This window comes from Larus michahellis, chromosome 18, assembly GCF_964199755.1.
Source record: "Larus michahellis chromosome 18, bLarMic1.1, whole genome shotgun sequence".
NCBI lineage: Eukaryota > Metazoa > Chordata > Aves > Charadriiformes > Laridae > Larus > Larus michahellis.
In genome coordinates this window covers 8,547,490-8,691,301 of record NC_133913.1, presented here as the reverse complement: position 1 = coordinate 8,691,301, position 143,812 = coordinate 8,547,490, and the positions used below count along the sequence as shown (strand labels likewise).

The 143,812-nt window shown below is 45.0% G+C and overlaps 8 protein-coding genes across 8 annotated transcripts in view; 4 read left to right on the top strand and 4 right to left on the bottom strand.

The window, feature by feature from the left end:
- The first annotated feature begins 35,748 nt into the window (after positions 1-35,748).
- Positions 35,749-38,813, top strand: LOC141732721 (olfactory receptor 6F1-like). The gene is made up of 2 exons (XM_074562032.1): positions 35,749-36,664; positions 38,555-38,813. The coding sequence occupies exons 1-2, from the start codon at positions 35,749-35,751 to the stop codon at positions 38,572-38,574; spliced, it is 936 nt and encodes a 311-aa protein (XP_074418133.1). The 3' UTR covers positions 38,575-38,813.
- Positions 38,814-51,450: 12,637 nt separating this feature from the next.
- SDR39U1 (short chain dehydrogenase/reductase family 39U member 1) lies at positions 51,451-56,600 on the top strand. Its single transcript, XM_074562046.1, has 6 exons — positions 51,451-51,500; positions 52,010-52,116; positions 52,452-52,534; positions 53,111-53,232; positions 53,905-54,048; positions 54,274-56,600. The coding sequence occupies exons 1-6, from the start codon at positions 51,485-51,487 to the stop codon at positions 54,687-54,689; spliced, it is 888 nt and encodes a 295-aa protein (XP_074418147.1). The 5' UTR covers positions 51,451-51,484; the 3' UTR covers positions 54,690-56,600.
- A 14,903-nt stretch (positions 56,601-71,503) lies between these two features.
- LOC141732729 (olfactory receptor 4N5-like) lies at positions 71,504-72,427 on the bottom strand. Its single transcript, XM_074562045.1, has one exon. The coding sequence runs from the start codon at positions 72,425-72,427 to the stop codon at positions 71,504-71,506; it is 924 nt and encodes a 307-aa protein (XP_074418146.1).
- Positions 72,428-79,478: 7,051 nt separating this feature from the next.
- Positions 79,479-80,420, bottom strand: LOC141732643 (olfactory receptor 4D1-like). The gene has a single exon (XM_074561902.1). The coding sequence runs from the start codon at positions 80,418-80,420 to the stop codon at positions 79,479-79,481; it is 942 nt and encodes a 313-aa protein (XP_074418003.1).
- Positions 80,421-89,141: 8,721 nt separating this feature from the next.
- Positions 89,142-90,107, bottom strand: LOC141732686 (olfactory receptor 10A7-like). The gene has a single exon (XM_074561980.1). The coding sequence runs from the start codon at positions 90,105-90,107 to the stop codon at positions 89,142-89,144; it is 966 nt and encodes a 321-aa protein (XP_074418081.1).
- Positions 90,108-97,883: 7,776 nt separating this feature from the next.
- Positions 97,884-98,819, top strand: LOC141732642 (olfactory receptor 10A4-like). The gene has a single exon (XM_074561901.1). The coding sequence runs from the start codon at positions 97,884-97,886 to the stop codon at positions 98,817-98,819; it is 936 nt and encodes a 311-aa protein (XP_074418002.1).
- Positions 98,820-109,467: 10,648 nt separating this feature from the next.
- On the top strand, positions 109,468-111,005 carry LOC141732641 (olfactory receptor 6F1-like). The gene has a single exon (XM_074561900.1). The coding sequence runs from the start codon at positions 110,058-110,060 to the stop codon at positions 111,003-111,005; it is 948 nt and encodes a 315-aa protein (XP_074418001.1). The 5' UTR covers positions 109,468-110,057.
- A 24,862-nt stretch (positions 111,006-135,867) lies between these two features.
- The window catches only part of LOC141732640 (cathepsin G-like), an 8,351-nt gene continuing 406 nt past the window's right edge, over positions 135,868-143,812 (bottom strand). The window contains 6 exon segments of the mRNA XM_074561899.1: positions 135,868-136,023; positions 136,585-136,718; positions 136,721-136,841; positions 136,943-137,084; positions 137,881-137,966; positions 143,104-143,229. Of these exon segments, the coding sequence (XP_074418000.1) occupies positions 135,868-136,023; positions 136,585-136,718; positions 136,721-136,841; positions 136,943-137,084; positions 137,881-137,966; positions 143,104-143,229 (765 nt within the window).

Below are 143,812 nucleotides of genomic sequence, written 5' to 3'. Positions count from 1 at the left end.
CTCATGTTAAGCTGGCTGCCCACCAGCACCCCCAGGTTCTTTTCTGCTGGGCAGCTTTCCAGCCACTCTTCCCAAAGCCTGCAGCGTTGCTTGCGGTTGTTGCGACCAAAATGCAAGACCCGGCACTTGGCCTTATTAAACCTCATACAGTTGGCCTTGGCCCATCAATCCAGCCTGTCCAGGTCCCTCTGTAGAGCCTTCCCACCCTCAAGCAGATCAACACTCCCACCGAGCTTGGTGTCATCTGCAAACTTACTGAGGGTGCACTCAATCCCCTCATCCAGATCATTGATAAAGATATTAAACAAAACTGGCCCCAAAACTGAGCCCTGAGGGACACCACTGGTGACGGGCCGCCAAGAGGATTTCACCCCATTAATCACAACTCTCTGGGCACGGCCATCCAGCCAGTTTTTAACCCAGTGAAGAGTACACTTGTCTATGCCATGATTCGCCAGCTTCTCCAGGAGAATGCTGTGGGGGACGGTGTCAAAGGCCTTACCAAAGTCCAGACAGACAATGTCCACAGCCTTCCCCGCATCCAGAAGGCGGGTCACATGGTCATAGAAAGAGATCAGGTTGGTTAAGCAGGACCTCCCATTCCTAAACCCATGCTGGCTGGCCCTGATCCCTTGGGTGCCCCACGCTTGCCGTGAGAGCTCACTCAAGATGATCCTCTCCATGATCTTTCCTGGTACCGAGGTCAGGCTGACAGGCCTGTAGTTCTCCAGATCCTCCTTCTGACCCTTCTTGTAGATGGGCGTCACATTAGCCACTCTCCAGTCATCTGGTACCTCCCCTGTTGACCAAGACTGTTGATGAATGATGGAGAGAGGCTTGGTGAGCTCTCCCGCCAGCTCCCTGAGTACTCTTGGGTGAATCCCATCCGGCCCCATAGACTTATGTGCATCTAGGTGCAGAAGCAGATCATTGACTACTTCCTCCTGGATTATGGGTGGGCTGTTCTGCTCTCCATCCTTATCTTCCAGCTCAGGGGGCTGAACAGCCTGGGGATGGCTGGTCTGACTATTGAAGACGGAGGCAAAGAAGGCATTAAGTATCTCAGCCTTCTCCTCAACATTGGTTGCAACTTTCCCCCCCGCATCCAGTAAGGGATGGAGATTCTCCCTGGCTCTCTTTTTGTTGATGTATTTATAAAAACTTTTTTTGTTGTCCTTAATGTTAGTGGCCAAGTTGAGCTCCATCTGGGCTTTTGCCTTCCTAATTTTCTCTCTCTATAACCTAACGAGATCGCTGTACTCCTCCTGAGTTGCTTGTCCCTTCTTCCAAAGATGGTAAACCCTCCTGTTATTCCTAAGTTCCTTCAGAAGTTCCTTATTCATCCAGACCGGGCATTTTCCCCGCCCTTTACACTTGTGATACTTGGGGACAGCCTGCTCCTGGGCCTTTAAGATTTCCTTCTTGAAGAGTGTCCAGCCTTCCTGGACCCCTTTGCCCTTCAGGACTATCTCCCAAGGGACTCTTTCAACCAGTGTCCTGAACAAGCCGAAGTCCGCCCTCCAGAAGTCCAAGGTGGAGGCTTTGCTAACCCCACTCCTTACATCACTACAAATTGAAAACTTGACCATTTCATGATTACTAAACCCAAGATGACCTCCGACCACCTCCCACTAGTCCTTCCCTGTTTGTGAACAGTAGGTCCAGTGAGGCACCTCCCCTGGCAGGCTCACCTACCAGTTGGGTCAGGAAGTTATCTTCCATGCACTTGAGGAACCTTCTAGCCTGCCTGCTCTCTGCTGTGTTATATTTCCAGCAGATACTCAGCAGGTTGAAGTCCCCAACCAGAACAAGGGCTGGCGATTGCAAGACTTCAGCCAGATGCTTACAGAATACTTCATCTGTCTCCTTATCCTGGTTGGGTGGTCTATAGCATACTCCCAGCACAAGATCTCCCTTATTTGCCTTCTCCTTCATCCTTACCCATAAACACTCGACTTTATCATCACTGGAATCTAGCGCTATACAATCAAAACATTCCCTGATGCACAGAGCCACACCCCCACCTCTCCTTCCTTGCCTATCCCTTCTGAAGAGCTTATAGCCATTCATCGCAGCATGCCAGTTGTGACAGTCATCCCACCACGTTTCCATGATGGCAACTACGTCATAGGTGCCCTGCTGCATAACGGCTTCCAGCTCATCCCGTTTGTTGCCCATGCTACGTGCATTCGTGTAGATGCACTTGAGCTGGGCTACCGATTTCACCCCCATCCTTGGCCCTTTATCCCTAGGCTCGTTACTAGTGGGCCTGGTTTTATCCCCTTCCCCCTTCGTTTCTAGTTTAAAGCCCTGTCCATGAGCCTTGCTAACTCTTGGCCTAGTCCCCTTTTCCCCTTTGGGATAGGCTTTTCCCATTCTTAGCAAGCAGGCCTGGTGTCCTGCAGATCAAACTATGATCACAGAACCCAAAGTCCTGCTGGTAGCACCAGTTTTGGAGCCAGGTGTCGATCTGTCCAATTTTCTTGTTTACCCATTCATCAGTCCCCAAAACTGGAAGGGCAGAGGAGAACACAGTTTATGCTCCCGAACCCTTGACAAGCCGTCCCAAGGCCCTGGAAACTTTCTTCATTGCCCTCAGACTTCTACTGTCCAGCTCCTCACTCTCTGCCTGTACGATCAAAAGAGGGTAATAATGTGAGGGCTGTATCAGGCCAGGAAGCTTCCTGGCTATATCCTTAACGCGGGCCCCAGGGAGGCAGCAGACCTCCCTGTGGGAAGGGTCTGGCCTGCATATGGCACGCTCAGTTCCCCTCAGAATGGAACCCCCTATGAGTATTGCCCTCCTCCTGCTCTTCACAGAAGCAGTCTTAACGCGTGGAGCTGGCTGCTTTGGCAATTCCCCAGATGGGGCTTTATCGCATCCTTAATTCCCTCATCGTCTGTCTCCAGAGGCCCGTATCTGTTCTGTATGGGCACCTGGGGCAGCATGGGGGGTCTGGAGGGGGCTCTCCTGCTGCCCCGAGCAGGTACCTGCTTCCATTCCCCCCATCCTCTCCTAGTTCCCTCCTTCTGCCTGGTGACAAGAGGGCAGGGGATCCTCCACCTCCCGTGGAGCCCCCTCCTGCTGCTTTTTCCCTGAGGATGGCAGGGTATGGCTCCACCAATAGATCTCCCTTTCACACTCCCAAACGGTCCTCTGTCTTTCTGCTTCCTCCTCAAGCTCAGCCACCAGGCTGAGCAGATCATTTACCTGGTCGCAGCGCACACAGGCGCTGTCTTTGCTGTCCTCCCGCCAGAGCGACAGACGTTCCCTGCAGCCCATCGCCTGGACGGCTGCGTGTCTCTCCGTCAGGTCCGTTTGGGTCGCTTTATTCCTTCTGGCTTTGGCTGCAGGCCGTTCGGAGACCATGTTTTCTTTGCAGTCGGCCCAGCCTGCCCGCCGGCCCGCTCTCCCCTTGCTCCTCCCCTCGCCGTCACCCGCCGCTGCCACCGCCCCTCCTCCGCACCCCCTCCTCTGGTGCTCCCGGGGGGTTCCGCGGGTGACGCGCGGGCAGCGCCCACTCGCCGCTCGTTTGCTCAGTGCTGCCGAAGGGCTGCTTTTAGGAGGGGGAGCGGTCCCAGCCCGCCTCGTGCAGACGTGCCGCCGGGGGCGCTGCCTCCGCCCTCGGCTCCTCGGCTGCCTCCGCCCCCCGGAAGGGCCGGGGACCGGCCCGCGGCGGCCGCTTCTCCGGGCTTGGAAAAGCCTGGAAAATGAGCCCCTTGACGGGCTTTTTTTGCCGCGATTCCCTTCCCCAGCGCGGAGTTAGCTGCACTGGAGCTGGTCTCCTCGGCTCCTCCTGATGCAGCCGAGGATACGATTAGCTTTCTGGGCTGCTAGTGCACACTCATGTTGAGCCTCTCGTCCACCAGCACCCCCAAGTCCTTTTCTTCAGGGCTGCTCTCAAGCCAGTCACTGCACAGCCTGTATCGGTGCTTGGGATTGCCCCGACCCAGATGGAGGACCTTGCACTTGGTCTTGTTGAACTGCAAGAGGTTGGCATGGGTCCACCTCTCCAGCCTGTCAAGGTCCCTCTGGATGGCATCCCTTCCCTCCAGCGTGGCAGCCGCCCCACACAGCTTGGTGTTGTTGGCAGACTTGCTGAGGGTGCACTCTACGCCACGGTCCATGTTGCTGACGAAGATGTTAAACAAGACCAGTCCCAGTACTGATCCTTGAGGGACTCCACTTGTCACTGGCCTCCACCTGGACATGGACCCATTGACAGCCGCTCTATGGGTGCAGCTGTCAAGCCAGTTCTTTATCCACTGAATTGTCAGTCCATCAAATCCCTATTTTATCAGCTTGGAGACCAGGATGTCATGTGGGACAGTGTCAAAGGCTTTGTTGCTCAGGTCCAGGTAAATGACGTCAGTTGCTCTGCCCTTGTCTATTGATGTTGTGACCTTCTCATAGAAGGCCACCAGGTTTGTCAGGCACGATTTGCCCTTGGTGAAGCCGTGTTGATTGTACCCAATCACCTCTTCATTATTCTTCTGCCTCAGCAGAGCCTCCAGGAGGATCTGCTCCATAATCTTACCAGGCACTGAGGTGAGACTGACTGGCCTATAGTTCCCAGGTTCATCCTTCTTTCCCTTTTTGAAAATGGGGATTATGTTTCCCCTTTTCCAGTCAGTGGGGACTTCACCAGACTGCCGTGACTTTTGGAATATAATAGAGAGCGGTTTAGCAACCTCATCCGCCAGTTCCTTCAGTACCCGTGGGTGTATCCCATCGGGTCCCATGGACTTGGTCACTTTCAGGTTCATCAGATGGTCACAAACCTGATCTTCACTTGCGATGGGCAGTTCTGTCCAGCCCCTGCCATTGTCTTCTGTGACTCCGGGAGTGTGGCTGGAGCCCTTGCCAGTGAAGACTGAGGAAAAGAAGTCGTTGAGAACCTCGGCCTTCTCCATATCACTTCTCACCAGCTCCTCTGTTTCCTTTCTGAGGGGGCCCACACCTTCCCTAGTCTTCTTACCAGTAATGTACCTATAGAAATTTTTGCTGTTTCCCTTGGTCTCCTTGGCTAGATTTAATTCTAACTGAGCTTTAGCTTTTCTCATCAGGTCTCTTGCTGTTTGGACAGCTTCCTTATATGCCCCCCATTCTAGCTGTCCTTTCTTCCACTCCTTATAAAGTTTCTTTTTGTGTGACAGTGTGTCCAGGAGCTCCCTGTGCATCCAGGCAGGTCTCCTAGCATTCTTTCCTGCCTTCCTCTTTGTCGGTATAGTTTGCTCCTGGACACGGAGAAGGTGATCCTTGAATACTGACCAGCTGTCCTGGGCCCCCCTTCCCTCTAGAGCTTTTCCCACGGCACTTTGGCCAGCAGATCCCTGAAATGATCAAAGTCTGCGTGCCTAAAGTCCAGGGTCGTAAGCTTGGAATACATCCTCCTAGCTGCCCTGAGGATTCTATCACTTGGTGGTCACTGCAGCCAAAGTTATCCCTGAGCCTCACATTGGTCACCAGCCCTTCCCTGTTGGTGAGAACGAGGTCCAGCATAGCACCGTTTCTTGTTGGTTCCTCTACTATTTGGAGGAGGAAGTTGTCATCAATGCATTCCAGGAACATCCTGGATTGGTGGTGCCTTACTGTCATTATCTGTCATTAGGAACTGACATTTTAGGTGCCCCAGATCATCACACCTGGCTTCTTGCCCCCACTAAGGAGTATAATTTAACATACGCCTTGTACAGAAGTGTCTAATACCCTAAGACAAATAAAATATTACTGTATGCCTGTGTTTAGACACCTTGCTTGCTCCTTTAGTATATACTAGGCTAATCATAGTAACTTTCTTTCTAGTTATGGGAGAGTAACTATATACAGGTCATGAATTATCAGAAGTAGTCAATCTCATTGTAACAGACCCATTCAAAACAGAACAGATGAAGGAAATTCTAGATTACTAGGTCATGTTAAATATATAACAGAAAAGGAAGAAAAGCACCTGGGGGTGTTGGTCGACAGCTGGCTGACTATGAGCCAGCAGTGTGCCCACATGGTGAAGAATGCCAACAGCTTCCTGGCTTGTATCAGAAATAGTGTGGTAAGTAGGACTAGGGAAGGGATCATCCCCCTGTACTCGGCACTGATGAGGCCCCACCTCAAGTATTGTGTCCAGTTTTGGGCCCCTCACCACACAAAAGACATTCAGGTACTGGAGTGGGTGCAGAGAAGGGCAACGGAGCTGGTGAGGGGTCTGGAGCACGAGTCTTGTGAGGAGCGGCTGAGGGAGCTGGGGGTGTTCAGCCTGGAGAAAAGGAGACTGAGGGGAGACCTTCTCGCTCTCTACAACTCCCTGAAATGAGGTTGTAGAAAGAAAGGATTTGGTCTCTGCTCCCAAGTAACAGGGGACAGAACACGAGGAAATGGCCTCAAGTTGCACCGGGGGAGGTTTCAACTGCTGATAGGTCTTTTCCAATCCAAATGATTCTGTGATTCTATGATTCTGTTACACAGGATTTTGATTTAGCATGGTAGAGTAATGTTCGTAAATTACAATACAAATATAAACTACACATAGCAGAGAGTAGCAATTGGAATACACAGTTGAATCACAATGAAAACATGAATTTTTTTACCATTCTTCATACTATACTCAGTGTCACAATGCTGGTCATGCCCAGTCAACAGGAGAAAACACGTGGGTTGAAATCAGCTCAAGCCCATTGCTCTTTTGGAAGTTCTTTTTGTTTGCTTTACAGTTTTAATACACTATGTTGTGCTGAATGATGTAATCACGTCCCTGGCTAAATTAGGAAGATATATGCACTCTTTTGATTAACTCAGAGACAGTTACATAGCCAGTTGATCCACTCAACTGATACAGCCAGTTGTTCTACTGAATCTAGAACTAAGGGTACCTTCTGGTCACCTTTGTGTTAAGTTCAGCTTGCTTTGCAACAGCTGTGGTTAGCAATTTCCTACATTATTCCCTGAGTTTCATGAGTACAAATTCCTTCCCATATCCTCATACCCTTCTACCATTGTAGAGGTTCATTGGCTGGTCACAACCAAGTGCAGGACTTTGCATTTCCACTTGCTGAACTTCATAAGATATCTGTCTGCCTATTTCTCCAGCCTGTCAAGGTCCCCCTGAGCACAACCATCTAGTTTATCAAACACCTTTCAGTTTTGTATCATATGCAAAGCTTTTGACAGGTCATTAATGAATATATTAAAAAATACTCACTCCAGTATTGCCCCTGCCTCCACCTGGAATTTGTGCCACTGATCACAACCTTTTAAGCCTAGCAGTTCAGCCAGCTTTCTATCTCCTTCATTGTCCACTTATGTAACCCATACTCCGTGAATTTATCTACGAGGACGTTATTGAACACACTGTCAAAAGCCTTGCTAAAGTCAGGGTAAAATCATGCACTGCTCTCCCCTCATTCACTCAGCTATTAATTTCACTGTAGAAGTCCATTGGATTGGTCAAGCATAATTCCCCTTTCATACATCTATGCTGACTACTATCAACCACTTTCTTGTCCTTCATATGGTTGGAAATGGCTTCCAGGGGGGTTATTCCAATCACCTTCCCAGGGATTGAGGGGAAGGCTTACTGGCCTGTAGTTACCCATATCTTCCTTCTTGCCCTTCTTGAAGGCAAGAGTGACATTTCTATTCTTCCTGTTCTTAGGAACCTGCCCAAATCACAATGACCCTTCAAGGACAATTAAGAGTGACCTTGCAATGACACTGCCCAGCTCCTTTAGCACTTATTGGTACATGCCATCAGATCCCATGGAATTCTGCAGGCCTAGTTTGTTTAAATGTTCCCTAACATGATCTTCCTCCACTAAGGGTAAGTCTTCCTTGCTCCAGACTTCTCATGGATCTCAGGGTACTGAGATTCCTAAAGGCAAATCTTATCAATAAAGATCAAGGAGAAGAAGGCATTAAGAACCTAATCTTTTCCATGTCCTTTGTAACCAGGTCCCCTGACCCATTAAGTAGCAGGCCTGCCTTTTTCCTGGTCTTCCTATTATTGCTGATATACCTGCAGAAGCCCTTCTTGTTGCCCTTCTTATGCCTCTCCAGGTTCAGCTCCAGAATAACTTTTGTTATCCTAACCCAAAGCCTGCAACATCAGACATTGTCTCTATGTTACCCCCAGGATACCTGACCCTGCCTCCACTTCTTGTATTCTTCATTTCTGTGTTTTACTTCAGCAAGGAGATCCTTGTTCACTCATATGTGCCTCCTGCCACCTTTGCTTGACTTCTTGCACATGGGGACAGACTGCTCTGGAGCTTGGAGGAAGTGGACATTGAAAACCAAAAGTCTCCTGGACCTCGCTTCTCTCCAGAATGGTATCCCAGTGGAGTATTCCAAGCAAGCCCCTGAACAGACAAAATCTGCTCTCCTAAAGACCAGGACTGCGATCTTGCTATTTGCCTTGTTCCCTTCTCCCAAGCTTCTGAACTCCACCATCTAATGGTCACTTCAGTCAAGTCTGTCCCTGACCTCTAACAGCCCCAACCATTTTGTCTTTGTTTTTAATTATGTGTCCCAGAAGTCCCCCTTGCCTCATCAGCTTCTCAAATGCCTGTGTGAGGAATTTAGCATCAATGCATTTCAAAAACCTTCTGGATTCCTTGTGCCCCGCTGTGTTGCCCTTCCAGCAGATATTGGAATCATTTAAGTCCTGTATGAAGACCAGGACCTGAAAACGTCAGGCTTCTTCCAGTTTACTCATGAAGGCTTCATATAGTGCTTCATGTAGGTGGTCTGTAGCAGACGCCAACCACGTCTCCCATGCTGGTCTGCCCTCTAATCCTACACTAGTTTCAATCAGTGACACAGAACAGCAACATCATAGAAAGAAAGAGCTTTCCTGACCTGAGCACTAGACAACTCTTTTGTAACTCATTGATATTTAAAATTCTTATTTGAAGATGACAGCCTCCAGCAAACCTGTAATTATTTTTAAAAATGTGTGTGTGGTGGTCTCCAGCCTCAGGGAGTGGTGGAGGAAAGAGGATTAATAGCTCTGACAAACAGTGACCTACAAAGGAGGAAAAGAAGGAATAGAAGAAGATGAAGAAAAAAGCCTACAATAAAACCAACAAAAAACAGTATAAAGAGGTAAAGTGTTTCAGGTTCTATTAAAGAAACATTAATACAGAGAACAATTCAGTCTGGTCTTACAGATTCCATCGTCCTTTAATACAGTTATTAATAAGAAGGACTTTTTCTGTGGAAGAATAAATTGTCTTGCTTGATTCAGATTAGGTCTGAATTCAACCACTTGATCCACGAGTTCCTTCATTTTTGAGGAAAGAATGTATGTGAACCAGATACAAATCTTTTAAATTTCAACTTTAAACTCAATAGTCATTAAGCAAATTCCCCTAGAAGCTATTTACAAGCACATGAAGGACAGGAGGGTGATGGGAAACAACCATCCAATTAAAAATGTGCCTGACCAACCTGATTCGCTTCTATTAGGACGTGATTGTCTTTATGCATAAGCAGGGAACACTGGATATTGATTTCCTTTGTAGCCTTTGAGATTATCTACTAAATTATATTGATAGCCAAATTGGTGGAGCATGGGCTGAATAGATGGACTATGAGATGGATGGAAAATTGGCTGGACCGTGAGGCTGAAAATGCTATGATCACTGGTATACAACCCACATGAAAGCCAGTCACCACGGGACTCCCACAGTCAGGAAAACTCTAGTCAACACTGTTTAACAACCTTATCACTGATCCAGTTGAAGGGATAGCACGTACAGGCAAATTCATTAAGTTCAGTAAAGACAAATGTAAGCACTAGATTCACATAAGCTGACTGTGGGCCAATGGGTAGAAAACAGCTTTGCAGTGATTCTTCCGCTATACTCTGCACTTACAAGACCTTATCTGCAGCACTGTGTCCGGATTTGGGCTCTCCAGAAAAAGGAAGTCATTGAAATCCTGGAGGGAGTCTACTGCAGGGCCACAAAGATTGTTAGGAATCTGAAGTATGTGATGTACAAGGCAAGGCTGACAGCTGGATTTGATCATCCTTGAAGAAAAGAAGGTGAAGGGTTGATCTTTTTCCTGTCTTCTTCTACCTAATGGTACACAGTAGGATGAGAAGCATCAGACACCAGTTGCAACATAGGAAACTCCAGGCAGATGTAAGGAAAAACTTTATCACCCTGAGAGACAGCATTCAACAGACACAGCAGTTTGTGCACCAAAGGGGGCTAGAAATTCTGATGAGCGCCATATACATGTGCTCAAGAAAGGTGGTGATGTGCCACAGGGCATGGTCCCCAGCACAAACTGGAGCAACTACTCTTGTGTTGTGGTTTAACCCTGGTAGGCAGCTAAGCCCTAAACAGCTGCTTGCTCACTCCTCCATTAGCAGGATGGGGGAAAGAATCAGAAGGCTAAGAGAAACTCATGGGTTGAGATAAAAACAGTTTAATAGCTAAAGCAAAAGCTGCACACACAAGCAAAGCAAAATAAGGAATTCATTCACAACTTCTCATTAGCAGGCAGATGCTTAGACCTTTCCAAGAAAGCAGGGCTTCATCATACCTAACAATTACTTGGGACGACAAATACCGTAACTCCGAATGTCCCCCCTTCCTCTTTTTTTCTCCTAGCTTTTATTGCTGAGCAGGATGTCTTATGGTATGGAATATTCCTTTGGTTAGGGTGGGTCAGCTGTCCCAACTGTGTGCACTCCCAACTTCTTGTGCACCTCCAGCATGGTCCTGGTGAGAAGCAGAAAAGGCCTTGACGCTGTGTGATGCTCAGCAATAGCTAAAACATTGGTGTATTATCAATACTGTTGTGGTTACAAATCCAAAATATGTCACCATATGAGCTATTGTGAGGAAAATTAACTCTATCCCAGCCAAAACCAGTATACCTTGGAACTGCAGAGGTCTTACTGAGACCAAGCTTCCAAGGGAGGATGCAGCCCTCCAAGCATCAGGCTACAGGGAATGCTGGGTGGAATTATTGGCTTCTCTGAGGCTGGTGCAGGGGAGACGGTGTCCTTGTCTGCAGAAAGTGTACAGTGGCTGAGGATGAAAATATAATAAATCTCACCACACCTAAGACATAAGCATTTGCAGCACTCACCTCTTACACTGAAATTGTTTGCCTGATCCTGGAAGGCTCCCTGCTGCTGGAAAAACTTCACTAGCTTTAGTTTTTAGCAAACCTTATGTAAGACTCTCTGGAACATTCCTTGCTTTGGATAAATGAATAAAGACTGACTCTGCTAAATCATTCATAAAAGTGAGTCTCATTCAAGTTGGGACTGAAATGATTGACTTCTTTATATCAGATTAAGTGTGGTGTGGAGAGGGGTTAACAGATGCACTGTCCTGTCAAAAATGAATGACAAATCTTTGTTTATTAAGTACAAAATGGCTTCCATGGGTATGATAATGATGAGTGCAAGGATGATAAGGATGTAAACTGCAACAATTAGACATAAAAGATACAAGTAGAGTCCAATCAGTAACTGTCTTGATCTCTTATAAAAGGGGAATCATCACGTAGTTTTTGAATTGGCCTAGAGGGCACAGGTCTATGCCATTGCCTTACTGGGAACATTAGAAAGAAAGTATTAAGGGCATTTCATGCTGAATTCTTGCCACCAAACTAATCCCAAATCTTTTTTTTATTACAAGAATAGTACTAGTGTTTCCCAACGGAAACTGACACCTCTGAGACTATGGTACTGAGAATACATGTACTGCTGTTAGCCCCAGAACAAAAGCTACAGTACCACCTAACACATGACAAGAGGTAATATGCATGATTGGGGTGGGCGCAGGGTGGTGTCCCCATGTGTATCTGAAATCTGCAGGTACTGCAGCTCTAACTTCTATGAGAAGAGTCTTTGGGAGAGTCTTTGGGAGACGCCGTGGAGACCAGCTTCAGTGCAGGTAAGGCCTCACTGGGGAAGGGGATCGCGGCGGATAAGGCCGGCAAAGGGCTCTTTTGAGGGCTCTTTCGAGGGCTCTTGTAGCCAGGAAAGGCGGCTAGCTCGTGCCGAAACCGGCAGCTCGGGGGCGGGCTGCTGACGCGGCAGGGGCGGAGTCAGCGTCACACGCGGCAGCTCTAAACGGGCGGTCCCGGAGCGCAGCGGCCGGCCGCTGCGCACCCAGCACGCGGGTAGCCTACGTGGGTCTCCCAGGGCGGCACCGCAGTGCGAGCGAACGAACAAGGAGCAGCATTTCGTACGGTGGGTCACTGGAAGCCTTGAGTCTAAGGTAAGCAGAAGCTGGGCAACCACAAGCAGAGGAACATCGGCGTGCAAGGGCACCGGCTCAGGGCACGAGGGAAGCAAAGAGCAGAGATCCTCCATCTCCCGGTACGAGAAAAGAACATGGCCGAAAAACAGTCAAAAGCTTCTGCGAGGAAAAACATGGGAACTCAGACTGAGCTCCTCTGCAAGCATGTGGCTGTGCAGGTCTCGGGCTGTAATGAATGCCTGAGTCTGGCACTGCTCCCACAGGGATCCAGAGACACTGTGTGCATACGGTGCGATCAAGTAAATGATCTGCTCAGGAAGGTGGTTGAACTGAAGGAAGAGGTAGAAAGGTTAAGAAGTATTAGGAACTGTGAAAACGAAATAGATTGGTGGAGCCATACCCTGAGGCAAAGGCAGCAGGAAGAGGCTCTATCAGAAGTGGATGACCCACTTCCCTCCTGTCACCAGGCAGAAGGAGAGGACTCAAGGGATAAGGGGGAGTGGTGTCAGATCCCTCCTCGGAGAGGTAAGCGAAACCTCTCACGGCCCCCCTCACCATCCCAACTGCCCTTACGTAATAGGTATGAGGCTCTGGAAATTGAGGACCAGGCGATTGAGGATGGAGGAGCTGATCCATCCAGTGAAATGCACAGTGCTCGTCACTCACCCCCACGCCTCAGGACGTCCTCAACAAAGAAAGAAAGAAGGGTTATTGTAGTAGGTGACTCCCTTCTGAGAGGAACAGAGGGTCCTATCTGTAGACCGGACCCATCCCACAGGGAAGTCAGCTGCCTCCCTGGGGCCAGAATTAAGGACATACGGAGGAAACTCCCTTCCCTGGTCCAGTCATCAGATTACTATCCGCTACTGATATTTCAGGTAGGCAGTGACGAAGTAGGTACCAGAAGTCTGAGGGCAATGAAGAATGACTTTAGGGCCCTGGGACGGCTGGTTAAGGGATCGGGAGCACAAATAGTGTTCTCCTCTATCCCACCATTTGCAGGGGTAGACAAGGGGATAAATAGGAGGAGCCAGCAAATTAACTCCTGGCTCCGCGACTGGTGCGTCCGGCAGGACTTTGGCTTTTTTGAACATGGGCTGATCTACAGGAAACCAGGCATGCTGGCATCAGGCGGGGGAAGCCTAACCCGAAGGGGAAGAAAGAGACTGGGACAAGAATTAGCAGGGCTTATCCATAAGGCTTTAAACTAGGTTTGATGGAGGATGGGGACGAAACCAGGATCACAAAAGCGGTGCCTGGGAGCAACATAGCAGTGCTCATGGGTATAAGTGATAGCAGGGTCTTGCAGCCTGCCTCAGCGATGGTGGGGGATAGTGAATTGTGTGGCAGCATAGACACAAGGAGTAGTGATAATTTGGTAACTACAGTAGTGTCCGAGAATGACCAGGTGCAAATCAGGGCCTGTCCCCCCAAGAAAGTGGTAGGACAATTAACCCAACTGAAGTGCATCTACACTAATGCACGCAGCATGGGGAATAAGCAGGACGAGCTGGAGGCCATCGTGCAGCAGGGAAACTATGATGTAGTCGCCATCACAGAAACGTGGTGGGGTGACTCACATAGCTATAGTGCTGCCATGGATGCCTATAGGCTCTTCAGGAAGGATAGGCAAGCAAGGAGAGGCGGGGGTGTGGCCCTGTATGTTAAGGAGTGTTATGAATGCTTTGAACTTAATGATGGTGATAATGGGGTTGAGTGTTTATGGGTAAGAATCAGGGGCAGGGCTAACAAGGCGGATATCGTAGTAGGAGTCTGTTATAGACCGCCCAATCAGGATGAGGAGGCAGATGAAATATTCTATAAACAGCTGGGAGAAGTCTCAAGATCGCGAGCTCTTGTCCTCGTGGGGGACTTCAATTTGCCGGACATCTGCTGGGAATACAATACAGCAGGGAGGGAACAGTCTAGAAGGTTCCTGGAATGTGCTGGGGATAACTTCCTGACGCAGCTAGTGAGAGAGCCAACTAGGGAAGGTGCCCTGCTGGATCTGTTGTTTGTAAATAGGGAAGGTCTTGTGGGGGATGTGAAGGTTGGAGGCTGTCTTGGGAACAGTGACCATGAAATGATAGAGTTTTCGATTCTGTGAGAAGCAAGGAGAGGGGTCAGCAGAACTGCTACCTTGGACTTCTGGAGGGCGGACTTTGGGCTTTTCAGGAGCCTGGTTGACAAAGTCCCCTGGGAGGCAGTCCTCCAGGGCAAAGGAGCCCAGGAAGCCTGGATGATTTTCAAGAAGGAAGTCTTAAAGGCGCAGTAGCAGGCTGTCCCCATGTGCCAGAAGACAAGCCATCGGGGAAAAAGGCCGGCCTGGCTAAACAGGGAGCTGGTGTTGCAACGTAGGGAAAAAAAGAGGATCTATGGCCTCTGGAAGGAAGGGCAGGCCACTCAAGAGGACTACAAAGAGGTAGTGAAGCTATGTAGGGAAAAAATCAGGAGGGCCAAAGCCCAGCTGGAGCTAAACCTGGCTTCTGTTGTCAAGGACAACAAAAAAAGCTTCTATAAATATATTAGCAATAGGAAGAGGACTAAGGATTATCTCTGTCCTCTAGTAGATGGGGCCGGCAACATAGTGACCAAGGATGAGGAAAAGGCTGAGGTACTTAATGCAGTCTTTGCCTCACTCTTCAGCAGTAGGACCAGTTGTTCCCTGAGCACCCAGACCCCTGAACTAGAAGACAGGGATAGGGAGCAGAATGAAGCCCCTCTAATCCAAAGGGAAATGGTGAGGGACCTGCTTCAGCACCTGGAGGTGCACAAATCTATGGGGCCGGATGGGATCCACCCAAGGGTATTGAAAGAGCTGGCGGAGGTGCTCGCCAGGCCACTTGGTATCATTTATGAGCAGTCCTGGACGACCGGGGAGGTCCCAGCTGACTGGAGGTTAGCAAATGTGACACCCATCCACAAGAAGGGCCGGAAGGAGGATCCGGGGAACTACAGGCCAGTCAGTCTGACCTCGGTGCCTGGGAAGGTCATGGAACAGATCCTCCTCAGTGCCATTACACGGCACATGCAGGAGAACAGGGTGATCAGGCCCAGTCAGCATGGGTTTGTGAAGGGCAGGTCATGCCTATCAAACCTAATATCCTTCTATGATAAGGTGACCCACTTAGTGGATGAGGGAAAAGCTGTGGATGTTATCTACTTGGATTTTTGCAAAGCTTTTGACACACTTTCCCACAGCATTCTCCTGGAGAAACTGGCTGCTCATGGCCTGGACAGGTGTACTCTTCGCAGGGTAAAAAACTGGCTGGATGGCCGTGCCCAGAGAGTGGTGGTAAATGGAGTTAAATCCAGTTGGTATCCAGTCACAAGTGGTGTCCCCCAGGGTTCGGTGCTGGGGCCGGTTCTCTTTAATATCTTTATCAATGATCTGGATGAAGGGATTGAATGCACCCTCAGTAAGTTCACAGATGACACTAAACTGGGCGGGCGTGTTGATCTGCTTGAGGGTAGGTTGGCTCTGCAGAGGGATCTGGACAGGCTGGACCGATGGGCTGAGGCCAGTGGTATGAGGTTCAACAAGGCCAAGTGCCGGGTCCTGCACTTGGGTCACACCAACCCCATGCAGCGCTACAGGATTGGGGCAGAATGGCTTGAAAGCAGCTCGACAGAAAAGGACTTGGGAGTGTTGGTTGACAGCTGGCTGAATATGAGCCAGCAGTGTGCCCAGGTGGCCAAGAAGGCCAACAGCATCCTAGCCTGTATCAGGAATAGTGTGGTGAGCCGGACTAGGGAAGTGATCATCCCCCTGTACTCGGCACTGGTGAGGCCCCACCTCGAGTACTGCGTTCAGTTTTGGGCCCCTCGCTACAAGAGGGACATTGAGGTGTTGGAGTGTGTCCAGAGAAGGGCTACAAAGCTGGTGAGGGGTCTGGAGGACAAACCTTATGAAGAACGACTGAGGGAGCTGGGGTTGTTTAGCCTGGAGAAGAGGAGGCTGAGGGGAGACCTTATCACCCTCTACAACTACCTGAAAGGAGGTTGTAGAGAGATGGGGGCTGACCTCTTCTCCCTGGTGACAAGTGATAGGACGAGGGGAAACGGGTTCAAGTTACATCAGGGGAGGTTTAGATTAGATATTAGGAGACATTTTTTCACTGAAAGGGTTATTAAACATTGGAATAGGCTGCCCAGGGAGGTGGTGGATTCACCATCCCTGGAGGTGTTTAAAAAAAGGGTAGATGGGGCACTGAGGGACATGGTTTAGAAGTGGCTCTTGTCAGGGTAGGCTAAAGGTTGGACTCGATGATCTTAAAGGTCCCTTCCAACCTCAACAATTCTATGATTCTATGATTCTATGTATGTCTCATTGCATTAACAACAGAAGGACCCTGGGTTTCTAAATGTGACTAATATAGCCACTTCAATTAAGTGATGTAGAAGGAACAATTTTTTTTTTTTTCATTAATACTATACTATGATCAGAAATTCCACCTCTGAACTGCTATTTTTGGAATATTTCAGATTTTTAGACATGAAACTGGAGAATCTGCCTCTACCCCAAAACTTCCTGGCTAGAGATACCAATTGAAAACATTGTGAGTGACTGAGCATTACTCATATCACAGGAAATGCACCAGGAGAGTATCATTTGACATTTAATTCTATTATAGGCTTTGGCCAGATCAAGACCCTTATTAAGTGATTGCATCTATAAAGACCAGCCTGGGGAGTATCAGTGACTCTAGTTACAACTGCAACAAGGATGCTCACAACTTTTCAATTGGAGTCCTCATTTCTTGTAATGACCCCTGAAGGGCCAAAGTGTTCTCTGCTGTAGTGACCTTCTGCAGCTGCTAACAGTGTTTAAATAAATGTCTGCAGACAGAAGAATGGCACAGCTGAAGCTCAGAGGTTGTTGTACAGTCATACAGTTAAATGTTTCCAATCATCTTAGCATCTATTTAACAACAGAGTCAATCTTTCTAACATCCCAAATACATCTAAGATAGGAGTCACTGGTCATACACACAATAGATTGGTAAAAAGTGAGGGGAATAAACATAATACACATGCAAGGAATAATTTAATAATTTTTTTAAAAGTAAAGAGGTCATATAATGGCAATCTTTTTGTAAACTCACATTATTAAACATTTTATTAACATTGGTGATGGTAAGAAACCTGTGATGTTATGATATCTCAGCCTTCAATAAGAAACAGGCCTTTGCAACACTTTAATCACATTTTGACAACATAAAAATAGGTATTAATGGTGAAGGAGGCTTCATGTTACAGGTAGTATTCTCTGGGAATCCCAAAGGAACTGGCAGCCTTCGGTGGCCTTTGAAACCAAGATTAGAGAAAGGACCCAGGGCTGAGGTTGAATTCCATTTTGCATTTTATCTTGCTATTGAATTCATGTTTTAGAAAAAGTTAAATCTCATTTCATAGAACCATAGAATCAGAATATCTCAAGTTGGAAGGGACCTATAATGATCGTCGAGTCCAACTCCCTGCTCCTCGCAAAACTACCTAACACTAAATCATATGACTAAGAGCTTTGTCTGGACGCTCCTTGAACTCTGATAGGGTTGGTGCCATGGCCACTTCCCTGGGGAGCCTGTCCTAGTGACTGACCACCCTCTCCATGAAGAACCTTTTCCTAATGTCCAATCTGAACCTCCTCTGACACAGCCTAATTCCATTTTCTCGCGTCTTATTGCTGGTCACCAGAGAGAGGAGATCAGCACCTCCCTCTCCACTGCCCCCCTTGAGGAAGTTGTAGACTGCGATGAGGTTACCCCTCAGCCTTCTCTTCTCCAAACTGAACAAGCCAAGTGACCTCAGCCACTCCTCATAAATCTTGTCCGCAAGGCCTTTCACCATCTTGGTCATCCTCCTCTGCACACACTCCAATAGTTTGATGGCCTTCTTATATTGAGGTACCCAAAAGGTTACAAATCAAAGGTTTCCTCAAACTACTTCTATTTTATGTGTTTCAGCACTTTCTGACAATGACAAGATGCTGTCCTTCTTTTGTTTCTGGGTTTTTTCTGCCAAGAGTAACAATTATCCAGCTGTTGTATTATTATCCCCCCTTTTTCCAGAAGTATCAGTTATTTCTCATGTTATTAATCAGAAGTATGATAAGCAGGTGTTACAGTTTGGGCCAGGCTGGCCAATGACAAGGTGACAGATTCTCTCCCCCACCTCTCGCTCCAAGGAAGTATCAAACTCCCAGGGAGATCTCCCCAGCAGGCACTGGGGAAGTTCCAGACCGGACTCAGTAATGGATGGGAACTGAACAGAAAGTTGTCTCTGCTCCACCCCAAACCAGGACATTCCACCCCTTATTCCATACCATTTGCATCATGCTCAGATCACTAATACTTCTTATCCATCAAATATATACATATATATACACAGATCAGTCGTTTATGATTTATCTTTATACACAAAAGTTCATTAAGTCTATTTTGTTCATAATTGCAGAATTTCATCTATTATAGCAGACTCAGGATTGAGTATTCTCACCAAGGGTTAAATTTCCTTGAGGTATACACTGAATTTCTCCATTGTCCAGCGTCACCCACCAAGTACATACAGATGCTTGAGCAAAAACAGTCTCATGAATGGGTTTGCCTTTGCCTGAGGCAGGAAAAACCCAAACAGTTTTCCCCAACATATTCCTTTCATGCACCATTCTACAAGTCTGAATGAGCAGGACCAGCTGTATTGATAGATCCCCTGGTGTTAACTAACCAGGGAGCTTGTGCTAAATGCTTGTCCCAATTTTTAAAACTTCCACCACTGATTGCCTTCAGGGTACTTTTTACCAATATATTGTATTGTTCAATTTTCCCTGAGGCTGGTGCATGATAGAGGATGTGATATACCCACTCAATGTCATGTTCTTTGGACCAATTACTTACAAGACTGTATTTAAAATGAGTCCCGTTGTCTGACTCAATTCTTTCTGGAGTACCATGTCACCACAAGAGTTGCCTTTCAAGATCCAGGATGGTATTCCAGGCAGTAGCATGGGGCATGGCCTAGGTTTCCAACCATCCAATGCTTGCTTCTACCATAGTAAGCACGTAGTGCTTACCCTGGTGGGTTTGAGGGAGTGTGATGTAGTCAATTTGCCAGGCCTCCCCATGCTTACATTTTAACCATCGTCCCTCATACCACAAAGGTTTTAACCTTTTAGCGTGCTTGATTTTGGTGCATGTTTCACAGTCATGGATAACCTGCACAATAGTGTCCATGGTTAAATCCACCCTTCAGTCAAGGACCCATTTATATGTTGCATCCCTTCCTTGATGACCTGAAGTGTCATGGGTCCACTGAGCTAAAAACAGTCCACCTTTATGTTCCCAGCCCAAATGTATCTGGAAAATCTTAGCAGCCTGATCCACTTGCTGATTGTTTCTATCTTCCTCAGTAGCCCAACTCATGGATATGTGGGCATCTTCATGACTTACCTTTATGACTAGTTTCCCTAGCTGGCCAGCAATATCTTGTCACAAGTTGGCAGCCCAAATAGATTTACCTTTGTGCTGCCAGTTGGAAGCATCCACTGCTTTAACCACCCCCATAGAGTGTTGGCCACCATCCATGAGTCAGTATAGATATGGAGCATTGGCCACTTTTCTCATTCAGCAATGCCTAGAGCCAGCTGGACAGCTTTTAGCTCTGCAAATTGACTCGATTCACCTTGTCCTTCAGCAGATTCTGCTACTCGTTGTGTAGGACTCCACACAGCAGCTTTCCAGTTTTGATGCTTTCCCACAATACGCCAAGACACATCAGTGAACAAGGCATACAGTTTCTCATTATCTAAGGGTTCATTATAAGGTGGGGCTTACTCAGCGCAAATCACCACCTCCTCTGGTGGCATTCCAAAGTCTTTGCCTTTGTGCCAGTTTGTGATCACTTCTACGATTCCTCGATGATTTGGGTTTCCTGTTTGAGCTCGCTGTGTAATTAGGGCAACCCACTTAACTCCAGGTAGCATCAGTGGCATGATGAATAGAAGGAACTCTACCCTTGAACACCCAGCCCAGCACTGGTCATTGGGGTCCCAGGAGGAGCTGTGCTTCGGTACCAGTTACCTCTGAAGCAGCTCTAACTCCTTCATATGCTGTCAAGATTTCTTTCTCAGTTGGGGTATAGTTGGCCTCGGAGCCTTTGTATCCTTGACTCCAGAATCGTAGGGGTCGACCTCGAGTCTTCCCTGGTGCCTTCTGCCAGAGGCTCCAGGTAGGGCCATTGTCCCCGGCTGCAGTGTAGAGCACATTTTTAATGTCCCGTTCTGTTCGGACTGGTCCAAGGACTACTGCATGCACAATCTCTTGTTTAATTTGCTCAAAGGCCTGTTACTGCTCAGGACCCCACGTAAAATCATTTCTCTTTCGAGCCACTTCATAGAGAGGTTTCACAATCTGACTATAACCTGGGATATGCATTCTCCATAAACCCACAACACCTAAAAAGGCTTGTGTTTCCTTTTTGCTAGTCGGTGGGGACATAGATGTTATTTTGTTAATCATGTCCATTGGGATCTGGCGACGACCATCTTGCCACTTGATTCCAAGAACTGGATGTCTCTTGCAGGCCCCTTGACCTTACCTCTTTTTACAGCAAAACCTGCTTTCAGAAGAATCTTGATTATTTTCTTACCTCTCTTAAAAACTACTGCTGTATTACCCCACGCAATCATATCATCAATGTATTGCAGGTGTTCTGGAGCTCCAGCCTTCTCCAGTGCAGTCTGGATTAGTCCATGACAAATAGTAGGGCTGTGTTTCCACCCCAGGGCAGTCAATTCCAGGTGTACTGGACATCCCTCCAGGTGAAAGCAAACTGTGGCCTGCACTCTGCTGCTAAAGGAATAGAGAGGAATGCATTAGCGATATCAATTGTAGCACACCACTTGGCTGCCTTTGACTCCAGTTCATACTGCAGTTCTAGCAGGCCTGGCACAGCAGCACTCAGTGTGAGTGCACTCACAGTGAGCACTCAGCACTCACATCATTCAGGCCACGATAGTCTACTGTTAATCTCCAGTCTCCGTCAGACTTCCACACTGGACATATTGGGCTGTTAAAGGGTGAGCGAGTCTTGCTATCACCCCTTGTGTATCCATCTGATGAACCAGGTTCTGGATGGGAATCAGGGAGTCTCAGTTGGTGTGATACTGTCATCGATGCACCGTGTCAGTAGCAATTGGCACCTGCTGTTCTTTAACCCTCAGCAGTCCCACCACAGAAGGGTCATCTGAAAGACCGGGTAAGGTAGACAGCTGTGTAATGTCCTGAGTCTCTACAGCTGCTGTATCAAAATCCCACCGACAGCCTTTCGGGTCTTTGAAGTACCCTCTCTTGAGGCAGTCTATGCCAGGGATGTACGGAGCAACTGGGCCAGTCACAATGGGGTGCTTCTCCCATTTCTTCCCATTCAGGCTCACTTCAGCCTCTAATACAGTCAGTTCTTGAGATGTGCCTGTCACACCAGAAATAGTGACAGATTTTGTCCCTTTATGATTCGATGGCCATAGGGTACACTGTGCACCCGTGTCCACAAGGGCTCTATACTTCTGTGGCTCTAATGTGCCAGGCCATCGAATCCACACAGTCCAATAAACGTGGTTATCCCTCTCCTCCTCCTGGCTGGAGGCAGGGCAGCCCTAATGTTGGGGATAATATCTACAATTAGCAGATGAGTTCCTGCAAGGACTGGAGAACCACTTACATGGATTGGAGCAGCCACCCTCCTGAAAGAATTCTTTCTTCCATCTGCTTTACCTTGCAACTCAAGCACTCATGCTCGTGGTACCAGGGTAAATTTTTCTATCCCATTTACTCATGTCCTCTCCATAGTTGCAGAGGCAAAGCCACAGGAAATCTTGGAGCGGGTCCTGTTTCTCTTGAATTGGTTTCATATGAGGATGTTTTTTCTTAATGACTGAGACTGCTCAGGGGAAGACTGGCATTCTTTCTCCACCCTGGACAGTTTTTCAGACAGTTTATATTTTTTCTTAGCTATTTCCTCATTTTGCCCAGTCCTCATGATTTCCTCTATTTTCTCAGTCATTTTTTCCATGGCTGACACAGTAAGGGGACAAGAGAGACTGTCTTCATACTATCATACCCTGTTAGCCACTTCATTTACAGTTCGTGCATCAGCATCAGATCCTCCCCAAACCATTGTTGACAATGTATGGAAATACATCCATATACATCCACTCTGCAGAAACTTCCTTAGCAAAGATCGTTTGCACAGCATTTCATCAGGGTCTAACATTCACTTGCCAGTCACCATAAATCACTTCTCGGACAGCCAGTTCCCTCAAGTACTTAATACCTTTTTCCATGCTGGCCCATTTGCTTGGACGGCATTCGATGTCATCCTTAAAAGGATACCTGCCCTTTACAGCTGCTAGTAGTCGCCTCCAGAGACTGAGAGTGTTTGCCGCCTTCCCAATTGCTTTATCAATACCTCCATCTTTGGCAAAGTTTCCCAACTGCTTAGCCTCTATACCTTCTAGGAGGCAATGCTGCAATATAGTTATGCACCCCTGTACCAAGAGAGTCTGAAATAATATACAACATTGCTGTCCCGCTCCTATATTCATCTTACCTGAAGAAAATTAGGATGATGTTAAAAAGAAAACAACTCACAGACTTCTACTTGTGACTAAGTCTTTCCAGATTGTTGAGGAATATCTAACAAATTCATGAGATTTTTAGCTGATATCACACTAATTCTATCTCCAGTTGCCATTACACGAGTAAACAGCTGTACTTCCAAGACAGAAACTCTTCCATGTACATCATGTATCTATGCTGACTACTTCTACGCTAGCATGTGAAAGGAGCCCAAAGCTATTGAGTGAACTTGCAGATGCATTGTATGCCTCTCCAGGAACTGGAAACACTGGGATTATTGTATTGCAGACATTTCTGAGATATGCAGAAATCTGTACTGGGTAGTCCAGAACTGGACACAGTACCCCAGGTGTGGCCTCATCAATGCTGAATAAAGGGGAAGGATCACCTCTCATGATCTACTAGAAACACTTTGCCTAAAGCAGCTGAGGATTCCATTCACCTTTGCAACGAGGGCACATTTCTGTCTCATGTTCAACCTGCTGTCCACCAGGATCCCTAGCTTCTTTTCTGCAAATCTGTTTTCCAGCTGGGTGGCTGCCAGCATATATTGGTGCCTCAGGTTGTTCTTCCCCAAGTACAGGACTTAGCACTTCTCCTTGTTGAACTGCATGATGTTCCTGTTAGCCCATTTCTCCAGTCTGTCGAGGTCCCTCTGGATGGCAGCATGACCCTCTGGCAAATCACAGAATCATAGAACCATAGGGTTGGAAGGGACCTCTGGAGAGCATCTAGTCCAACCCCCTGCCAGAGCAGGGTCATCCAGAGCAGGTGGCACAGGAACATGTCCAGATGGATTTTGGATGTCTCCAGAGACGGAGACTCCCCCACCTCTCTGGGCAGCCTGTGCCAGGGCTCTGCCACCCTCAAAGGAAAGAAGTTCCTTCTCATGTTTACGTGGAACTTCCTATGCTCAAGTTTGTGCCCATTACCTCTGGTCCTGTTGCCGGGCACCACTGAAAAGAGCCTGGCCCCATCCTCCTGACACCCACCCTTTAAGTATTGATAAGCATTGATAAAATCCCCCCTCAGCTGTCTTTTTTCCAGACTGAAGAGACACAAATCCCTCAGCCTTTCTTCATAAGAGGGGTGTTCCAGTCCCTCCTCCCAGCTTGGTTTCATCTTTAGACTTTCTGAGTGTACACTCTGCCCCATTATCCAGATCATTAATGAAGATGTAGAACAGAAATGGACCCAGTATTGATCCCTGGGGTACACTGCTAGTTTCTGGGCTCCAGCATAACTTTGTTCCACTGATCGCCACACTCTGGGCCTGGCCACTCAGCCAATTTTCAGTGCACTTCACTGCCTGTTCATCTGCTTCATCATTAGCTTCTCTATGAGGATCTTTTGGGAGACAGTGTCAAAAGCCTTACTGAAGTCAAGGCATACAATATCCACTGTTCTCCCCACATCTACCAGGTCAGTCATTTCATTACAGTAGTTGGTTATCAAGTTGGTCAAGCATTACTTTGACTTAGTGAATCCCTACCGACTATGTCCAAAGATTTTCTTGTCATTCATATGCCTGGAAATGGTTTCCAGGATTACATGCTCAATCACCTTCCCAGGGTCTTAGGTGATGCTGCCTGGTCTGCAGTTCCCAGGTCCTCCTTCTTGCCCTCCTTCAAGACAGGGGTGACATTTGCTTTCCTCCCATCTTTGGGCACTTCTTCCAGTCATCATGAACAAACAAATACTATCAAGAGTGGCCTCCCAATGACATCTGCCAGCTTCCTCAGAACTCGTGGTGCATCCCCATGAGGTCCCATGGACTTATGAATGTGCAGTTTACTTTAAGTGTTACCTGACCTGATCCTGTTCCAACAAGGGTACATCTTCCTTACCCCAGCCTTTCTCCCTGGTCTCTAGGACATGGAACTCTTGAAGGTCAGTCTTGCTAGTAAATTCTGAGGCAAAGAAAGCTTCCATCTTTTCCATGTCCTGTCCCCCATCTCATTCATCAATGGGCCTGCATTTTCCTTGTCTTCCTTTTGTCTCCTATGTACTTACAGAAGTTCTCCTTGTTTTCTTTAACATCACTGGCCCAATTCATAGAATCATAGAATAGGTGAATACCATCATAGAACTTTAGATACTTTTTGTAGTCACAGGAGAGAAATAGACATTTTCATAGAATCGTAGAAACATAGAATGGTTTGGGTTGGAAGGGACCTTAAAGATCACCCAGTTCCAACCTCCCTGCCACGGCCAGGGGCAATTCGCACTACACCAGGTTGCTCAAAGCCACATCCAGCTTGGTTTTGAACATTACCAGGGATGAGGCATCCACAAATTCTCTGGGCAACCTCTTCCAGTGTCTCACCACCCTCACAGTAAAGAATTTCTTCCTAGTAGCTAATCTAAATCTACCCTCTTTCAGTTTAAAACTGTTACTCCTTGTCCTGTCGCTACACTCCCTGATAAAGAGTCCCTCACCACCTTTCCTGTAGGCTCCCTTTAAGTACTGAAAGTCTGCAATAAGCTCTCCCCAAAGCCTTCTCTTCTCCAGGCTGAACAATCCCAGCTCTCTCAGCCTGTCTTCATAGCAGAGGTGCTCCAGCCCTCTGATTATCTTTGTGGTCTTTCCTTGGACCCCCTCCAGCAGGTCCATGCCCTTCTTATGTTGGGGGCCCCAGAGCTGGAGGCAGCACTCCAGGTGGGGTGTCACCAGAGCAGAGTAGAGGGGCAGAATCACCTCCCTCGACCTGCTGGCCACGCTTCTTTTGGTGCAGCCCAGGATACGGTTGGCCTTCTGGGCTGCAAGCGCACATTGTCAGCTCATGTCCAGCTTTTCATCCACCAGTACCCACAAACCCTTCTCAGCACAGCTGCTCTCAATCCCTTCATCCTTCAGCCGGTATTGATACTGGAAGTTGCCGTGACCCTGCACTTGGCCTTGTTTAACCTCATGAGGTTCACATGGGCCCACCTCTCAAGCCTGCCCAGGTCCCTCTGGGTGGCATCCCTTCCCTCCTGCATGTCAACCACACAGCTTGGTGCCCTCGGCAAGCTTGCTGAGAGTGCACTCAATCCCACTGTCTGTGTTAAACAGCACTGGTCCCATTACCGACCCCACTTGTCACTAGTCTCCACTTGGGCATCGAGCTGTTGACTGCAACCCTTTCAGTGAGGCCATCCAGCCAGTTCCTTATTCACCAAGTAGTGCATCCATCAAATCTGTTTCTCTCCCATTTAGAGACCAATGTCAAACACTTTGCCTAAGTCCAGGTAGATGATGTCTATTGCTCTCCCCTTATCCACCAACTCTGTAACCCCACCACAGAAGGTCACCAGATTTGTCAGGCATGACTTGCACTTGGTGAAGCCATGTTGGCTGTCACCAGTCACCTCCTTATTTTCCATGTGCCTTAGCAGAGTTCCCAGGAGGATCTGATCCATGATCTTGCTGGGCACAGAGGTGAGAGTGACTGGCCTGTCATTCCCCAGATCTTCATTTTTCCTTTTTGACAATGGGGGTTATGTTTCCCCTTTTCCAGTCTGCAGGAACTTCATCAGACTGCCACGAATTTTCAAAGCAGCTTGGCAACTTCATCTGCCAGTTCCCTCAGGACCTATGGATGGATTTCATCAGGTCGCATGGACTTATGCACGTTCAGGTTCCTCAGATGGTCTCATACTTGATCGTAACCTACAATGGGCATTTTTTTATTCTCATAGCTCCTGCCTTTGCCTTCTGCAACTTGGGCAGTGTGGTTAGAGCCCTTGCCGGTGGAGACCGAGGTGAAAGTCATTAAGTATCTCAGGCTTCTCCATATCCTGGGTGACCAGGTCTCCTGTTTCCTTCTGGAGAGGGAAACTCCTTCCCTAGTCTTGTCCTTATTTCTGACATAGTTACAGAAGTTTTTCTTGTTGCCCTTGATGTCTCTGGCGAGATTTAATTCTATCTGGGCTTTAGCTTGCCTAATCTGGTTCCTGGACATTCGGACAGTTACCAGACCAGGCTACCTGTCCTTGCTTCCACCCTCTGTACACCTCCTTTTTTCTTTTGTGCCTTGCTTCTTCATTCTTGGGATACACCGCTCCTGAGCTTGGAGGAGGTGATCCTTGAATACTAACCAGCTTCCTTGGCTCCCTTTCCCCTCCAGTGCTTTTTCCCATGTTATCTGGCCAAGCAGGTCCCTCGAGAGGCCAGTCTGCTCTCCTGAAGTCCAGGGTAGTGAGCTTGCTGTGTGTCCTCCTTGCTGCCCTAAGGATCCTGAACTCTACCATTTCATGATCACTGCAAGCAAGGCTACCAATTCAATTCCACTTGGGCTTTGACTTTCCTGATTTCATCCCGGGATGCTTGGACAATGTTTCTGTATTCTTCCCAGGTTACCTGTTCTTGCTTCTACTTTCTTAATGCTTCATTTTTGTGTTTGATTTTGGCCAGGAGTAATTTGTTCATCTGTGCAGGCCTCGTGGCATTTTTGCCTGACTTTTTATTGTTGGTATGGACTGCTCTTGAGCTTGGAGGATGTGATCCTTGAATATGATCCAGCTTTCTTGTACTCCACTTCCCTCCTGTGTAACTCTTCCAAGTAGATCTTTGAAGAGATCAAATTCTGAAATCCAAAGTTACAAGCTTGCTTTTCACACTCCTCTCTACCTTCAGAATCCTGAAGTCCACCATCTCATGGTCATTGCAGCCAAGACTGCTTTTGATCTTCACATCCCTAATGATCCCCTTGGTGATGATGAGGTACCGCAGAGCATCTCTCCTCATTGAATCCTCAATTACTTGGAGGAGAAACTTATCATCAATGCACTTCAGGAAAGTCCTGCATTGCTTATGTCCTGCTATGTTGTCCCTCAGTGTCATTGAAGTTCCCCATGAGAATGAGGGCCTGTGAACGTTAGGCTGTTCCTATGTGTCTTGTCATCCACTAGTTCTTCCTGGTTGGGTGGCCTATAGCAGACATCCAGTATAAGGTCACCTTTGCCTCTCCTCTCTTTAGTCCTAAACCATAAACTCTCTGTTGACTCCTCTTCTGTCCCCAGGCAGAGCTCCATACATTCCAGCTGCTCTCTCACATAAAGGGGAACTCCTTCTCCTTGTCTTCCCTTCCTGTCCTCCCTGTAACAGTGCCAATGAAAGTGACAAAAAAGTCCATTGCTTCCTCCAAAACCTTCCCCAAGTACTAATTACTCACATGAGGACCTCATTAACAAACTGAAAGCTGGCCCTTGCTCATCCAGAATTTTCTAACTTCTTGCAATAACATTTATGAAATGGAAAACTGTCAGTCAAGAGAAACATCAACATCATAGATTCATCTGGCTCACGCTTCAAATACAGAACATTGGGGAAATGTGAACGAGAATGTGGAAACAAAAAGAATTTCAGACAGTTGCCTCACATCTTCCTTTCAGATTTAAAATGTTGCATAAGCAAATTTTCTAGAGGTACTCAGATTCATTGCCCTTCTTTGTGGTTGAGGCACTTTTGCAGTAGGGGAACAGTGTGCATATGAACGGGAAGCTGAAATATTTACATTCATAGCATTCGCAGCCATAGAAACCTTGGTGTCTGGAAACCTTGGTCTCTTCTCAAAATGGTCAAGCCACTCTCCATGCTATTTAAAAAGTCATGGCACTAGGTGAAGTCCCTGGTGACTGGAAAAAGGGAAACATCGCACCCATTTTTAAAAAAGGTAGAAAGGAGGACCGTGGGAACTATTGCTCTATCAGTCTCACCTCTGTGCCTGGGAAGATCATGGAACAGATCCTCCTAGAAGCTATGCTAAGGCACATGGAGGACAGGGAGGTGATTCGAGACAGCCAGCATGGCTTCACCAGGGGCAAGTCCTGTCTGACCAACCTGGTGGCTTTCTACAATGGAGGGACTGCATCAGTGGACAAGGGAAGAGCTACAGATACCATCTCTCTGGACTTCTGCAAGGCCTTTGACACAGTCCCCCACAACATCCTTCTCTCTGAGTTGGAAAGATATGGATTTGATGGGTGGACTGTTTGGTGGATAAGGAACTGGCTGGATGGTCGCATCCAGAGGGTGGTGGTCAATGGCTCGATGTCCAGATGGAGAGGGGTGACAAGTGGTGTCCCTCAGGGATCCGTATTGGGACTGGTGCTATTCAGTATCTTCATCAATGATTTAGACAGTGGGATCAAGTGCACCCTCAGCAAGTCTGCAGATGACACCAAGCTGAGTTGTATGGTTGACAGGCCAGAGGGAAAGGATGTCATCCAGAGATACCTGGACAGGCTTGAGAGGTGGGCCTGAGCAAACCTCATGAACTTCAACAAGGCCAAGTGCAAGGTCCTACACTTGGGTCGGGACAATTCTGGTTATCAATACCGGCTGGGGGATGGCGTGATAGGGAGCAGCAATGAGGAGAAGGACTTGGGGGTACTGGTGGATGAAAAGCTGGACATGAGCCAGCAATGTGTGCTTGGCAGCCCAGAGGGCAAATCGCATCCTGGGCTTCATCAAAAGAAGCATGGCCAGCAGATCCAGAGAGGTGATTCTCCCCCTCTACTCTGCTCTGGTGAGACTCCACCTGGAGTACTGTGTCCAGCTCTGGAGTCCTCAGCACAAGAAGGACATGGACCTGTTGGAACAGGTCCAGCAGAGGGCCACGAAGATGATCAAAAGGCTGGAGCACCTATGTTGTGAGAAAGCTGGGGTTGTTCAGCCTGGAGAAGAGAAGGCTCCAGGAGACCTTGTAGTGGCCTTCCAGTACCTGAAGGGGGCCTACAGGAAAGCTGAGGAGGGGCTGTTGGCAAGGGCATGTAGCGATAGGACGAGGGGCAATGGCTTTAAACTAGAGCAGGGTGGGTTTAGATTAGACATTAGGAAGAAGTTCTTTACAGTGAGGGTGGTGAGACACTGGCCCAGGTTGCCCAGAGAGGTGGTGGAGGCCCCATCCCTGGACACATTCAAGGCCAGGCTTGATGAGGCTCTGAGCAACCTGATCTAGTTGAAGATGTCCCTGCTTAGTGCAGGGGGGTTGGACTAGATGACCTTTAAATGTACCTTCCAACCCAACACATTCTATGATTCTGTGATACAATCCAAGTCATCAACTCTCTTTCTTTTCCCTTCTCCGAAAAGAGTCCATTTCTCCCCATAATGGTAGAACAGGATTCTAAAAATAGTCATCACAAGAGTAGCCATATATATGCACATATCTAGAATTAGGGTCATGAACTCATTTTTGGCATCTTAAAGTCAACTTCTGCTTCCTCCCCTCCACACCCTCCATATGTGGTTTGTGTTGGTTTTTTTTACTCCCCACTAAAGGACAAAATTCAAAGGTTAGCATATGTGGCTGAGACACAGCCTTCCCTGAGGTGATGACAATGCCGTGGAGCACATAATGTCTCCAAGGATCTCAGATTCAGGCTGCTGCAAGTTGCTCTGGGTGACAAAGGGACCCAGGACCTTTAAATATGTTAGTAGAAGGCAGCATGAATCAGTAGAAGCTATTTCCTCCCCTTTAGTTTAGGCACCCAACTCACAAAAAAAAAAAAAAAAGAAAAAAAAGGACCTTTGACATGTGTCAGTTCCAGCTTTGCTTATTTTGAAATACATTAATACTCTCAAAAGCTGAAAAGATTAAAAAGGTAAATAAGCAGCACTTTCTTCTTTTTCTTCTTACCCACTGCTGTGACCTTAATAGAATTCTTTCCATTTCAACTGATTTTTACATCTTTCGTGTACACAAAGCTGTAGGAATGTAGCGGGTCATAAAAATGTCTTTCTCATCCTCTCCTCTCCTCCATGTTGTTTTCCATCTAGCCAGATTTGGCTCCATATAATTCTTGAGATATTAACAATTAAAAAAAAAGATGTAAGGCATAACTCGAATTCTGCAGACATTCTTGGATAGGATAATAATTGAATAAAAGAGAGTGGTGGTGATGACCAGCATTTACTGCTATTATCTTGTGTGACTGCCTCTATGCATTTGAATTATGTAGATTGCTTTGCTATGATTTTGTTTTTTATATATCGATGTCTTCAACTTACTGTACTGACAATGTTCTTAATGATTATTTATTTGAAGGGTAACTCACATGTAGCAGCTTTGAAAAATAAGTATGAGTTTACATTTCAGAGGTCTTTAACTGTCACTGTTATGATTTTTTAATTTTCATAACAAATACAATAAGAAAGGCCCTGCATAGCAAAAGGCAGGTATGATCTCTCAGCAATTCATATAATTCTAATAATAATTCCTATATGTAACATTTCTAAATTAACATAGTTTGTCATTTATGGATGATAACTACAGCTTTTATTTAAATATGGAAAAATAATTATGATTCAGTAATAGAACTTACGAAGTTTGAAATAGACACCTGAGTAACAAGCGGGATATCTGTGATGATAGTCCCTCACAAACTAATCTATTAATACTCTGTATTTGTTCATTCTCACATTCCACCAGCAGACTGATGGTAATGAACTCAGCACTGAAGGAACATACAGCTTTGACAGAGGAGGGACTGACAAGGTAAGATTTTTTACTTGACAAATGCTCCTTATCTAAACTGCCTCATGCTTTTCAGAATGCCAGAGTGTGCAACAGCCAAACAGGGTCATTATGGTTTCTTCAAGGCAACTCTATCAAAGGCTGTTCTGTGCATTGCTGTCTATGGTTTAAAAAAACAAAACCAAACCACAACTTACTATCTGGCGTTTTCCCATTACAACTTTTCTCAGCAATATAACCCAGAAAGAACAAAAATGCCATTTATGCAACAAAACCTAGGTGTTACTTTATATGAGATGCTTGGTAAGGAGTTTGCAGTTATCTGCGGTTCTGCAAAATGAAATAAATTTTAAAAGCATCTCTTCTTGTTTGTTACCAAATTGCAAGTGTTAATTAAATCAAAGATTCATTGAAAATTTCCTTCAAAACTGCAGCCAATTACGTTTTATTTTTTATTAAATATATTTTCTTTCTGAAAAATACCAGACAAACTCCAAGATTTGGATATCATTAAATCTTCCTATTTATTTCATTTGATATTTGGAACAATAAAAGAAGGGGAAAAGGTAGAAGAATAAGAAAACAGTTTGTTTGCTAATTGTTTTCTTTCTAGCTCTTAGGAAGGTTTTTTTTTTCCAGATTGATGTATGTGAATTTGGATTATGGAGTCATCTTTGGACGTTAGATTTAAATAAACATAACTTTTCAGCTAATTTTCCTTCAAAAATAGTTAAATTTTTAAATGGAATTTTTTGACTAAAGAGTTATGTATGCATTTGACAGTATTTGGGCGTACTTTGTATTTGAGTTTCATGGTTCTTGAATACAAAACGGTTTAAAGCTTTAGTTACCTGAAATAAGGATCATGTTGACTAAAACATTGATAACTTTGTTAGCATCTTATTTTTTAATCTGATGCTAAAATGGGAGGGCTTGGGGGGTTATCATCTGGGTTTTTTCTTCTTTTTTTTTTCCCATGAGGGAAAAGCTTTGTGTCTAAATTGTTAGAAGAAATGTATTTTTGGCACAGAGAAATATAAATTCCCAACCACAGGAAACCTCTGGTCAATATCTATCAAGTACTCCCTTGAGTCAGAACAAGTGTGTGTTACCTGTTGAATATTTTGTTTTCCCCGACAGTCTCAAAAACAAAACCTCTCAAAGATTTTGCTAGGTGTCATTATCAGCACAAAGAGAATACTCTTCTGAATATATTTACCTGCTCTCAGGTAAAATAAATAAAAAAAAAGAATAAATATATGAATCTTCACCAGGTAAATTTACTCATGGCTGCATTTCATAACAAATTTTCTATTTCTCACTTCTTTCAATTGCTTTCGGACAATGTTTGACCCCTGAAACTACTCTTACCCTAACAGCTAAGACTCTTCTTTTATTATGCAGCTCCATTTTGCCCACAAGCAATTTTCATATTTTTTTCTAAACATTAATGGAGTAGGGGAGAGTTCAGCTTCATTTCTCTGCAAGAGGTGGAGTTCTATATATCAACTTTATTTTTTCCTTTCTTTTTCTAGTTTTTCTTATGCTTTTCTACAGAAAGCAAGCATGATCAACAACAGTTTCACCTTCCTAGGAACAGTGAGAAATACAGTGAAGGTGCATTCACCTTGTAGCCCACAGCCATCCCCACCCATTTTCCCCAGATCACCATCTTCCTGGTTCTTATGCCAAAGCCATAGCCCTTCAGAGCCAATTAGTTTCATGGGTGATGACATCTTCGTCACAGAAGATAAAGCTTAACCTTGTCCATGAAGCTCATTTGTCCTCAGCTACTCAGTTAAGTCAGATAGGTAATGCCAGGAGATCACCTGAGGTTCAAAGACTTTGAAGTGGACAGTGCTGGCTTCAGCTATCATTTTGAGATCCTTGTTTTGTTTGCATCTGCATCTGATAACAAGCTTTGTCTATTAAAGTTTCAAGTTCAGAGGGTTGCTTTTCCTTGAATTGTGAGGTCTCTTCCTACATACCCTTGAGACTTTGCTACCAACAGCTGTAGAAGACAATTAAGTTCTTAATAAATCGCATATGGTGGTGGAGCCACAAAGTTCAGGCGGGCACAGGTAATACGTGAGCATCACTGCAAACTGGTTTTTCCATATTGTCTGGAGGAGCACAGCATCGCTAGTGTGGGGGAAGCAAATACATCAGGTCAGGCTGTTTGTCAGCACAGTCCAGTGTATATTTATGGCATTCACAGATACATCTAATGCACCATTTGATCTCACTGTCAGAATCACTCATTCAAGGATCCTGGCCCTGTCCCCAACATCTTCCCATATTTGAGGCCTCTGAACGTAGGTCTTGAAGAAAAGACGTATGGTCCAATCTCCTCATGACAACAATTTGCCGGTCCAACCAGGGCCTGATCTCTGGAAAGTGTTATTTTCGTGTGAACCGAGCACAACAGAAATAGAAGGCATTTGTCTTTCTCAGGGAAGGTCTAAGGCAGGACTGAGTAACACACAGGACTGAGATACTCTTTTGAAGAACTTCCAGTACCGTCAAGCTTCCCTGACGCAGAGAGATTTCACTCGGACTCTCAGCCAAGTATATTTACCCCTCTGGGTTCTAAGCCGGGTTTTTATCAATCTAGGTGTGAGCTGAGTACCTAAACTCCACTCAGATTTGGCAGAGGTCTGCTGAATGTTGCCAGTGAAGCTTAGGCAGAAATTCATTTCATCCTAGTGTACATTTTCCAGTAACTGTAACGAAAAGCCCCCTCATTTCCACTTACAGCAGTAAAGTTTGTAGGGCCTTGACACCTGATTCAGGCAGCTACTTTAGAAGATAACTGATATCAGGAACGTACTATGGTCAGTGGAAAGAAATTGTCATTTTTAGAAGGTGATTCATCCATTCATAAAAGCGAATACCCCCCCAACTCAATTGCATTATCTTACAATGTTTTGTGTTACTTCAGATAAATTAAGCAAAGGACAAAGTTAAGATGGATTTGTGTCCCAGTTGAAAGTGTTCTAAAGACAATTTTGCTTTTGTGAAAGATATTCTCCTATTTTAATAATTACATACTTTCAAAATTTTCAAGTTTTAATTAGAAAATTAAAACAGGAAATAAAACATTTTCACTGAAAAATTTCAAAAAAATTAATAGTTGTGTTTTGATACATAGTTATTATTCTGCTGTTCATCTTTGCTGTTTCTGACTGCTCCTCTGTTCAGTTTTTAAATTTTGAATGTTTTCCTTAGATTTTTTTTCCTAAAAGTTTTACAATGTTACGTTAAATATAAAAATTAACCCATGTGAATAGCAAAGGGGACTGATTACAGTTAGGTGTCTAAGTCTAAGCTTGATATATGGGTTTCATTTGTATCCAAAGGAAGATCTGGATGTCCCAGGTTTCCCATCTTTGTATAAGATACATAGAGAGGAAATTTCATATTACAAACCCTATGGAAATGTTTTGTTCTATTGCCATGTATCTCTTCTTTATTCGCTAGCTGTAGAAATTACGTATATACATAAAAGTATATATACACTCCCTAAACTTCCGCGGTAGCAATCTAGTTTATTTTTTTTATAATTCTTTCTTGTCATGTTGATGCTGCTTTTTTCTGTTGTCTGCTTCTCCTGTCTTCTCCCTATTCTCTGTTACTTTGGCCTTGACAAAATAATCGGTGCTATGCAGTGGTTATACTTCTCTCTTTTTCCTTAAGGCTGTTGTGTTTCTCCTGTATCCCCAGTCTCTCTAAAGCTCCTTTTTTGCTTATGGCTCTTCAAGAAGTGACTGTTTCCCATAACTGACAAAATAGCCAATACTGCTTAGCAGAGAGGTAGATATTAAATCTTTCATATTGATGAAGTTATCTCAGAGGTAGTCAGGAACAGACATTTCTCCTTATTGTGTAAGGAGACACTTTTGAAAGACACATATCTCAAGAGTGATCCCTGGCCCTTGAGCAATGTAACACTCTAAATTTGCATGTCTTTCTATTGCGCCTGGTAGGAGTGCCTATGGTAGTTTTGAGGCTGCAATGCCAGTTGAAATACTGTTGGAAAAGTTTTTTATGTTAAAGGAAGTAATCCCACTACAGCATCATCCCTGAAGCCAACAGTGATCGATCCCTGGAGTGAAATATTCTTCATTTTCTCCTTAGAGGGAATTTACTCAACCAAAGGCAGTCAATGTACTTGAAATATGAACAGGGGATAAGGAACAATGACTGAACTAAGACACTGTAGATGTATCTTAGGTGTATAAAAGAGTGTTGTCCAGTCCTAGTATTGTCAATGGGAAAATGTGGGTTACCCTTCAGACTGATTCAGAAACTGGATGGCCAACTGTGACAGGTGGTAAAAATTACCTCTCCCTTTCTATTTGTTCTTCCCTTCAGATCGTACTGAATATCATTCCTTCACTGTATCTCCACTTCCTTGTCTCATCTAGGACATGGTTTCTGACAACAGGACTTTGGTAACTGAATTCATCATCCTAGGATTTCCCAATGCCAGGGAAGTCGAGCTGCTTCTCTTTGCTGCCTTCTTTCTGATGTATGTACTGACCTTCACAGAGAATGTGGCCATCATCTTGGTCATTGGCATGGACTACCGCCTTCATACTCCAATGTATTTTTTTATCACCAATCTCTCCTTCTTAGACATTGGCTACACTACTGTGACAGTACCTAAGATGCTGGCTAACATTGCTATTCAGTCACAGACCATCTCTGTCACTGGCTGCTTCACACAGTTGTACATCTTCTTCTTCCTTGGCTCAGCTGAATGCTTCCTACTGACTACCATGGCCTATGATCGCTACCTGGCCATTTGCAATCCATTGCATTACACTACCATTATGGATTGCAGAGCTTGTTTATGGCTTGCTCTGGGGTGTTGGTTGGGTGGTTTCCTTGCACCTGCCCTTCCCACTGCCTTCCTCTTCCGCCTGCCTTTCTGTGGTTCCAACATCATCAACCACTTCTTCTGTGACTCACCACCTTTGCTGGAGCTCTCGTGCCAAGGTGTCTTTGAAATTGAAGTCATCAACTTTGTGGTGGGCACGACAGTACTAATGAGCTCCTTTATCCTCACCATGATCTCCTACATATTCATTTTGGCCACCATCTTGCACATACCCACAGCTGAAGGACGCAGCAAAGCTTTCTCTACCTGTGCCTCCCATCTGACCATTGTCACCATCTTCTATGGGACCACCATGTTCATGTACATTCGCACCAAGACCATCCAGACTTTTGATTTTAACAAGATTGTCTCTGTCTTTTACTCTGTGGTTACCCCAGTTCTGAACCCTGTCATCTATAGCCTAAGGAACAATGACATCAAGCAAGGCATGAGAAAAGTAATTCTGAAGCAAAAGGACACTTCATTCATGTAAGATTGGCTTGAGGAGTAGTATGTGAAACTAGCTACTTTGAAAACCATTTTTTTCTCCACATGAGTGAGGAACCAAACATCCTGTATATGAAGTTTCATCAGAGGAATTTGAATTCAAAATTTCATTTCAGCTTCTTCGCTCTTCAGAGAAGATATTAATCTCATCTCTTTTTAGTCATCTAGAAGTTAGTTGTCTACATCTAAGCTAGTCATCCAGGCTCCCACAGTGAAGATGAACCAGCACCTTGAAAGAGTAACTTACCACACCTTTAGATTAGTGTCACTAATCTCTTCTCATAAGGGTTACCTCTGCAGCCTCCCTGCTACCAAAACCTTGATGTGTAAATCCAATTCAGTAGCTTTTTACAGCAGTACCATATATTTATGCGTGAACACATCAACTTTTCTAGTGATAGCTATACTCCTGCAATTATAGTTAAAAGTTTATGTAGAAAAATAAATAAGAAACTCTCAAGAATGGATATAAAGCAATCAGAAATAGTAACAACAAGTCACTAAAAGCCAGCTCCCTTTATGGTTAATGAAGAAAGAGAGCCAGTCCTACAATACAGTTAATCTCATCCTAAGATAGATCATCACATTTGATGAGAATGGTGGTGTCCTAGAACTACTTATTTCTCTGCACAGACTCTAAGTGGAGAATTGATGAAGCTCTAGTGGAGATGTCTCAAGCTTTGTGGTTTTGTGGTAGCTACACACGTCTTCCAGTAAACTGTGGGGTAGATGTGAAAGTCAGTTTAAGAATCCATATATGTTGCCTGCCTGCTAAGTCACAATTTCCAAAACTTCCAATGGGATTTGCATTCTTCATTTACATTATAATGCAGAAACCATGGAAACTACCTGCATAGCTATAAATATCTTAGAAGATGGTCATCTCAAGATAGGGAAGGATATCCTATTTATAACTTTTCCAGTTTCTGATCTATGTGTATAGTTTTCTTTTAACATTTAACGGCAATTTGCAGACAACTCCAGAGAGCACTTCATCCCTTGCTTTGATTGACATTCAAAATGGGTAGGAGGAGTCATTGTTTAGAGGTGTTTATTTTTCTCTACATCCTTCAAATTAGGTCATTAAATCTGAGTTCTTGGTAATCTGCTTCAAGTGATTTGCATCCCCCTTTTGCAGAAGACTGAGGGAAAAAAGGGGATTGTGATATTTTGTTTGAAATTTTCCATTAGTTACATGCTCATTGTGCCTGAAATTTGGTGCTTTCTCCCTAAAAGCCTTTGATAATATTTTGACAAAAGCCCACATCTCTGTAATGTTTCATAAATTCTTTCTGTCATGCCCCCTTCAGATTCCACCTTCTCCAACCCCAAATCATGTCAGTGAATTAAGTATAGACATCTCTTCTTGGGCTTTTCTTAGGCTAAGGGGTCAATGGCTATCTTCTTCCTGGAAAACTTAAGGGCAGCAACCAAATCAGTAGGTTTTGCTGACATCCTCTTTTTACAGTGGGGATTTGGACACCGTTTCCAGCTGAAATGCATACCAAGATCATTGAGACCTTTTAGAAACACCTCAGGTATCACAAATTCAGTAGAATAATGTCTGCTATGGAAAGCACTTCTCTCTCCCAGCCTCTTCCACAATACCTCAGTAAAAGAGGTATTGCTCATCAGGAAGGTAGCGATCAACAGAAAAGGTCAGGATGCGTAAGGTGTCCAGTTCCCCCACAGACCACATATACCAGAACAGCACCAGGGATTAACTGAAGCATTTATTGAAGTGATATTGCTGGATTGCTCTGTAGGTTGTGGACCTGCAGATTAATGGGATTTTTTTTTTTTTTTAATTAACAGAATTCACCAAATCAGCGGGATGTCATTACCTAAATCTCTTAGATTCCCTTGAAAATCCTAGAAGTGCTTTCAGAGTAATTTTTATTGCAAACAAACCAGTAATAAAAGCAGTGGGCTGAAGTTTGATGCCGCTGAATCCAGTCAGCGGTTTTGGCTTCTGTAATTTGAGAGTTCAATGGAAATAAGGAGAGCTAGAGTCCTCCCTCTGTGCAGCCTTGATTTCCATAAATGACTTTTGATTTGGGGGTTATGCTGTGTGGAGTTTCTTCCCCACCATATTGAGACACTTAAAATCAGAAGTCACTTTTGAAACTTCTGGGGGTGAAGGTATTCAAAATCCCATTATTTATCAATAACAGTATATCTTTAATGGAATTTTCAATTTGGTGTCTGAATAAAAGGATAAAAATAATTGTTATTATTTTCTTGCTATTGTGTTATAAATTATATTGTACTTTGCATTTTCAATGTTTCAATGAAACTTTAATGATGATGATAAAACAATAATAATCGTAATCCTAAAAAGTTTTGTCTAGTCTGGAAGTAATTTCAATATTTTATCTAATAATTCAGAAACTCTTCTGCTTCACACTTTGCTCTATTTCAGTTAAAAAAGAAAAAAGAAACCTGCACAATTCATCCTATCTCCACATATACACAAAAGCTGATCAAATGATTCACACTCCTAGAGTAGTTTTTTTGTGCGTGGACTACAGTATGACTCCAGAGGACTAGTAGAAACCAAACAGTTTAAACTGTGTCTGTCTACAGTTGGGTGTAATTATTGGGGAATTTTCATGATGCAGCTGCCCAAAGGTGGCCCCTGAGCTTGGGCTCCTGAGTGCTCCCATTCCAGGATGGCTGCAAGAGAGTGCTGAGGCTTTCTTATCTCATCACAAAGGGAAACTTCCCTCCCTTACAGGGAACCTTACAGTTTAACCCCTTCTGGGGCTGGGCCTTCTTGCCCTCCATAGCAGATCATTCCTTGGTGACAAATTACTGATTTTGACTCTATGAATTTGAAAATTATGACATAAGTAAGAAGGAGTTTAGCTTGAATAAAATTCCAATCAAGCAAAAAATTCTGTGTGTCCAGACAGTATTACAGTATTTTTTATAAACCACACATGTATTTCTCAAAACAACTAAAATACATTATGCTGGTCCCAGTGGAGAAAAAGAAGTATGACTTTTTCTGCCTAATTCTCCATACAATTATTTATCTGACCATTTGCTTACCTTCTCTGAATAGAAGAATCCACTGTTTCGCAAAACACATTGCCAACCACTGAGACAGAGGGAGAGGAACAGTGCTTCTGGTTTGGTAGATACCTTTTTAGGTCAGAACAGAAGAAAAAGAGAAGCACGGTTATGCCTGAGAAGGCAATGAAGCACTGACAAGCGCAACAGTGGACTGTCCAACAAAGTCAGGGACAACAGGAATGAAAAATATGGCAAGGAAAAAACCCACTAGGGTAAAAAAAAGGAGAGAGTGTTTACCCTCACTAACATCCTCTTACCTGGATGAAGATGACAATATCGGAAATAAGCAACATGGAAAATATCACAATGAGGTGCAGTCCGCCATAGAGACCATCAGCATTTCAAGGGTGTATGTCAGTGCAGACCAGTTTGATGACTTGTGGGAAGTCACAAAAGAAATTATCCAGCAAATTGGGACCACAAAACGCAAAGGGAAGAAGCAGCCCGATCCGTACAACAGTGATACAATCCTCCTAGTTACAGTCCTACTACCAGCCACACACACTCCTTGGCTCATCATAGCACAGTATGTCAAGGGCGCATAGATGACCACATATCAGCCAGCAGACATCACGAAAAGCACAAAGACTTGAGCACCACCCAACAAATGGAAGAAGAACATTTCAAGTATACAGTCACTGAATGAGATAATCTTGCGTTGGAAAAGAAGACCTGACAACAACACAGGAGTACTGATGAATGAGTGAGTGACTGATAACTATGAAAACCATATTTGCTAGAAAGAAGTACTTAGGGCTATGGAGCCAACGGTTTTTGATTACTGTGATGATGATGGTTGCATTTGCCATACATATTTCTACATAGATGATGAAGAAGAAAATGTAAAGCAATTGCTGAATACCAACTTTTTGAGTGAATTCCAGGAGAACAAATTCAGTCATAGTGATTGTGATATTCTGGTCCTCCATTACTTCAGTTCTAAATGCACACATAGAGTTAATAGCATTCAAAACAGGCTGAAAAATGCCACATGGACTGACTAGGCAGAAGTTGTCTCCAGCACCATGATGTCTTCTGACTTAAACGTGAAAAATTATATGTGCTGCCTCTGTAATCTGGTAAAGACAGTGCAGGTAGGAATTTTCTAATTATAGTTACCTAAGCAAAAAATTCAGTTTCTGAACTAGTTATCTAAGCCCATTAAAGGTTAATTGAGAGTTATATTTCTTTATGGTTATCAGTCATAGGGATATGCTTCCCTCTAAAGTATCATTTTGTTCACTGAACAGATATCTAAGGGTATCTACCACTTACATCTATCTTTAAAGTAAGTCAAAGTAGATGAATTCCACTTCAGGTTCACACTTAGATAAAGTGTCTACAGGGAACAGAAGCTTTTAGGTTGAAGCAGAGTGGAGAAGGGTTAAGGCATGTACTTCCTACTGTCTCAATTCCAATCCATTTGATCTACATTTGCAGGCACCTGAGAAAGGTTTTGAATTGTCCTTTATAACAGGAACAATGCTGCTTATTGCAGAAAGCAATCCAATGACCTTATAATCTCTTCCTTTGGAAGGCATTATCTCACTCACTGCCTAATGAGGAGAGAGAGAGATAGAAAGAGAGAGAGATGACCTCCTAAGTGATGATGAGTTTGTTTGAACTTGAAGTGGAAGATATAAAAATAAAATGTCTGTCTCAGCTAGTCAGGATGATACACCCATTCTACTTCCTTGGGACATTTCAGATGCACTGGTGTACCCAAGACATTGATACAGGACTGGGAAATGTGTTGCAGAATGCATAGATGACAGGTGCCCCTGAAATAGCAACTCAAATAGCACAAGGCACTTGTATATGGGCAGCTGAACTCTGATCGGAGATTCTTCTGGAAAGCAATTATTTCCTCCTAGTCTAGATGCCACAAATCTCAGTTTAATCTCATCCTAGAAGTGCCTATATCTAAGGAGAGAAAAGCAAGTTTAGGATGACTAGCTCAAATGGAGATGCCTGGACTATGGACACCCTGGGTTACACGAATTGAATCCAGCTCTGACATTTACTTTAGACACTTAGCTTGGGAAGGAGTGAACTACCCTCTGCAGATTCCTGTGTCTCTATGCTATCCAAGAAGCCCACAAAGCTACCTCAGACCTTGAAGCCCAACATTTTGATATAGATGTAAAAATGTGAAATAAATATGTCCTTACCTGCCTAAATTAATTATGTTTGTCAAAGCCGCTGTCTGTAAGCCACTGAGGATGTAGTTGAGAAGTACCACCTTGGGAATGCTGAAGAAAAACATGACCAATTCCAAAAGAAGCAGCAGCTGGGAACTCACCTCTTAGCTATAAAATCATACACTGTGGTACTGAGCTCAGTCTGGTTCTTGAACATGCCAAGCTTCCTTGGGCCTATTGCCTTTTGTGGGTTCTGTCCCCTAATGAATAATTGAAAACATTGTATGGAGTTTTGTATCTGTTATTCATACATTACTGAACTGCATTTTTTTTTTATCCAGATAAGTAAAGAAAATGAAATAAACAGATGTTTCTAGGAACACAGTAAGGACACAGAAGGGTCATAAGAACTTTGGACCATCCTCCAAAAACACTTCCAGACTTCCTGGGTTGTGTTTCAAGCAATATGCCTGAGACTTTTACACTAGGTAAAAGAGTTGGAGAATGACGGTTTAGGTCTATATGATTATGGTGGGATTCATATTGCCTACCTTTACACAGAGTAAGCATATCCATCTGGTTTAGTTCTTTGGACTCCCTTCACTGGGTTTCTCCTCCAGTAAGGACTCAGGACTCCTCAGCTATGCTAGTATATTAAACAGTGACAATGAGCTCTCCTGTACTCCACTACCTGTACAAGTACATGATCAGAACTCTCCTGTCAAGCTTTGTCTCTAACAAGCAGCACTGTCCCAGACTAATCTTGGGCATTGTTCAGGAGTTAACACAGGCCAGGGATAAGTCCCAAAAGGCATTAATACTCTAGTTAGAAACTACACTACTTTCTACTTAGAAAGGACTTGGGGTGCTGGTGGATGAGAAGCTCAACATGAGCCAGCAATGAGTGCTTGCACCCCAGAAAGCCAACCGCATCCTGGGCTGCATCAAAAGAAGCGTGGACAGCAGACCGAGGGAGGTGATTCTGCCCCTCTACTCTGCTCCAGTGAGACCCCACCTGCAGTACTGCGTCCAGCTCTGGAGTCCTCAGCACAAGAAGGACATGGACCTGTTGGAATGGGTCCAGCGGAGGGCCACGAAGATGATCAGAGGCCTGGAGAACCTCTGCTGTGAGAATAAGCTGAGAGAGTTGGGGGTGTTCAGCCTGGAGAAGAGAAGGCTCTTGAGAGACCTTATAGCAGCCTTCCAGTACCTGAAGGGGGCCTACAGGAAGGATGGGGAGGGACTCTTTATTATTACACTATGACAGGACACAGGGTAACGATTTCAGACTGAAAGGGGGTAGATTTAGGTTAGATATTAGGAAGAAATTCTTTACTGTGAGGGTAGTGAGGCACTGGAACAGGTTGCCCAGGGAAGTTGTGGATGCTCCGTCCCTGGAGGTGTTCAAGACCAGGCTGGATGAGGCTTTGAGCAGCCTGGTCTGGTGGGAGGTGACCCTGCCCAGGGCAGGGGGGTTGGAACTAGATGATCTTTAAGGTCCCTTCCAACCCGAACCATTCTGCGATTCTATGATTTTATGATACACAGTTTAGTTATATGGATCTGAACAGACCATGCCAGCTGGCCTTAGCTGGGGAACACTTCTGGGGACTACTTAGTTTATCACTATATACATAGCTCTAGTTCAAATCATCCTGGAATAGAAAGAATCCCTGCAAAGTCCCATTCATCGCTTTCATCACTGTCTTGTTTTTATTCTTTTTTAAATTAAAACCGTGAATCCCACTATTTAGAGAAGGAAGTCAGTCTCTTGGTAGTTGAAAAGCTGTCTCTTCAGCAGCTCATCCTCTCTTCTTGTTCATTTACACAGTGTGTCTGATGGGTGCCATGCTGACTCTCCTGATGAATAACAAATTCAGATCCCACATACCTGTAAGCAGAGAGATTTAGGGTGTATTTCATCCCTAAATTTAGAATACTAAACACATACATAAGCCTGAGTTAGTTGTCTGATTGCCTTATGGTAGAGGAAAGGTATGAAGAAAGCATTTCATCTAACCTGAGTCATTTCCATTGGAATGATATGGATCAGTTTTTAGAAGTGTTTCTTCTATACTTTGAACATCTCAGAAATACAGGCATATTTTGTTTTGTCCACCAAAGCTGGGATTATCTGAGGGAGTCGCTTTCATCTCTTTTAGTAGTCAATGTAGAAAAACAGACACTTACAGAAGAAAAGCTGGAGTGTCCTACTTTCAATGTTAACTTTAGGGTGGAGTGAATCACATCTATTGCTCTCCAGTGACTGTGTATGGGCGACAGGGGACCAATCCAGGTGTATGCATTTCCTTTATAGTTATCCAAATTTTGTGAGATCAGTTGTGCTGTGGACATCTCGGAAAGGTTTCATCAGCCCAGACTGAGCATCCATGTTTGTCACTGACCACCAAGCCTTTCCAAAGTTACATGAGATTGCTTCAATTGCTTCTCATTACATTTAAGCCTCAGTCTAGGCATGGGAAAGATGAGGATGGTAGACAGGGATGCATTTTGGTCATGGAAAAGAATGGTTTAAAGACCCTGTCTCAAGACGCTACAGGGATCCTTGTGTCTTCTGCAGAGATCTTTAAAGAAATTTAAGGTCCCAACTATGCTGTATTTGAGCAGCTCAGAAAATAAAGAAATCTTCACGAAGTTAATATTCTGGAGTCCCCTCCGCTTCCTAGGCTTCCCATTGGAAGCCTTGCAACTGAAATATATGAAAGGTCACTGCTGTAGCAATAAAATAAAATGTACTGCTTTGTATGTTAACAAGGATAATTATCTGGGGTAGGAAGGTATGTCTGAAGTTGAGCCATGACTCTTGTACTGACCCACCAGAGTGACCACATGTGATTCAACTGATACAAGATAGGAGATATGAACAATACAACTAGATTATTGCACTAACAGAATCACAGAATAGTTGAAGTTTGGAGGCACCTCTGGAGATGGTCTAGTCCAACCTCCATGCTCAAAGCAGGGTCAGTTAGGACAGGTCCAGCTGGGTTTTGAATAACTGCAAAGGTAGAAACTCTCTGGTCGACCTGCTCCAGTGTCTCCTACTAAAAACCAAAACCAAAAAAAAAAAAAACCCACCAAGTTTTTCATATGTTCAGATGGAGCCTCCTGTGTTTCAGTTCGTGCTTATTGCCTCTTTTCCTGTCAGCAGGCTGTTAGGCCAAAAAAGCATCCCACACCCAGAGCAAAGCTGCAGTAGAGGACTGAGGGATGGAGGAGAGCAATGAGGCTCAGTATGAAAGTACGCTGCTCCCTTCAGCTTCTGTCACTACACTCAAAAGGGATGAAAGCATCAGATTGCACAGGCAGAGGCACATGGCATGGAAGATGAATCCCTCTCCTGCAATCACCTGCCCGGCCTTGACAACTTCCCTCACAACCAGGTGGGTTTTGCACGGATTTTGCACAGTAGCAAAAAGCCATAACTTTCTTCTCAGTAGCAGCCCGCAGACGCAAGGAAGGGGAGACACCTGTGTCCTGACTTTTTTCCAGGATAAGAGTGACTTTGATGCTGTTTTTTTGCCCCCCTCAGGCTTGAACACATTGGGGGATATTTTTGTTTGCTAAGACTGTATATTACTTTTTGTTCACTGGTTGTAAATCCATTTTATGTGTTTTATACACGAGGGATACTCATGTATATATTCTTCGTTTTCTTTGCCACTTTTAAAACTGGTTTTACCTGGTACATGAGGCTGCATTTCTTTAGTAAATAGCAATTGACCAATGGTGGTTCAAGCAAGGCCAATGCTAAAAAACAAGCCAGGTAATAATCACTGAGTCACTCTCCAAGCAGAATAAGACAAGTCCCGAGGCCTGCAGTGCTAACCCACTGAAGTTTCTTCAACTGTGCTGCTGTGCCAACCACTCCCCACATCAGGGCTTGCAGTATAATTGTGGTCTGCACAAAACTAGCTTGTCTGCCTGCAGGCAGGACCAATTAACTCTACATTGGAAATACTTATTTATGGATAATGAAGAACTGGCGTTTGGTTTCACACCACAGTAAATCCAGAGGCTCCTCTGACAAGAAGTGACCAGGAATGGATTTCTCCTCTTGTGTAAATTTTTCTGCTCTCTTTCTCCTCTTGTGTAAATACAGACTCATACTCGGATCATAAGGGGTTTGGAAACAGGCTCATTTCCAGCCCCAAGGGTGTCCCCAGCACAGCTGTCCTGGGGCAAGTGGAGGGGGTAGCCACAAGCGCTGAACATCACCACTCAATGGCATACATTTTAGGTACTATTTACCGAGCAGGATGGCAGTAGCAGGTGGATACTGAATTTTATTCATACAAACACATGTCTGTGCAGAGCATAGAATCATAGAATAGACTTACAGAATTGTCTAGGTTGAAAGAGATCTTTCAGACCATCGAGCCCAACCATTAACCCAGCACTGTTACCACTAACCCATGTCCCTAAGCACCATATCTGCCTGTCTTTTAAATACCTCCAGGGATGGTGACTCAACTGCTTCCCTGGGCAGCCTGTTCCAATGCTTGACAATCCTTTCAGTGAAGAAATTTTTCCTAATATCCATCCTAAACCTTCCCTGGCACAACCTGAGGCCATTTCCTCTTGTTCTATTTCCTGTTACATGGGAGAAGAGATGGACCCCCCTTGCTACAGGTTACTTGCAGGGAGTTGTAGAGAGGGATAAGGTCTCTCCTCAGCCTCCTTTTCTCCAGGCTGAACACCCCCAGCTCCCTCAGCCGCTCCTCACAAGACTTGTGCTCCAGACCCCTCACCAGCTCCGTTGCCCTTCTCTGGACACGCTCCAGCCCCTCAATGTCTTTCTTGTGGTGAGTGGCCCAAAACTGAACACAGTATTCGAGATGCAGCCTCTCCAATGCTGAGTACAGGGGGACAATCACTTCCCCAGTCCTGCTGGCCACACTGTTCCTGATACAAGCCAGGATGTTGTTGGCCTTGCATGTCATTGGCATGCACCACACAGGTCCAAGCTCCCTGTCCAAAGGTGCTGGTTTTAGCTGGGATAGAGTTAATTTTCATCACAGTAGCTAGTACGGGGCAACGTTTTGGATCTTTGCTGAAAACAGTGTTGATAATACAGGGATGTTTTCATTATTGTTGAGCGGAGCTTACCCAAAATCAACTTCTCACACCACCCCACCAGTGAATGGGCTGGGGGAGCACAAGAAGTTTGGAAGGGACACAGTTGACCCCAGCTGACCAAAGGGATATTGCATACCATGTGATGTCACGGTCAGCAGTAAAACTAGCGGGAAGGTTGGTGGGGGGGCTACTGCTCAGGGACTGGCTGGGAATCGGTAAGTTGGTGGTGAGCAATTGTTTTCACTTCTATCACTTGACTTTTGGGGGGGGTTATTTCTCTCTCTTCCTTATTTTCTTTTAATTATAATTTATTATTATTATTTCAATTGTTAAACTGTTCTCATCTCAGCCTGGGAGTTTTCTCACTTTTACCCTTCCCATTCTTTCCCCCCATCCAGCTGGGGGGGAGGCAAGCACTGTGTTGTGCTAAGTTGTAATGTGGGGTCCTATTTTGGTGTCCAATGTGGGGCTTGAACCCACAATGCTGAAATTAAGAGTCTCATGCTCTGCTGACTGAGCTACCTGGGGAACGGGACAGAAGCTCCACCTGTTAGAGGTGTCCACGTCTCACTGCTGGACTGGCCTTTACGTGTGGAAGTTCCACTGTGAGGACAGCCCTGGGCACAGTGCTGAGTGTAGGTGGGTGTATTCAGCAGGTTATTGTTTTCACTATTTAACACCTTCTAACAGAGACATTCAACATAAGCTCAGCTCAACTGCTGAGAGTTTCTTCATATCCAAAGCTGTTGTTACCTGGGTTATTGTTGCAGTCTGGTCTCCCTCTCAAAGTGTGCCACAGAGGTGTAAAATTGTGAGGAGTTCATCTGTGCTTCCTTTTTCTTTTCTGCTCACCCAGACCATTGCAGCATGTTAGGTGCAGCCCAGAGCTTTCAGGTAACCCTGTCCTGTAGCACAGGTCTGTGTTTGGCTTGTCTACCTGGCACTTAACAGAATCAAGAGCAAGAGTTGGGCACAGGTATCCTTGGCCTCACTTGGTCCTGTTGAACTTTACCTCATGAATTTCAACAAGACCAAATGAAAGGTCCTACACCCAGGTTGGGGCAATCTCCAGTATCAATACAGGGGATGAATGGGTTGAGAGCAGCCCTGCGGAGAAGGACTTGGGGATACTGGTGGATGAAAAATCGAGCCAGCAATGTGCACTTACAGTCCAGAAAGTCAGTCACATCCTGGGCTGCATCAAAAGAAGCATGGCCAGCAGATTGAGAGAGGTGATTTTGCCCATCTACTATGCTCTTGTAAGACCCCACCTACAGTACTGCATCCAGCTCTGAAACCCACATTACAAGAAAGATATGGACCTGCTAGAGCACGCCCAGAGGGACACAAAAAGGATCTGAGGTCTGGAACACCTCCCCTGTGATGAAAGCCTGAGAGAGTTAGGGTTGTTCAGCCTGGAGAAGAGAGGTCTTCCTCTTCGTGGAGAAGAGGTCTCTGAGGAGACCTTATTGTGGCCTTTCAATATATACAGGGGCTTATGAGCAAGACAGAAAGACTTCTTAACACGGCCTATAGTGACAGGACAGGGCACAACAGTTTCAAACAGAAAGAAGGTAGATTTAGATTAGGTGTAAGGAAGAAATTTTATACAAAGAGGGTGGTAAGACACTGGCCCAGGTTGCCCAGAGAAGCTGTGGATGCCCCATCATTGGAAAGGTTCAAGGTCAGGTTGGACGGGGCTTTGAGCAACCTGATCTAGTGAAAGATGTCCCTGCCCATGGCAAGGGGTTGAATAAGTTGATCTTTGAAGGTCCCTTACAACCCAAACCATTGTCTGACTCACTCTATGATTCTCACATATCTGTGCAGTGGTTTTGGGCAGGCTTTGCCCTGTGACAGAAGCAGAAGCGTGGGGCTTCCTCAGGTGCTGGAGGTGGGGCTCTTACAGGTTGGGACTGATTGCTGGCATGTTCCTCTCCCCATCACATCTTGTTAGATGGATACAGGAAGAAGTGAGAAAGGGCATGCTGGATTTTGTCTTTCTAAGAAGCTCTATACAGTGAAACAACACACGACAGAGGGAGGTGGAAGGAAAACATAAGTTTGAGACATATCCAAAGGACCCTTACAACTGCCCTTTTTTTGACAGTTTGCAATGAAGGACCTACTAGACTGCACTCAGGTCCAGCCATCTTCCCATTATGGAGGAGTTAAAAGGAGAATGCGTGTACAGCCTGCCAGCACCTCCAGCTAACATCACCACCGTGACCCATCCAGCAGGTAGAGGCTGAGCAGACCACACTGCACACAGAGAGTAGCTCCAGCTCACCCATCTGCCTGCCAGCACATGCCACGCAGAAACCAGCAGTTCATCTCCCCCTTTCATCCTGTGAGCCACTGGCACGCCTCTTCCTGTGCAAATAATTCCCAGTCTCTTAGATTTGCAGCCAGCTCCTCCTAGAAACCTAGTTCCTTCCTTCTTAACCACAGGACTTGTGTGGAATAATTACTAAATTGGCTAAAAAATACAAAAGTACAGCATTGTTCACACATTAAGGAAAATATAGAATCAAGAGGCCTCTGAGGTAGAAAACAGCCGCAGCTGGCATGAAGAATACAACACCTGTGGTTCCCTGATAAGCTACATGAGGTACAGGACGGGATGCAATTATTCCCCGGCTTTACCTTATGATGTATAGCAGATATGGGAATGGGATGATACCATGAAACAGATAAGCTGCCAATTAGCTGCTCGCTCAATACTCGGAGCCAACATTTTGTCAAATTTTGATGAAATGCTGTCCTTTGTGCAAACTTTGCTCATTATAATGCCATTATAATACCAAAACACACCTCCATCCCGAAGGCTACCCGCCTCCAAGGTGCGACCACTCCTCCTTGAGTCTGCGCCCTGAATTTCTTGTAAACTATACCTTTAATTGTGAGGTGAGAGAATTTTACACCAATCATGATAAAAGTATGTATGACTAAAGTCACTCAAACTCCACCTTGAAGGTAACAAATAGTATAAAAATAGCCGAGAGAGGGGGGATACCCAGGGAAGACACCATCACAAAGAATTACATCACTGACTTCTGGGATCAGTCGACGGGCTGAGCCTCTCTTCCCCCCTATAGGGACGCCTCTGGGTAAGACTTAGATTATACCGAGTGCTTCCTCGGGAAACTTAGAAATTTCTCTAGAGACTTTCTTTCCTACATTTATAGCCAGGCTGTATCTTTATAACTTTGTCGCACATTTTGTATATATAACAATACTTTCATTTGCAAGTGCTTTGCAGACAGTGTATTTATCACTGGCAATCCTAAGAACCTATATATCTGTTGTTTAAATAAACTGCACTGTTTCAGTAGCTGGTTGTTTCGGTTTCTCACTGAACGTGACCAAAGACTCGAGAGTGGCCGTGCTGGTTCATGAGCACGACTAGACTGAAGGTGCAGTCCACTATTAGTGTATCCATAACAAGTTTAATACATATTAAACACGATTGGACTGATAGTGCTGAATTGGGCATCACTCAGAATTTAAACCTACCTGCACATAGCCTCCCACCTCGGTGAGGAATGTTGGAATGCAAGGGGGTTTATCTTCTGCCAAAACCGCTTGGCCCCTTTTCACGCAACAACTTGTCAAACACTTTTATATGGCCGGTAGCAGGGGTGTTAAGGACACGCAGAGCGGGCTATGGGGAAGGAGGACAGATGGACAGGCAGGTGGAGCAAAGGCTATGGGTCCCTGTGCAGATGAGGGTGGATGACTAAGTGGAGTGAACTGTAGACAGGTGGGCAGAAATATCTCCAGCATTTGTTTCCGCTTCAGAACAGCCACCAACGCGCAGAGGTCCTGCCTATGGGCTTGTATCACCCTCTGCTCTTCACAGGACACAAGGTAACAGCGGGTGACAACACGGGCAGCTTTGTGTGAAGGGAAGGCTGCCCCAGGTGCCTGTAGGTGAAAAGTCTTGTCTTTTTGTGTGTGTTTCATCCCACCTCAGAAGAGACATCTGAAGTCCAGGGGCAGAATTACATCCGCGAAATAATTTCTTTTCCCATGGCCCCGAGCACACACGCGAGGTGTCCAGAGGGAAGGGAGGCTCAGGGTCAGCGAGAACAAACCCAGCCTAATTCCCAACTGCAAAATCCTTCACTTTCGATTAGAAACGTTAAAAAAAAAGCCAAAACAACAGCAACAACAAAAAACCAACTACACTTCACTAGCGTTTATTTCAGCTCTTTCAACTAACTGATTAACGGATTGACTTAACGAATTCCTCCGGGCCTCGGCCTCGCCCCCGCGCAGCTCCTGGCCCTTTGCTCATCCCCGCTCCCTTTAGCCGTGGTTTTCCGCCACTTTTCTAAGCACCGCACCGCCCCGCCCCGCCCCCCCCCGCGCTCCGGCGCTGGGCGGCCTCATGCGCCGGGCGCTCAGGCGCACGCGCAGTCTGTGCCGGCGGGCGCATGCGCACCCGGCGCAGCCATGCGGGTGGTGGTGGGTGAGTGCGGGGCCCGGAGCCGAGCCGAGCCGAGCCGAGCCGAGCCGAGCCGAGCCGAGCCGAGCCGAGCGGGGCCGGGGCGGGCCCGGCCCGCCCCGCCCGGCAGCGCACGTTGTCTCTCAGGGGCGCTGGTGCGGGTGGAGGGCTTCAGCCAGGCCGCTGCCGGGAGCGGGGTGGGCGTGGGAGGCCGCCCGGCGGAGGGCGGGCCCCGGGGCGCCATGGGCAGGGCACCCCCCCTGCGAGGCCTCTGTGAGGGGGACGTAGTTTTGGAAGTGGCGAGCCTGGATTGAGGGTGCTGCGGACAGAGGTCGGAGCCAGACACCGCCCCGGCGCTGGGGGTAGGACGCGGTGCGTGGCCTGTGGAGGCCCTCAGGGCTGGGGCGCTGTGCGGGGTGGCCGGGCTCAGAGTAACGTACCGCGGGGCGCCGGCTACGGTGACGGGGACACCCGTGCATGCCTTGGGACGGCGGTCTGGGTGGCACATCGGTAATGCCTTGTCTCTCTCCCAGGTGGTGGGACTGGCTTTGTGGGCAGAGCCCTAACCCAGTTGCTGCGGAGCCGTGGGCATGAAGTGACCCACGTCTCTCGACAAGGGGGCAAGGATCGGATCAGCTGGGTATGAGACGAGAGCGGTCACAAGAGGAGGAACGTGTCAGGGCTGAGGAACAAGCCCACTTGCCCTGGCCTGCCTTGGCACACAGGGAATCTGCAGTGGGGAATCTGGCTTCTGTGGATGTGCCCTTGGGCTCCTGGGTGCTCCGTGGGCCGTAGTCATCGGGATGGGTACTGCTGTAGCTCCAAGGCGCAAAAGCTTCTCCATTCACGCTTGTGCTCCAGGCGGTGTCAGGAAAGAACTGTCTGGAGTTCTTAGGAGCGTGCCCTGCTTACTTGTTGGGAAGGCTTGAGCAGAGGGGAGGCTGGGTGTGTGATGTCTCTGTTACCCCTGTCTAGGAAGAGTTGTCCCGCTCTGGACTGCCCCCGTGTGACGCTGTGGTGAATTTGGCTGGTGAAAATGTCCTCAACCCTTTCCGCAGGTAACTTGATCTCCCATAGTGCTGCTGGGACAGGGTGTAAGCAAGACAGACCGGTGTTGTCAGAGAATGTGGAAGGGCTCTGGGGAGGAAACAGGGTGTCCAGGAAGTGCTTGGGTTATGTAGCTGTTGACATCTGGGTCTTCAAGTATTCGAAACGTTTCTGTGGGCCTGTAAAATTCTTGGATGCCTTTGGAAGGCAGGTTCCCTTCAGGATTGACAGCTGTAGGCTAGGCAAAATAGTCTCATGTTTCCAAACTCACACTGGATGCCTACATTTAGATAATGCAAAATTGGAACCAAAGTTTGATTTCCACACCCAGCTTTGGTGTCCAGCTCCTCTGCTACCTTTGTCCTAAGGCAGTCCAAAACCCACAGTCTTTTGTGGGAAGTGGGGAACCACCATCTCCCAAAGGCACCATGGATTTAGGTAGTAAGATCTCATGTCCACTCCCAGCCCTGGGGTGTGTGGGAGAATTCATGTGGCCTCTTCTGTGCTTGTGAGCAGGTGTCTGCTGGGGCTGTTGTTTCCTTGCATGTCCTTGTGGGGACAATAATCAGTGGCTCTCCCTTTCCCAGGTGGAGTGATGCCTTCTGCAGGGACGTCATCAGCAGCCGGGTTGAGACCACCAAGGCCTTGGCCAAAGCCATTGCTGATGCTGAACAGCCACCCCATGCTTGGGTCCTTGTCACCGGCGTAGGTATTGGTTGGGCCTGGCCAAGGCATGACTCAGGCTGACCTGGAGAGGTCAGACCTCCAGACAAAAACACGCTTCTTGGGAGGACACATGTCTTGCATTGAAATGCCAGCTTTATTGCTATCCCTGTCACTGTGTTTAGGCAAGCCTTCATCAGCTTTTTGGTACTGCTGGAGAGGAATTTGGGTCCGTATGCTTTCTCTTGGTGTTATTAGGACAGGACCTTTTCTTTGTTTTTCTGCAGAAGCCTTTAAGCATCTTGTAGAACCAGTTTGTCTAAGCAGGGCCTCAGCTGAATCCCCCTGCATATCTCCTAACTTCGCATTTCTGCTTGCTACAGTCTTTAAAGCTGCCACAGTTTAGTGTCTGTGACGCCCAGTTTTAGAGCAAGCGCCATTCTGTGCAGCCAGCTCTGCATTGCTTGCTGGTCTGTTTTGTTCTTGGAACTGCTGGCTCACTGTGAGTATTAGTGCATCCCAGTGAACTTGCAGAGCGCATTGGTAGTTAAAAAAATTTGTCAACATTGCCAGCAGAGAGACCCTGTGCTGTTCATAGGAGGATGTCCCGATGGGGGAGTTCTGGGCTTCTGGAGGCAGGGAGGAGGGTCCATCTTGGGGAAGGAGTGGCTGCTGTCATGATTCAATCCTGGCTCTTTTTCTGCTCTTACACCCACAGGCTATTACCGCCCTAGCCCCACAGATGAGTATACCGAGGACAGCCCTGGGGGGGATTTCGACTTCTTCTCACGCCTGGTGAGCTCCTGGGAGGCGGCAGCTCTTATCCCTGGGAGCCCAACTCGTGGTGTTGTGGTGAGATCTGGTGAGATGGGGCATCATGCCTGGTTAGGGTGGCTCTGCTTCGGTGCTGGGGCAGCAGGGGGAAGAACAGGGAGAAAGACATAGGGTCTTGTCCCTCTCTATGTTGCGGTGCTGTACCAGTCTAGCCCTCTAAGAAGTCCAAGTCTCTTGGTTGTAGGTCTGAGGGTGAAGGGGGCTTTTTTCCTTTGGCAGGGGGGATCCTGGTCTCACTCTGTTCTCCCCGCAGGGGTAGTGCTGGGCCGAGGTGGTGGTGCCATCTCTCAAATGCTCTGGCCTTTCCGTCTGGGACTAGGAGGCCCCTTGGGCTCTGGGCGCCAGCCCTTCCCATGGATCCACATTCGGGACCTGGCTGGGATCGTGTGTCATGCCCTGGAGAATGAGTGCCTGCACGGTGTCCTCAACGGTGTCTCCCCATCCTCCCCTGCCACCTCCAATGGCACCTTTGCTCAGGAGCTTGCTGCAGCCCTGGGGCGCCCAGCCTTGCTGCCGGTGCCTGCTTGGGCTCTGCGGGCTGTCTTTGGAGCAGAGCGGGCTGTCATGCTGCTGGAGGGCCAGAGGGTGGTGCCAAAACGCACCCTGGAGAGCGGCTACCACTTCATCTTCCCTGACCTGTCTGGAGCCCTGAAGGACGTTGTGGCTTGAGAACTCCTCGGTTTGGCTGGGTTGGGTCTTGTTTTTGTGAAGTCCCTGGCTCACATGCCTTCCCCTGGATGAAAGAGGGTAGTTATGCCCCTTCTTGACGTCTCCCCATCTCCATACAGAGAGAGTGAGCAATCTTTTCCCCTTGTGGCTCCCTTTGTGCATCCTCAGTTTTGGAGTCATCCCTGTTATTGCCAACTGCAATCTCCACTTTACCTGCTTTTGGGGAAGGGCACAAGCTCCTCTAAGGATTGTGACTGCCATCTTCCCTTTCCCACAGCGTGCATGTGGGCTGGTCGCAGAGCAACTGGGGGGTGTAATATCTCCTCCCCTGAGAGACAGACATGGCATCAGGAAAGGGATGTTCAGATGTCGTAGTTCTCCTCCATGTTACTGGAAGTCCCTCTTCCTGTTTTTCCCCATGTCTTTACCTCACGGTCACATAAAGAGCTAGTTATGGCTCTTCCACTTTGTCTTTCTCAGTCTCATAGGGGATGGACTTGTGGTTGTGGGAGAACGTCTTTCCTGAGGCGGCGCAAAGGGTGCTGCATACAGATGGCTTGGAGACTTTGCCATCTCCTTTCTTTTGGTGGCTCTGTGCTGGTACCAAGTTGCTGTGTCAGAATCTCCAGCTGAGTCTAGGCCCAAGAGTTGCATCCCTCCAGGGCTGTGTAACCCTGATGCTGTGGTGGGGGTGAAGGAGGACACTGCTTTGCCAGCCTGTGGGGTTATGGGTGGTGGTGGGACTGTTGTCTCCTGAGCTGCTCTTGAGGCCTTGGGTAGGTGTCAGCTACATCTGAGCTGGTGCTGGGGACAAACTAGGTGGTTCATCTTGGTGTGAGATAGCGCAAGGCACTGCTTTAGTCTAAAGAGAGCACTTAGGTATTGCCTTCATTGTAGTTATCTAATCCCAGACAGAGGTTTTTTCTCTTATTCCTCCTGTGAGCTGGTACTTGTGTTCAGGGGGTTGCCACTGATGGGGCAGTGGGAACATCCAAGCTGCCTTGGGAAGCCATACCTCTTCTCTGGTGGAGAACACTGTGATTTCATCATCTCTTACTGTAAGGAAATGTATCCATGTGCTTCCTGTAACACATTTTCACGTGCCAAAGTGGGTTGCGGGATGTGCAATGTACAGAGCAGATAAGTTCATTATAGTGCTGCTTCTGGAGAAATATTCCTAGTGTGTTGCAATTTTGGGCAAGAAAAATATATTAAAAAGCACTTCAGGCAGACTGGCTCCATTCATTGCTGAAATAAGAAGCTGCCCAGAACAAGAGCTGTTCACATATTTCTGATTTATGTCAGGTTAATGCAGTCACGGTGGCCGGCTAGATTCCCCTCTCACCTGCCGCTTTGCTCAGTCCGTACTGGAGACAGAATGGCAATCTGCTGAACTTTCCAGGCAGGAAAATGGGAGTGGGACTGTCCAGTTGGAACTGGAGATAGTCCTTGCAGTTAGTCTGAGCACAGCCGGGTGAGCTGGGACTTTGTGAATAGCTATGAAAGCAACATCATCCGAGATGCTCCCTGTGATGAGTGTGATGTGCTTGAATTGTGTCTGTGCTGCCTGTCAGTTAGGTGCAGATTCCTTGCTCTTCCCATGGACCCCGTTGTCCTGTCCTCAAGAGCAGGCTGACCTACTGAGGGTTACAGGCCCGGTTCATTGTGGGGCAATACAATGCGGACAATCGGCAGTGCTTTGTCTTTAGTTACTCCATGTACCTTTCTAGAGCCTCGAACTTCAGTCTGCTTCCCCAGATGTTGTAGGCTACAGCATCCTTCTGTCAGGCAGGCTCGTTAGCCAGCCCAATTAGGTTGTTTCTGTACCTGTATGTACCTTGATGATGGCAACAGCTTTGGATTGTGATTGGAAATAAAGATAAGTGTGGCTGGAGAAGCACTGGCAACCTGCAGCTCTTCCGAAAGAGGGTTGCATATCCCAGGAAAGACCACCGCTAAGCAGAATTCCCAGGCCTTGGACTCCCTGCCTGGATATGTAATTCATTCAGGATTTTGAAGGGTTACCTTTGCATGTCATTTGGCTTAAACATGTGTCACAGGACTTAAATGAGCTTCTGACACCTGAATTTCAGTATGGGATCTGAAAACACTGACTGCTGGGTGTAATTAGGACTTTCCATCATGACAAACACATATGCCAACACCATGCCCTTTTGTCTGCTGTGGAGGCAAAAAACATAGAATCGTGTGTGTTGGAAGGAACCTTTAAGATCATGGAGTCCAACCATCAACCGAACACTGACAAAGCCATCACTAGACCATGTCCCTCAGCAGCACAACTACCTGTCTTTTAAGTACCTCCGGGGATGGTGACTCAACCGCTTCCCTGGACAGCCTGTTCCAATGCTTGGTAACCCTTTTGGTGAAGAAATTTTTCCTAATATCCATCCTAAACCTCCCCTGGCACAACCTGAGGCCATTTCCTCTTGTTCTATCGCGTGTTACTTGAGAGAAGAGACCGATCCCCACCTCGCTACCCCCTCCTTTCAGGGGATTGTAGAGACCGAGAAGGTCTCCCCTCAGCTTCCTTTTCTCCAGGCTGAACACCCCCAGCTCCCTCAGCCGCGCCTCAGTCTAGAGAACAAGTCTAGACCCCTCATGCTAACATGCCTGTTAGGGTGACAGCAAGCTGAGATCTAGGTTGGATTTTGGAGCAGTGTCTATCTTTGGTGACCATAAGGAATCCCTGGCCCCCAGACTGCAAGAGTTCGTGATACCAAGTACAGGTCTTGTGCTGTCCCAGCACTGGCAGTCCTGCAGTGCTCGGTGCTGGCAGAGTGTTTCTGCGAGTGTCTCTGAGCCAACTGCAGTGCCCCAGCTGTGCTCTGAAGACTTACTCTGACTTGGAGCAAGTCTCCATTCTTTTAGAGGTGAATGATTATGATTGTTAAGATAGGTCAAGAGCAGCTGCTGCCTCCAGCAGCCCCGGCCCAGGATCCTTCTGCCCAGTCACTGGCTTCCCAGCCTGGTGCCCAGGTACCCGGGATCTCTGCCTGAGCTGAGGGATGCAGCTGCTGCTTTCCTGTTCGCAGGTTCAGTCAGCCCTGAAGCTGAGCACCTGTCAGAGTCACGTGCATACACACAGACAGAGGACACGGACGTGGCTGGTCACACACACTGTCCCAGCAAGTCAGCAGCACCCATGCAGGGGTCCCATGTAACACAAGCACAGCCAGCTGTGTCCCTTCCCTCTCTGGGGCTGGCAGACTCGCGTGACACCCTCAGTGCTCACAAGCACATACATGCAAGTCTCTCAAGCACCAGCACGACCCCTCTGCGCTCAGCCCCCCTACCTGGACCCCAGCCCTCTCACCTGGCCCAGTGGTCCCCTACTTGCCAGCTGGTCCAGTTGCCGAGGAGACCAGCTCCAGTGCAGGTAAGGCCTCACTGGGGAAGGCGATCGCGGCGGGTAAGGCCAGCAAAAAGTCTCTTTTGAGGGCTTTCGTGGCTGGGAAAAGCGGCTGCCTCGTGCCGGAACTGGCAGCTCGGGGGTGGGCTGCTGACGCGGTGGGGGTGCAGACAACGCCACACGCGGCAGTTCTAAATGGACTGTCCCGGAGTGCGGCGGCCGGCCACTGCACACCCAGCACGCAGGCAGCTGGTGGGTGTCACCGCGGCGAGAGTGGGTGTACAGGACGCAGCTCCTTGAACAGTAAGTCTCTGGAAACCTCTCGACCTGACCGGGATGTCATGGTAAGAACTCAGCAGAAGGCCATGCTATCCCTGAGCTCTGCTCCGAGCAGCTCCGATGTGGCCACTCAGACAGAGCTTGCGTGGGAACAGGCTGCCACCCAAGTGTCAGGCTGCAGGGTGTGCCCTGCTCTTGTGCCGGTGTTGAATGGTAGTGGTGAGCAGACCTGTGGGAGGTGTGCCCAGGTAGAGGAACTCCTTCACCTAGTGATGGAGCTCCATGAGGAGGTAAATCGTTTGAGAAGTATAAGGGATTGTGAACAGGAGATAGATAACTGGAGTCGATCCTGCCTTCCCTGAAAGAAGCACCTCAGGCAGACAGAGCTCCACATACAGAGCACTCCCCACCCTCTAGCAGCACAGCTGAATGTGGAGATTCAGAGGACAGGGGCCAGTGGCAACAAGTCCCTGGCAGGTGTGCCACCCAGGTGACCCCCACACCATCCCAGGTGCCCTTGCAGAACGGATATGATGTTCTGCAAAGGGAACCGGAGGATGAGAAGGACAACAGCTTGCTGAACGTGGAGTTGTCACTGAGGCCAAGACGGATTATGCCTCGTATAACAACATCCTCGGTTATGAAAGAAAGACAGGTCCGTGTAGTAGGGGACTGGATTCTGAAGGGAGTGGAAGGTCCCATATGTAGACCAGACCCAATCTGTAGGGAGGTCTGCTGTCTCCCTGGGGCCAAAGTTAAGGATGTCCAGAGGAAACTCCCTACCCTAGTTAGGCCTACTGACTACTACCCTTTATTGATTTTTCAGTTAGGCAATGATGAAATTTCAGGAAGAAGCCTGAGGGCAATGAAGAAAGACTTCAGGGCCCTGGGACAGATGGTTAGGGGATCAGGAGCACAAGTAGTGTTTGCTTCTATGCCAGCAGTTGCGAGGATTGATGAGAAGATTAACAGGAAATGCCAGCTGTTCAATGCCTGGCTCAGAGACTGGTGTCATTGGCAGGACTTTGGGTTCTTTGGTCACGGGCTGCTTTTCAGGACGCCAGGCCTGCTGGCAACAGATGGCAAAAGCCTGTCTCAGAGGGGGAAAAGGGTTTTAGGGCAGGAGTTGGCGGGGCTCATTGACAGGGCTTTAAACTAGATTCGAAGGAGGATGGGGATAGATCCATGCTTGCTAGCAAAAAGCCTGAAAGCGGCACGCTGGCACTAGACTTGGAAAAGACAGGGGGCGTAACCAGGCTCCTTAGGAATAAGTCTGGGGGTGGCAGAACTTCGGCTCCCGCCAGTAAAAAGGATAAAGGACTGATAGCCCAGCTGAAGTGCTTATACACTAATGCACGTAGCATGGGCAACAAACAGGAGGAGCTGGAAGCCATTGTGCAGCAGGATAATTATGATGTAGTCGCCATCACAGAAACGTGGTGGGGTGACTCACGTATCTGTAGTGCTGCCATGGATGCCTATAGGCTCTTCAGGAAGGATAGGCAAGCAAGGAGAGGCGGGGGTGTGGCCCTGTATGTTAAGGAGTGCTATGAATGCTTTGAACTAAATGATGGTGATAATGAGACTGAGTGTTTCTGGGTAAGAATCAGGGGCAGGGCTAACAAGGCAGATATCGTAGTAGGAGTCTGTTATAGGCCGCCCAATCAGGATGAGGAGGCAGATGAAATATTCTATAAACGGCTGGGAGAAGTCTCAAGATCGCGAGCTCTTGTCCTCATGGGGGACTTCAATTTGCCGGACATCTGCTGGGAATACAATACAGCAGGGAGGGAACAGTCTAGAAGGTTCCTGGAATGTACTGGGGATAACTTCCTGACGCAGCTAGTGAGAGAGCCAACTAGGGAAGGTGCCCTGCTGGATCTGTTGTTTGTAAATAGGGAAGGTCTTGTGGGGGATGTGAAGGTTGGAGGCTGTCTCGGGAACAGTGACCATGAAATGATAGAGTTTTCGATTCTGCGAGAAGCAAGGAGAGGGATCAGCAGAACTGCTACCTTGGACTTCCGGAGGGCGGACTTTGGGCTTTTCAGGAGCCTAGTTGACAAAGTCCCCTGGGAGGCAGTCCTCCAGGGCAAAGGAGCCCAGGAAGCCTGGATGATTTTCAAGAAGGAAGACTTAAAGGCGCAGGAGCAGGCGGTCCCCATGTGCCAGAAGACAAGCCATCGGGGAAAAAGGCCGGCCTGGCTAAACAGGGAGCTAGTGTTGCAATTTAGGGAAAAAAAGAGGATCTATGGCCTTTAGAAGGAAGGGCAGGCCACTCAAGAGGACTACAAAGAGGTAGTGAAGCTATGTAGGGAAAAAATCAGGAGGGCCAAAGCCCAGCTAGAACTAAACCTGGCTTCTGTTGTCAAGGACAACAAAAAAAGTTTCTATAAATATATTAGCAATAAGAAGAGGACTAAGGATTGTCTCTGTCCTCTAGTAGATGGGGCCGGCAACATAGTGACCAGGGATGAGGAAAAGGTTGAGGTACTTAATGCAGTCTTTGCCTCACTCTTCAGCAGTAGGACCAGTTGTTCCCTGAGCACCCAGACCCCTGAGCTAGAAGATAGGGATAGGGAGCAGAATGAAGCCCCTGTAATCCAAAGGGAAATGGTGAGGGACCTGCTTCAGCACCTGGAGGTGCACAAGTCTATGGGGCCGGATGGGATCCACCCAAGGGTATTGAAAGAGCGGCGGAAGTGCTCGCGTGGCCACTTTGCATCATTTATGAGCAGTCCTGGACAACCGGGGAGGTCCCAGCTGACTGGAGGTTAGCAAATGTGACACCCATCCACAAGAAGGGCCGGAAGGAGGATCCAGGGAACTACAGGCCAGTCAGTCTGACCTCGGTGCCTGGGAAGGTCATGGAACAGATCCTCCTCAGTGCCATTACACGGCACATGCAGGAGAACAGGGTGATCAGACCCAGTCAGCATGGGTTTGTGAAGGGCAGGTCACACCTATCGAACCTAATATCCTTCTATGATAAGGTGACCTACTTAGTGGATGAGGGAAAAGCTGCGGATGTTATCTACCTGGATTTTTGCAAAGCTTTTGACACACTTTCCCACAGCATTCTCCTGGAGAAACTGGCTGCTCATGGCCTGGACAGGTGTACTCTTCGCTGGGTAAAAAACTGGCTGGATGGCCGTGCCCAGAGAGTGGTGGTAAATGGAGTTAAATCCAGTTGGTGTCCGGTCACAAGTGGTGTCCCCCAGGGCTTGGTGCTGGGGCCGGTTCTCTTTAATATCTTTATCAATGATCTGGATGAAGGGATTGAATGCACCCTCAGTAAGTTCACAGATGACACTAAACTGGGCGGGCGTGTTGATCTGCTTGAGGGTAGGTTGGCTCTGCAGAGGGATCTGGACAGGCTGGACCGATGGGCTGAGACCAATGGTATGAGGTTCAACAAGGCCAAGTGCCGGGTCCTGCACTTGGGTCACACCAACCCCATGCAGCGCTACAGGATTGGGGCAGAGTGGCTCGAAAGCAGCCCAGCAGAAAAGGACCTGGGGGTGTTGGTTGACAGCCGGCTGAATATGAGCCAGCAGTGTGCCCAGGTGGCCAAGAAGGCCAACAGCATCCTGGTCTGTATCAGGAATAGTGTGGTGAGCCCGACTAGGGAAGTGATCATCCCCCTGTACTCGGCACTGGTGAGGCCCCACCTCGAATACTGTGTTCAGTTTTGGGCCCCTCGCTACAAGAGGGACATTGAGGTGTTGGAGTGTGTCCAGAGAAGGGCTACAAAGCTGGTGAGGGGTCTGGAGGACAAACCTTATGAAGAACGACTGAGGGAGCTGGGGTTGTTTAGCCTGGAGAAGAGGAGGCTGAGGGGAGACCTTATCATCCTCTACAACTACCTGAAAGGAGGTTGTAGAGAGATGGGGGCTGACCTCTTCTCCCTGGTGACAAGTGATAGGACGAGGGGAAACGGGTTCAAGTTATGTCAGGGGAGGTTTAGATTCGATATTAGGAAACATTTTTTCACTGAAAGGGTTATTAAATATTGGAATAGGCTGCCCAGGGAGGTGGTGGATTCACCATCCCTGGAGGTGTTTAAAAAAAGGGTAGATGGGGCACTGAGGGACATGGTTTAGAAGTGGCTTTTTTCAGGGTAGGTTAAGGGTTGGATTTGATGATCTTGAGGGTCCCTTCCAACCTCAGCAATTCTATGATTCTATGATAGACCAAATGTGTGGCACAATGCACTTGTCCCAAAGGCACCTCACATGTGCAGGTACCCCCAAGTACCAGTGTGGACCCCCTGCTCGCCTGGTACCCCTGCTTGGACCCAAGGCTTCCTGCTTGCCAACTGGTCCAGCCTGAAGTTTGCTGGTGGATACAAACGGATGCCTGGTCTGTGAGAGACACAGAGAGACACGCACCCCCCCTAGCGCCAGGCACGCAGGCTGTGGGTTGCTGTCCCGCTCCAGCTGCTGGCTTGGAGCCCCCCACTCGCGCTGGTCCCCCCAGTAACAGGTTTTGTGGATGTGCGGAGTTACTACTGCAATGGCTGTAGGGTGAAGCCCCGCTGGCTCCAGTAGCTGACACCACAGGCCATGGGTGCCTGCTCCCTCAGCCTGGCTTCAGTAGCTGGCACCAAATCCACTCGCGCTGATCCCCCAGTACCTGGCACTTAGTCCCTGCAGCACGTGTACTGACGGGGTACAGTGAGATTACACAGAGAGAGTTATGACAGGATTTATTAAGAAGACAGGACAGGCTCTGGTGGTCAAGCACAGAGCTCATCCAGGCCAGCACTGACTGGCCCAGATTTACACTCTACCAACCTCTTTTATACTCCTTTTCTGTCCAACCCCCTCTTTTTGGCTCCCAGCCCCCCTCCCCAGCACATTCCCTCAACAACTGGCATGGTCCCACTGACTCCGTCCAACATTGTGGATGCTCAGGTTTGCATCCAGTTGCAAAGTCCTGGTTGCCTGTAGTTTCTTCAGAGCTTATCAATTGCTGTGACTGATGACGTTTTTGTCTGTTTATTGTCTTTGTTAATGCTAATCGCTCAGGTTTTATGACTCTCTGTTTGTCTCCCCCCCTTTCTTGCCAACTGTAAAATGTTCTCAGACTTGCTTCACACATCCTTGCCAACTGTGGGGGCTGATCAGGTTTGTTTTCGTCACAACCTCCCACATCATGTGTCGGGTTTATCTCTGTATGTTCTTGTTTAAAGCTCCTTAAAAGAGCAGACACACTCCTTTGCTGACCTGTACTATCAAAAGAAGCTGCACCACTCCTCGCTCCCACAGAATGGGCCCCACTGTGGGCAGCACACACTGGGGCAGGAGCCTATCTCCTTTGGGCATGAACTGGGGTGTGTGTGTGCAAGGGCCGCGGTTGCTGGGTACCCCATCGGAGGCAATAGACATGAACATATTGAGGCAGTGTAAGTGTAACAGTTACTATTGGCAAATCCGGTTGTTTGGCTCTGATAGCTCATCTCTCCATGCATTGGGTCATGGGATGTCTGTGGCCAGGTGGATCCTGCAGTTTTGGTCTCATTCTGGGAGAGCTGAGTGATCTGCACTGGTGACCTGCTTCAGGGTTAGCTCTGTTCCGACTACTGAGTCACTATTGAAGAGGGCTGGGATAAATTCTTAGTTTTTGGAAACAGTGGTAGTTCTGCACCCTTTGTAACTGTTATAGAAATTCTACAGACATTCGTAGGAATTCAGCAGATGCCGCCTCAACAGGGCTCATCTGCAGTTTCCGCTTTAATAAAAGAATCAAACAGAGTTCCTTCTTCTGCTATGTTTAATATCCAATAGCACATACATCTTGAGCTGGGTACCTCTGAAGAAGGACCCCGCCTGTCGATTGTTATGGCATTTTGTAGTATCTGTAGGTCGCTTGATTTCCTGATGGCACTTCTGCTCATTCAGTCCTGGAGTCTGGAGTCTTCTTTTCTTCTGATTTGCTCTTGCAGCCCCCAGACACCCTTTCTGTCTGTGTCTGAGGCATTTCCTTATCTTTTGTTACAGAATATCCTGTACTTAAATTTTTACTTACACTTCCTTACCTACTGGTTACATATCCATAGATAAAAACTAAGGTTAAAGTACAATTCATACGGCCTAGGGCTTCATTTGCTTTAGTCATTAGGGCTAAGCTCTGGTACAAATTAGTCTCTCACTACAGTCGCATTAGTCCACATTACACGTTGTTACACAAATTGTAAGACATTGATGTTTTCTGAACTAAGGCTGGCAGTTCCCTTCCCATACCCCTTCACTTCCAGTGAACCATTGCTTTATAGCCAATATTGTTATTGATTCAATAACGGAGTGATCAGTTACTTACTGCAGGTCTTGTACCTACTTCAATAAGCATCTCTTTTCATCGTCCAAACTACACTAGGCCTGCTGTTGGAGCTGTTTAAACCTCTTATTACCCTTCTAATGTTCTGTTAAGATCTTTGAAACCAAATTCATCCAATTTAGCCGAAGTCCTGTTACTAGCACAGGTACTGGTTTTATGCCCGCACAATAGTAATAATGCTCTAGAAGTCTGGTTACAACTTTATCACTGTGCGCATGTTAACAAAGAGTCAGTCCCCTCTCGCATAATACTGACAGCTCGACCAAATACTGACAATTATGAAACGGTTAAAGGATGTCAGCAGTGGCTGCCACCTCCAGCAGCCTCCTCCCAGAACCCTCCTGCCTGGCTGCTGGAGCCCAGCCGAGTGCCCCATGGCAGGGATCTTTGCCCAGGCTGAGGGATGCAGCTGCCACTTTTTCATCTGCAGGTTCAGCTGGTAGTGAAGCTGCGCGTGCATGCCAGACTTACACATGCAGGCATAAAAGGACACTGGCAGGCAAGGTGCTGTCATTTACAGCACCTACATACAGGACTTGAATAACACATGCCTTCATCAATTAGTGTGACTGACAAGGTCTGGTTTGAATCATTGTCTCCCTTATAATTTGGCACTCAGGTTTGTGTCCCTGCATGTTCTTGTTTATGGCTTCTTCCTATTATCATTATCATTATCATTATCCTTTTTTTTTTTTTTCATTGAAAAGGTCCTTGACCAGATGATACTTTTAAAGGAGATGACATTGTCCTTCCACAGAAGGGGGCAGCATGAGTGAGGCGAGTGAGGAGCTCAGTGCTGGTGGCTGTACAAGGACCATGGGTCCTAGAATCATAGAATCTTCATGGTTGGAAAGGACCTTTGATATCATCGAGTCCAACCATACACACACACACAAAAAACAAAACAAAACAAAAGAAAAGAAACCTACAACCTCTGCCACTAGAGCGTGCCCTGAAGTGCCACATATAGACGTGCCTGAAGGGAAGTGTTTTCCAATCTCTTTCAGTCTCCTTTCCTCAGCACGTTGATCACTGCTGGCTTCGGCCTCATTTCTCTTGTATTTTGCTATTTTTGTTCATTCCCAGGCGTTACAGACATGTTTTGAGACACTCTGCTAATAATTTCCCAGCTTTATTCTGGTCACTGGGTCAGGGCAGTAGAGACACCTGTGTACCTCTGACTACCACCTGTAGAACAACCATCAAAGACAGCCCAGAGGTAATACCCTCTCAGAGATCAATGATTTAAGCAGTTCCCTCAATTTCAGACTCTATACCAAAGAAGACAGGACATTCTTCCTCCGCACGTCCCAGGTCAGCTATGGCCCTTGCACTTGGACCTGGAAGAACTTTGCTGGTTCTGAATCCCAGTGCTGAATTTCACTCACTTGTTTATTTGCAAGAACATGTTTTGCCTAGGCCAGTCACCTCGGAGGAAGTCCTTTCCTCTGATTTCACACATCTACAGAACATTTGTCTACATCTGAGCTTGTCAGCGTAATACCTTTAAATCAGGCTGGAGAAATAAGGCCTTTGGGGATATTACACTTCTCACCCTCCCTTAGACCATTGCTTCAGGAAGAGAGGACTCCTGCCTGCTGCTCCCTTGAAGAGATCTCCTCTAGCTGTAGTGTGGTACCAAGGGATGAGCTTAAAAATACAATTCAGTGTCCTCAGCCTAGGCCGCTACTGCCTTACCTCTGTTGTGGGACACAGCCACCCAACAGCGCTCCAGATGATTGTGTGTCTCTGGATGGCCCTATGCCATGTCTGCCTGTCCAGTGTGATTATCTGGGAAACCTCAGAGAGCAGCAACCCTCAAGGCACCTCACAAAGGTAGGTTTGTCTTGGGTGAACTGCCCACCAGTGTTGTCTGCTTCTCTCTGCTGACTACAGAGTGAGCTAACTAGTTAAGAGTTGACTAAATATTACCCGCTGCGAGTCATGGGGCTGTGTTCCACTTACAATATAAGCAGCCTGTGATACTTCTTTTTCCTACACAGAAAATCCCCATCTTATTTCCATTCTGGTTATCACAAGGTTCCTGCATCTGCACGTAGTCCTGATCCACACAAACAAGGTGAAGCCCTCCAAGAACTCCAAGAACTTTTAAATTAGCCCTGTGGTGACAGAATCACACATCTGCTAATTATTGTTGCTCTGTTTTGAATGACCAGAAGCTCAAGGTGATTTGAGATTTTGTTTTCTTCTTGAATCCCAGCACTTGCCTTAACACAGGCATCAGGAATCCTATAAGGGAAGGTTGCTGGCATCTTCTGTTGGAAGTAAATTTGCATCCCCTGCTCCTCTGAGTAGACCTACGCTGTATGATTTTGTAACTTGACAACAACACCCAGGAGCTTTTGTGTAGTTGTATCCCAGAAACAGCAGGTTGCTGGAGGTGTCTACTCTTTCTGAGAAAAATACTGAAAGGAAGACTAATTCCATGCACTGCCAATACCAGTGTATATGCTAGGAGAGAGAGTATCACTAGGAAAGAGAAAATGATCTGAAAATGCTTGCTTACCACTTGTAATATCTCTTAATGGAGACAGCTTCAGAGACATTACCCACATGTTGGGACAGGTCTGAAGGAAGATGGTCTATGCTGCACCGCCGATAGCTGTCTTACAGCATTTCTGTCTTTCAGATTTTTACCAGAGCTCAGTCTTAGTCTTATGCTACAGACATCACTGAGGCAAAAGAGGATGGTTGGATTTGAACTGAAAGCAGATTGCCTTCTCTTCTCTCCCATCATACTTCTGCAAAAGATATTCTGGTTTTATGTAAAACAAAACCAAAGAAGTCTCTATAGAGTATTAGCTATGGATTGTTCCAAAACAGGATTTCATATCAAGTGTGGCTTTCTTTTTTGGATCTGTGGAAAAAAACCTGCAATTTGCAAGCAGAAAACAGGAATATATTTATAAGGACTGACACTAAGGAGCCAACAGTGAGGGAAAAAAATACAGAATACCTGCAGAGTATTCACCAAAAGGCAATGTAAACGTCCAGAAAGTTCTAGTCTCTACAGTTCTCTGAAATTCCATTTTGAGAATAAATTATACCAGTTTGTAGGGGAAAAGAAAAAGTCCTGGTTTATTCTGCATAAGTCTTTTCCTTGTAAGAAATTTGATTTTCTTTTTTTTTTCCAACTGAATCAAATAAAGGTAGTAGCTGCTCATCAGGGAAATGGCTTCAGTCATCATGGGCCAGGGAAGGGGGTGGGCAGCCACCCTCTTCTCTTAAAACTTCCTCACAGTGTCTCCAAACTCATTGGATATTATAACATTTTCCTAAAACCTTAAACTGTCTCTGTGATTTTAACTCATGCCATGTATTTGACTGAAAAGAAGCCTGAAAAGGACTGTGATGCAGAGATCTTTGTAACCATGTAATGTAAGAAAATCCCAGAACTTGGAAAGGAATTGGAGTTGAGACTGACTGATTCTTCCCCTCTACTCTATTCTCCTGAAACCCCACCTGGAGTACTGAATTCAGCTCTGGGTCCCTCAGCGTAAGAAACATATGGACCAGGGGAGGGCCACAGAAATGATCGAGGGCTGGAGCAAATCCCTTATGAGGACAGGCTGAGAGAGTTGGGGTTTAGAAAAAGGGGAGAGGAGAGGAGGGGGAGGGGGAAGGGAGGAGAGGAGAGGAGAGGAGAGGAGAGGAGAGGAGAGGAGAGGAGAGGAGAGGAGAGGAGAGGAGAGGAGAGGAGAGGAGAGGAGAGGAGAGGAGAGGAGAGGAGAGGAGGCGAGGCTCTGGGGAGACCTTATAGTGGCCTTCCAGAACTTCAAGGGGGCCTACAGGAAACATGGGGAGGGACTCTTTATCATGGTAGTGATAGGGTGAGGGGTATGTTTTAGACTGAAAGAGGGAAGATTTAGATAAGATATTAGGAAGAAATTCTTTACTGTGAGGGTATTGAGACACTAGAACAGGTTGCTCAGAGAAATTCTAATTGCTCCCTCCCTGGAAGTGTTCAAGGCCAGGTTGGAAGGGGCTTTGAGCAACCTGGTCTAGTGAAAGGTGAGTGCAGCCAGACTGCACTGTGGGTGCAGCCGGACTCCCCTTAAAGGGGCTAGCTGTGGGCAGTATGGGTGTGAACACTTCTGGTCCATTGGCTGAGGTAAATCACTTACATGACATAGTTGGCCTTCACTGCTGAAGGAGGGCTGAAGAACTAGTTTCAGGACTGATTACATGACAGGAGTGCAAACGGATGGAAACTGCTCCAGAAATTGTGGGACTGCTCAGAATGGTGGTAATCATGCTCCTTGAGGATCATGGAGCCAGTCCTAGCTGAATAAAGTTCCCCACTACATCCTGATCATGGACACCATTCCAGAGTGGGGATGCTGCTGTCCAGGTGCAGTGTCTTCCTGTTGGGTTTAGAAGGATGGTGGTTTCATGTGTGGGGAAACAAGCCATGGTCAAGGTACTGAGTTGCCAGGTGAAGGAGTCATGGGATGAGGTGAGCAGATTATGCACCAGAGAATCAGAACAGGATTGCAAGAAGAAAGGGCAGAGGCAATAGCCAAAGTCCCTTGCGGCATTGAAGGACATAAAACTGGAGGGCACACATTATTGAGTAGTGAGGAAGAGTCCCAGGATAGAGGAGGCTGGATGCTTGTGGCCTTTGACAGAAGGAGAAAGGCACTCTTTGTAAGGCACTCATTTTCTTTTGCCAGAGGATAGGTAGGACAGTTAAGGAAGGGAATAAATAACCAAAAAACACCCCTGCTTCCTGTGACACTGTATTTGGATTTTTATAGCATGCAGCAGAAAGGGTTTTCCAAAGACTGAGAACACTATGATTTGTGAGGGTGCAATAATGCCTTCTGGGCTATTATTGGAAGACTTTGTGGATGGAGCCATAGTTAGTCCACTCTGCACTTACCCTGTCTAACAGAATATGTACTACAGTAAGAAAACCACCCTCTCTGAAACCCTGATTTCTCCTTAAAAGGAATTACTTGGCTGATTCAAGTCCATAATATGATGGGTGAGCAATTGGTTGCTGGGTCAGGCTCAAAGAGTTATAGTAAATGGGGTAACATCAGTCTGGTGGCCAGTCACCAGAGGGGTTACCCAGGGTTCAATTTTAAGGACACTGCTCTTCAATGTTTTATAAGTGATTTGGACACAGGAGTTGAATGTACATTAAATTTGCCAACGATCCTAAACTAGGAGGACCTGTGGACTCCCTTCCTGTAAAGAAGCCTTACAGAGATATCTGGGTAGACTAGAGACGTGGGCAATCACCAACCATATGAAATTTAATAAGAGCAAGTGCCAGATTCTCCATCTGGGATGGGGTAATCCTGGTTATACAAAAAATTGGGGGGTGAAAAGCTGGAGAACAGCCCTGCAGAAAGAGATCTGGGGGCTTGGGTTGGTGGCAAGTTGAATATGAGTCAACAGTGTGCCCTGGCAGCCAAAAGGTCCAGCCCTATCCCAGGGTGCATCAAGCACAGCATAGTTAGCTGGTCAAGGGAGGTGATTGTCCCACTCTACACTGCACTGGTGCGGCCCCACCTCGAGTACTGTGTGCAGTTTTGGGTGCCTCAATATAAGAAGCACACCAAACTACTCGAGTGTGTCCAGAGAAGGGCAACAAAGATGGTGAAAGGCCTTGAGGACACGACTTGGTTTGTTCAGCTTGGAGAAGAGAAGGCTGAGGGGTGCCCTCATCAGAGTCCACAACTTCCTCAATGGTCCCAGCAGAGGGGAAGTGTGATCTCCTCTCTCTGGTGACCAGTGATAGGACACAAGGAAATGGAAAGAAACTGCATCAGGGGAAATTCAGATTGGAAGTTAGGAAAAGCTTCTTCGCTGAGAGGGTGATCAGTCACTGGAACAGGCTCCCCAGGGAAGTGGTCATGGCACCAACCCTTTCAAAGTTGAAGGAGTGTCTGGATGATGCTCTTAGTCATATGATTTAGTTCTAGATAGTCCTCCAAGGAGCAGGAAGTTGGACTCAATAATCCTTACGGTCCCTTCGAACTTGAGATATTCTATGATTCCACCTTGGAATCAAGCCGAGAACTAGTTTACAGAGTGAGCCCTAAGGGCAAGTTAAAAATGCCTAAGGTGTGGTTTATTCCGAAAATAACCAGTATAAATGAGTTAGCTGAATTTCTTGCCAGAAACACCCATCAGTTATGCAGGAATCCTTACATGACTAATTCGGATGCTACAGATGTCAATACCTCGATAGACAAATCCTGTCACTAGTGCCTATCATAAGGCATGTCCACATTGCCTTTGATTTTTACTTGGTAGTTGAATTCTGATTTCAGATTTCAGCAGCCTCCCTACGCTATATGAAAAAGCAAAGCTTTACAACAAGCTAGATCATCCAGTGACTTGCACATTCTCTCTTTGTGGAGAAACAATCAACTCATTCAGGAGCAGAGTCATGTGAGAGTCAAACAGCCAAAGATTTATGTAAATAAGCTGATGATGTGCCTGCCACCTGATTTGACCTATCTGCATCTGGACCAGAAGTTCAGTAATGACTCTATAAATGCTTCACACCCGCCAGTTAATTTCTGTAGAGATACAGAATTTTAACAATAAAACTTCATAAAACAACTGTGTTAATTGCTTTACACAGTATAGTTCTTTAAGTTATTTCATACAGGCTTTAGTGTCACTCTAAGGCTTTTTGACAATTAAATTATTTGAAACCTGCTTAATATATTTTAAGTTGCTACATAATGTACACTATGGAGTTGTTCCTAAGAAAATCTGTTAACAAACAAACAAAAAATTAAAAAAACTTTAACTTATTTCCTTATTTTATTTTTTTTTATTTTCCACACTAAAATATGTATTTGCTGACCAGCTTCCACATAGAGTCCTTGATCTCCTTGTTACGCAACGTATAGATCATGGGATTAGTCAAGGGGAAGATGACTGTATGGAAAACAGCAACAACTTTTTCTTTTGGGACAGCTTGGAAGGGTAAACCATAGATATATATCGCTGGGCCACACATGACAGAAACCACAATGATGTGGGAAACACAGGTGGAGGCTACTTTGTTCTTTGCCTTGGAGGACCGTGTCCAGAGCTTCAGCAGCAGGACAGTGTAGGAGATTAGGAGAAGTATAAAGCACATAATGATAACAACTCCGTTGTTGAGGAACATCAAAAGCTCCACTATGTAAGTGTTGGCACAGGCCAACTTGACCAACTGATGGACATCACAGAAGAAGTTGTCCAGGATGTTGGGACCACATAAGGGAAGGTGGATGCTGAGACCAAATAGAGTGATGCCATGGATGAAGCCCCCACCCCATGTAGCTCCAACCAGGACACAGCATATCCCCCTGTTCACAAGCCTGTTGTAATGAAGAGGTTTGCAAATGGCTACATAACGGTCATAGGCCATGACCATGAGCAGGAAAGCTTCAGCTGCTCCCAGGAAGTGGAGGAAGAAAAGCTGGGCCATGCAGGCACTGTAGGAGATGGTCTTCTGGTGTGAGAAAAAGTCAGCCAACATTTTGGGTGGGGTCACAGAACTGTAGCAGATGTCCAAGAATGCCAAATTGGCCAGGAAAAAATACATGGGTGATCCCAGTTGGGAATCCCCCTGAACTGTGAGAATGATAAGGATGTTGCCTGGCAGAATGATCATATAGAAGAGCAGGAAGAACAAGAAGAGAATCATCTGGACTTCATGGTTTTGGGACAATCCCAACAAAATAAACTCTGTAACTACTGTATAGTTCTCGTGATCCATTTCGACTCTGCAGAACCCTGAAAAACAGACAGTAATCATGGTGGGGGGAGGGGAGGAGGGGGCAGGGTGGGGGACATGTGATGGGACCCACACCAGTGCAAATCTTCAGAAATATTTGAACAACCTCAGGCATGTTTAGATTGCCTAAAATGTATGCCCTTTTCCCATTTCCTAGTTTTAGGGAACTCCTAATGGTGAAATACTTGAAAGCCAGTAATTTAGATTTCCTGTAACCTTGGCATTTTACTGGAAACATAAACTGGAAATGTCCACATTTTATCAGATTTTCTTTGTTTTCTCTGCACCCTGGGAACTGGCACCTGGATGGAATATAGGTTATAAAGTATCAGTCCATTCTTCCATGGGCAGGATAATTTTTGTGGTTTAAGGTGTAGATGGCTGTATTTGAGCTACTTATGTCTACTCCCTTTCCAGTTGACAAAAGCAAGTCCTTCCAGGGTAGACAGATCTAATTCTAGGGTAGAAAGCTAAACAAAGCAAGACAAAGTGCACTCTAAAATTACACAATTAACCTAAATCACATCCACTGAGTATAAATGGAAACTAAGTATAGACCACTCCCATCTGAAGGAAGGTCTATGAATTCCTTGGGTGAATTCATCTGACAGCTGCGAAGTTGTTTGAAATTAAAAAATTTAAAATCCCTTTATACTAAATTATATTAGTAAAGCCAGCCCAGGGAATGATGAATTCTATCTAAATTTTCTCTAGCATAGACCAGTACAAGTATTTTCCAAAATATTTCATTTTTCCCAATTGTCTTTCAGGGGAGTTGAGGATCGCATTCAGATTTCCACCTTTCTCCAGAGAAATTCCACAGAAGTGTCTAATTTTCCAATGAAGTCAACAGAACACTGGAAACATAAATGAAACTCAGTTTTCTAAATATATGAAATTAATCCACCATGAACCGGTGTGATAGCAATCTGGAAAACAAACTGACAGTTTTTCATAGAATGTAAAAAATAATTGCATTTACATATATTTTGAATGGAACCGTGGATTTTAACACCTCTCTAGAAGGTGGAAGAAAACAATAAAAATGGGTCCGAATCTTTTTTCAAGTCTTTCCATTTATCTATGTTCTTTCATTCCTCCCACTTCTTTTTCTTCTTTTGGGTCAGAAGAAAGTTATATGAGGTTTTGCCTCCAGATTTTGTAATGTTTTTCTTCCATTTTGCTAAAAAAGATGGTATGTCTGTCTACATGACGGCATCTGTATATTACTGCATTAGTAACTTCACCAGAAATGTTGAGGTAGAGAATAAAGCATACTGAAAGTACTTCTGTGGGAGAAAATGCCCAGACCTGTAAGGATTGTTTAGTTTTAGAGCAGTTTTAGTTTAGTTCCCTTATTGAGACCAGTGAGAAATGAAATCGGTATTGACAGTGGAAACTAAAAAAATAAAAACAACTAAGAGGAGAAAGTGGCAGAAAGTAGTAAAATTCAGAATAAAGAAAAAAAAGCAAAGGAACATAAGAAAGGAATAAAAACCAAAGAAAAAATACTCCTTACGTCACTTTTTGATGTTTTTGTCAAAAGTCAAAATTTCATGTGATGCCTTGAAATTAAAAAAATTCTTGACAGTTGTTTTCTTCATCTCTTCCTTTCTTTCATGGACAGCTGAAGGGCTCATTGTGCTGCATGTGTGTATAAGTTTCTCACCTGACTGCGAATCTTTATCCATCTGTATCTGAGTTTCTCTTTGCCTCACTTTAAATTCCCTCTAAGTGGTTTGGTCAGCTCCAGTCTCTTCCCATCTCATCACATGACAGAAAAATTCCTGCAGGAACCTCCCACTCCACTCTGCTGTCCTGTATTGTATTGTATCCTACACATCCAGCTAATGCAGAAACAACACTCTCCCTTCACCTCTACTTGGTTATAGAGACTTCTGCAGAGGCACTTGACTTCCATGGCTTTGCATCTACATCTCTCCCACACGGCTCAGTATCTACTACTCTGAGTTGTTCAGCCCCCAGCAAAGAACCAAACAAGGTTACTCCCTCTTTGCTGTTTCCTGCCACACCACTTTAGATAGATGGTAAATGTTTCCCAGTTTTTCTACCTACTTCCCTGCTGTGATTAATCTTCCTGTGTCCAGATCCTCTTCACACAGAATCACACAGAATGGTAGGGTTGGCAGGGACCTCTGGAGATCATCTAGTACAACCCCCTGCCAGAGCAGGGTCACCTTAGAGCAGGTTGCACAGGAACACGTCCAGGCGGGTTTGGAATGTCTCCAGAGACGGAGACTCCACCCTTCATCTGCAGATTGTGGTTTACCCAGTCCCACTCCCACAGTGAAAAACACTGGCTACTCTGAACTATTCTTTCTTCCTATTTTCACTGCTAATAAATTTGTCTTCACTACTGGAAACAAATTTACCAGGTAAATTACATAATGCACTTCTTAATTTGTCTCTTTTCAGTCCTTTAAATGATTTAGTTCAAAAAGAAACAGCTTACAGGAGACTCAAGAATCACAATCTACGAGTGTGATGACTCATTCTGGTCTTTTCTACAGTGAAGCCATCTTTTCATGAGTTATTTATGGCGGTATTCATACTGCATAATTTACCATGCTGCTGACATAGATATATACATCTGAATAAGTCGACATAGCAACCTGAGGGATAGAATGGAAGGAAAAAGTAATACTAACTCTAACCAGTTTCTAAGATCGCTACTGACAAACTCGGTAGAAACAAGTAGAATCATAGAATCATAGAATCATAGAATGAGTTGGGTTGGAAGGGACATTTAAAGGTCACCTAGTCCAACCCCCCTGCACTAAGCAGGGACATCTTCAACTAGATCAGGTTGCTCAGAGCCTCATCCAGCCTGGCCTTGAATGTCTCCAGGGATGGGGCTTCCACCACCTCTCTGGGCAACCTGGGCCAGTGTCTCACCACCCTCACTGTAAAGAACTTCTTCCTAATGTCTAATCTAAACCCACCCTGCTCTAGTTTAAAACCATTGTCCCTTGTCCTATCGCTACATGCCCTTGCAAACAGCCCCTCACCAGCTTTCTTATAGGCCCCCTTCAGGTACTGGAAGGCCACTATAAGGTCTCCCTGGAGCCTTCTCCAGGCTGACAACCCCAACTCTCTCAGCCTATCTTCATAGGAGAGGTGCTTCAGCCCTCTGACCATCTTTGTGGCCTTCCTCTGGATCTGCTCCAACAGTTCCCTGTCCTTGTGCTGAGGACTCCAGAGCTGGACACAGTACTCCAGGTGGAGTCTCACCAGAGCAGTGTAGAGGGGGAGAATCACCTCTCTCGATCTGCTGGCCACGGTTCTTTTGATGCAGCCCAGGATGAGATTTGCCCTCTGGGCTGCCAAGCACACATTGTTGGCTCATGTCCAGCTTTTCATCCACCAGTACCCCCAAGTCCTTTTCCACAGGGCTGCTCTCTATCACGTCATCCCCCAGCCTGCATTGATAACCAGAATTGTCCCTACCCAAGTGCAAGACCTTGCACTTGGCCTTGTTGAACTTCATAAGGTTTGCTCAGGCCCACCTCTCTAGCTCATCCAGGTCCCTCTGGATGACATCCCCTCCCTTCTGCCTGTCAACTGTACCACTCAGCTTGGTGTCATCTGCAGACTTGCTGAGGGTGCACTTGATCCCACTGTCTATGTCATTGATGAAGATATTGAACAGCACTGGTCCCAGTGTGGATCCCTGAGGGATACCATTTGTCACCCCATTCCATCTGGACATCGAGCCATTGACCACCCTCCTCTGGATGCGACCATCCAGCCAGTTCCTCATCCACCTAACAGTCCACACATCAAATCCGTATCTCTCCAATTTAGAGATAAGGATGTTGTGGGGGACTGTGTCAAAGGCCTTGCAGAAGTCCAGCTAGATGATACCCATTGGTCTTCCCAAGTATCTGTCCCTTTTCCCTGAAGTTACGTACTCACCTTTCTTCTTATCCATAGTTGAAGGTCGAGTGTCCTTCATTCTCAGGCAAAGAGAGCAATTAACATCTCAAGTCCCTGTACTAGAATGAGCACAGTATTGCCTGTAGCACTTCTCTTCCTCACTGATTCTGAGTTCTCTCAAGGTTATTCTTAATGAGATTGGTTTTATCAGCACTCGTGATTCACGTGTGAATGCAAGACGGCTGAGGCCCGAACTCCCCTAATCCCTACAGCTCTTATCCCCTGTCTTCCCAGGTCCTTCACAAGTACCAACAGCTCTTCAGATATCCAACTCCTAGCTTCACTCCACACCAGGAATCAGTATTTCTGAAGTTTATTGCAATCCCAGCTTTAAAATACTGCAAACACCCACTAACAGCTTCAATATGCACCTCCCTTTCAGGAGCTCTGTTGGTAGTCCATCATTGTGACCTGAAGTATTGCTCTTGTGGCCATGAATCCTCTCCCACACTCCCATGTATTTAGTACTGCTCTGCATGCACTAGAGGTTCAGCTCTTTTAAATGCCAGATTCACTCATAGCGATTTGTATCCTTGCCTGACTGCCAGCACCAAGACTGCAACCAGACTGCCTGTGACCTTAGCTGCTTCACTCACCACCTGATGACAGAGGGTGAACATGGTGCGCCAGACTCTGCAGAAGATTTTGTCTCTGCATCCTCTAGATTATGCTTTCTTTGTCTCTTCAGATGTGCAGGTTGTTTCTGGTTCCAAGGGTGATGGTTAGATAATTGAGGCAGCAGCTGTGGTTCTGGAGCGCTAACTCAGATGCCCAGGTGTCTTAATAAAAGCTCTAAGATGTATGACTTTATTTATAATTCTTTATTAGTATTTACTAACTATTTATTTTAACACATATTATTCCTGGACCAGGTGACCTCTAGAGGTACCTTACAACCTACCTTTTATGATCTCATGATTAATTCTGCATTTAAATGACTGTTAATCTTTGCTTCTGGGAAAGAAATGAACCCACATCCTCTGACTTCCCATATTCTGCAGACATTCTCATCTGAGAATGCACACGATGGAAAGCCATCATCTACAATTCTCCAGATCGATTAATTTTCTGCATTTTACGAGTATTCAGGATGAGTTCTCCATAGTCCACTGACAGAGATACACACTTTCAGGAAGTGTAAAACAAATACACTTAACAACTTTCCCCCTGCCCCACTCATGTCTCCCTATTTCTTATTTTCTGTCTTTGTCTTTTTCCCTAAAATATTTCTTTTAATTGTAGTTGGCAGTGTATCAAGGGGTCAGATGAATCAGGACTGGGAGGCGCTTATTTCTTTTCATTAACTACAACAAATGAGTAGCTTAGGCTTAAAGATATACGATCTACATGACTACAGTTAAGTGAAATTGATTCAATTTTGTATTTATACATTTTTATTGAATGTACAGTATATATTATATATTACATAATACATTATATATATGTAATGCTAACAGAAAATTAAACTCAACACAGACTTTTAGAAGGTCAATGTTAGAAGCTAAATTAAAGCAGCAGCATAATCCGACAACACTAAACATTCATTTTGTGATTCTATAGTAAAGCATCACATCCTGCACCAGCAACACATCAACTGATTAATTTAGCTGTTTTCTAGGATTTCTGAGGCTTGCTCTAAGGCAGAGGGAATTCAGTACAATTTACCCTGTCTACATGATTAACCAGAACACAATCTTATCCAGGATGAGAAGTGGCAGGTGCCAGGACACCACCTGTCAGTGGAAACCCCACGCCACCCCCATAGTCACATGTCCCGCCTGATGTGGAAGTCGTGCTCACCTTCCAGTCACATGGTTCGGTAACCCTGCTGCTCCTTGCCTCTGGGGCTGCTGCTTTTGTTGCCGTTGTACCCTATATGATTTTACAATAATGCCCTGTGATTGGTTGCTTATTTTCCTAGGGCCAGGATATACATATCTACACATGCACATGCATATACATTTACATCTATGTTCAAATATGTTTACATATGCACATTTAAAAGTAAATATATATATTCATAAAAAGCTATGAATAATAAAATTGTTTTGAATAGATAAGGAATTGTGTTGGTTTTGGCTGGGATAGAGTTAAATTTTTTTCATAATAGCTAGTATGGGGCTATGTTTTGGATCTGTGCTGAAAACACAGGGATATTTTAGTTATTGCTGAGCAGTACTTGCCCAGAGTCAAGGCCTTTTCTGCTTCTCACACCGCCCCACCAGCGAGTAGGATGGAGATGCACAAAAAGTTTGGAGGGGACACAGCTGGGACAGCTGACCCCAACTGACCAAAGGGCTATTCCATACCATGTGACATCATGCTCAGTATATAAAGATGGGGGAAGAAGAAGGAAGGAGGGGGACATTTGGAGTGATGGTGTTTGTCTCCCCAAGTAACCATTACACGTGATGGAGCCCTGCTTCCCTGGAGACGGCTGAACAACTTCTGATTTACTCTTTCTATTCTCTCCCTCATTTGGACTTGGAGGGGCGAGTGAGAGGCTGCGTGGTCCTCATTGCTGGCTGGGGTTAAACCATGACATTACCTAAGATAGAAAAGTAATGATCAAAAAATATTTTTTGACAAAAAAGAAAAATTCTGTCCTTCTCATTGTACTTGATTAGAGAGTTGGTTTCAGTCAACTCAGTGACTAACTGACTCCAGTCTAAAGGAGTATAACATTTAAAGTGTGAACAAACAGATAAGACAGATACTGTCTGTCAAATTGAATTATTTGCTCCTTTAGAATATAACTGTACATTGTAAACAGGAAATGTAAACAAAAAACTTAGCAAATAATCAGTCACAATATACTCATGAGAATCAAAAAATTCCTGGTTGTCTTAATAAAGTCATCCAAATGTGGAAGTATATGAAGGAAGGATTTCAGGTGGCTATTAATGGCACAAGTTACAGGTGTAGACATTCTTTAGGAAACACTGTCATCACACACTACTAAAATCTTACTGCAGAAAAAATGGAAAGGAGAAAAGTATATATGACTCTCAAACCAAAAAAGGCAGGAAGAAGAAACATCTCATAGGCAAGGGAGAAAGCATAGGAAGATGCATTTTTAAACCTGGGCAGAATCTCTTATGACCCTAGAAGCAAGTCTTCTGATGGCCTTTTTCATTTCGGTATTTCTCAGGGTGTAGACCATGGGATTCAGCACCGGAACAAGCACAGTGAAGAAGATGGAGGCCACTTTGTCCAGTTCAAATGTCTTGAAGGGGCGAGCATAGATGAATATTCCTGGAATGAACGTTATGCTTATTGCCGTTATCTGGGCTATGCACGTCGACAAAGCTTTGTGCTTTCCTTCGGTGACTTGACTCCCTATCTTGACTAAAATGACAGTGTATGAAATGAGGAGCAAGACAAAAATTACTGTGAGGAGCAGTCCACCATTTGAGACCATCAGCAGCTCTGTCAGGTAGGTGTCAATGCAGGCCAATTTCAGTACTTGTGGAATGTCACAGTGGAAATTGTCCAGGGTGTTAGGACCACAGTAAGGTAAAGGGAGAAGCAGAGCAATCTGTGCTGCAGAATGAATGAATCCACCTGCCCATGACCCTGCAACTAGAACTACACGTACCTCATGGTTCATGATTGTTAAGTACCGCAAGGGCTTATGGATAGCCACATACCGATCAGCTGCCATCACTGCAAGAAGGAAGATATGAGCACCACCAATGAAGTGAAAGAGAAACATGTGAAGGATGCAGTCCTTGAATGGAACAGTTTTGTGCTGGGAGAGGAGACCTGACAATAGAATGGGAGTATTTACTGATGATTCAGTTATATCTGTGAATGCTAAGTTGGCCAGGAAGAAGTACATGGGTGTGTGCAAGTGGTAGTCAGTGATAACAGTGGTGAGGATGGTGATGTTTCCCAAGCAGGTCATCATGTAGACAAGGAAAAAGACCACGAAGAGGAATTGCTGGGTCTTAAGACTGTGGTTGAAGCCCAGGAGGACAAATTCTGTCACAGGATTGGTTACATTTTGTGGCTCCATTCATTACCATCTGAGCATGCCTATGAGAGGAACAATGTAGAAGGGAAGCTGATGAAAGTACATTTTTCAACATCAAGAGAGATAATCCTTCTCCTCTCCTAGCTCAGAAACCCCCATCCTCGAAACCTCCTTATATCCTTGCACTATACAATGGAAATTTTGTTCAGTGGAGGTAGCCTCAGTGTTAGGAACTGTTTTCTTTGATGTTCAGTTTAGCTCCTCTGCATCTATACCCTTAAAATCCAGTGTAACTTTACAACTGGTTGCTATCTTCATAAATAGACTTCTTTTTCCCCAGTAATGCAGGCTTTGGCCCCTCCTCACTGCAACTGTGTTTGTCTCTAATATTACCTTTTTCCATTCACACACCAAAAGCCCTTATTCCACATAGGACTGCTTTGTCTGCAGTCTCAGAGTTGTCTGATTCCTCTCCTCCACAAAGGACTCCAAAGAGAAAACAAAACAAATAAAAAAAACGCTCATACATCATTCTGTCTAAGCATCAAAGTAGATGCTAGGAACAAAGTTACTGGAAATCTGTACAAACTTTCCTGGGTCTGAACAAAAATAGTTTTGCTATAGCCCCTAAGGGATTCCTGCTCTGGCAATCATTAAAAATATAAATACTTTAGAGTAATTTATGAGGTACTACAATAGGGAAACAGGATGTATTTCATATTCTTTACTTTGCAGGCATGACTGTTTCACAGCAAACAGATGTGATCTGAGAAAAGAAAAGAACATTTCAGCTAGCAAAAGAATGCCTACTTTCTTGACTTTCTTGCCAATACAGTGAGACAAGCAATCTGAAGAATGAGAACAGACAAGCTGTTATGAGGTTCAGTGTGACCTGGATATTGCTTTCAGAGAGGACCCAGGATATGCAGACTACAGTTCGTTTCACTTATACAAGCATTCATTCTACTTATCTCAGACACCTAAATTAAGATGATCTCAATGATCCTCTGAGTGTACTTAGTTCTTGTTTTTGGTTTTAAGCAGACCTTGATGAGCAGCTCAATCACAAAAGTGGGACTCTTTTTCTAGAAGTAAATGTTCAAAGTAATCTCAGATGTCCTAAAATACCCAAGACATTTACACTGGGTTAACAACTGTCATACATGATTTATGGGTGCCCTTAAGGTATGGCAGCTGGAAGTCAGATGGCATGCTTTAGGCATTTCTTTTTAGCAACCTGGATCCCACCTGAAATGTCTTTCAGATACACACATTCGACTCCACCTCTCTCTACCTCAGCCCTCAGCATCCTAAATCTCTGCATGTGAAATGGTTGTGCAGTCCTGTTGAATTCAAGGTTGAGGAAATGGCAGCTGAAGAATGCGATCAATTTGTCCTAGTCTTGATACCTACCCTAGGATGAGAGAAACTATGCTCTGGGCATGTCTTTTTCTCCCCACTGACTCTAATGAAGCCCAAAAGACTAGCTTATATCTGGATTCCTATCCTGTAAGTATCTGAAGATACGTGACCAGTATTCTGCTCTCTGACCCTACATAGAGGCATTTTGACAGCCTTTAGGAATGACAGCTCATTCCATGAGAAGACAGACTTCTGTTCTGCCTTACCTGCTCTAATTCACCCTGTTACCCCTGTGTCTGTGAGGACTCCACATCACATCTCAGAACTTTCATTTTCACATCAAATTCTCTTCTCTCTGCTTCCTTTTCCATTCAGTCTCACTCCAGGAATTCTGCTCTCTATCCCTTATTTCCCTCTTTGTCTTAAGTTCATTGACTCAGCATGTCAGACCCTTCTTATACTTTGCTATTTACCAAGTTGGTTTCCAACCCTCCAGAAGGCAGAAGTTCCTCATGCCCATTCCATTTTCTCTGCATGTCCCAATTACCTGCCCAAAACACATAAAAACTTCATTTCTCCCATCTGAACATGAGGCGCATTTCTCCAGGCATCCTTTAGGCTCCTCCCACGCTTTCTCAGAATCCCTGTGAACTTTTCTTGTTCTCATAAATTGTTTCTCTCATTTTTATTTCAGTTCCTGTCTGTACTGATCAGATGAAGTATTCTTTTATGCTATGGACAATAAGCCTTGCTTGCGGGTGCTTGCTTTCATTTGTAGGGGATGAAGTTTGCAGAGTCAGTTGGTTTGACTAAGTTTGTTTGCTTGCTGGCATGGCCAAAGCCTGAATTTGGGACATTTCCTCTTTGTGTATGCGTCCCCTGGTCTGGAGAGCCAGATGTTCAATTCAGAGAGAAACCACAGGATCAGCCAAATCAGGGATTGCCAGGGAATCTGGGCTTGTGTCAGTAAAGAATTTAGAGTAATCTATTCCTTCCTTGTCCTATTTGGATTTTCATTTGAAACAATAAAGTTCTGCTCACAGCTACGATGACTAGCAATACCTGTTTAATTTGTTGGTCATAGTTTGTGTGCTATGTTTCCTGAAAACAGAGATGTCAGGGAACAGGGGTAGTTGCCTTCTCCGCAAGGGAAGGCAAGCCAGGGACTGAGAGTGACAGCAAGGCAGACAGGAGCAGCGCAGCTCACCAGCAAAAACAGCAGTCCCACAGTACAAACAAAAAAAGACCAGAGCAAACTCATTGACAGTAACCAGTCAGCCAACAGCCCATTAACTGACGGAGGGAAAGGGATGCCGAGGAACACGACACCACTAAGCTCAATAAGTTAAACGGACCAAACAAAGGATAAGCTGAGTGAGGAATAGTTTTACACTGACACATACATGCAAACACACAATTAACTGAGATTTTCTGAAATTACCATTCCAGTGAGCCAGCATAAGTCAAATCCAGGAAAGATGACGCTCTCCAGACAGTCTCAGGACTGGGTTCTTGGGTGGCAGAGTGGCACCAACACGTGAAAGCTTCTCCTCGGGTGCCCTGCATTTGCATGCTGTAGCAACGTTACTCCCCTATATTTACTACAGCTGATGTCAGTGCAGGCCACCAATCACAAAGTCCACAATGACATCATTAGAGCAGTTTCAGTTGTTCTCTTGCGACTTGTTGATCCAAGGTTGTTCACGTCATCCAGCTCCCATTTGCACTGTAACTCAGCCCTTGGACAAAACAAGGCGATGGTACTCTCCCATGTTAGCTAAATAAGTCCGTAGTAGTGAAGCAGGTTGAAATTTAGGCCAGGAAATCAAGTAGTCAAGGTGAGTTAAAAAACAGCAAGATACAAGGCCAGGCACAGCATACCCGCATAGCTAGAGCAAGAAACAAAAAGAGGACCTAAACTTAAACACTTAAGTCTTGAACTGATCGGCAGAATGGAGTTTCCAAATGAGTATTCCTACAACTTTCTCGTGACTTAAGTGTCTCACAGCAAATTAATACAAGGTTAAGCAACCACATTATACCAGTGCTGACCTTGAACAAGGGCAACTAAATCTTTGGAAAGAAGAGAGAAGAGACAGCAGAGAAGGATTGCAAAGAATGATGTTACAGGCAGGTCAGGGAACTTAAAGCCCGTTGCTGCACCCAGAGTCTCATCAAGTCTGAGAAAGTCATCATGAATAAACTGGGAGCATTGGCTGAGGAGTCACTGATATCTAGAAAGCCCAAGCCTCCCAGCAGAAAGTACATGGGGTTATAAAGCCACAGGTGGCTGATGACTGTGACAACAATGGTGAAGTTCCCCAGACAAGTTATGACATTAACTATTGAGAAAAGCACAGAGAGAAAATGCTGCAATAGGTGGGGGTAGGGTTGGAGACGTCACTACCTGCAAAGAGGTATATATACTCGGAAGGGACAGCAGTCTGGCGATAGGCGATAAGCCACACTACAGCATATACAACCTGTGAAAGGACTGTGACCCGTGAGCTACTCATGCTGCAGCACAGACATCTGTGAATGGACTGAATTGCATCTATATTCCTTGTTGGATTGGACACGTTACGAACAGAGTGCGCCTGTGTGATAAACTGTCAGAAAACCAATAAGCCTCTCCAATAAGTTGACACTGCATTCCCAGTGGCTTCAGTAGTTGACACCACAGGCACCTACGCTGCCGGTCTGGCTCAAGTAGCTGGCACCAAACACACACACACTAGTCCCCTCAGTACCTGGCACTTAGTCCTTGCAGCACACATACACATGAGATAGATAGAGAGAGAGATAAGGAGTGATTTAATAGGAAGACAAGACAGACTGTGGTGATCAGGTGCAGGGCTCAGCCAGACAAGTGCACTGATCATCTGTGTTTCACACGCAACCTGCCCCTTTTATACCCCTTTCTGTCTATTTGCCTCTATGTTCCTCCCTGATTCCCTCTCTCTGTACATTTCTTCCTCAGTATGCACAGTCCCACAAGCTCCATCCAGTATATGTGACCATTTGCGTTTTTATCAGTTGCAAAGTCCAGGTTGGCCCTCTCTGAAGGGATGCCTGCAGTTCCTTGAGAGTCCATCTGATTAGCTGATTAGCTTTGTTGTTGCCTCCCTCAATGTCTCCATCATTGTTTGTGCGTTAGGATTCTGTGTCTAAATGTTATCTTTACTATCTCCTTTTCCTTATGATCCCATTTTGACAAGGTCCGTGATCAGATAATGTTGAGGGAGCAGATGGTCTCTCCTTCCATATATCGTTAAAATTTTCACAGCATCCTTGTATCTAGTTTTGGATATTGTGGTCTGAATGGGTGGACTGCCAGATGGGGGAAAAGCTGAATCTTTGGATTCAAAGGGAAATGGTGAATGGTTTGTCATCTACCTGGAGACTAGTTGTGATGGGATTTGCTCAGGGGTCTATCCTTCGTTCTGTCCTGTTTAGCATCTTTATCAAAGAGCTGGAGGAGGAAACAGAAAACAGTCTCGTACAATTTATAGAGAACATGAGTGTGAAGTAATGGCACTGTCCATCACTGGCACTGATTGACAGTCAATATACTCAAGTGCAAGGGAGGACATTCAGAAGGACCTAGACACACTAGAGGGACCTCATGAAACTGAGAAACCTCATGAAACTGAGAAAAGATAAATGCAAATTCTTGCACTACGGATAGATTAATCACCTGCATCAGAACAGGAGATGTGACTGCCTGCTTGGGTAGCAGCATGACTGAAAAATGATAAGAGTTTGCGGTATGCTTCCCAAGCAACCATTACATGTGCTGAGGTCCTGTCATTCATCTCAGTGGCCAGTCTGGCACAAACCACAACACAGGCAGTGGCTGGACAACTTCCTGCCGATGGGAAGTAGTGACTGACTTTCTCTTTTTCCTTTGCCCAAGTGCAGAGCTTTAGTTTTCCATATTAAGCTGTCAGTATCTTGATCCATGAGTCTTTTTGCCTTCTATTTTATCTCCATCCCATGGGTGAGGGGAGTGAACGAGAGGTAGAGTGGGGGTTTAAAAGCTGGCCAGGGTCCACCCACCACACGGTGGAGACTCCAGTAACCAACCGATTGGGGAAGACACATAGGAATATGCTCTAAATCAGCCAATGCCTGGGTGGCAAGTTGTGTGGGAGAATTTGGATAGATGTCTAGACCAGTTTTCACTTCCAAAGGCCTGGGAGTTGATGCCTGAAAAGACGTGTAATCTTGCTGAAATGGCAGATCATCTGAAAAGAGGATGCCTTCTTTATACCAAAACCAGACACTGGATTCTAATGCTGAGAAGTAGAAGTCCTCTTTGTTCTGAAAACTGATTTTGCCATAAAGCAAGGTCAGAGGACCTGCACAAGAGGTCCAGATTTTGGGAACAGAATGGCAAAATGGGTGTTGTCACATCACAATGGATGTGTTCAATAAGAACCACATCCCCACCAACTAGCAAAAAAGAAACACAATCTTTCCTGGGCATTGTGAGTTTCTGGAGAATGTATATTCCCTCTTGCAGTGAGTTTGTGAGTCCTGTCTGTCGAGTGACCTGAAAGAACAACTCTTTAAACTTGTTCCCTGAGCTGCAATGAGCCTTTGAACAGATCAAACGAGAGAGTTCCTGCAGCAGCCCTTGGGACAATCCAGAAAGAACCATCTGTGAGGAGTGTAGTCTGCACCACACTTGGGGAGCATGGTCTCACCTGGAGCCTTTGGCAGAAAACATTCAGAGACCCAAGGCTGACCTCTAGGATTTTATAGCTGGGGGTGTTGGTACACCCCAAATGAAATGGAGATACTAGCAGTGAATGAGGGGGTTTGAGCTGCTTCAGAGATCAGCATGGATTTATGAAGGGGAAATCATGCTTAACCGACCTGACAGCCTTCTACAATGAGATCACTGGCTTGATGGATGAGGGCAGACTTCAGTAAGGTTTTTCATACTCGGTCTTGTCACATCATAATAGACAAGCTGACAAAGCATGGAGTAGCTAACTGGACAGTGGGGCGGACTGAAAACTTGCTGAACTGCTGCACTCAGAGTATTGTGATCAGGGGCTCAAAGTCCAGCTGCAGGCCAGACATTTGTGGAGTACTCCAAGAGTCAATATTGGGTCAAGTACTGTTTAGCATCTTCATCAATGACCTTGATGATAGGACAGAGTGCACTCTTGGTGAGTTTAGGAATAAAAGACTGAAATTCAGTCTTTTATTCCTAAATATAGGAGTGCATTGGAACAGCTAACCAAGGATCTCTGCTGCTGCATTCTTATGTGGAAAATCCTGCTTTCATTCAGTATAGTTAGGTTGTACCAGGAGAACGCCTAATGCAACTTTCCATCTCCTGTGGAGACTTAGAACCTGCTATTCATCCTTCTGAATAGTCCCTAACCAATAACAACTAGTCTTTCCTAGGAAATAAGACTTCCTACAATAGCATATCCTTTACTGAGGTCCATTAGTGCCAAGTGATGAAGAAAACAAACAAAACAAACTGCATTTTCTGTCTTTTCTGCACTGCAGCCCAGCTTTAGCAGGACACCTAGAGAAAAGCATGCTCCCCATCTCCCACCTGTACACTGTACCATAAAGTAGGGGCACTACAGGTTTCAATCACCTCAGCTTGAAAATGATGAGAACTCATCTCTCTTGCAGTCTTGATTGTTTCCCAAGAACTACTTAAATAAGGTCATGACTACTGCTCCCTCTGCTTCTAATGTCTAATTGTGGTTTTAACAACTGCATTTTCTGTAGCTTTTTTCTTTAAAGCTTTTTCATATGTTTCAGCCATATTCTATGGATATTGTTTGGATTGACTGTTGCACGGCCTTTCTAATAGAGTATCACCAGAGAGAAAAGGATACAGTATTCTGGTGGGCCCTGATCCTAAATTAGGAATTTAAAGTAGGACAGATGACCTGTTCTCAAGAAGTGCCCATTTCTCCTCATTATCTAGAAAAAAAGGACAGCTAGCTAAAATGCAGATGTCTTTACTGCATTTTTCTAAAATTAGGAGTGTTGCAAAGGTGCAGAAGGCCTTGAATCAGGACACTAGGGAGATGAGGAGAGCAGAGAACAGTCTCTTCCACAGATGTCACTCAGTGTAGGAGGAGGATTACAAAGATTCAAGCAGCCTCCTCCTGCTGAGGCAAATGATGTTGTGACAGCAGGTAGGCCACCCCTGCACCAGCTGAGAAGGGCAAAGGCAACCCATTTCCACTAAGCACAGTCCAAGACCAACCTCCAGCACACTGCAGCACCTCTGCCACCTGCCTAAGTATGCAAGAAGTTCTCAATAGGGTCTGAGCAAAGAGGTCTCCCATACACACGTACACACAAGCATACATGTATGTGTATACGCACAAATATGCACACTCAGCGGCCATTGGAGATCTGGTTGTTCTGAGGAGCTTCTCAGTCCTCGGGACGTCCTGGCAGAAGGTTGGCACTGGAGATGACTGACAGAGTCCATTGTGATAAGATGGTGGTTGTACCCTCTGGACTGCAAGAAAAGGCAACTGGTAGAACTGCACTCATGCTTGTCTTTCGTATTTGTCCCTAAAAGGTAACAGGCAAAACTCAGTGGAGACAACTCCCATGAGAGGTTTTTCTTGCTCATTATGATCATTTTTCTGTTTAACCAAATTCACCAAACAACACATTTTTCTCCCACTTATTCTTGGAAGACTAAATGATGAGTCTTGGTCTCTGGATTCTGCTGAAATAGAAGGAAGATGCCCATGTGCTGTACTAAAACATGAGACAGAAGAACCTTGTGAAATCTGACACAGATTCTCTGCATTACCAGGTGAAATGGCACATACAGGCAGATGCCACACGTTCACACAGGAACTTACAGACCTTGGTCATGTAGGAGACTGCCTTCAGTTTCCTACTCTCTGACAAAGCTAGAGCTGATTTCCTCCTGCCTTCCAAATGACAGAAAGTAAATGACTCCAAGGTCCAGTCATTTATCTGTGAGTGTTTGAATGAGGCTCTCAGGCACTTCTCCAAAATTTTATTCATGGCATAAAGGACTAGTAACAGAGACATGAAAAATACAAGTGACACTATGGCCCAGGTGACAAGATACTAGTCTAAGACATATTGCAGTCTGTGCTATAGTGACTGTACTGTATGAAATACTAACTTTTTTTTCTTGGAAACAAAGATTGAAACTTTATTTTCCATAAGAGAGTGCAAGGTGGTATATCATGAATATGGAAGTGGTAAGATTCATATAAACTCACACTGGACAGAAGAAGCACAAAATCTCTAAGTGGAGTTTGAGATACATTCATTTTCCAAGTGCTCCAAGTTATCAGGGTGTTTAATAAAAGTCAGGCATAAAAGAAACAAAAAATCCAAGTATACAGAGGAGAAGTAAGATTCCTTTCAAGCAGAATAAGTTTGTATCTTCCTCAGCTCAGCTATTCTTTTTATTAGTACTCCTTTCACTTCTTTATTCCTCAGGCTGTAAATCAGGGGGTTTAATGTGGGAATTATGACCGTGTACATGAGAGCTAGGACTTTCTTAGTGTCTTGTGAATTACTGGATTTTGGCCGTAAATAAATCAAGGTCCCACTTGCATAATACAGTGTTACAACAGTAAGATGTGAGGAACAGGTGGAGAAAGTCTTGTGTCTGCCCTCTGCAGAGGAAATTTTCAGGATGCTGGAGATGATGCAGGCATAGGATACCAGAATGAGACAAAATGGCATAAAGATGACCAGTGCTGTGGCTATAACGATCTGCTTTTCATACAAAGAAGTGTCAGTGCAGGAGAGCATGATGAGGGGGGGAATATCACAGAAGAAGTAGTTAATCTTCCTGGGCCCACAAAACGGCAATGCAAACACCCAAGCTGTCTGCACCACGGACGCGACATTACCGCTGCAGCATGACAGCAGGACCAAGGAAAGACAAACTCTGCTGTTCATGATGATTGCATATCTAAGGGGGTTGCATATGGCCACGTAACGGTCGTAGGCCATGGCTGCCAAAAGGTAACATTCAGTGGCTGCTAAAAAAATCACACAGTAGAGCTGTGCGACACAGCCCATGTAGGAAATGCTCCTGTCCTCTGACAGGAAGTTTACCAGCATCTTGGGAACAACCACCGATGCTGTGGAGATATCCAGGAAGGACAGGACCCGGAGGAAGAAGTACATGGGCATGCGGAGGGAGGGGTGCAGTGTGACCGTGAAGATGAGAAGGTTCCCAAAGATGGTGATGGTGTAAATGAAGCAGAATGTGAAGAACAGCAAGTGCTTCAGTTCTGGGTATCTGGACAATCCAGAGAGGACAAATCCAGTCAGCAGAGTGTGGTTTCCTGGTTCTGGATCATCTGTTGGCTTCATCTGGGAGGAATTAAATGGACGGACTGTCAGAGGGGTAGTCACTGGACCAAGATCACGGTGCTTCAGCCAGTTGCTGAAGTGAGGAGTTTCTTTGAAATCCCTGGAGGGTGAAACTCTATAGAGGGCTCAGCTGAACAAAGGAAGAAGGCAATGTCCATGCGTGCTGCAAGTGCGTGATGTTAGCACTCCCTACATTTCATAGTTTGGGACAGTGACCAAGCATACAACTATGAGGAGTTAGTATTTAAGGGTTGGCTCCATTATGGGTGTATGGTTAATTGCTGAGAACATGGGCTCCCCCCACATGTCAGGTCTGTGGTCCCAAGTGGCTTTGTAGGTGTTTTCTGCACTGCAGAGAAAGCCCAGCTGACAGCCAAAACACCCACAGTCCAAAGAAAGCAAAACCAAAACAAATCAAAGCAAACCCAAATACCCATTGTATACAGACAAAAAATGGAAGAAGGAGTAATTAGAGGGAAAGATACCCACAGAGAACACTAATAAAGTGTAGAGGGTGAAGCTCAGTACCATCTCCTTCATTAGTCACATTGCCTCATTACCGTGGTGAGTGTTGCTGTGTGTGCGATGCCAATGGGATATTCATGCAGCGCTGTGCCAGCCGTGGTACCTCTGTGTTTTCTTTCTGCCCAGAATGGGAAACTGATGCACAGAAGGAGAGAAGAAATTAGCCTGGCACAGAGGAGAAAGTGGTCATTAATTCTGCATTCTTCCGACTTGTCATCTCTTCCCAAAGGGGCAACCAACCTGTGGACGACACCAGTAAATCTCAAGGCACAGAATGCATTTGGGCAGCAGAAATGTATGCATATATGGGCACACAGCAGGGAAGCACCTTTTCCACTGTGCACACATGGACCTGGTCAACAGACCACCACTCATAGAGAAGGACACATCATCAGAGCAAGAGCAGTGCACACAGCCCTGCCATGATGCAATCATTTCTCATACTGACTTCATCTAAATTCTTTCTGCCAAAACTTCACTCACACAAGATGCCTTTCTGTCAGCGTTCTTTTCTGACATGAACATGAAAGTGAAAGCTGTGGAACTGGGAGTCACAGATGATTTTAGCTTACAAGCACAATAAAGAAACTCCTAATGTTCTTGGGCATTTAAAGGTCTGATGTATTTAAAAGGAATCTTTCTGGTTTTGACTGATTCCGTTAACAAAGAAATGAAAGAACACTGTGCTATTTGAAGCTCCAAAGTCTGAGAGATACCTCAATATAACCTGTGCATAACAGAATAGAGAATGACATCAAATATTTTCTGCAGTTTGTAATGGCACACATTCACACCAGTTTTCTTAACTTGTCAGATCCATGCACCTGAAGTTGAATCTACCTAATTCTGCTCTTTGATCCCTTACTAAAGTTTTAGACTATCGCTTTGGTCATCAGCTGTTAATTAAAGTCGGTAAGTCTCACAGCAGTCATTGGTTTACTGAACAGAAACTGAGAGAAACAACTGAGAGAAACAACTCTCACTTTGTGTAATTCTTGTTTAGTGGCTATGAGGACCTTCAAGTTTTGGTCTTCACTCTTCCTTGGATTTGCTTTATGTATTCACAAAGAGCATTTTGAAGTAAGTTCCTACCTTCAGCAGTTCTGTCATCCAGTGCCTCCAAAAAGGATCATGCAAATTTCACTAGAAGAATTTCCTTTGTTTTCTTACATTAAGGACAGTGTTGGGCTGATAACTCCTACAGTCAGCTTACATTGCAGATTTTAAATTGTATGTTAAATGTAGATTCTCTCCTGCCACATCTTGAATAATCTGTGACATTATCACATGGTATATTCCATGGAACCTCAGGCATGTTTTCTCCAAAGGACCATAAATGGAATTTACCTGCCCTTCACGCAGATGTCATGATGCTAGTTGACAAAGACTAGCCTCGCAGAGAAGAAGAAAAGGAATTTGTTAAATTCTATCAATTTAGTTGAAATAGTAGCACAATCAGGTAGTTTCACAGAACAGGGACAATGAAACTACATCACACACAGGCATTTTGACTTGCAAGTACGTGAGAACCTATATGAGCATCTGCATGATTGTTCAATCATGAAATTGCTTCTACAGCAAAATTATGTAGTGCCTTTTAAAGACAATCAGAGCAGTAAAAAAGAATATTGTTTTCTTCAGAGATTACTCTAGTCATTGGGGATGTAGAAACCTGCGAGCTGGGCTTTAGTGCTATCCCAGGGCACCTTGAAGTCTCAAACACCTTCAGCATTATTAAAGGATGTCAAGAGCAGCTGGAGGCTCCATCAGCCCTGGCCTGGGACCCTTCTGCCCAGCCACTGGAGCCCAGCCTAGTGCCTAGGGACTCAGGATCTCAGGGATGGAGCTGCTGCTATTCTATTTGCAGGTTTAACCAGTAGTAAAGGTAAGCACATATCCCTGAGGACACAGACACAAAGACACACAGACATGCCAGCCACACAGACTGTCACAGACAATACATACAGGACTCTCATCACACACGAATGCAGACAGGCATGTCCCCTCCTCCTCTGGGGTTGGCAAAGACAGGAGGTCACTAGTGCAGGCACACTATAACATCCCCAGGATTCACAAGCACATGCACATTTGTGGGTCCACTTGCATAGCCCCTCTATCTGTACAGTACCCTCGCCCACATCCTGGCCCTCTCACCCGCCCCACAGGTCCCCTGCCCACTGGCTGGTCCAGCTTGATGCACCAAACATGCAGCACTCACACAGTCATCCCACACTCACAGGTTCTCCCTGGGCACCAGCACAGACTCTCTGTGCATCTTACACCCTTGCCTGGACCTCCAACTCGCTATCTGCTTCAGCTTTAAGTTTGCTGGTGAATATACATGCACACTCCAAACACACCTAGTTTGAGGGAGATACAGACAATCCCCCCTGCCCCCAGTAGCCAGCACAAGGCACAAGAGCTGTGACCCATGGTCCTGCTCCAGCTGCCAGTGCTGAGCCCCTCACTCACCTCACTCATGCCAGTCCCCTCAGTAACTGTTTTTGAGGACACACACTCTTCTCACCCCAGTGACTGTAGGCTGAGAACCTATTAGTTCCAGTAGCTACACTGGGACCCGCTTGCTCCCATAGCTCACACTAGAAGCCAAGGGTGCCCATGCCCCCAGTCTCACTTCAGTAGCTGGCACCAAATCCACTCACACCGATCCCCCCAGAAGATCGTACTTGTTTCTTGCAGCACATGTACACACGGGATAGAGTGAGAATACCTGCACAGTTATGAAAAGATTTAATAAGACAGGACAGAAGGCAGTGATCAGGCACACAGCTCAGCCAGACCAGCAGTGACCAGCCCCAGTTTACACTGAACCATTCCCTTTTAGATCCCTTTTCTGTCTATCCCCCTCTTTGTTCCTCCTGGCTCTCCTTAACCTGAACATCCCCTCATCCTGAACATCCCCTCATCAGCTAGCATGGTCCCACTGACCCCATCCAACATCCTCAACCCTCATGTTTGCATCCTCACTAGTTGCAAAGTCATAGTCACCTGGAGTTTCTTGAGAGCTCATCAACTGGTGATGTTTATTCCTGGTTATTGTCTTTTAGTGCTAATTGGCCAGGTTTTATGTCTTTGTGGTTTTGACTCCCTCCTTTTTATTATCATTACAATTTGGCAAGGTCCTTAGTGAGAAAATCTGATTGAAAAATAAACATTCTCACACTCTATGTGGATACCAAGTAGCTATCCTCTTAACATCTCTCAGTAACAGGAAATCAGTATCATAGTTCTCTCTACTGTAAATCTCATGCCTCTAACAGTTCTCAGAAGCATGACTTTGGAACAGAACTGTATAACTGAGTTGGAATTTATTTCCAACTTATTTCCAATTTATTTCCAGGAACGTGACTGATCTAATGTGCACCTGAATGACTGCATACATCTGTGGTATAAAATCCTGCCACTGACTGTCCTTAGATGCTCCTTGGAAAATTTGTAGAAAATGTTATGACTTTCATGAGATTAATAATGTCACTGGTTCACATTTTATATTTCTAGGGCTACAGGCATATCACAGTAGAAGTTTCCTCATGCTCTAGTTTTTGAACTCCAGATTAAACGTAATCAAGAGAATAATTGCAGTAAAGTCATTCCTCTGAGCTTCCTTCAAATGTACTTATTATTTCCTGGTGCTGAGGGTACTAACCTAATTTTTACCCACTAAAGATATGCATTTTGACTGCCACCTCCAATCATGATTCTTTCTAAAGGTTTCTTAATATTCTCAGAACTAAGAAATAAGAACTAATATTCTCAGAATATAATATTCTCAGAACTAAGTGCTTTATACTTCTTTTGAAGACTGGATTCATTCACTTGCCTTCAGATACCTAAAATGTAGACACCTGTTTTTGAGGTATTTGGCTAGTCTTTTTATGCTCAATGGAAAGGTCCTCTGCAGGGCGTTTAAGACCATCCTCAGGTAGATAAGACTAATCGTGTTTTAAATTGGACTGTTTCTCCGTTTGACTATAAAGGGAGACAAAAGCAATTGGCCCAGAAACATACTTTTCGTTGTAGATACCTAAGTTAACACCTGATTATTCTCATCTTATTTTGTTGCACAGTTGATTTGGTCACAGTGTTTTACACTTTATTGGTATGACTGGGTTTCGCAAACCAGAGGAGCTGGGGGAAAGTAAAAGAACATCTAAATCTTTATTTCCGTTTTCTCATTGAGAAGTTAGGGGCAAAAAAGCAAATCAGAGACAATTGCATAGTTTTGATTGGCTAGGTCCGCCCTGCAAATGTAGTTTGTGGACCCTCAATTTTGACTAGGCCTCTAGACAGCTCTTTATGTTTCAGATCAGGATCTTCTTCAGGACTGGGTTTTACCTACACAGAGAGCAAAGCCGTGGAATAAAGTCATAACACAGGTAGGAGGAACAGATAGAGAAGGCCTAGTGGAATGTCCAAGTGGAAACCATTAAAGAGTGGTGTCCTTCAAGGGTCCATACTGAGACAAATACTATTAAATATCTTCATCAGCATCCCAGACAGCAGCGTTGAGTGCACTCAGCAAGTTTGTGGATGACACCAAGCTGAGTGGTGCAGATGATTTGTTAGAGGGAAGGGAAGCCATCCAGAGGGACCTTCACAAGCTTGAGGAGTAGGCCCGCGTGAACCTTACGACGTTCAACAAGGCCAAGTGCAAGGTTGTGCACCAGGGTCTGCGCTACCCCTGCTACCAGTATATGTATATATATATACATATACGTATGTATATATATACACACATACATACATGTGTGTATAGAGATATACATGTGTGTGTGTGTGTGTGTGTGTGTATATATGTATGTGTTTGGGGGATGAATGGATTGAGAGCAGCCTTGTGGAGAAGGACTTGAGGATACAGTGACTGGACAAAAGGAAAGAGTTTTAAACCAAAAGATGGTAGATTTAGACTGGACATCGGGAAGAAATTTTTTGTGACAAGGGTGGTCATCTGCTGGAACAGGTTGCCCAGAGAAGTTGTGTGTGTCCCATCCTTGGAAGTGTTCAAAGTCAGGTGAACGGGGCTTTGAACAACCTGATCTGGTAAAAGATCTCCCTGCTCGTTGCAGGAGGGTTGGAATAGATGATCTTTAAAGGTCCTTTCCAATCTAAAAAATTCTAGGATTCTATGATTTTATGATTCTTTGCATCTATGGTTCTATGACTCTATTATGATTCTATGATCTTTGTCTCAGTTTGCTCCCAGGAAAGCACATTGCCATGTATCCTGAACTAATGGCCACTAATGGAAATTGAGAGGCCTGCAAAGCGGTCATTGAAATCTTTGCAGGGACAGTACTTTTTCAATGAACATATCCCTGATCACTAGGAATAGATACATTTCTATCCCCACCTAGGACAATCATGGTGGTAAGGAACACAAACTGCTTGAGACTCCAAAACTAAACTTAGAAAATAGTAGAAAAGCTTTTAAATTTTTTTCTTTTCTGTGTAATAGTAATATTAACTTTAAGGAGAGAACCAATAGAGAGGGTTATTACTTTCTTTCTTCAAATGCAAAATGGAACAAGGCTACATTGCCAGCAATCAATACCCAACAGATTATTTTCCTCTGGGAAGATAAATACATTGAAATACTCAAGGACTGTGATGTGACTTTGCCAAAAATATTAACCACAGCTTTCTCCTAATGGCAGGTGAGCTACCTTATATTACTTTAGTCTTCTTTCTCTTCTTCCATATATTATTGTTCTTCTGACACCTACACAGGGCTTCTCTTAGAGAGAGACTCATCTATCTATGAAATGAAAGGATTATTGGAATAGAAAACAAATTCTAAGACATTTTTTATTCTTGAAAGGAACTGCTCCTCCTGAAGAGTGCCTGGGACGAAGGTAATTTCCTGGAGAGTGATCCACATTCTTTAGTACTATTTTGTTCTAATTATTAATAGGAAGGTGTTATAATGTCTGCGATTTTCTCTGTGTATGTCTTTGTGTGATGCATGTGTGTGCTTTGGTTCTGTCTTTTTTCTTACTAACTGAAAGTTATGTCCCCCATCCCATTCAAATTATATCAATGAAATCAAAACAGCTATTTTAAATAGAAATTCTTCCTGTCCTCTTCAATATATGTGTAAAGGAAAAAAAAAAATCAAAAAACCCCTTCAATAAACCTCCCTCTTGTGTTTGGATAAATTATGAGACGAAAATAACATGTGTACCATTCTGTAAAAAAATTTGTTTCACAGAATCATGGGACAGTTGAGATTGCAGTGATTTGTGGAAATCATCCAGTAAAAATCTGCTCTCAGAGCAGAGTCAGTTAGAGCACATTTCTCATGGCCGTGTCCCATCAGGTTTTGAGTATCTCCAAAGATGGAGAGTCCACAGCCTCTTTGGGTAACCTGTTCTAGTGCTTAACCAAACTCAACATACAACAACAAACAAAGAAGCAAAAAAATCACCTACATTTTTAAATAGAATTTCCTGTATTGCTATCTGTGCCTATTGCCTCCTGTCTGTTCACACTATGCTGAACTTGACCTAACCCTGAGCGGATTAACAAAAAGTAGCATGTGCTCTCAGTTTTACCTTTTTTTGTGGACTGGTACTACTTTTGGTTTTATGTAGTATGCAGTGCGATAGCAGTGAAGACACACACTGATGATAGTAATTATGTATGATACTGTGGAGCGTATCTGGAACACAGGATTATCTGTGTTCAGTAAGTGGTTGTTTTCTAGAATGAACCACATCCACATAATGATAGCAAGAGGGACTCATTGCAAAAACCCTGCTGTATCAATAAATGAATCATTTCTGGGTTTTAAGGACTAGTCTTCTTTGATTGGTAGCAGGTATTAGGGTAGCAGATCTCAGCTGGATAATGGAAAAAAAGTCCACTTCAAAGACTGGGGCAGTAGAGTATAATCCTCATCCTAAAACGCAGGAGGAGTAAAATATTCTGCCATCATAAAGAAGACATATCTTCCTTTCCATTGACTAGGAGTGAAGTACACTCATTTGGAAAAGTTGTTCTTAGTTATCAAAAGCTATGTGAATGGAACCTTCCCTCCTACCTCTAAACAATCTTTAGCACTGAAAATACCTAAACACAGCAGTAAAATATCACTTCCTCTTCTGGGATCTTGTACTATTACAAAGTAATATATATAAATATTTAATTTACTATTTTGCATTTCTCTAGATTAACTAGAAAACGGATATATAATAATTTCTCCAGTTAAAAAAACCCAAACACCTGAGGGACATGACCAGCAGAAACCACACAGTGGTGGCCTATTTCCAATTTTTACCTTTTTCCAGCATTCCAGGGATCCAAGGCTCTCTCTTTTGTCTGGTATTACTCATGTACCTCAGTGCTTTGGTGGGAAACATCCTCATCATTGTGATCACTAGGGTAGATGCTGCCCTTCACTCCCCCATGTATTTTTTCCTCAAGAACTTGTCCTTCCTAGAGATTGGCTACACTACATCCACAATCCCCCAGATGCTTGTGAACTTCCTCACAAAAAGGAAGGGCATATCCTTTCTGGGCTGTGCCACGCAGATGTATGCTTTCTCCCTCTTAGGGATCACAGAATGTTGTCTGCTGGCTGCCATGGCCTATGATCGCTACATGGCCATATGCCATCCCCTGCGCTACACAACCGTGATGAGCTGGAACATGTGCTTCCTGCTCTCAGCTGTATCTTGGCTTACTGGGGTCTTGCTGGCCTTAGGGCAGACAACTTTCATCTTTACCCTTCCATATTGTGGGCCCAACAGGATCAATCACTTCTTCTGTGACCTGCTGCCTCTGCTGAAGTTGGCTTGCGTGGACACCTTCAAGAATGAAATTGCCATCTACATAATAGCTGTCCTCTTCATCACGGTCCCCTTCTTACTCATAGTCACATCATACGTCCAGATACTCCACACCATCTTCAAGATGCCATCAGCTGGGGGCAAGAGAAAAACGTTCTCTACCTGCTGTTCTCATCTGGTCGTAGTTACTCTGTTTTATGGATCTGGTATTGTGACCTACCTGAGACCCAAAGCTTTTTATTCAAGCAGCAGTAACAAACTGCTTTCACTCTCTTACACACTGATGTCTCCAATGATGAACCCCTTGATTTACAGCTTGAGGAATAAAGAGGTGAAACAAGCCTTGAAAAAACTGAGAGCCAAAAATATAAATACATGACATGTTTATGAATTATATTAAATTAAATCTAGCTGTAGCTTTGCTATTGTGTGCATTACTGCAAGGACAATATGACTTGCCATCACTTACCAAAAATCCATACCTACCCTGTAGTTCTGAATCAATCCTCCAGATGTTGTTGTTGTTATTGTTTTTGGTTGGTTGGTTTCTTTGTTTGTTTGGGTTTTTTTAAGAATTATTTTTCAGATTATTTTCCATGTCATTTAACGGTAGATTTGGCATACAGATGAAGTGAATTGCATGCTAGTGTATCCTCTATGTCCTGTCCATCCATACAGAAATAGTTCTGCACTTCACAGATATGTTTACCTGTGGTAAGATGAAACTCACAATATTCTCTGCATATTGTGAAAACAGTTCTGTGGAGCTTATCTAAAAATAATTACACGGTGACAAGGGAAAGAAATTATCAGAGAAGAGGACAACGTACCTAATGAGAAGCACTCCACAAATACCTAAGACCTCAGCCTTCTGTTGAGTTCTGATGAAGATATTCCCCAGATGAGCTCTTCAGCTCTATTCTGTGAAGAAAGTTTATTTGAAGGGGTAATGATTCACTTCAGATATCTTGAACGTACAGAACTGTGGCTGGGCTGGTAACCCTCTTCTCTACTGGTACAGAATGGAGTGAAATGGATGAAGTAAAAACACAGCTTATGTGTTCTAAAGAGTTTTCTGCCGTAGTAAGAGACAAACTGACACTTGGACATCTCCATTGCTGAATATTGTTTGTGTGTGAAGTCAAAACAATAAGCTTATGTAAACATACCTATGTCTTAGGCTTTGGAGTTGAGACCAGATGAAAACAATGTCCCTTTTTGTGCAAATAAAAGATTAATTGTGGAATGAAGGAAACTACTTGAGTGCCAAGGAAATGGATGGTCATAGAGAAGTTGGTTTGAGACCTGTCATTTTAAAAGGAAGGTTAAAGCTTCATTTATTTTTACTTTTTTACTCTGGTTGTGGTACGTACCCATCTGGAGGATTCGTCAATTTACCTCTTCACTCTTCTCATTTTCTTTGCTAAGATAAGATAGTGGATGTGAAATTAGTCATTAAGATGGGAGAAGCATAGGAGGGCTTTTTGCACCAGGAATTGCTAGATTATTGTGATCCCAATAAGACAGACAGACAGACTGTGTCAAGTGTCATTTAAAAAGCTGTTTATTAGAGTTAACTCTATAGAGGAGAAGACAGTATAGATAAAGCTGCATCACTTCAGATACTGTGAACCCCAAACTGTGAAGCATCAAATGGACCGCTGATTAACACGCAGCATGCCATATACATCCTGTCAATGGAAGGGTTACTCTGTTTTGGTCATTTGAGTTAATATAGGATTTTTAAAAAGAAAACAATTATATTGATAATTTCTACTGTCAAACAGAAAGGGTGTTCACATGAGAACTTCTTGCTGCACAGATACTTCTTGCTGCTAGCAAGAGAACTTCTTGCTGCTAGATAAAGGCAAGGCCATGCAGGTGGTGTAATTGCTGGTAACAAGTGGGAGCTGCCTGCAGTCTCCTTTGTTAAAATTAGATGCTGAGTTTATCCTGAAGCCAGGGGATTTGTGCAGTACAAAACAGACCTGAAGACCACGCTGGAGGTGCAGTGCAACACAGCACTACAGCTTGCACCAACTCCTGTTGGACAACAGTGGTCTTCGGTCAAGACGAGTGCAGAGGTTGTAAAGGGGTATTAGGAGTGGCCACCGCCTCCAGCAGCACAGCCCAGTTCCTGGGGATCCAGGGTCTCTGACCAGTCTGACGCACGCAGCTGCCACTTTCCTGCCTGCATGTTCAACCTCTAGCAAAGGTGAGCACCTATCCTGGAGACACATGGACATGCCCAGATAGATATACACACAGATGACACTGAGACAGCCAGCCATACAGACAGCCACAGAAAAGGCTCTGCTGTCAAAAGCAGCCACATACAGGACCCACATCACACACAGGCACAGGCAGCCATGCCTCCACCACCTCTGGGCCTGGCAGAGACAAGAAGTCACTAGTGCAGGCATACGCATGATACTGTCTGGATTCACAAGCACACACACACTTGCAGATTCCCCAGGCATCAGCACATCCCCTCTGCCTGGTACCCCTGTCTAAATCATGGCTTCTGATCCCAAACCACAGTCCCCTACTCACCATCTGGTCCAGCTTCATGCACCAAAAGTCCAGGGGGGACTCTCCAAAGCTGTGCCTGGAGTTTCTTAATGGCCATTCTTAAATTCTAAATTAGTAGCTGGCAACTTTCTGTCTTTGCCGTTGTCTCCATTATCCCTTGTCTAAAAGGTTTGTATCTCTGTGTTCTTGTTTATCTCTTCTCCCTCTACTTCAATGCCTTTTGCGTTGAAAAAGTTCTTGATGAAATGACCCTATGATGCAAATGCTCTCAACTTCCACCTACCCTTAGAAGCATCATATTGTAATTCTGGAGTTCTGGCAGGCTGTGGTGCAGAGGTATGATTATGTGAGGCAATTCAGACAGAAACAAATAAAAACCCAGCTCTCCCTTGTTTGTTTGTTTGTGTGTGAATTAGGGTTATCACACCTATCTGGAGTTCAATTTGAGATTAAGATGCCAATATCCAGGCACTGAAATGTGATTCTACGTGAACTAAAAATCTGAACTCCTTTTTTTCCCCAGAGTTATCAGAATATCTAAAGAACAGCTAGCGCATTATATACTATATGCTAGAGAACTGTCTATGCTAGAGAATTATAGACTGATGCATGGACTCCAATAGTAATCCACAAAGACTGCAGAGAACTAGTCTGTGATATGTCATGAACAGAACTTATTTAGGGTACCATTTTTTTCAGTAATTTTTTTCAGAAGACACTAAGAAAATGGTTGTCTCAAATATGAAGTATAATGAAAAAGTGGGCTACATACTACATGTGGAGAAAAAAAAATACTCTGTACGTAATAAGTAATATAATTCTTATGATCTCCTTCTCTGAAGCAGACTGTAACAATGTTAATCCATTTTACTTATCTGACATATACTGTGTCTTGTTGCATGCTATTCTTTTTCAAAATGCAATAGACAAGCATTACATGACTCGCCGAGACAAGCAGCTCCAGTGCTGGCACATCCGCAGCAGAGTTGGGCAATCACAGAGAAAAGGGGGTTTTCACGAGGTTTTCTGAGGCTGGGATGGGCCCGGGCTGCAGCAGGACCCACAGGGAACCGGCAGCTTGTGTGGCGGCAGCGGCTGATGAGGCAGGAGCAGGGCCTGCAGCAGCAGCAGCGGCCACTGCCCCACCCCCCTTAAAAGGTGTCCCCGGGGAGCGCAAGTGACCAGGAACGTGGTGACCAGGATGGACAAACAGGGCATGGCCCGTCAGCCATGGGGTTGTGGTGCAGCAGTTCACACGAAGGGGCGCATGAGAAGGGTGTGGAAAGATCAAGAGGGGAGTTCAGCCATGGTCTCTACACAAAAGACGCAGCTTCCTGTGTCTTCTGCACTTGCCAGAGCAGATGTAGCCATGCAAACAGAGCTCCCCTGGAAGCATGCAGCCACCCAGGTCTCTGGCTGCATGGAGTGCTTCAACGTCTCACGGCTAGTTGATGGTAGTAGAGATGACAGCTGTGTGAGTTGTGCCCTGGTGGATGATCTACTCAGCCGGTAGCAGAGCTAAAAGAGGAAGCAGAAAGGCTGCGGAGCATCAGGGTGTGTGAGAAAGAGATAGATTGGTGGTATCAGGCTCTGACCTCCCTGAGAAAAAAAAAAAAAACAAGCTGAAGGAGATCTGGTACCCTCCCCGTGCCAGACTGAAGGCAGTGTCCAAAAGGAGAACTGTGAATGGAGGCTAGTCCGTACTAGGAGTGGCAAGTGAACCCCCTCCTTGCCCACATCCCCTAAGCAGGTGCCTCTGTATAATAGGTATAAGGCTCTCAAGGAAGTAGGCCAGCCCATGGATGATATGGAAGATGGTATGACTACACCAGAAGAGTTGCCAGGAGCAGTAAGGCCTACCCCCTGCTTAAAAACCACCTCCACAAGGAAGAAGAGGTGGGATATAGTAATAGGTGACTCCCTTCTGAGGGGAACAGAGGGTTCAATACGCTGGACGGACCCACTTCTTAGGGAAGTACACTGCCTCCCTGGGGCCCAGGTCAGGGACATCACTAGGAGACTTCCCAGCCTGGTTCAGCCCTCAGACTACTACTCGCTGTTGCGCTTTCACATGGGTGGCAATGAGGTGGGAACACATAGCCCAAAAGCAATCAAAAGACACTTCAGGGCCTTGGGAAGGTTTCCTGGTTTCAGTGGGGATAGGTTAATTCTCCCCAGGCTCCGACAGGGACACAGGTATTCTATCCCATGTGATCCATGCCCAGTTGGAGCTGCTGGGGGAGGGGGCAGGAAGTCGCCACTTGGGAGCGGGCTGGGGCATCCCAGGTCCAGTTGGTGAGTGGTGGTACCGTAACCGTGTTTGTATATTCCTCCGTCCGTGTTACTGTTGTTGTTTTCTTGTTCCCTTTGCTGTTCTGTTAAACTGCCTTTGTCTCAACCCATGAGTTTTGCCTTTTTTCTTCCAATTTTTCCCTGGGGGGGTGGGACACCTCTGAGAGAGCAGCCATGTAGTTCTTTGTTGCTGTCTGAGGCTAAACCACAACAGAAGATTAATAAGGGAATCTGGGGTGCAGGTTATCTTTTCTTCTGTTCTCTCAGTTATAGGCAGCGATTCTGAAAGAAACAGATGTCTGCAGTCTGTCACTATTTGGCTTTGTGGCAGTGTCACCGCCACAGTTTTGGGTTTTTCGACAATGGGATGGCCTAAATGGCACCAGGCTTGTTGGTGTCTGATGGGGTTCATCTTTCTGAAAGTGGGGCTCATTGACCAAGCTTTAAAGTGGGCTTGTTGGCGGACGGGGTTATTACCCAGCTTGCTTGTGACAAGCCAAGGGATGATGCTCCAAGGTCTGAGGGATGGGTCACTAGCCAAGGCCCTCAACCTGTTGCTCAGAGATGTGCTGGGTGCACTGCAGCACACTCAAAGTCTTATGGGGACGAGCCAGGGGTTCCTGAGGCAATAGAAACTGGGGAGTCACAGTTAAAACACCTCAAAGGAAGACCACCTGAAGAGCAGCAAGAAGAAAAAGCAGCCACTCCAGCCAGTGAGACAGCTTCATCGGACACCCAACTGAAGTGCCTTTATGCAAATGCACGTAGCATGGGAAACAAGCAAGAGAGGTTAGAGATGTGCACACACCTCCAAGGCGATGATCTTATTGGCATCACAGAGATGCAGTGGGATAGCTCTTATGATTGGAGTGTTGGAATGGAGGGATACAGACTCTTCAGGAAGGACAGGCTGGGGACACAAGGAGGGGGTGTTGCCCTCTATGTCAATGAACAGCTGGAGTGCATGGACCTCCATCTGGAGATGGATGAAGAGCCAATCAAGGGATTATGGGTCAGGATTAAAGGGAACCCAGGGGCAGGGGACATTACAGTAGGGGTCTGCTACAGGCCACCTGACCAGGACAACAGAGCGGATGAGGCCCTCCATAGACAGATAGAAGCGGCATCACATTCACAGACCCTGGTCCTCATGGGGTACTTCAACCATCTTGATATCTGTTGGAAGGACAACACAGCAGGGAACAAGCAATCCAGGAAGTTCTTGGAATGCATCGAAAACAACTTTCTTCTTCAAATGCCAGAGGAGCCAATGAGGAGAGGAAATATTCTGGACCTTGTCCTTAACAACAAGGAGGGGCTGGTGGGGAATGTAAAGCTCAAGGGTAGCCTTGCCTGCAGTAATCATGAAATGGTAGAGTTCAAGATCCTTAGGGCAGTGAGCAGGGCATGCAGCAAGCTCACTACACTGGACTTCAGGAGAGCAGACTTTGACCTCTTGAGGGATCTGCTTGGCCAGATAACATGGGAAAAAGCACTGGAGGGGAAAGGGAGCCAAGGAAGCTGGTTAGTAGTCAAGGATCACCTCCTCCAAGACCAGGAGTGGTGCATCTCAAGAAAGAAAAAGTCAGGCAAAAATGCCAGGAGGCCTGCATGGATTAACAAAGAGCTCCTGGACAAGCTCAAAAGCAAAAAGGAGGCCTACAGAGGGTGGAAGCAAGGACGAGTTGACTGGGTGGAATACAGAGAAACTGTCCGAGTGACCAGGAACCAGACTGGGCAAGCTAAAGCCCAGACAGAATTAAATCAGGCTAGGGACATCAAGGATAACAAGAAAAACTTCTGTAAGTACGTCAGGGGTAAAGGCAAGACTAGGGAAGATGTGGGCCCTCTCAGGAAGGAGACAGGATACCTGGTCACCCAGGATATGGACAGGGCTGAGGTACTGAATGACTTTTTCAGCTCGGTCTTCACCAGCAAGGGCTCTAACCACAGTGCCCAAGTTGCCGAAGGCAAAGGCAGGGGTTATGAGAATGAAGAACCACCCACTGCAGAAGACCAGGTTTGAGACCATCTGAGGAACCTGAAGGTGCATAAGTCCATGGGACCTGATGAAATCCATCCATAGTCCTGAGGGAACTGGCAGATGAAGTTGCTAAGCCGCTTTCCATTATATATGAAAAGTCATGGCAGTCTGGTTCCTGCTGACTGGAAAAGGAGAAACGTAAAGCCCATTTTCAAAAAGGGAAAAAAGGAAGACTCGGGGAACTACAGACCGGTCAGTCTCACCTCTGTGCCCGGCAAGATCATGGATCAGATTCTCCTGGAATCTCTGCTAAGGCACACGGAATATAAGGAGGTGATTGGTGACAGCCAACATGGCTTCACCAAGGGCAAGTCATGCCTGGCAAATCTGGTGACCTTCTATAATGTTGACACAGCATTGGTAGATAAGGGGAGAGCAACCGACGTCATCTACCTGGACTTATGCAAAGCATTTGACACTGTCCCACATGACATCCTGGTCTCTAAATTGGAAAGGCATGGGTGTGACGGGTGGACCACTTGGTGGATAAGAAACTGGCTGGATGGCCACACTCAAAGGGTTGGAGTCAATGGCTCAATGTCCAAGTGGAAACCAGTGACAAGCTGTGTTCCTCAGGGGTCAATACTGGGACCAGTACTGTTTAACATCTTTGTCAGAGACATGGACAGTGGGATTGAGCGCAAGTTTTCTGACGACAACAAGCTGTGTGGTGAGGAGAAATAACTGGACTCCAGACGATCCAATGTGAATAAACAGAAGCCCTTTATTAAGCACAGATCATCATCTTTTATAGCCTGTGTTGTAGCCGTACCTGCCACTTGCTTATTTCTGATTAGCTAGTTACACTGTCCACGCGCTGTCCATGCGGTTCATTCACAGATCAGATTGGTTACAAGAATTCGCATAGTAAATTGCTTAGTCATTAGCACAACATGTTTTCTACCTTCTCAGTTCCCATTTTTCCCATGTACTAATTCCATCTTCTACCACCTGTTTTGCCCTTAATCTAATCTCTCATAGTAGGGAGGCTGGCTCACGTGACCATTTTCTCTCAGACACATTCCTACAGTGTGGCATAGTCAACATGCTGGAGGGAAGGGATGCCATCCAGAGGGACATGGACAGGCTTGAGAGGTGGGCCTGTATGAACCTCATGAAGTTCAACCAAGCCAAGTGCAAGGTCCTGCACCTGGGTCACGGCAATCCCAGGCAGATATACAGGTTGGGTGGAGAATGGATTGAGAGCAGCCCTGAGGAGAAGGACTTGGGGGTGCTGGTGGATGAGAAACTCAACACGAGCCGGCAATGCACGCTTGCAGCCTAGAAAGCCAATTGTATCCTGGGCTGCATCAAAAGAAGCGTGTCCAGCCAGTCGAGGGAGGTGATTCGACCCCTCTACTCTGCTCTCATGAGACCCCACCTGGAGTAATGCGTGCAGCTCTGGAGTCCTCAGCACAAGAAGGAATGGACCTGTTGGAATGGGTCCAGAGGAGGGCTGCAAAGATGATCAGAGGGCTGGAGGACCTCTCCTGTTAGGACAGGCTGAGAGATTTTTCAGTCTGGAGAAGGGAAGCTTCTGGGGAGACCTAATAGTGGCCTTCCAGTATCTGAAGGAGGCCTACAAGAAAGCTGGAGAGGGACTTTTTACAAAGGCATGTAGTAATAGGACAAGGCGTAATGTCTTCAAACTGAAAGAGGGTAGATTTAGATTAGATATCAAGAAGAACTTTTTCACCATGAGTGTGGTGAGGCACTGGAACAGGTTGCCCAGGGAAGCTGTGGATGCCCTACCCCTGGAAGTGTTCAAGGCCAGGCTGGATGAGGCTTTGAGCAGCCTGGTCCAGTGGCAGGTGTCCCTGCCCATGGCATGGGGATTGGAACTGGATGATCTCCAAGGTCCCTTACAACCTGAACCATTCTGTGATTCTGTGAAAAAAACAGAAATGTTGATAAAAAGAGTGGAAATTGCAGCTTCATACTTATCTTTCAACATAATTTATGTCAATACTTTATTTGAGGGCTCTAGCAGAGAAAGAGCTCTATCCCTCAGACTAATGGATATAATAGCTACATTGATTCTGAGCAATAGTTGTTCCATTAGCCCTGTGTGGCTCAAGTAGGATCCATTTATACTGAAAACAAGTTCATCAGGGGACTGTCAGCTCAAACTGCATGAAAAGATTGCTGTGTCTCAGTCTGCCATGGTGTTTTTATGGCAGGATGCTTTTCTTGATGACATGATACTATGACTTGTGCATTGCAAAGTGGACGAAAAAAAAAGGACTGAAACATCTGTCTGAAGAATTAGTAGATGCCTCCTCAGTATTAAGCAACACATATTAGGCAGTACATAAAATCTATAAAAAAACAATGGTATTATTAATGGAACCAAAATGAACATGCGAGAAAGTATGCCTCTCAGCTAGGCAAGAGAATAAGGGAAATGACAGTCCAACTCGAGATGCTGAAATGAAATCAAAGCAATGGAAGAAACGGAGCTAGTGACAAAACCTCTGAAACATTCAGATCCACTATAATCTAGATGGTCATTCATCTCACAGAATGTTGTCCTTACTAACTTGCACAAGAGCAGGAGGTAGACAGCCTGACCGTTTCACAAATCTTTGATTCAGTCTCAGACAGGCACATGTTTTACTCTCAGAAGTCTTATTGCTCGATAAATTTGCAACTCTTAGCTAAAAACTATGGCCTTATAGGACTTAAAATATCAAGATTTCAACAATTAGGATAGATGACATTTCTCCTAAGAAGTGTTTTGCTTTGGTTCAACAGAAATCTTCAGAGCAGTTTATGATGTTCAAGAGCCTAAGTTAAAGAGTCACCGAACTTTACACTGTAGAAAACACCAGCTAGGTACATTACAGTATTTTCAGTCAAGTGTTTACATCACTTTTCTTCAACAAGTATTCAAAATTTAAACCAGAGCTGGGATTCATCCCATTTAATTTTTGCTATCTAGAAGTCAGATATATCATGTTAGGCATTGGCTCCACTTATAATCAATGAAGTGGTTCCGCAGTTTGTTCTGGAGAATGATTAATCTACCAAGGTAGATTTCTAAAATGGTCAAATGAAACATGTTCTCTAAGTTCCTGTTTTTTTCCGATAATTCTAGAGAGACATATGTAACTGTATTACATATGGACAAGTAAATTCTACATGGTTAAAAATAGGTGAGAATAATTTAAATCCTCACATTTAGGGATATAACCCTCCCGAATCCAGTTCAACTATACAAATTTATAACAGATCACAAACTGATTATTTCTTAGTCATATTAGCTGTGAACCATAACTGCTGTGGACCAGAGTAGAAATAATGTTAAACCTTGAAGAGAAATATTAAATTTTATTTGATCAGCATTATTTTTAATATGTTCTGCATATGTACAATACTAGAGATTATTTTATCTTTCTTTTTTTTTCTCTGTACTAAAAACATATTTTGAATTTTTATTGAAAATATCCTAAAATGATATTTATTTCCTCATAAAAGTTGTTGGAAGGTTCATCTAGATATTCAACAGCTCCGTGATTATGGGAAAGAAGAGAAAACAAATGTGCAAAATCAAATTTGCTTTCATTATTCAAAGTTGAATGGAAATAGTTCCTTTCTTAATTGAGGGGTAATTGCATGTTTTCACAGAGACTGACTGTGAAAACCTCGGGGAATTTAATTCCTTGGGAAGGGCCAGTCCAGAAAATGTTTGTATCTTGGAGCTATGCTGGAGTCGTGCATTTTCACCTAAGGTAAGCAGCAGGAAAGCGGGCTTCAGAAATGCTCTGGTTTTTCACAGAGAAATTTGCAATTTCAGAAGAAAAATATTGGGTTTTGTTTGGTATTGGTGTGTCTCATCATGATGTAGAGCTTTTTAATACTATGAAAGTGAAAGCTCTAATTCTGTTTTTCTCTGTTTTGTCTCTCTGTTGCGGTCTATACATTCATTTTTCTCTATCTTTATCCATCCCTGTGCATGAAAAGCCCTGAAATTGTAGCTGACCCTTATTCAAGCAGGATGTCCTACTGAGATCTCTTTCAATCTGGATTATTCTGATTCTATGTGTATATAATACTTCTTTACCTTCCTATCTATCTATCCTTTCATATCGATGCAATGATTTTGTTTCTCTGTGTGTGTGCGTTACACCCACCTTTATTCTTTGCTGTCTGATTTCCATTTATTTCTGAGCTTATGTGTCTATTCTGTCTAAATAACTATTCATCTGTTCCTCTTTATCCCACAGCACCTCTTTCTTCTTCCCTCATATTGAAATATGCCAGATTTAAAATGATGTCAGGAAAAAAAAGTTATCTATGTATAGACAACTGTATAAAACATCAGATACTTATTTTCAGAAGTCTAAAGTGGATGCAGATTATTCCCAGTTAAAATATTGAACTTTTTTCAAAAATCAGCCTTTTAAAAATATGTATGAAGTTAATTGTCCCAAAGAATGAAGTGACAGGATGAACCCTTTCTTTCTTTTGGACTTCACTTCCTTTTTAGTACTATGTGTATTGGTGGCCATGGTCACAGAAGTCTATTTATGAGAGGAAAAAGCTATTTTTCCCTGGAATGGTTTAAAAAGAAAAAAAAAAAAAAAAAGAAAAAAGAAAAACCACTTGACTTTCCTTGCACATTTCAAGGAATATTTTTTTCAGTATATTTTTGGGCAATCTGGGTTATGAATTCTGATATGTAAGGCCAAAAATACGTAGCAATGCAGTGAACAAAGCTCTCTTTTTCTATTGTCTTTTGTTACTTAGATGAGATCTGATGTTCAAAGAGGAAACCATAGTGGCACCCATGTTTTCATCCTCCTGGGTTTTCCTGGCCATCAGTATCTGAAAATGACTTTGTTTATGCTATTTTTCATCATGTACATCTTGGCACTCTTGGGAAACATTTCCATCGTGGTCTTAGTGAGAAGTCATCCACAACTTCATACCCCCATGTACTTTTTCCTCTGCAATCTCTCCTTCCTGGAAATCTTGTACACCACAGCCTGTGTCCCAAAAGCTCTAGCAGTCCTTTTGGGTGGAGACTCAACCATTTCCTTTGACAACTGCCTTCTACAGATGTACTTTGTCTTCTCTTTGGGCTGCACAGAGTATTTTCTTCTGGCTGCCATGGCATATGACCGTTGTTTGGCAATATGCTTCCCCTTACATTATAACTCCATCATGAATCGCACCCTTTTAACTCAGCTTGCCTTTGGATCATGGTTTTGTGGTTTCTTGTCCATAACCATACCTACATATATGATTAGCACATTGTCTTTCTGTGGCCCTAATGTTATTAACCACTTTTTTTGTGACATAGCCCCATGGATAGTTCTCTCTTGCACAGATACCAGCCTCATTGAGTTAGTGGCTTTCATAATCTCATTTGTTGTCATCCTTGGCTCATGCACAATAACCCTGGTCTCCTATATTTACATCATTTCTACCGTACTGAGAATCCCATCAGTTACAGACCAACAAAGAGCCTTTTCCACTTGCTCTTCCCATCTCACTGTTGTGATTATTTGGTATGGTTCCACTATCTTTCTCCACGTCAAACCTTCCATGAAGAGCTTGCTAGATCTGACTAAAACTGTCCATGTACTTAACACGATTGTCACACCTTTGCTGAATCCTTTCATTTATTCTCTGAGGAACAAAGAGGTGAAACAAGTGTTGAAAAGAACAGTGCAGTTTAAGTCATGGGCTTGAACCAGGATTGTCACTCAAAAGATACTATGTTTCAGGGATTTTGTTGTTAGTTTAAATACTGACCTTATATTGGAGATAAAGAGTGAGGTTGGGGCACATATTATAGAAACCTGCATGGACAAAATGTGGACCTAAGAGTCATGAATTTCACCTCCAGCTGTATCATAGACTTTCTTGCCTTGCATGTCCACTTCCTGCATTTGTAAAATCTGAACATCACACAAACCACTGTATGGTTCTCTGAGAATTAGGTGTAAAAATGTATACGTAAGCCCTTGGAATTATTATTTGTTCCACCCAATTTTAGAAATCTGTATGAGGAATTTCACCATTTGAGTCTCCTTTAATAGCCATAAGAAAGTAACAGGCACCTCCAAAAATCCATCTGAGACTTAAGAATTCATTCATCTTAGAGGTGGACTCTTGGAAAGGACCTACATAATCAGGATGCTAATTTTGATGTGTCTACTTTGATGATTCTACAAAGACTACATCTGGACCTTCATATCCACTTTTTTTCCAGATATGGGAATTGGTTCTACCTGGGCACAGCCCTTATATAGCCTTTATTTGGACTTCTAAGGATATACCTATGCTATGTAATTAAACAGTGTCAGGGAATAGTCCTGGGCATAGGAACATGATCTTCTATGTTGCAGAATCATTAGAAAGATCCCATTGGGTTATGCAACCTACTGTTATTGCAATAATTCCTGGTCATGTACTGTTTTTTACTAGCCAGGAACTACTTCTGTAGATGGCTTGCATGTGTCTTTTATGACCTCCTTCCTTTGTCTCTGTGTCTTTCTCCTCTCTCAGTTCTTTTTGTTTGATTGGTTGGTTGTCTGTTTTGATATGTGCAATGACAGCCTCTCACCATACAAAATTATAAGTGTTTTTAAAGGAAACATTAAAAAAACCTGCCTTGCTTTGTGTTCATTAAAAGGATCTCTTCTTCATGACATGTGACATGGTTAGTAAAACACACTTGGTTAAAGAAGCAATGACTTGGTTAGTAAAACACACTTGGTTAAAGAAGCAACTATTAAAGACAAAAACTTGACTGTGGTGCGTACTCACTAGCACACTTGCCATAAAAAGAAATTTTCAACTATCTGCAGTATATTGAGAATTATAGAAAAGTCGTTTTGACTCCCTGTGATTCTACAGCCACTCAAAGAATCGGTGCTGACTCACCAAGACCAGGAAATCTGTGGCAGAATGGCAAACTGCTCAGTGGATTAAGGATAACAGCAGAACCACATGATTTTAGTGTACATTGATCTCACCGTGAGATACTGCAATAGAAGATAGGCAGGAAATATAGACTAAGCAGTCATCCCAACGTGGGCAATTATTCAGAAATTCAGTAAGTCATGGAAACTGAATGAACAGGTCTTGTATATGTATATATATGCCACAGGTCAGGTAAGAGAAGTGAAATAGCATCCCAGCTTTTAGGTGGTCCTCTCTGTCATACAACTCTTGGTAGACAAAATGTTAGGGAGTGGCAGAAGGAAAGATGGGAGAGCCAATGGTGAGCAGTCATTAACTAGTAGGGCTCAGTGACAAAGAACATCACTGCTAGCCTACCCACGATGTACTCCATCCAGTATTGTAGCCACAGAACCACATCCACACTTTCACATATTGGTGCAGGCCTGGCTTTCTGCCCCATTTCACGCTACAATCTTCCTTCCTTCCTTCCTCCTTCCCTCCCTCCTTGCTTTCCTCCCTTCCTTCCTTCTTTTACTCTTTCCCTTTCTTTTTCTTCTATAACCTAAAATCATCCATGTCTCCATTTCCCACTATTTGCACTCCTCTGTTCATGTCAGAAAGCCCAGTGGCCAAAAATAGGTATCGAGTAATTTAAGACACACCAGTAAGGGAAGCTGATCTACTGATTAACTGACTGCTTCATAGTGAAAGAAATGGAACATTTAGTGTTTAATTCACCACATCAGGTATAAAAATTGTACTATAGGAAAGCACACTCAGTGGGGTGGGAGCGAGGGCATCTAACTTAAAAAGTCACAGCAACATATCTGCAAAAGGGATCTCAAGTAAAGAACTAAGGAATAAATATGAGCCTTTGCACCGTGCAATCACTTTGTATGTATTCCCCGTTGTTGAGGAAGAAACTTCCAAACTTCCAGAGACATCCTCTAGTCTTTCCCCGAGAGACGTTCAGAATGGTGCAAACAAAAGTGATGAATGTGATACTTATGCCCTAGAATTAAGTCAGTAGAACAAATGGATGTCTCTCAAGAGGGCTGTATGTGCTCTTCTTCATTTGATGATGTGTCCTTCTCTATATGATGTGATGTCTTGACCAGGTCCATGTGTGCACAGTGGAAAAGGTGCTTCCCTGCTGTGTGCCCATATATGCATACATTTCTGCTGCCCAAATGCATTCTGTGCCTTGAGATTTACTGGTGTCGTCCACAGGTTGGTTGCCCCTTTGGGAAGAGATGACAAGTCGGAAGAACGCAGAATTAATGACCACTTTCTCCTCTGTGCCAGGCTAATTTCTTCTCTCCTTCTGTGCATCAGTTTCCCATTCTGGGCAGAAAGAAAACACAGAGGTACCACGGCTGGCACAGCGCTGCATGAATATCCCATTGGCATCGCACACACAGCAACACTCACCACGGTAATGAGGCAATGTGACTAATGAAGGAGATGGTACTGAGCTTCACCCTCTACACTTTATTAGTGTTCTCTGTGGGTATCTTTCCCTCTAATTACTCCTTCTTCCATTTTTTGTCTGTATACAATGGGTATTTGGGTTTGCTTTGATTTGTTTTGGTTTTGCTTTCTTTGGACTGTGGGTGTTTTGGCTGTCAGCTGGGCTTTCTCTGCAGTGCAGAAAGCACCTACAAAACCACTTGGGACCACAGACCTGACATTTGCAGGGAGCACAATGAACCCCACACTCATAATGGAGCTTGGTTGTATGCTTGGTCACTGTCCCAAACTATGGAATGTAGGGAGTGCTAACATCATGCACTTGCAGCACGCATGGACATTGCCTTCTTCCTGGATATTCCTGGATATTTCGGCAGCATCGATCATTGTTCCTAAGCTTTCCAGGGTAGTTACAGCTGTGCGTGTGAAGCTCACCCATCCCCTGTTCTTAGGCACCTGCATTGTAGGATTTCTGATGTGGTGAGCCTGCTTTACAGTCAATGAGAGGCAGGGGAGAGAGCTGGTACTGAGATATGTTATTTCCAGAAGGACTTTTTTCCTCCCACGTGGGAGCATTCGCTCATTTAACTGATCATGCCTCTGGAGGAAACTTGTTCATTTGTGCTGTCTCTGGAAAGAACATAGATGACAGCCTCTACTGTAAGGGTACTGAAGGCCTTCCATAGCTTCCAGATGCTTGCAGAACAGACTCAGTCCTACAGGAAGAAGGTGCACACAGGAAGTGTAAAGGCAACCCTAATGGCTCATGATACATCCGCCATGCCATAGTTGCTTGTAGCTCTCACTTCCATGCAATGTTAAAATCCGTTCTTGACCAACATGGACAGTCTGTACAGTCAGTCAGATCAAAGGGTGCCTGCTCTCCACTGTTTAGACTCTGTCTTTCCCTTCACTCCCTGACCATCCACAGGACGCCCTCATGCTGCTTCACCCACTGGCTTCTGGGATGAGTCACCTGCCCTCTAGGAAAGGAAATAGAGCCCGAAGGCCTGTCTCACGTGGGAGCTGTAGGCCTTCAGGTGCAAATGGTCTAAGTAGCAGGCTGAAACCACCATGGGATGATGTTAGGATATATAGAGATATATGTATACACATACATATATACTTCTACGTATATAATGAATAACATGCCTGAGTAAGACAGAGTTTTCTGAGTTTTTGAAGGTGGATATTGCAGATGAAGAAGTCAGAGAAGAGGACAAAGAAATCTCAATCTGCCTAATGATGGAATAAATCACCCACAGTATTACATTAACTTTGGAAGAACTACGGACAGTCAGTTGAGACTTTGTTTTCTTAATTTTATATGGCTGACCTAGGTGACATTATTCTCATACCCATACACTGAACTCTGAATGAATCTCAGGGGATCCTCCACGTAGCACGTCCATGGGAGGAATGGTCAGACCTAAAGTGTTGTTTCCCAAGGTTGTATCCAATTCTGCAAAAGAGTATGAGCTCAAATATTAGAATGAAAATAAAAATACTGCTATCGGTGCCAAACTTCTTTCTTACTTTTTTTCTGGTTACAGTAATATAATTTTATCTTGCGAAAGTGCCTAAAGATCAAAGTACTCCCCTTTGATCAGCTTTTCACTCTGCTCAGCCTGCTGCAAGCAGAAAGGAGAAACAAATTTTCTTTCCCAAGCAGATGAGTAAAAAACCAAAGGCAGGGGATGATGATGTATGGAACAACACAAGGAGATCAAAACCACACCCAAGCAATCTTGCGAATCCCTAAGCTCCATTCTGCTGAAGCAGACATGGAGACAGAACCAATTTCTTGGAAGAATTTGATAATAAAGAAGGGTTCTCTTTGTGGACTTTAGGACATAGGCACAACTGTGATTGAAATGGAGACTGGCACTGCTACAACATAGGCCAGGCAGGGACTGAATGCCCAAGCCCATGCTTAAATAAGGCTTCTGCGTCCATGTTCAAAGGGTGTGGGTGGAGGCCCGGGTGAGGCTAGTCAGGGATACAAGGGCCTGTTGGCACACTCAGGGTCCTGAGAGTTTGTTAATATACACATAAAAAAGACGTATTTTGCATTGGATCTTTGCATTGGAAATCACATTGGAAAACAGTTTAATGAGGCATGAACTTCCTGCTTCCACTATTCAAAACATTTGCTTGCAGAAATCAGAGAGGAATCCATCACACACCTCCACATGTGGATAAGCACTATGACAGGAACTTCCTGTGTGGCGATGCATCATCTGCTCTGAAAGTTAAACACCTCTGTCTGAGGTATATACAATATTAATTTTAATTTCCTGTAGAAGTCTAAAGAGTTGATTAACATATCTGCATTGTCTGGCTTGAATTTTACCACACCTCATTTCAAATGGATCAAATGTGGCTACTTCCAACTGATTAAGTCAAAGAAATGTTGTATGTAGTCAGGGCAGAGAAACAGGCATTGTCTCGGAGTCTTTATATGCTTAGGCGAGGTGAATTCCACCTAATCCATCCCATGCATCATCTTTACAATGCTGCCCGCCCTACAGCGTACTGGAACTCTGCTAGGAAGTCATTCATACGCACTCACTGCTTTGTGGCTCTGGATTTCAAAATATCATCAGAAGCTACAAAACACCTTGCCACCAGATCTTTCAAGGCCTGTTTGACTTTTTTGTTTTGAAGGGCGTAGATGTAACGGTTACACAGCCGAGTAATCACACAGTAAAGACATAAGGAAAAATGGATCACTTAAGGCATAAAAGGTCTGTAGAACTTTAAAGAAGAAGCTGAATTGATAAATCAGCATGGACAACTTAACTAGTTACAAAAGTTAAAATCCTGTAAAGAGTCCCAAATTCTCAGATGTGATGAATCAGCTATTGCAGAGTATCTCAGCTCTATGGAGTCAATGAATATAAGGATCTATGTTTCATTTCCCTCCATTTCTTTCTTTTCATTTTGGGTGGTAATGATGCTTAAAATTTGTGAGCAAGTCTACACAGCTTTGTCTGGGTAAGATGGCTTTGGTAACGACTGCTGATAGTAGAGTGAGTGCAAAAGACCTGTGGGAACAGAATACTGTAAGAAAGGCAGGTATTGCTTTTGCAGAGGAGAAAAGCCGTTTCCATCAGAGGTGACACGATAAGGGAATGACTAAGACAAAGAGGCTCCAGCAAAGGCTTGTAGAACATCTCTTATCGCACAGACAAAAGGACAAACTGATTCCTACTGGATTAGTGTCTAGAAGGGTAGTCAAACATTTAATCAGGGCTAATGACACTGAGAAATTTTTTATCAAAAAGGAAAGAAATAAACTAGTCAGATAATCCCTTTGGGTGTAGCATAGAGGGAAGTAAACAGAGGCAGGACACCGGGGAAGAATTTTAGGCGCCTCGGACAGACTGTGAACCCTGGAGTACCTAACCAATTGGAAACAGGGGAGGGAAAAATTCGGCCGGGATTAGGAAATAAAAAGGTGTGTTTCAAGAACTGGAAGTGTGCCTACTTGCTAGGTCACCCGCTCTTGCAAGAACATGAATAAAAGTGTGCTTCACAGAGGATTCTGCCTGAGCCTATTTCATTCGGACTGGAACTTGTTTCTCACAATAACCAAAACTATCTCTTCTGAGAACTCTTTCTGAAGTATACTGCCATACCATAATGTTGTACCAAATCTGGGTTCTTTTAACCCAGTGTGCAAGAAGCTGATATACACACAGAGGCGAGATGCTTGTTTATTTCATTTCTGCACAGAGATGGGTGCTAGGTGGTTCATCCACAAAGCTAGCACAACCCAGTTAGCACACGGTAAAGCATTTACACGTTTAGAGCAACAGTTAAGCAACAGTTATCATTACTTTCTACAGTTAAGCTTAATCATTCTCATTCCCATTGGTTCTTGTTGTGACCCTTCTCTACTTAAAGTCACAGCGTCCTCTCTTTTTACTACACATGCTCTGTGAGGAGGGGGGGTTGTTAGTAGGAGGCTCTCCCTACGCAAGGGTGGGTTTTTTACTATTGTAATTAGGATAGTTCACTCATAGTTCAAATGACTTCTTTTTTTGGCCTTGTTAGCAATTCTGTTCCCCTTGTGCTTATCTTGCTATTCCCTTATTTTGGTTAATTTATGGTATCCTCCTGTTCTTTCTCCAGGGCCACATCTTGTTAACTATATACAGTGGTTAATTGTACCATTTAATTCTAGTATTTCTCCAATAAATCCTCTCTTTGAGACTTGAAATAAGTGTTTTATATTTCTATCGTGTCTCACTTGAAAGAAGTTTTGGCTGTGGTTTCTATTTGTTAAACCTCAGCCATTCTTTGCATACAGCACTTTCTCTGTTCTTCCCATTAAGTGAGGTTAAGTTGAAAGTCCCCAATAACAGAGGAAAACACACATCTGATGTCATATCATATCAGATGCCTTTTTTCCTGTCAGGAGAAGAATTGGCACCGCGGGTGTTGAGTACCTCTGAGCTCCCAGCTGTGGGTTTGGGGCTCTGTGTTGTGCTGACAGTAAGAGTCTGAGTGCACAGAGCAGGGAGGGGGGAAGAAGGAGCATCTAGTGTGTGCTTGTGGTAAATACTGATTACAAGCCTGCGTGCATGCTCTCACCTGTGCCTGTCCACTGATCTGGGTGTGGAATAATTACTACATTGGCTAAAAATACAAAAGTACAGCATTGTTCACACATTAAGGAAAAGTATAAAATCAAGAGGCTTCTGAGGTAGAAAATAGCCGCAGCTGGCATGAAGGACACAACATCTGTGGTTCCCTGATAAGCTACATGAGGTACGGGACAGGATGCAATTATTCCCCGGCTTTACCTTATGATGTATAGCAGATATGGGAATGGGATGATACCATGAAACAGATAAGCTGCCAATTAGCTGCCCGCTCGATGCTCAGAGCCAACATTTTGTAAAGTTTTGATGAAATGCTGTCCTTTGTGCAAACTTTGCTCATTATAATGTCATTATAATACCAAAGCACACCTCCATCCCGAAGGCTACCCGCCTCCAAGGTGTGAACACTCCTTCATGAGTCTGTGCCCTGAATTTCTCGTAAACTATACCTTTAATTGTGAGGTGAGAGAATTTTACACCAATCGTAATAAAAGTATGTATGACTAAAGTCACTCAAACTCCACCTTGAAGGTAACCAATAGTATAAAAATAGCCGAGAGAGGGGGGATACCCAGGGAAGACACCATCGCGAAGAATTACATCACTGACTTCTGGGATCAGTCGATGGGCTGAGCCTCTCTTCCCCCTCATAGGGACGCCTCTGGGTAAGACTTAGATTATACCAAGTGCTTTCTCGGGAAACTTAGAAGTCTCTCTAGAGACTTTCTTTCCTACATTTATAGCCAGGCTGTATCTTTATAACTTTGTCACGCAGTTTGTAAATGTAACAATACTGTCATTTGCATGTGCTTTGCAGACAGTGTATTTATCACTGGCAATCCTAAGAACCTATATATCTGTTGTTGAAATAAACTGCACTGTTTAAATAGCTAGTCGTTTCAGTTTCTTACTGAATGTGACCAAAGACTCGAGAGTGGCTGTGCTAGTTCATGAGCACGACTAGACTGAAGGTGCAGTCCATTATTAGTGTATCCAATTCGTATTAGTTTAATACACATTAAACACGATTGGACTGGTAGTGGTGAATCGGTCATCACTCAGAATTTAAACCTAGCCGCACCCAGCCTCCCGCCTCAGTGAGGAGTGTTAGAACACAAGGGGGTTTATTTTCTGCCAAAATCGCTTTGCCCCTTTCATGCAACACTGGGCATAGAGGAGGTTGTGTTGATCCTGGAAGATGGACTGAGGAGTGCCCCCCAGCACCTCAACCTCCAGGCCGTGGGGCAGGGTCCAGCTCAGAGAGACTCCCTCAGCTGCTGGCTTGAGGGCCTGCTTCAGGCACTTCAGCACCTGGCGACAGAGGGCAGGACACCACAGTTGGCAGCTCCACCAGGGTTCAGCCCATGTCCCCCGATGCTGGGGATCTCTGGGGGACAGTGGAATGTGTGGGGTAACCTGTGCCAGCTGGGTTCCCTGGGTGCAGTGATGTCTGTGGGTTGTAGTGGGGTAGAAGCCTGGGCACCTGGGTTCTCAGTGTGGGTAGAATCAGGGAAAGTGAGTGCCTGGGGTCCTGGGGCAGCTGGGTCTCGACTACTGTGTGTGGGCAGTGCAGGTGCTGGGGTACTTGGAAGTCAGTGTGCCTGTGGAATAGAGGGGGACCTGCCAGGACTCCTGGGTTCCTACCACAAGGCTCCTACTGCTGTCAGAGGAGACGTAGGCAGCTTCACCCCCTGTCTCCTTGGCCAGGGCCATAGCCAGGGCAGCGCTGTCCTCAGAGAAGCAGAAGGAGAAACACCTATGGGGTTTCAGCAAGCCCTTAAAATGGAGAGAGGGGCCCAGCAGAGAGAACCCCTGTAGAGTACCTCAGGGAGAGATATCCACTCATGGACAGAAACCCACCTCTCCATTCCCCCCCCGCTACACCCACAGTACCATCCTTGTTCCCTTGTAACCACCGTGTACTTTGGGTGGTTCCTTCCACCCACACTCCTGTGTCCCCACTCTCTCCCCTTGGACACCTGTCCCTCCACCCCTCCATGCCCCCGTACCCAGACCTGTCGTGGATGGCGGTGGGGACGAGGGGTATTGTAGACTGAGCGGAGGGTTTCCAGCAGATTGGAGTCACCCAGACTGGAGCCGGTGGAGGGGATGCGCCGCATGGTCTCAGTCAGGTTGTCCTGAGTATATTCGACACTTTGCCTGCAGGAGACAGAGCATGTTTGGAGAGCACATTGCTCTGTGCTGGCCCTAGTGCTCCTGAGACCCTGTCCCATAGCACTTCCCACAGCTATGCCCTAAGGTCCTCTGCAATTCAGTTGCCTCAACCTAGGTGCTTTTTACCACCTGTGATGCCCCAGCTGTCCAGACAAGCTTGACAGATAGAAAAGTGTTAAAGAAGTCTCTGCACACTAGGTTTCCCATAGCAGAGTCCCCCATAGCAAAAATCCCCCCAAAATAATTTATTCAAATGGCACAACAGCAAGGGCAGCTCGAGCTGGGTGCCTCTGGAGAGGGACCCAGAACAAAGAAATTCCTGGGAAATTATACCCTTACAATCTATGCATCTGCCCCTCATGCGCTCTTCATGTGCCTTGCACATGCCCCTTTGTCCAATGGTGATTTTTGGTCTGGGATCTTCTTGTTCCTCATTGGATTCTTTCTCTGTCTCCAAACAGGCCGTTCAGCGTTCTTATCTTGCTGGGTTGCAGCCTCTGCTGATGGTTGTAGCTTTCTTATCTCCTGGTTTGTATCGGTCTCAGGGCTTTTCTTTATGTAACTAACATGAAGTTCAAAACAAATTCAACTTATCTTGGTGAAAGTTGGCAGCTTGCAGCCTAAGGCTTCGGTAACTTTAGCTACTAATGCTAAGTGAGTTCTACATAAACAGTATGCCAGTGCGGCCTAACATTAAGTGTTATTTAAATTGAACATCTAATATTTCATATTCCTTTACAAAAGGATTCTGGAGCATCAGATGAAGGTTGTGAGAAATACTCTATAGTGCCAAGTATGATAATAGAAAACTATATTAGATGATTAAATCCATGCCTAAGACAGCTGAGGAATTCAAGTTCCAGAGCTGTGAATGGAAAGAAAAAAAGCTGGAGAAGCAGGATAATGGGTAAGAAAAGTATCTCTGCAGTTCAGAGAATATCTAACAGCACAGCGTACAATTTTTCTAACAACTCAGCATTAGCACCACACCTGGATAGTGAAAACCAAAGCAAACAGTGTGTGGACTCATCACCCCAACATCCGGTATTCCAGACTTCTCAACTGATCATCTTGGGTCACTGGTCAGAAATAGGAATGCCTCTGGCAACAAATCTTTCAACAACTCTACCTGAAGAGATGACTCCACCCTTTGGTCTGTAGATGCACTTGAACACCACTGCAGCTGTACTCCTTGTACTCCTTCCAGGGCCCTCTCACAGTTCATCACTGACCCAACAGGTTTTTTGAGATTACCTGGATCACAAGAACTACAGTATCCTCAGGGGTATTTGAGCAGTAAAGGTTGTTTATTTCTTCAGCAAAGTTTGAGGAACTTGTTGGACTGTCAAAATTTGATCCCCTTTTTTTGCAATGTGTAAAAATATTTCTAAATATTTTCTTTGTAAAAGGTTCTTGTCACAGTGTTATTCCATCCATAATCATTCTTAATTTTTCTGCTTTCACTAACAATGCACACAAATATTCATGAAGTAAGGGCATGCATGGAGTTTCAGTAATTAACTAAAATTTAAACATGATTGATGTGAGTTTGAAGGCTCTGGGCTGTTCCAGTCTGTTCTAAGATGTAAAATACAGTTGCCAATGTATAAAATACATGTATGTATACAATCAAAACATAGACATCTCTAGAAACAGTTTAGAAAAAATAAATAATAGCACCACAAAAATAAGCAGCTTCTTGCAATTTTGACTGATAATGGGAAACAAAGTAACAGAGAAAATAACATATAGGAAAATTACTTTGTAAAGATCTTATTTCAGACTGAAAAATCCATTTTCACCCTATTCCAGTGGTGTCACAGTCTGAAAAATCTGCAAAACATATGAGGTATTGTGGGTTCTTAATGGTAAATTCCCAAATGCAGTAATGCCAAGGGACACTTGTTATTTCAGCAGGAAAAATAAGCAGTAGGGTAACTGACTCATTTCATATCACTTCCAGATGGAGGCTCATCTTTTAGCAGTACACAGGCAGGCAGAGCAGAGCCGCAGCCATCTGGAGAAGGGTTATGCACTGGAAGACCTGACTCAGCTACAGAGTGAAAGCACTTCAAGTGCAGGTGCATCATATTGTTGAGGTATTTTTATGGTACCCCTCGAGGTGAATCAAATACATGTTTGTGCTTAAATACAAAAGAAAGAAAATAATGAACTATGCATTGGGCAAAGTCCTACTGCAATATGCACTTCTGCATGTAGTCTGCAAAGATGTGTCACAAGCTGATTCCTTATAAACACTTGCACCAACACCCATCCTGTGAGGGCTGCATGGGACACCTCAGCCTGGCCATGGGTCTATCCCCCAGCCCAGCTCTGCTGCCCAAAGGTTCCCCTGAGCTTGAGCCCCTGAGCACTCCCATTCTAGGATGGCTGCAACACAGTGCTGAGGCTGTTTCTTATCTCGTCACAAAGAGAAACTTCATTCCTGTAAGGGGTTTGTTCTGTCTCTAGCATCCCTGCTTCCTGCCATTTTAAACCCTTCTTGTAGTTGGGCCTTCTTGCCCTCCATATCAGACCATTCCTCGGTCACAAATTACCACTTATAAGCAGTCACAATTAGAATTTTCCCTTCAATATCAGGCAAGGCTGAAATCACATTTCTAAGCTGTAAATTAGGTTAATTTTTGTCAAATCAGAAAATATTATTTTATAACTCTCTTCTATCCTCTAATATTGGTCCAGGATGAAAATATTAGGATGGACATTAATGCACAGGATATGAAATCAGGATATGAAACTATGATATCAGGAAGAATGAATAGACAAATAAGCATGCTGTCAATCTGTTAGATATTTATCGTAGTGTAACTGAATACCAAATTTCCTTAGGTATTGTTTTACTTTCTATTCATACAGTATATTTTGGGCTAAGAAGGGCAGAAATTCTATTGATAGCCTTAGCAGTCTGCCTGTAAGAATTACAACTGCAAACTGTCCTGCAGCAAGGTAGGTGGGGAAATTTCCCGTGTTCTTTGCTGTTGAAATACGGTTTGTGAAACTGGAATAATTTTTAGTGTATTTTGAAGTGTTACTCTCTTGGATATTCTATCTGAATGAAATAAAGATATTTCAGTATGATTGTCCAGAACTGAGACAGTAGCCTGTGGTCGAGAGAGAGGGAGAAAGAGAAATCCTCTTACAATATAGTTCATCTCAATTAATTTGAACACTGACTGTGAGATTAATATGTCCAGATACATGTACCCACATTTTATTGGGTTTGCATGACAAGATTTTGGTAGCAGGGGGCCTAGGGGAGTGGCTTCTGTGAGAAGCTACTAGAAGCTTCCCCCACGTCTGATAGAGCCAATGCCAGCCACCTGCAAGACAAACCCACCACTGGCCAAGGCTGAGCCAATCAGCGACAGTGGTAGCACCTCTGTGATAACATATCCAAGAAGGAGGAAAAAAAACTGTGCTGCAGCAACCAGAAGAGAGGAGTGAGAATATGTGAAGAAACAACTCGTCAGACATCAAGGTCAGTGAAGAAGGAGGGGCAGGAGGTGCTCCAGGTGCCAGAGCAGAGATTCCCCTGCAGCCTGTGGTGGAGACCGTAGTGAGGCAGGCTGTCACCCTGCAGCCCATGGAGGACACCACACAACAGAGCAGGTAGATGCCTGAAGGTGGCTGTGACCCCATGGGAAGCCCACACTGGAGCAGGCTCCTGGCAGGACCTGTGGATGCATGGAGAGAGCAGTCCATGCTGGAGCAAGTTTACTGTCAGTACTTGTGACCCTGTGATGGACCCACGCTGGAGCAGTCTGTTCCTGAAGGACTGTACCCCATTTCATAATCTCAATAAAATTACTACTTATGATTTAATATAAATATTTGGTGCCTCAGAAATACCTATTCTAAAGCTCAAAAGCACACCTGGAATATTAAGTAACTATTGTTCTTCTATTGTCCTTTTCCAAAGTGCATAAACTAAGTCTGTGGCCGAGCAACTAAAATGACTTTGATGCAAGGGTATATTGGTGCTTCTAGAAGCTGTAACCATGCTTTACATTACACAAATGTTTTGAAAATTAGATTTTCATGGTTCCTACTTCAATGCCCCAGGAGTTTACTGTTAGCCAAATACCAATAAGGTAAGCAGACAATACACAACAGACTTCCTGCTTTTGTAATCAAGTACAGGAAAAAAAATTCCAGATTTAGGGAAATTATTAGTGCATGGTTATTAGAACCACTGCACTTGAAATGTCAACTACTAGGTGTTCTAAAAGACAAAACTAAATTCAACAGTTCAAACATCAAAAAAGTGAAACAGTGACCAGGTAAACAATAACAGAGACATGCAGCAAAGGACCCATGATGGAGCAGTTTATGAAGAACTGTAGCCCATGGGAAGGAGTCATGTTGGAGAAGTTCACGGAGGACTGTCTCCCATGGGAGGGACTCCATGCTGGAGCAGGGGAAGAGTGTAAGGAGTCCTCCTACTGAGGAGGAAGAAATGTCAGAAACAAGGTGTGATGAACTGACCACAACCCCCATTCCCTGTACCACTGGGGGGAAGAGGTAGAGAATTTGGGCATGAAGTTGAGCCCAGGAAGAAGGGAGGGGTGGGAGAAAGGTATTTTAAGATTTGGTTTTTATTCCTCATTATCGTACTCTGACTTCTAATTAGTAATAAATTAAATTAATTTCCCTGAGTCGAGTCTGTTTTGCCTGTAATAGTAATTGGTGAAAGATCTCCCGTCTTTATCTTGACCCACAAGCCTTTCATTACATTTACTTCCCCTGTCCAGCTGAGGGAGGGAGTGATAGAGTGGCTTTGGTGGGCATCTGGCATCCAGGCAGGGTCAGCTCACCACAGGTTAATTGTGTGTGCAACAATATTTAATTTAACAAGTAACACCAGGTCCCCGGCAGATCACTTTCTTTTTCCTCAGCCTTGTGTTCTTTTAGCTTCTGAAAGAACACATTAACAGAAAGAACCCACAAAAAAGCCCACAAAACAAAAAAAGAATAAAACAATCCCAACCCTGAAAAAAAACAAAGAAAGGAAAAAAAGGAGAGAGGAGAGATGAAAGGAAGAGAAAGAAGATAAATTGACATTTTTAATAACTATCAGTGCATTAAAATAAAAAATAAATTTCTTCTCATGATTTCCTTCAGTAACTGCTTTATTTCCTCAGTGTGCTATTTGTCATCTTGGGTGATGAAATAGTCACCCACTCAAGAATGCCTCTTTTCTTTTTTTCTTTTGCCTGAAGGCTTCTAAAGCATAGTTTGTTTCTGTTGGCTGGAAAATCATTTTCTGAGGCTGAAGGTTTCAAAAAATATTACCAAGTGAGGTAAACCATACCTTTCAACATGTTCTGGTTATTTCAGCTTTTTATCAAGTTCGGTATCCACACTCATCAATCTGTCACGTTCTTTGAATATTCGTTTTCCACTGGCTGTATTGGTCTGATATAGTCTATGTCATCAAAATATCCTGCTGCAGTTCTGTGTGATGTTGCCCAAACCAAAGGAAACAAATTTGTTTAAAAATTTGCATAAGAGAAAATAATAATAATAATAAAAAACCAATAATCTCTCCCTGTGTCTAAAATGCCACAAGAACCTCCATAACTCAATGTTCCCTGTCCATATCAAGCTCATTGGGAGTGCCAAAAATGGTGACAGCAAATCAGAAAATGGCATTAAGTGGCAGTGCAGTTGGAATGGACAACAGCCAACATGGCTTCACCAAGGGCAAGTCATGCCTGGCAAATCTGGTGGCCATCTACGATGTTGCCACAGCATTGGTAGATAAGGGGAGAGCAACAGACGTCATCTACCTGGACTTATGCAAAGCATTTGACACTGTCCCACATGACATCCTGGTCTCTAAATTGGAAAGGCATGGATGTGACGGATGGACCACTTGGTGGATATGGAACTGGCTGGATGGCCAAACTCAAAGGGTTGGAGTCATTGTCTCAATGTCCAAGTGGAAACCAGTGACAAATGGCATTACTCAGGGGTCAATACCGGGACCAGTGCTGTTCAACACCTTTGTTGGCAACATGGACAGTGGGGTTGAGTTTGCTGATGTCACCGAGCTGTGTGGCACTGTCAACACGCTGGAGGGAAGGGGTGTTATCCAGAGGGACCTGGACAGGCTTGAAAGGTCGGCCCATGATAACCTCATGAAGTTCAACCAGGCCAAGGGCAAGGTCCTGCACATGGTTCGGAACAATCCCAAGTGCAAATACAGTCTGGGCGGAGAATGAATTGAAAGCAGCCCTGAGGAGAAGGACTTGGGGATGATGGTGGATGAGAAGCTCAACATGAGCCTGCAATGTGTGCTCGCAGCCCAGAAAGCCAACCGCATCCTGGGCTACATCAAAAGAAGTATGGCCATGTCCTGGGTTGAGCGACACAGGACTAATTTCTCTTCTAATGCTGTGGAAAACGACACTTTTGGAAGACTCTAGTGTCTGAATTTGTGAAAATATTTACTTTATAGCCAGCTAGGCTATGTGGGATTCAAGCTCTCAGTGTTTTCAAGCCTTGACAGGTTCAGGGATGAGGAGGAGCAAGGCCTGGGCATCTGACCCAGGCTGGCCAACAGGATTATTTCATACCATGAATACCACATTTAATATAAATTAGAAAGTTTGCTGCATAGTTTCTCCCTCCTTTGATGCTGGCAGTCCAGAGAAACTCCTTGCCCCAGTGCCGGATCCCTGAGGCCTTCCCTTTCTCCTGAAGCTGTTGTGCTCGCAGTGTCCGACATTTACTGTCCACTGCTGGGAGTGCATGGCTTCCTACTGATATAATTGGCTGAGTATAATTCTTGTATATCTTATATTAGTATCAGGATTAATACTGGTTCTTTAGTATTATTGTTAATTATTTAGTCTTATCGTATTAAATCTACTTATATTTCAACCCTTGTGGTTCCTTGATTTCCCTGATTCCCCTTTCCAGGTGTGGAGCGATCATCAGGTGATAGAATAATTGTCTAAATGACAGTAAATTGTTATGGGCTTTCTCAAACCATAACAGGCCAGCAGGTCGAGGGAGGTGATTCTACCCCTCTACTCTGCTCTTGTGAGACCCCACCTGGAGCAATGGGTGCAGCTCTGGATTCCTCAGCACAAGAAGGACATGGACCTGTCGGAACAGGTCTAGTGGACGGCCACAAAGATGATCAGAGGGGTGGAGTACCTATCGTATAAGGGCAGGCTAAGAGAGCTGGGGTTCAGTCTGGAGAAGAGAAGGGTCTAGGGAAACCTTATAGTGGCCTTCCATTATCTGAAGGGGGCCTACAGGAAAGGTGGTGAGGGACTCTTTATGAGGGAGTGTAGCAAAAGGACGAGGGGTGACAGTTTTAAACTGAAAGAGGGGAAATTTAGATTAGATATTAGGAGTGAATTCTTTACTGTAAGGGTGGTGAGATATTGGAACAGGTTGCCCAGGGAAGTTGCCAATGCCCCATCCCTGGAGGTGTTCAAGGCCAGGCTGTACGGGGCTTTGAGTAACCTGGTCTAGTGGAAGGTATCTCTGCCCATAGCAGGGGGCTTGGAACTAGATGATCTTTAAGGTCCTTTCCAACCCAGACCATTCTATGATCAACAAGGTATTCCCTACCCAATCCTATAACTAGGGACACTTAAGATCCTTGGGGGGATACCCAGAGTTCCATAAAGACTTGGGAAGGAACCCTACAACTCTGCAGCAGGAATCGGGACCATCTCTCCAACACCCAGAGAAGCTAAGAGTACCGGAGGGAACCCAGTTGCCTCTGAACTATTGATTGACTCACAATCCCAAGGTTCCTTCCAACAAAGACACTTCAGTGCCTTAGTAGCATTTAGCACTGGATGAGTGTTAAATCAAACGTGCAGATTTCATGAGAGAGTCTCCGTGGCAGCCATGGAATCTGAGTTCACAGTGTCATCAGTGGGGATTTAGTCACTACCATGGCTGAGTTCAGAGAACAGTTCATCCAGCCAGATGTTGTCTGCGTGGGAACTGCTGAACAACCCACAACAGCAGTGACTGTGTTTTGAGGCTCTCCCATGACCAGAAGGAGAGTTTAGGCATCCACACCACATTAGGCATACATAGAGTACATTTTAGTCCCTAAACATAGGTCTTGAACAATATTTTAGAGTATTGAAGACATCTTCATGAGGCTGGCAGGTATTACATGATTTAGAGGAAACATGCCCTTCTGGAGTGGTAGCTGTAGGCCAAATGAGTACTGCCTGAATTCTTTGGTTTTTCCCTTGCTTTCCTGTTTTACTGCATTTTTAAGATCTAGAATTTCACTTGTGTAAATAGTTGTAATTCAGGCAAAGTCTTAATGACAGCGCTAGGACCAGGGTGAAAAACAATTCTGCTCAGAAGTTGCTGCTGCAGTGGTAGTTCCACACTCCAAGGATCTGGAGCACAAGGATCTTCACTCCTTAACTGTCAGCATGTTCCTGGGACTGCTAAGCAGTCAACACAGAGGGAATTTCTGGATTTATTGGAGCCCAGGAGTGAATGAAATTTGCCTCTTTGTGGACAGTCAGAACTTGGAATTCAGGAATAGAGTGAAAACTTATGTGATTCACACTATGGTTGCACCCCGTGCATCTAGGGAGACTCTGGAATGTGGCAAGTAAAGGTCAGCCACAGTATGGAAAAAATAACAATGCTGCAAATCTAGACATGTAGCAGGGAAAAGGGTGCCTAGAAAGGGTTGTCTCCAGGACATGTGGAAAGAGTTGTCTTCTGGAGGTGTTCCTCTCTCTCCAGGACTCCAGCTAGAGCAAACATGACTATTTCATCTTTGTTGTTCTATAGATCAAAAAGATAGTTCTTGGGCCAGTTCTTGTGGTCTAGTTGTGACTATTACAGCAGCCAAGATGGAATGAACTCTTTTTGGCTTCTGGAATTTATGCCCATCTTTGGGTTGCCAAATACAGCTGTACAGAGGTCAGTTCAGCTGTCCAAACATTTGAGGTGCCCTGGGGTACCTGGACATTCTCATCAGGCCACTAAATATGATGTAGAAACTATAAGAAAACCACACTCTTCTGAGTATGCAGTTGGGTGCCAGGTGGGGTACTCCAGGGAATCTCACACTATTTGCAAGTCCATATTCTGCCTTTGTTGTGATGTAGACTTGAGGTTTCACTCCAAAGAAGTGAACAAGTGCTCATTCAGTGATGGTGATAGCATGAATGTTCTCCGTGAGTTGCAGGGAGCAAAACTTGGGAAGCAGAGGGCAGTACCAAAGGATCATTTGGTCAGTCTCTTTTATCTCCATTGTAACAAGGAGGTAATGAACATTGCTGGAATTTGTTCTTACACCATAAAGTAGACTGTTGTAGGTCCTTACTTGGAGCATTATCAGAGCTCTGGCAAGAGGTAGTGGGACACATGACATCAAGAAAAGCCATTAAGCCCATGGTTTTGATCTCACAGAGCAGAGAAAGAGATGTTCAAGGTCAAATGTAACAGAGGATGGGGGCTGCGGTGCAACATTTAAGACTGCAGGTGTTTGAATCCAGAGATGGCTCAGATCGAGGTGGAAGGAGGGAGCTGTGAGTTAGGGTGGCTTGTGGTTCATGAATGTGTCAGCAGTGTGTGTTGCAGTCACAGTGTCTTGGCTGATCGTTATAACGGAAGCCTGGGGAGCAGAACCCCTGCATCTGCCAGTGTTTCAGAAGGGCAGGTTTGGAGAGGTGGGTCCACGGCCATTTCCTTTCCACGTGCCGTGTGTGGAGATTGCTGACTGAGAGGACCACCATCCCGGCACCTGGGGATTGCCGTTTGACTTCTGTAAGGGAAGTTTGATACAGGAGATGTCTATGGCTTTCTGTGCTGCCTGTAATCAAAGTCTGTGAGTTTCTGCTCTGATGAGTCCTGGTGGGAGCACATTGTCCAATTACGTTTCTGGTCTCGCATCTCACACTGGGCTCCATTAAACTCCAAGTAACTTTTCCTTCTGCTTCTGCCTGTCATTTCTTCAAGGCAGCTTGCCAGATTTTGCCACAGCTACAAAGTAACAGGGAGGCAGCACCACATTCCTCACGGGGCTCATTAAAATGCTGACAGACATAATGAGCTCTGCGTGTGGTTTTCTGCCACTCCCCATAGAGTTGCAAGCATCCTGTAGCTGATCAGGGGCCTCTCAGATGTGTTTCAATGAATAAGTACAGAATAATTTTCATTTGTCATTTGTTTTAATTATGTATGACAAGAAGAATAGAAATGAAGGTGTTTTGAAAGGAAATTAGCCCCACTTATATCCTGGAGGGAATAAGGCAGAGAGAGGAAAAGTATCTTTGTCGCCAAGCAACAAGTGGCCATAGTCAAACTTTGATTCATGTGCTGGGAATAAGATAGTTCTTATTACAGTCTATTCTCTTGTCACCGCAGCCCACAGCAGGGTCAAAGGCTCTCCTTGCAAAGCCTTTGCCTGCTCTAATTAGCACTGTCTTTACCTGGTACTAACTATGCACAGAAACAGGAGGAATGTTCGTCACCACTGCAAAACAATTTCAAGGTCTTTTTTGATGAAAGAAAGAAAAAAATCTCTATTAAAGAAAGTGATATCTTTTACTCTGGTCCCACTGACCTCCAGTTTCCTCAGGACATGAACCCTGAAAATAGCTGGCTCAATGGAGAGAGGGACAGGTGATAGAAATTTTCAGGGGCAATTAGACTACGGAATGTTTAAACAATGGGATGAACAGGAATAAATTCAGGAAAACTGCATGCTCATGCAGAAGAGAATGCCATTGGCTTGCCAGATAATTTAGCAGATGGACAGGACAACTGAGTATCGACTTGATTGACTGCTTCAGGAATTACAGCGTTAGTGAGGTAGAGCTATGGACAGGAGCATTCTCTTAGGATGGCTTTTCTTCTCCAAAGTTAACACCATTTTTCAACATTTCCATGACGGGAACACAGGAAGTTACAACAAAGACATTTCAAATGTGAAGAATGGACTCAGCTGAAATAGAGGGATACCCAGGAAAATTGTGGATGCCCCATCCCTGGAGGTGTTCAAGGCCAGGTTGGACGGGGCTTTGAGTAACCTGGTCTAGTGGGAGGTGACCCTATCCAGGGCAGGGGGTTGGAACTAGATGATCTTTAATGTGCCTTCCAACCTAAACCATTCTATGATTCTATGAAAAACCAAAAAACTAACAGACACTTACTGTCTTAAAAAGTTGAAACAGACTGTGAAAGTAAAATTGGTCTGCAAGAACAAAACAACATCACCTATTGACTGTTACAGGTGAAAAATAGAAATTAACAGCATCTGTTGGCTGCTTGATGTCAAGGTGTCCTATGCTGTCTTATGTCTCTGATATAAAAAGCACTTAATTTTTATCCAAAATGGAGTCCCTCTCACTGAGAAGTCTGCAAGCTGCATATACTTTTCCTTTCCTAAACGGGTTGAATTCTCCACATGAATGTTCTGTGGGATCTTGGGACTCTCACCAGGGACCACTGGCTTACTCCAGACTCTGTGATGTAGGTCATCTTTGAAGTGAGGCTCTGTTATTTTATTGATCTCACTTTGGGCCCAGTTTTGTGTCTTCCCACCTATAGGGTGGTTGGGTCCCCTTCTGGGGTTGGTTTGTCCTTCTGTTTGGCATAGTTTGGGTCCTTCTGAGATCTGTGTATTTCACTTGAGACCAATATACATCCATATAAGTAATGTGTTATATATGTTGTTATATTGTTGATAAGTTACTTCACTAATGATAAGTTGTAGTAACTTGTAACAGTACAATATCCACTTGGCTGTTGCTGTTATTGGTTGTTGCTATTATATTGATTTTTTGCTATGTGATTGCTTGCTGCTATTATTTAGTGCTGCTGTACTACCGATTGATACTCTTGTATTGGGTTTGCATGGCAAGGTTTTGGTAGCAGGAGGGCTATAGGAGTGTCTTCTGTGGGAAGCTTCTAGAAGCTTCACCCTCGTCTGATAGAGCCAATGTCAGCCAGCTGCAAAACAGACCTGCCATTTGCCAAGGACGAACGAATCAGCGACAGTGGTAGCACCTCTGTGAAAACATTCAAGAATGGCGGGGGGTGAAACCTGTGCAGCAGCAGCTGGAAGAGAGGAGTGAGAATATGTGAGAGCAACAACTTGGCAGATGCCAAGATCAATGAAGGAGGGGGAGGAGGCGCTCCTGGTGCCAGAGCAGAGATTCCCCTGCAGTCTGTGGTGGAGACCGTAGTGAGGCAGGCTGTCACCCTGCAGCCCATGGAGGTCCAATGTGAAGCAGATATCCACCCTGCAGCCCATGGAGGACACCACACAACAGAGCAGGTGGGTGCTCAAAGGAGGCTGTGACCCCATGGGACACCCATGCTGGAGCAGGCTCCTGGCAGAACTTGTGACCCTGTGGTGGACCCACGCTGGAGAATTATTTCCTGAAGAACTACACCCTGTGGAAAGGACTCACTCTGGAGCAATTCATGAAGAATTGTAGCCTGTGGGAAGAACTCACATCAGAGAAGTTCATGGAGAACTGTCCCCTGTAGGAGACAGCTCTTTCTGCCATCCCCTTTGATTGAGGATTATAGAGGGTGTTCTACATGAGAAATGTGAGCAATTATCATTTTGGATGACATCAGGGGTAGGTAGATTTGAGAACCAGGACAATAGCCCTCATACTGTATTGCACCCATTTATTGTATTCTGGCACTTAGTCGCCATAAGCGAGACTATTTCTACTCCAGCGAGGATATATAGATATCCCCAAAGGGTTTGAATGGCCTGATGTAATCAATTTTCCATGTGGACTACAAAGTTTTCCCTTCTTTGATATGTAATGGTGGTGCTTTAGCAGGTTGGTCTGTTTAAAATTTCAGTTTACATTGGGGGTATTCTGTAAGGGTGGCTTAACAGGTTTTTCTGTTCAGAGACCAACCTTAGCTTTGGGCCGCCAAATAAAGTGCGTCTTGGCCTGTGTGTCATAATTTTTGATGTAAGCATTCCCCTAGTCAGTACCATTCAAAATCTAATATATCTCCTGATATTATTTACCTAATTCTGGCTAATTCATCTACATGTTAGTTCCAGTTTGTGGCTGGTTTATTGTCTTTGGCGTGAGCTTTCACCCATTCCATCTTGATTGGTGTTTCTCTGGCTATGTTTAGTAATAGTTGTAAATCCTCGGTTCTCCAAACTCCAAACTTTGGACTCCAATTTTGGGCTTCCCATTGACAAAGCTATTGGGTGGCATCTGTCCATACAGCATAGGAGTTGTCAGAGATCATTCTTGCTCCATTTTGTGCTGCTGGAACAATTGCCCTTAATTCTCCTATTTCTGCACTACCTTCACCACCTTCTGTTATTTGTTTGCTGGTGTTAGTTTCTAATGCAGCAGCCTTATATTGACATTTACCATTTATTCTTTTTGCTGAGGCATTGGTAAACCAAATACCATCAATTGGTGTCTTGTCAGTGAGGGAGGGTACATCTGGAATTGGTGAACGTTTGAATGGCTGTTTTAGTGCTTTTGGGTCAGTATTTATGGGGTCTTGTAATTTGGAAATTTTTGTATGTCTTTCAGATATTTGCATTTCATCTGCTACTCCCACCAGGTAGGTGTACCATTTCCTAGTGGCTCTGTAGGCAATTCCTTCTGCAGGAGACATTCCTTTTAGAACTGTTTCTAGCAAATTAAATGGCCCTGTAGTCTGAACAGGTTGTCCCTGGTGTATTTTCTCAACTTGTTTAACTGCTTGGACTAAAGAAAAAAGTCCCCTTTCCCATTCAGAGTATCTCTGTTCCGTCTGTTTAAACACAGTCGAGCTGAATAATAGAGGTGTCTTTGTCCATTAGGGACAGTTTGAAATAGATTGCAATAAGCACCATGTTCTGTAAAGCCCCGTTCTGCTGTTATAGGATCATGTGGGTGAAATGGCCCCACTGATTGATATGTTTTTAATTCCTGTATTAAAGTTTTGACTGCCTCTTCATGTTCCAGGCCCCATTTCCATGGCTTTCCCTTTTGTAAAAGTGTATACAGTGGACGAGCAATGATAGAAAATCTAGGCATATGTTTCCTCCAGTTCCCTAAAGTTCCCATGAGCTGTTGTAATTCCTTCCTAGATTGGAGTATCTGCAATTTTTCTGTTTTACTTAGGGTGTTGTCCCAAATCTGGGTTCTTTTAACCCGGTGTGCAAGAAGCCAATAAACACACAGACTAACTAGTGTTAGTGTGCCTGACTAACCTAGTGGCCTCCTATGATGGAGCGGCTATATCAGTGGACAAGGGAAGAGCTACAAGATGTCATCTATCTGGACTTCTATAAGGCCTTTGACACAGTCCCACACAACATCTTTCTCTCTAAATTGGAGACATATGGGTGGACTGTTCAGTGGATGAGGAATTAGTTAGATGGTCGCATCCAGAGGGTGGTTCAATGTCCAGATGGAGATTGGTGACAAGTCATGTCCTCCAGGGTTCCATACCAGGACCAGTACTGTTTAGTATCTTCATCAATGACATAGTGGGATTGAGTGGACGCTCAGCACCTTTGCAGATGACATCAAGCTGAGTGGTGTAGTTGATGTGCCTGAGGGACAGGATGCCATCCAGAGGGACCTGGACAAGCTCAAGAAGTGGGCCTGTGTGAACCTCATGAGGTTAAATAAGGCCAAGTGCAGGGTCCTGCACCTGGGTCAGGGCAACTCCCGATATCAATACATGCTGCAAGGGTTGAGAGCAGCCCTGAGGAGAAGGACTTGCGGATACTGGTGGATAAAAAGCTGGACATGGGACAACAATGTGCACTCGCAGCCCAGAAGGCCAACTGTATCATAGGCTGCATCAAAAGAAGCATGGCCAGCAGGTCAAGAGAGGTGATTCTCACCCTCTACTCTGCTCTGGTGAGACTGCACCTAGACTACTGCGTCCAGCTCTGGATTGTTCAGCACAGGAAAGACATGGACATCCTAAAGCATGATTAGAGGAGGGACACAAAAATGATCAGAGGCATGGAGCACCTCTCCTATGATGACAGGCTGAGAGAGTTGGGGTTATTGAGCCTGGAGAAGAGAAGGCTCCAGGGAGACCTTATTGCAGCCTTCCAGTATTTAAAGTGGGCCTAGAGGAACAATGGGGACAAACTTTTTAGTAAGCCTGTTGTGACAGGACATGGCGTAATGGTTTTAAACTAAAAGAGGGTAAATTTAGACTAGATATAAGGAAGAATTATTTTACGATGAGGATGGTGGAAACACTGGAACAGGTTGCCCAGAGATGGTAGATGTCCCACCCCTGGAAACATTCAAGGTCAGGCTGGACAGGGATCTGAGTAATCTCATCTGGTTGAAGATGTCATTGCTCATTGTAGGTGGGTTGAACTAGATGTCTTTAAAGGCCCCTTCCAACCCAAACTATTCTATGATTCTAAACTTCCTCAGCTCTTCATGTGTCCAGGGCTCAAAATAGGAGACTCTGGTAAACACTTCCAGGAAGATGCAATGTCGGAGTCTATAAGAAACAATGCCGTGAACCTTCCCATTGCAGACTAATGGGCTACCAGAATCACCCTGTGAGGTAAAAGGAGTGGGAGGGGCCAGATATCTCAGAGCACAGCTCCCCCTGCCCTAAGGAAGAAACTGGCCCTCTAGCCTCCCTCCATGTGAAGAACCTCCTCTTTTGACCACCTCCCTCCAGACCCAGCTCTACAGGGCCTGTAGATGCCTTACTGCTCCTCTAAGTCAATTTGTGAAGCAATTCAGGCCTGAAGGCCATCTGAGATTCAAAAACTGCCTTCATATCCCTGAAAAAAAGAATCTAGTCCTTCTTTAGACATGTGGAAATATCTGAGCCAGGGGCTCAGGGAGCTCAGGGGCATATGACAAAGGATTTACATGAGCTCTGCAGCTTGCTGGGGCAGTGCCTAGGCTGGATAGAATACCCCCAGGCATGTAAAAAGGAACATGATGTTGACAGCTGGGCAACTGCACCCTGGTTCAGGGAGCATATCAGCTTCAGACCTCCTGAGAGGAACCTCTGCACATCATCCTGATGAATCTTCATCCCCTGCCTGAGAACCTGACTGTCTAGTCACAACCTTATCCCAACTTGGAGCCCAAAACAACACTTACATGGAAAGTTGTTTTTTTGCCATTCTCATCACCAGTGCAGATCATGGGTGCAGGCCTATAGTGTTTGAAAGGCATCTCACACGTTTCCTCATGCTGAACCTTCAGTTCCATCTCCATCAGCACACTAGTGTTTTCCTTGTTATTGATGTTTTACCCCAGCCAGCCATTTTGCATATAGTTCCTGGTTGCACATCCTCATAATGATAGGGCAAGGGGATAAAATTCACTTTCTTATTCAGCTTGAGGTTGGGCTGCATCTGCCAAGCAGAGAGAACGTAGGGAATGGGAACAAGTTCATGGGGATGGGGAAGTGAGCAGGGGGAGTTCCCTCAGATGGCAAGGGTGTATGGGAATATACCTTCAGTAGCACGATGTCATTTACAAGGGTATCTCCTGAATAGTTGGGATGGATGAGCCAGTGTCCAACATTGAACGTCTTCTGGCTCAGCTCTTTCCTATTTACATTGTGGGCTCCTAGGGTCAAAATGATATTCACTTTCCTGCCAGGAAACACCAAAATGTTCCAGCTACACTGACCACAGCCCTGAAATCACAATCCCAAGTTCCCTTTCTCTAGCTGTTTGGGAGAATATCGAACTCTGGTGAGAAATTAACAACACAAAGGTTTGGAGACAAACAGTGACAAACAGAACTTTAAGATAAGGGAGTATGAGGAAAACCCCAGGGTGGTGCATGAGGTGCACAGCCTTTAATATCACTGACGATAAAATCGAACATCCCAAGCCAGAAGATACTATGCAAGGCTTGTGACCTCTTGAACAGGCCTGTGCAACCGCACTACTGAGCACATGGGCTAGGGCATGTCTGGGCCCTGCTTGGTGGTGCCATTATGGAATTATTCCGCTGTGCACCCATGTATTGTTCTGTTCAAAATAGCGGAAGGGTCAGAGTGGACTTGCTTGTGTTGCTGCTTACCAGGGCAATGTTTTCAAAGCTGACCACTGAGAAAGTGTGCTGCCTCTCTTGGAATGTGTCAGGAGGCATATGGGAGGTGATTGTGACCTCAAGACCCACTCAGGCAATCACAAAGGACTGAGAAAAGCAGAGAGACACAAACCTGAGCCATCCCATTAACACCAAGAAGCTGAAGGCATCCTTGGAACTGACTGCTCCGAGATTCACAGGGAAATCTCAGCTTGGAGGTACCTGGTTTATTTGCCATAAAGCACAAGCTGAGCATGCACCCATGCTTTGTGGATGCTCAGAGGACCAGAACCTGAGCATGACATGAAGGTTAATTTTCGTGAAAATGAAGACACATCATCTGTCCCTTGCCATGAGTGGAGTAGAGTGTCCCAGAGGTAGATGGCTTTTTGAAGACTGAGCTTCAGCAAGGTGAATCCAGGCACATCCTTCCACTGCTGCAAGTGAATTGAAAGGCAAGTGGTCATTAGAAGTCCTGACTGAGCACAGGACACTTTGAAAGAGTTGAGGGAGTGCAGCTGATACACAGCAGGGGCACAGACCTTCCCTGATTGTGATCAGAAGGGAAAGTTTCACTCCTAATGCCTGTGAGTGGCAAAGCAGTCAATAGTTTTGTCAAAAGATGGAGGTGAGACACTAAGACAGAGCTCCAAATGGGAGTCTGGGTCCTGCTGCTCTTGGATGAGTGTCCTCCTGCTCCTTTCCCCAGCTGATGGGAAATCTGCTGCTTCTGAGACAGAAAAAAGGGTTGTTCTGCAACTTCTTTTTCTGGTGAAAAAAATGTAAAACCTAAGAACTCATCCAGACACAACCTAAGACTTACAATGAGAACAGAAATACCTCCCTCTTCTTTAAGATAAAGCCTAACCTTGTCATCTGGGCATAGGTCTTTCACAAGAAGCTTCTGCTCTTCACATATATTTTTACCTTTCACTGGCTGCAGCACAGTGCCTTCAATCATTGAAACCCTAGCAGTTTCTTCACACTTCTAAATTCTCCAGGCCTCTGCCTTCCCAGGGCCTGCAAGTGGTCTGGCTTCCCTACTCGGGCAGAGGGTGTGCATCCAGCTGTGCCCACAACAAGCCCCTCACCAAAACATTGAATTCAAGATTGAAAGTTGCAGAGTGATACCTTCATTGAAAGAAATCACAGGAGACAGAAAATTAGGACGTGTCCTATTCCCTCTCTCTCTCCCTCATTCTCTCTCAAATGTGAGAGTTCAGCCAGGTGGCCTCCCAGATTTCTGTGCTCTAGGAGCACAGAATCATGCTAGTGCATCATTAACTGTTAGGTTGGGGATACATGGAGGAGAGAGAAGAGTCCTTCCACCATGTCTCTGTGCCTGGCTTTGGGCTTTGTCCAAGAAGCAGAGACAGTCTTTCAACAGCAACACAACTAAACTGAGAAGACAGCTATGACCTGTAGTTTATCTCACATTACTTTGTCTTTGATTTTGGCCCCTTGCAGGCTGAGGAACTTTATTGTCTGCAAGCTGAGGGGACTTATTACAGGATGCCAGGAGCAGCATTTTGGGATTGTACAAAAGATACTATGGGATGTTTAAAGCAAAGATTAAAGGTGGGAAAAAAGCAGGATCAAGGTGGTCTGAGGAGAAATGTGCGTGGGAACGGGGAAATGAGGGGATAAAAGCAGCTGGTCGAGTATAAACAAGTGGCCTGTCCGTGGACTTGTCATGTCTAACCATGCACTTTGCCTGATCTCATCTTGCCTTTTCATGAAACTCCATCTCTATAATGATTTTAAGAATGACTTCTTGAAGCACCAAGCCCATGAGAAGAGCAGGAACCATGCCTTTGTTGCAGCACTGTGGGAACTGACAGACCACATACACATGCTGCACAAGACTTGCTTCCACCCCTCCCTCCCCCAGCACTAGACTGCAAGGCGCATTCATACAGCACCATCCTTACCTCAGACATAGTTACTGTTTGTGGAAGAATGTCAGCCTTTTCCTTTCAGCATTTACAATGATTTCCACAGCTTTTCACATTCCATTGGTGTTTGTACTCAGAGAGATCACTTTCTATGTTGATTTTAAAGTTTGTGTGTTTTCTGCCTGGGTGTGAAACCAAGGAGGCACAAATTCAGTGTCTGGATCATGATCCTTCCTACAGGGCACAAGGGGAAGAATCTACTGATGCAATCTCTGCAACCAAAAGAAGGTTGAAAGGATACGGAAAGGTTGAAAAGGTTGAAGGTTGAAAGACATGGGAGGGCTGTATCAACCTGCAGAGGGTGGAAAAAACTCCTTTCCCCTAATTTTGGACTTCTGTCACTCTTCCTACAGTCTAGGGCTCCTTCCAAGAATGACACAAGGGTTGGTTGACAACTTAATTTCCTAGTGAAAAATTCAAAAACCTGACAGCTCCTCCAGATGTGGCATGAGGTTTAGAGTGAGAATAGAAATACCTGCCTTGTCTTTAAGATCAAGCCTTTCACAGGAAGCTGTTTGCTTTGCCAGTGCCTTTTTACCCTCTCCTGGCTGCAGCATGGTGTGCTTTAATCATTGAAACCCTACAGGAAAACCTGGCTGCTCAGAGGTGGAAGGTTGGTTAAAGGTTAAAGTCTTGTCTGAGTGCCAGCAACCGGAGTGTGGAAAATGAGTCACCAGACCCCACCTGGCTTGTGTGCCAGGAACTGGAGAGGCCATCCAGCCTGTCTGAGCAGGGTAAGAGACTTGTAAACCAGGTATTGGAGTAGCCACAAGTTTGGGCTGGGTAGCAGACATACTCCAGGGTCTAAGAGCTGGCTACTGGAGGGACCAGCATCACCAAGCCAAATACTGCAGAGAGCATGAGCTCTGGACATCACCTGAGAGAGCCTTTTGCGTGTGTCTGTCTGTGTGCGAAAGGTACATGGAGATGGATCCAAGGGCCAGCTACTGTGTAGGCTGAGTGTCTAAGGCTCGTTACTGGGGGCATACATCACACATACAAGTCTGTGCGTGTGTTTGTGTGTGCAAGTAGGTCTGTGTCCCAGCAGCTGGAGTGGCGCTGGGGGCCTCAGGCTTGCCTGCACAGGTGTCAGCAACTATGAGGGTGGTAGGTTGGTGTGGGTGAACCAAGAGGGTCTGTACCAGCTGTCACAGTGGTGCTGGACCTCAGGGCTCGCATGCCCATGTGCCAGAAACCGAGGATCCAAGGGCAGGCACTGCACACACTGAGTATCTAAGGCAATCACTTGGAGATCTGTTTTGTATGTGTATATGTATGTATATTTACACATGTATGTATGCCCCACTGACAGACCCTCATCCTGATCAGCCAGAGGTAAACAGGATGAGGCTGCTGGTGCCATCAGCATTTGCAGAGTGTTTCTATTGACATTCGTCTTTGTGGCCAGCCTGAAGGCGTAGTTTGGTCTTGCACTTCAGCTAACTTTCAGACCTTCTCCAGTCAATGTGAGGCCATCCGTAGAAAGTCAAACCTATTTCCTAGGTCAACAAGGTCCCTAGCAGTCTCAGCCCAAGAACAGAACTGTGCAGACCCCCTAGGCATGTGCTTCGAGGGAAAAAATATCTCCTCCTTGCTAGCTGTGGCACGGAAATGTCAGAGATGCAGGGCTTATGGGCTACTTCTAAAAGACAATTTTCCTGTGTAGTACAGCACACTGGAAATACTAGAAACTTTCACCCACTATTTATGCTTTCATTTGTTTATTACTTATTACAATCTTAACCAAACAAAAAAGAGTGAACAAGTGAAACTTCATGGAAAATGTTGCCTAAATTCATTTATGTGTTAAATGAAGGTCAAGAGTGTGAACTACAGTCAGTATTATTTCTCAGAATACACTTAATATTACCATGAAGACACACATATTCCCAAACAAGTAAGACTTTGATGGAGTTAAGCAGTAAATGCTTATTTGAAAACTTTGTTCCTGAGGACATTCAGGAATAGACAAGCCATGGAAAGATGGTGCTACCAAGCGAGAGCTGAGAACCTGCTACCTTTGTAAACTAAGAGATACAGTAGTAAATGTATTAACTTTGGAAGCCAAATACCACCACCAGAAGCCATCTGAAAGACTTAAACTTCTCTGCTGCATATGACACAATTCTCCATTTCTGGTGGAAAAAGAACTAGTTTTATGAGAGAATTGCAAGGAAATTATCTTGTTGTCCAGAAAGGCAATAAACCTTTTTACAATGTAAGAAATGTCTTTCAGAAAACCTCTTCACCAAGTGTGCTTTCATCAACATTAATGGCTTTGCCACCAGCATATCACTAGCTCCTATAAATTTTCCCCACGGTGGATAGAAAGAAATATGTAATTCCTTAAGTATTTCTATCAAAATAAATGCATTTGAGTGTGTAAGTTCTTTTTGGTCTTAAAAGCAAGGCTAGAAAGATTAATCCAAATTTACTCAAGATATGATGCTCTTTGATTATATATACTGAACTGAATTTTTACAAACTTTCTATGAAGAGGAGAAAGGACATACTCAAATTGCAATGAATATTTATGTAGAAACTTTGTTGGATAGCTTTTCTAGTGATAGAGCTATTTCAGTGGATATTATAACGTATAATAAGGTGATCGCATGATTGCTGTCATCAGCTTCCTCCTTTCAGGAGGTCTTAAAACAAGCCAGGGGACAGGGCTGAGCTTTCCTGTGACACTGCTCAGGCAAGTGTGTGTGTGTGGCAGGGAGCCTGAGCTTATTTGGAGCCAGTCGACCTATGGACAGAGGATGGTGGAGATCCCGGCTGATACCGATGAGGAAAATTAGAGCACCACTGTGGCGTCAGGGTCCTGGTGAATACGGCTTCCAAGAGGAACATGTGGACAGTTCCTGTTTAATCTCTGCATTGTTAGAACTGATCTCAACAGACAGATACAAGGAGGAAAACTATCCTCTTCTACAAATTTATATAGTTCTGTCTATAAACCTGATATGTTTTCCAGGGCATTTTTTGGGCATTCATTCAGAAGCAGTAGTAAGTTGTGCATTACACGAAATCTTCCATTTACTCCTTCCTGATCTCACCTCAGCTGTCCTCACAGACCTTTCACTGAGTACTAAGGCTGCAGATTCCTTCTACCAGCACGCCCCAGGGAATCCCCTGTCCAGAGCAGAGTGTCGCCTTCAAGTCATCCTAGGCTTATAAAAGTATTATTAAATGTATGATATAGATTGTACTAACTTATAGGTATAGTAAATGAAAAGACTGCATGGATGTCTCCTTCTACATGATTTCTGGATATAACTGCATCAAGCCATTTAGTTATGTGACTTCTGTGTTCAAACACAATACAAGCAACTTAGTATGAGGTTTCCTAAGATAAGGGAGGAAAGATCAGTGCGTGCAGAATGCTGCATGAACATTGCTGCAGATTACTGCAGGTTGATATGTTTCTTTCTTTTTTTTTTTTTTAATAATTGACAGCTGCTCCCTCATAGCGGCAAGCAATCAAGCATGAAGACAGCAGTCACCTTTTCTTTTTTTTTGATGTAACAGTGCTACTTATACTTGGAGATGTTTAAACCTCAGCTCTCTAGGATGAGAGCAACAGTATTCTTTGACTGCTTTAAAATGCTTCCAGTACCTGAACCCTCAGTATCTTCTTCCTTTCTCTCCCAGCTTTGTCTTCCACGCAGTCTGCCCCTTCTTTCCCCTTCTTTTCAGCAGAAAACAGACGGAGATGCCTTCTGTACAGATGGGAAGATTGTTCCTTGGAGGGACATAGAAGTGCAACAACATGCAGCTGTCCTTTTTGGCTGTGGCACGGAAATGTCAGAAACACAGGACCTATATGCGTCTGATCTCTGAGATGCTTCTAAGAGGCAATTTTCCTGTGTAGTACAGCACACTGGAAATATTTCATCCTCTATTTATTTATGTATTCATTTATTTATGATTTATTACGATCTTAACCAAACAACAAAGAGTGAACGTGTGAAACTTCATGGAAAATATTGCCTAAATTCCCTCCTATGCTAAATGAGGGTCAAGAGCGTAAAGCACAGTCATTATTGTTTTCAGAATACACCAAATACACCATTAGTGACTTTGCCGCCAGCATATCACTAGCTCCTATTAATTTTCCCCATGGTGGATAGATTCCTTAATTAAATATTTCTATCAAAATAAATGGTTTTGCGAGTGTAAGTTACTTTTAGTCTCAAAAGCAAGGCTAGAAAGATAAATCCAAACTTACTCAAGATCTGACGCTCTTTGATTATATGTACTGTACTGAATTTTTAGAAACTGTGAAGGGAACTGGTATGCTACGTGTTCACTTACTTTGTTGAATC

Coding starts and splice junctions, on each gene's coding strand:
- LOC141732641 (XM_074561900.1), top strand. CDS start 110,058: ATGAGATCTGATGTTCAAAGAGGAAACCATAGTGGCACCCATGTTTTC.
- LOC141732729 (XM_074562045.1), bottom strand. CDS start 72,427: ATGGATCACGAGAACTATACAGTAGTTACAGAGTTTATTTTGTTGGGA.
- LOC141732643 (XM_074561902.1), bottom strand. CDS start 80,420: ATGGAGCCACAAAATGTAACCAATCCTGTGACAGAATTTGTCCTCCTG.
- SDR39U1 (XM_074562046.1), top strand. Junction 52,117..52,451: donor GCAAGGATCGGATCAGCTGG/GTATGAGACGAG, acceptor ACCCCTGTCTAG/GAAGAGTTGTCCCGCTCTGG. Junction 53,233..53,904: donor GGTCCTTGTCACCGGCGTAG/GTATTGGTTGGG, acceptor TTACACCCACAG/GCTATTACCGCCCTAGCCCC.
- LOC141732642 (XM_074561901.1), top strand. CDS start 97,884: ATGACCAGCAGAAACCACACAGTGGTGGCCTATTTCCAATTTTTACCT.
- LOC141732686 (XM_074561980.1), bottom strand. CDS start 90,107: ATGAAGCCAACAGATGATCCAGAACCAGGAAACCACACTCTGCTGACT.
- LOC141732721 (XM_074562032.1), top strand. CDS start 35,749: ATGGTTTCTGACAACAGGACTTTGGTAACTGAATTCATCATCCTAGGA. Junction 36,665..38,554: donor AGGCATGAGAAAAGTAATTC/TGAAGCAAAAGG, acceptor TGTCATTACCTA/AATCTCTTAGATTCCCTTGA.